Genomic DNA, 144179 nt, shown 5'->3' with positions numbered 1-144179 from the left:
AGGGTTGAGTCGAAGCCTGTTCTTCCCCATCCAGACCTGCACGGCCTCCAGACACCGGGACATCACTTCAACGGCCTCGTTGGGGTGGTTAGGGGTGGAAATGTACAGCTGAGTATCATCAGCGTACAGATGACATTGCATCCCAAAACCACGGATGATCTCACCTAATGGCTTCATGTAGATGTTGAACAGAAGAGGTGAGAGAACCGACCCTTGTGGCACCCCACACATGAGGCGCCTCGTGGCTGATCTCTGCCCTCCTGCCAACATTGTCTGCGACCGGTCAGAAAGATAGGAGGAGAACCACTGCAAAACAGTGCCCCCCACTCCTAAACCCTCCAGCCGTCGCAGCAAGATACCATGGTCGATGGTATCAAAAGCCGCTGAGAGATCTAATAAGACCAGGGCAGAGGAACAACCCCTGTCCCGAGCCCTCCAGAGATCATCTACCAACGCGACCAATGCTGTCTCCGTGCTGTACCAAGGCCGGAAGCCAGACTGGAACGGGTCAAGATAGACAGTTTCATCCAGGTACTGGGGTAGCTGTCATGCCATCACACTCTCAACAACCTTTGCCGTAAAACGAAGGTTGGAGACGGGTGATAGTTTGCTAAAACAGCTGGATCCAGGGAGGGCTTCTTGAGGAGGGGCCTCATCACCGCCTCTTTCAAGGCAGTAGGGAAGACACCCTCCATTAAAGAAGCGTTGACAATTCCCTGAAGCCAGCCTCGTGTAACCTCCTGTGTGGCCAGTACCAACCAGGAGGGACAAGGGTCCAATAAACATGTGGTCGCATTCAGTTTCCCCAGTATCCTGTCCATGTCCTCAGGAGCCACAGTGTTGAACTCTTCCCAGATGACCTCCTCAAGATCTATCCCCGTCATCCCGCCCAACTCTACCCAATCTGAGTCCATACCATCCCGGATCTGAGCGATTTTATCGTGCAGATATTGTCTGAAATCCTCAGCATGACCCTGCAAGGGGTCCTCCCGAGCTCCCTGATGGAGGAGGGAGCGGGTCACCCTAAACAAGGTGGCTGGGTAGTTATCTGCCGATGCAATAAGAGTGGAAAAATACTCACGTTTTGCCGCTCTTATTGCCACTAGGTAGGTCTGAATATGAGACCTTACTAGCGTTCGGTCGGATTCAGAACGGCTGGCCCTCCAACCAATGGTATCTACAGATTTGAGATTAGGATTGATTCATTCAAAAGGTATGATGTGATAGTCATCCTAACGCCAAACTCAGATGAAAATGTTACTACAATAAACATTAAGGCACCATAAATGCGTTGTTGAAAAGTAGAGAGTTTCTGAGAACAAAAAATGGCTGCTATGAACGGGTATGCTAAAACAAAAGCATTACTATTAATCTTCTCATCATTCCCATCACCCATCTTCTCTCACTTATGACTATATGACTGTAATATTGTTGCTGGTATCCTTACGATTTATACTTACTGTTTTCTAATATGATTTGATTGCTTATTTGTACCCTATAACTATCATTAAGTGTTATACCTTATGATTCTTGACAAATGTATCTTTTCTTCTATGTAAACTGAGAGCGTATGCACCAAGACAAATTCCTTGTGTGTCCAATCACACTTGGCCAATAAAGAATTCTATTCTATTCTATTCTAACAAGTTGAGAGATACAGTTGTTACAATTTACTATTGTAGATTTACAATTTACTATTAGAATTCACCTACTTGTTGCATCAAAAAAAGCTAGAATGGCATTTTAGGGAATATTTTATACTTCGCAGGTTTGCCTTTCGGCATTGCATAGAATGCCTAGGAAATGTGTGAAATATTAAGTGTTTCATACTTTGAGATCCCATATTGGCATTCTATAAATTTCCTAGGTATTCTATAAAATGCCTAATTTCACTTATTGACAGTAACATATGCATGTCTTTAGTAGATGGGATTTTCTTTGGAGTATTGGCCCTGTTTTAAACAACAGAGTTTGCTTCTTTGCTTGCTTGCTTACATGCTGATTTGGTATTTTTTAAAAAATTATATCCTGTCCTTTACAGAATTCTAGAATTCCAGCAAATACATTAGAACATTATTGCTATAAACTGCAGATAAAAAGTAGAAAACAGCAGCTAAGATCAATAGTGCTTAAAAAGCAGAAATTGATAAAAAACAACAACAGCAAAAAGTTTATATGCTAAGACCACCCTAAAAAGGAAGGTCTTCAGCTTCTGAAACATTATCAGGTATATAGTTAAATTCTTGGTTTGTTGCTTGTTTTGTATTTCACTCAATTTTTGATACATACATTTGATATCAGTAATTGTTTCTTAAGGTTTACAACAAGAACTATGCTGAAATTTGCTCTATAGATAACCCAGGTTTAGGACGAATGACATTTATATCATTTAACCCAGTGAAAGAGGAACTTATCAGCGGAGGAATCACAGGAGTAAAGGTGATGATTTATTTCCTCCTTATTGTTGATACGTTGGCTTGCTGCTGAAATGATCAGTAATATGAGAAATTGGATGTTTGGGAAGGGATCTGTGTAAAACCAGGAGATACTATAACTTGTTATTTAAAGCCCTACATATTTATATGTTATTCCTGATATCTCTGTATGATTAGAAACCTCTTAGGAAGTTTCTGTTAATAATTGACACTTTTTTCAAGTACTGTTTAATGCAGGAATTTTATTCGAAAAGGAACAATCTCGTCCATAAAAATATTATTTCTCTCTTGCTTGACTTATTGGATTTATTGGCTTCGTGAAAGAAGTAAGGCTTATGATTACCCTCCCATCAAAATGTATGTAATTATATGAATATATTGTCCAAGCAGTTATTTTGAGAATAGTTTATGTTTCTGAATTAGTTAACAAAGTATATCATATGCTCACCATAGAAAAACATGTATGGATGAAATATAATGAAGGTAGCTGCTGTTGCCATGAATTGGATTTTTTTCCCACAGAACTCAGGGATCCTTGGTGCTGTCTGAGCTTGGTTATTTTCTTGCAGGAGTTTCTTTACCCAGACTAGGTAACATCATCAGTGCTAGCACTGAGAATGAGAGCACGAGGGACACCTCATTTCAACCCTGATCTACAATATTCTTCTTTATTGGTATTACAGATCTTAATAATAAGTTATTTTGAAAATCATAAATGAGCTGTGACTTCTCTATAATCCCATTATGACCTAGCACTGTATTACACTATTTTTTCTTAAATTTCTGGATATCCATTTCAAACATCAAATCATAGTTGGTTTATTTTTATGTATATTTATGTAGGCTTATGCATATATTTATATTTCTTTCTGTCTTTTAGACTTGGAAGTTTAAAGAAAAGAAGCTCCCACTTGACTTTAATCCAATTCCAATGTATAATTACAGTCTTTTCCTTAGGTACATTATTTCTCTGAGCTTTGAATGACATACTACATAGCTATGAGCTAAATCTCTGTAAATGTGTTTTATTATATTTTGTCACAAATTATGTAACTTAATTATATGGGAATGCAGTATAATGATGAGAAAGCTATGTCTAACCGTAAGAATAGGAGACAAAATTAAATTCCTCTGGCCTTGTTATATTCGCTAAGTGTGCAAAACATTTTGAACTTAGAACAACCATTTTGAGTATTCTGACTTTCAAAACAAATCCCATGTTTTTCTGGGAGTCTTGTTCTGATCTTGCAGTTTGAATGTTGAGTACTATAACGTCACTACGAATTGGAGCCATTCCCAGGCTTGAAATTGGCTATTTCATGAATTCTGTTCTCTATGCAACATGTATATATTTTCGAAATTTTCTTTCATGTTTAGAACAAAAAACACTCAAGCCATTTCTGATTTTGTTCTGTCAGAACACAATCAACTCAGCTCAGTTCTCACCAAATATTAGTGAGAAATTATTGGTATTGTTTTCTCATAATCCTGTTTATAGGTTTGTAGAAAAAAATATGCTTTTACTTGTTAAAATGCTGGGACTCTTTCCTTTCTGATTGAAAGAGTTCTCATTTTTTGTTGTTGTTAAGAAAATTTAAAGATTTAAAGAATGCATTTTCATAATTCAATATTTTGCTGATATTTTGAATTGTAGTACAGCATATCCACACATGGGGAAGAAATGGTGTACAAACATGGATTTTGATATCACTATGCAAAGATATTACTGCTTTTCTGAGGGCCACTTCTTCTGCTATGATATCAATGGGAAAATGCTACTTGAGATACTCAATGCACATGAACGTTCTATTCTCTCTTGTGTCTACTCATCTAATGTTAACATTTTGCTTACTGCTTCAAAAGGCAATGAAAGTAAGTTGGCACCTCAGTTATTTTAATCCACTTCTAATGATATTAACGCAAAGATGTTCATTAATATTATGGAATTTACACTACTTAATCAGCAATATCATAAAAACAGAACTGATATTATAATGTATTTAGTTACCTGTAAATTTTTCAGAAAATTGAACAGGAACCATGGATGACACTTTAAAAGATGCTACTTTTTTATGCAGTGAAGACTAGCAGATATATAAAAATATATGTAAGATAACCTTTAAAAGGATTTATATGCTTGGCATGGATTAGATTGGATTGATTTAATCTCAGCTGGAGCTAGATCCAGAGGTTTGAGCTTGCTTTCTCCAAAGAGAATTTTGTTTTTTTGTGTGTTTGTTTACTTATTTGTTTGTTTATTTATCCTTTTACGTGCCTGCTTCCCTCCCAAATTCCTTCATTCTCCTAACTATTCTATTGAACCCATGAAAGAAATTAAAAATCTGTTTTATTCTATGAATTCTAATGTGCAATTAATGCTTAAAAGGAATATATGTTACAGTTACCTCCTAAGATAAGATTTCTCCCTATATATATTTTCCTGTAGTTTGCAGATGGGGTGGGGGAGGGTCATCTTACTTCCCTGCTAAAAAAAAGAGAAGAAATTACTGAAAATAAAGAGCAAATTACAAACTTTTACTTGGAAAATTGTGGGTATTTTTTCAATATTAGTTTAATGCAGGGGTAGTGAACCTTTTTATACCTACCGCCCACTTTTGTATCTCTGTTAGTAGTAAAATTTTCTAACTGCCCACTGGTTCCACAGTAATGCGCCATGTATCGTCATCTGTACATGTCTCTCTTGCATCGTGGATTGGGTTTGGGGGGGGGCCACTGGCTACCAACTCTGCTTGTCTTACAGCTGGGTGGTTACGGGTGGAGATGCGCAAGCTATCCTGGAACGAGGCTCTTTTGTTTGCAGTCACACTATAGCGCCATTTAGTTTCACTTATGTAATGTGAACTAAACTTATGCGTGGGCGATACAAATAGCATATTTTCAGAAATTTAAATTGTCACGGGGAATTGTATGAAAACCTAATGAAAATATTTTTAAATAATGCTATGAATTTTTTTTAAAAAGTCAATTAAATTAAAAAAAAGGAAAGTGCTTCAGTATTGGACAAAACCCCTACCGCCCACCATGAAAGCTGGAACGCCCACTAGTGGGCGGTAGGGACCAGGTTGACTACCACTGGTCTAAAGATTAACTCCTTCTTGGAAGAGGCAGCTTTTCTAATTATTATTAACATTTTATTTAACATTTAAATAGGGTACCTGTTTTTGTTTCTTCTATCCAATGATCTCTTCCTCTCCCCTCAGCCCTAACCAGTTTATCCCACCCCCTTGTTCCTTTTTGCCTTGCCTTGCCTTCCCTGGACAGCTACTTCTTCCTCTCATCCCACCTGTATTGCTGCAGTTTCATTTCCACTTCCTTTTGGTAATTAATATGTACAACAGGAAGGGAGAATGTAGGGAGGAGTATAAGGAGGGAGGAGAGTATGCATATACCTGTGTATCTGTCTGTGAGAATAGTTTGATTATTAGAGAGAATGGTTGGTGTTGCAACCAAGTAGTTGTGTGTACAAGAAGAATTCCTGAGTCTGGCTTTTCAGGGAGGTTTCCACTATGACTTGGAAAGGGGAAGGGTTGCTATCAGAGTTCAGTTCTGCATTCAAGAGTATCATTCGTGCAGGGTATTTAACACTGCTTAATAAGGAAGGAGATAGGCCTTGGATTTTTTGTCTGCAAAAAAGTTCAGAGAACAGCTAAAGGACACTCCATTGAGATGGTTCCTGAACCATACTGCACCTACTCTTTGTCATGGGTTGACAACATTGGTCTCTAGACCACATGCAACATTGGTCTCTAGACCACACACGCACACAAACATTCACAAGCTATGACAATGCACCACTACTCTTAAGTCTTCTCTACTGCTGCTACCCCAACTACTTGTGAGTCTTATTATTCCTATTCCTTGTGCATACTGCTAGAGAAAATTATCTCTTTCTGTTTCAGGCTTCTTTACATCCACAAGGCTGTTTTACAGCACAGCTTTCATAGCCAATTTGTAACACCAGCTGGGGAGAGGGCTTAAAGCAGCATGGGTGCTATCCATTCCTGGGCAGCATGTTCTCTCACACCTTTGTCAAAATCCAAAAATGTCATAATCTACAGTAGTAGGGCCATAGAAACCTCTGATATGTTTTTTAATGAAATATTACTTATTAGATACAGTTTTAATTCCTTAGAATTGACAGATACAAAAAATATGTATTTTAACATAAAGTACAGCATCTGTTTCAAGAGTGAATACCAGTTGATTGTATTCTATTAAATGAAAACCATATATTTTAAAAGTGATGCATAAAACAAAAAAAAGGGAGGTCTATTAGTCATCATTTTTTCCCCATTGGCTTCAATACCTGTTGGTTAACATCAAAACTCATACAGTACTTTTGGCAGGCTGTGCTTTAAGATACTGAGAGAAACAAGTTGAACAATCTATAATGCAAACTAGCTGTCAGCCCTGCTCTTCTTGTTTCTTCCTCTTCTTTATGTTCATTGATTGTAAGTATGATTAGCTGAAGGAATTTCTTAATGTGGAGGGAAAAGGATGAGATTTCTATTTGCTTGGATGCTGATAACTTGCAAAGACATATGATGAAATGATCTAGACTAATATTTCCCACTTGGACAATTTCCATATATATTGATTTCAGTTCCTGGATTTTTTAGCAATTAGTATGTTGACTGGTGACATCTGTGCATTGACATCCTAATACACAGAAGTTGGCCAGGTAAGAAATAGTGACCTAGTTAAGAGGTACCATACAATGGGTTTTACAGTATGGAATAAAATATTCCTTCAAGTTTTTCAAGGAGAAAATATCTTATAGGATAAGCTAGTACCTTTCACATTCATTGATTGTCATTCAAGTATTTATGTACAGAAGTTTATTTCTTTGTTCAATGCATATAACTGCCAATCTCACATACATGGATTCCAACTTTATACCTGTAACTGGATCTATGTTTTTCTTATCTTTTTTAATCTAGTAAAATCTTGGAATGACCAAGGCTGCTTGCTCCATGTATTTCAAGGTCATTCCAAAATGGTTACAAAGCTTCTACTGCATCCAAACACTACTTCTTTATTTATCTCTGGATCTCTAGATGGATCAGTCAAACTCTGGTCATTTGATACTATGGATGCTTTTTACAGGTAGCTGAAAAAAAACTTTTTAAAAAAAAAAATCTACATATCTCCTGGGTTGAATCCAAAGACAACGTTACAAAGAAAGTTTCCTGAGCATGTTTCCTATATTAAAATATGTACTCTTAAAAAAAAAATCAGGGCACTTCAGAGACTTTTTTTAAAAAAATCTGTACCAACATTCACAGTGCTGTAATTGTGAGTATACTTTGCAGCTCTGGAACACTCAGAGAATGTCAGATTATCATTGGTTTCTCTTGCTATCTTGGAGGTAACCAGTAACCAAATTCTCCTTTGAACCCACTATCAGTACATCAGATTATGAGTTAAGGAAAACTCTTCATTCCCTTTCAACCATTAAATAACCTCTAAACTATGCCTTAATTTTTAAAATAAATATTGGGTAGCTTGCAAAAAAAAAAAAACAACCCATGTACATAAAACAAAAAAAGCTGAAAGGTAAAAGCAAGGGAAATTTAAAAATATAAACAAATGCTTTTAGATATGGTAATATAGTGGTAAATCTGCATTGAGAAGCCTTTTGGTAGGAAAATGAAGGAAGAGCAGCTATAAAAATGCATATAAAATAGGGCATAGAAATTCTGTTACAAAATACTGACTTTAATGGAGCCGTGGGGACAGGACTGATTGCAGATAGTATTACCTGCTCTGATTTCAAATGAAAGTAAAATGGTGAAACTGAATCAGGCTTATGGTGAAAAAATTCTTCCCAGGAAAAGCAGGCAATTTTCATGAGCTAGGCAAATGTTATGGAAGATTTCAGTGATAGAGCAAGAAAAACAGAAAGAGTAAGCTGTACAAACACCAGGTTAGAAATGATATAGTTTTAATGTCATCAAAGCAATTGAGACATTTTATTTATTTATTTATTTATTTATTTATTTATTTATTTTGTCACAACAATATATGTAACTATCATACAGATAGGTTATATAGTATACATTCTATTGGCAGTTTATTCAGATATTCAGTTTATTCAGATATTCAGAAGAACTTAGGGTGACAGGATATCTTTGGATCAATTTTATATCAGTTACATACAATAAGTAGGCTAGTATTATGCTTTAGTATATAAAATACATATAGAATATAAAAGTATAAATAGAATATAAATATTAAGGTAGCGCAAAGCAGGCTTCAAAGTAAGCTGGAGTTAACATAGATATGAGTACCTATAAAGTTATTTCGAATTAGTGTCCATAAAATAATTTTATTTTTATAAAGATGTTGGATTTTTCCCTTGCACTGTAAATGCCTCGATGCATAACTATAGTAGCTTTCAGGTGGAGTTAAATAAAAATTGTGCAGAATGTGTTCTGCATTTTTCTGTGTAATCTTTTGTGATTGTACAGAAATTATTACAGTAATAATGTAATAATTTAATAAATTATGTAATTTGTTCATATGTTGACAAAAGTACAGCTTTCTTCAAACAAATTACCTCAGGTATTTAGAATATAATTCCTATTCCCTTCAGCCTTTCTATTGGTTGGGAATGATGGGAGTTGTATTCTAAAACATCTATGAAGGCTCTGGTTCAATTGTACAAATTATTATCATTTTATGAACATGTTAAATTTTGTTCAGTCACACATTTGAAAGTGGTTGCTTCAGCAGCCTATAACAGCTGACTTCCTTTTTTCTTCTTATATTTGGCCTATACTGCTATTCTTCTTCAACCAGTTTATCCCTCTTCCAAGAAGGAGTACTTTCGATTGGCACAATGGAAGATAAATTTCTTTACTGCTGCTCTGCTCGCAATGTTCATATTTATGATCTGAATTCATTTACCAGCTTTTGGAGTCATGTCAACAGCCCAGTAAATCACTTCCGCATCTGTAGCGCTGTTGGGAAATCCAACAGGGTGGTTGCAATGGGTATTGATAACAGGTATGTTAAAACAAGAATAAAACTGGCAATCTTCCTCTAAAACTTTTTAGGATTTTTGTTAGATATTAATGTTTTTAATATGAGCTAAATTCTGATAAGAACTGAAATAGTCCCCAAATAAGTACTCTTGTGGATAACAATATCTCTTAAAATGTTACCATATACTGTATAACTAAAACAAACTTCCTTAATTTATGACGATTGACTATATGGAAACATTGTATGACAACAGAATCTTTATTTATGATTTATTTTATGTATGTTATAACCGTGAACTGGTTTTTTAAAATAATTTTTACTAAATTTTCTCTGTTTATTTTCAAAGTTTAAGAATATACTCTGTTCAAACTGGGAAGAAATTATGCACCGTTTTGCCACCTCCTTATCCCCCTATGCTACAGCCAGTTCTCAGCTTTACCTACAACCGGACTTGTGGAACTGTTTATTTTCTATTGACACCATGTGAAATATGGATTTATACAGCAAGGTAATAGAAAGTATGATACTTCTATTTTAATAGCAGTTGAAAATAGTTATTATTTTAGGAGAGGATAATGTGTTAGATATGAAAAATGAGAAAAGTTGAAATTGCACCTAACATAGAATAGGACACAGAATAATAGAGTTGGAAGAGACCTTGGAGGTCTTCTAATCCAATCCCCTATTCGAGCAGGAGATCCTATACCATTTCAGACAAATGGCTGTCCAGTCACTTTTTAAACACCTCTAGTGATGGAGCACCCACAACTTCTGCAGGCAAGCTATTCTATTTGTTCATTGCTCTCACCATTTTGAAATTTCTCCTTAGTTCTAGCTTGCTTCTTTCCTTGGTTACTTTCCATCTACTGCTTCTTGTTTTGGCTTTTGGTGCTTTGGAAATTAGTTTGACTCCCTCATCTTCGTAGGAGCCCTCAAATATTGGAACAACACTATCATGTTTCTTCTAGTCCTAAATCCTGAAAACCTAAGAGAGAAAAATGGCAAATATTTTTTCTATAATTGAAAATATAATATGTGGATGCAATTGATGGAATTAATTTATAGAAATGGGCCATGAGTTATAATATCAGAGTGTTGTGGATCTTATTTCAATGGAAAAAAAATACACCTTGTTTTTCTGATTTATTTCAGAACTAAAATGAAACACACATACATTAGATTTCAACTGCAAGTGTCTTAGGAAATAAAAACATTTTAACAAATGTAAAGAAAGCAGTTCCAAAACATATGTGTTTGTTTTTGCATCTTCATTTTATAATTGTATTGTGCCAATTGCATTGTGTTGTGTTTTTAATTAATAAAAATAATTGAACTGCTAATTTGATAAAAAAATTAATATATAAAATATGAACTTGCTTCCAACTCCATAGTAATATGCCATCTTAAAATCTATGATACCTTTATATATTTTTTCCAAGTGTTCACAGTTCCAACATTTGATTTTCAATTTGCATTTGAATATGGGAAAGAAATAAAGAAAAGAATAAGCTATCATCTGAACAATAGGACTATCATTAAACTGATTTAGCTGAATAGTATTTCCCAATATCTTTGCTGTCCAATATATGTGCTTACTTAGCTGAATAGTTAGGATGAACTTTAACTTTTTTCTTGGGCAATCCTACATCCTGGCATACAGTCCCTGTATTCTTTAGTCATCCCCTCTAGGAATAACAGCCTTTCATGATGAGATAGAATACCAGGACTGGAGAGCTCAATAGTAGCTCCATGCTTTTTGGTTATAAAACAGTTCTAAGCCAAAATTGTTGGTTAAGATAAGAAAACCATAATATTTCTTTAAAATTAATTATAATTTTAATTCCCATTTAGTTTTTAGTTAGTTTAAACTGGAGCCTTTGGTTGTTATATAAAAATTATTGACACAAATGGATTGCGTCTGACAATGTGCTCAATAAATATTAGTTTAAGCCTAAATTCTAATTATTTACAGATGGTGTGCATCCTTAATTCCTAAAAAAACATTGTATCAATTCTCAAAAGATCTTATCTTTGCCCTTTGGGTGAGATAATAACTAGCTTTGTGGTTTTTGAAGTGCTTGAAAAATAATATTTAAAGGGATGGGAGTTTCTGGCACAAAATTTGAAAAAACAAAACAGACTTAGTTTCTTGTATTGTGTTGCAATCTGAAGAACAGATTTTCATGTCAACATACAGTATGCAGCTAAAGTGAGAACAGGGAATATATAGAGGACTATTTTTCCCCACATTATTCATTCTAATGTGAAAAGATAACTCAAAAGTAATTTCCCAAATGAAATTTTCTGAGTATTTTTTCTGCTTTCAGTGTCAAAGACAGGTTCCTATCGTTCATCTTTATTGTTACAATAACAAACTTTAAAAAAAAACATTCAAAAAAGCATTTTGTATGTAATATATGTTTTTGGTGTGAATTGCTTGCTCTTCCTAATACAATAGTTAATTTCAATCTAACCTTAGTCCCATGATTATTGTTATTGATATTACACACCTGAGGTTGGTTTTGATTTTAGGACTGATCCTGCCTGTAGAGCAGCAGTATGGACCACAAGAGAACTACAAGAACATTTACATCGAAAACACCCTTTAGCTTCGCAAGTATCTTCAATTTTTGTTGTAATTAAACTAAATTGTTGGGCAGCTTCTTCATATGTTATAAAGACTTTTATGAAAAAAATTGGTTTGTTCAAAACAAGACATTTTGGTGGTATTAATGCACAACATTTAAAATATTGGGTTTATATACATAACTCATTCTTCAAAACATGCCATAATTTTGTTTTGCAAATTTTTAATACTGTACAGTGATCTTTATGAAAATTATTTATTTATTGCATTTATAATTATATTTTCTATTCAAAAAGGCAGAAGATAGCCAAGGATAAAAACACCTTTAAAATTAAAAATCATAGGTCTAGATAAAGAGGAGAGTCTTGAATCTTTGTCAAAATAGTCATAGAAATTAGTGGTATCTCCCAAGAAACTACATCCCTTAGAACTGGACTAACAACCAAAAAATAAAAGCATTTTTAAGACGGTTTCTCCAGATATCAGTACCAGACATAGTCCCTTAGTCAAGTCCTAAGATATTTAGGTCAAAAGCAACATTACATATTGTGGCCAGAAAAAAACTGAAAACAGTATAGGATTTTCAACATAGAGATAACATGTGCATAGTACTGTGATAGTTAACAGCACACTGCATCCTTAGTGTGTATCAACATTAGAACATTACATATACCTCAGTGGTAAAATCCATTTTTTTACTACCGGTTCTGTGGGCGTGGCTTGGTAGGCATGGCGTGGCTTGGTGGGCGTGGCAGGGGAAGGATACTGCAAAATCTCCATTCCCACCCCACTCCAGGGGAAGGATACTGCAAAATCCCCATTCCTACCCCACTCTGGGGGCAGCCAGAGGTGGTATTTTCTGGTTCTCCAAACTACTCAAAATTTCCGCTACCGGTTCTCCATAACCTGTCAGAACTCTTGGTGGTGGGATGTAAAATACTCTATTGACTTGCAAAGTACTCTCTAGTCTATGCAGTGAGTATGCATGTAGGGATGTAAAGGTGTAGGTTTAATTACAAATGAAAAGGCAAAAGTTTATATTACTGTATATGAACTGTGTTTTTAGGTTGTTTAAGGCTGTACATGAAAGCCTAAAATTGTTATTTCTTATGCTGCAGTAATTGGTAATAATGGAAAAACTAGGTAGTTTCTGGTTCAAAAGGAAAATGGTCTGATCCTGTGATAGTCCCCAACTAATGACTTTCCAGAGAATAGAGACTGGGCTTTTTCAGAAAGCCTTTCATAATCACACCATTGGAAAAAAATCAGAAAAATCAGAAAGAATGAAAAAAAATGTCTCTGCATGGTGTTGTTGGAGAAAATTGTTAAGAATGCCTTATTTAGCTCTTTGGAGCAGCCAGATCAATGTTTAAGGTATCATAATCACTCAATAACATCTTCTGGACATGGCTTGAAAGTAAAGAATGAAAATTGCTGATGGCTGATACACGCCCAGCTGACATCCTACAAAGAGATCAAAGATAACTAATAGGACTGCGTTCTCCCTATCAATGGCCAGAGCAATCTCAATCTTACATCTAAGCAGAAGTCTATTTTGTTTTATAAAAATAAAACATAATAAAAATAAAAAAGCAGGAAATAAGAGCTTTCCAATTACTTTTTTGGACTAGCTGTAAGACTGCTTTCCATCAGATCCGATCAATTGATTGTGTTGCCTGCGTAGAGGTATAAATGCTTACCTAGGAGAGTTGGCTGGCTGGCTGGTTGAATCAGTCATATGCAAATAAAGTTAATATCTGAGAACTTAAGTAAATTATTGATCAGAGCAGAAATGAAAATTAGAACTCTGGCTTAAAGTGTGCATCTGTTATCTTTGTCAGCAGTAAACAAATCAGAACATGTCATAAGCCAAATATACAAAGTATTAAGGATGGTTACATTTTTATATAGGGGAAAGATTTTCTTTTTGAACTATGCAAAGATTAATAATCAGAACAAAGGATTTCAGAATAGATTTTAAAATTTTAATTTTGTTGATGTAACCAAAACACAGAAACTACACTTAAGTTCTTTTTGGGGGAATGTGATAAACAAGAGGGTAAATATACTTCAAAGGAATAATATCTCAAAAAAAGAAAGTATTCATGAAAATGAAATAAGATTAATGCAAAGATTTTAACTAGAATTTAAAGGTGTTTCTCTTTGTCTACAAATGGCTGGAATGGAATGGAATACAATAGAATAGAATTTTTTATTGGCCAAGTGTGATTGGACACACAAGGAATTTGTCTTGGTACATATGCCCTCAGTGTACATAAAGAAAAGATACTTTCATCAAGAATCATAAGGTACAACACTTAATGATAGTCATAGGGTACAAATAAGCAATCAGGAAACAATATCAATATAAATCGTAAGGATACAAGTAACAAAGTTACAGTCATACAGTCATAAGTGGAAGGAGAGGGGTGATGGGAACGATGAGAACATTAATAGTAGTAAATAGTAAATTGTTTGACAGTGTAGAGGGAATTATTGTTTTAGCAGAGTGATGGTGTTTGGGGAAAAAACTGTTCTTGTTTCTAGTTTTTCTGATGTGCAGTGCTCTATAGCATCGTTTTGAGGGTAAGAGTTGAAACAGTTTATGTCCAGGATGCGAGGGATCTGTAAATATTTTCACAGCCCTCTTTTTGATTCATGCAGGTCTTCAATGGAAGCCAGGTTGGTAGCAATTATGTTTTCTGCAGTTCTAATTATCCTCTGAAGTCTGTGTCTGTCTTGTTGGGTTGCAGAACCAAATCAGACAGTTATAGAGGTGCAGATGACAGATTCAATAATTCCTCTGTAGAACAGTATCAGCAACTCCTTTGGCAGTTTGGGCTTTCTGAGTTGGCGCAGAAAGAACATTCTTTGTTGTGCTTTTTTGATGACATTTTTGATGTTAGCTGTCCATTTTAGATCTTGCAATATGGTAGAACCTAGAAATGTGAAGGTCTCTACTGTTGATACTGTGTTGTCTAGTATTGTGAGAGGTGGAAGTATGGAAGGCTTTCTCCTAAAGCCTACCACCATTTCTACGGTTTTCAGTGTGTTCAGTTCCAGATTGTTCCCATCGCACCACAAGGCTAGTTGTTCAACCTCCCGTCTGTATGCGGATTCATCATTGTCTCGAATGAGACCGATTACTGTTGTGTCATCTGCGAACTTCAATAGTTTAACAGATGGATTGCTAGAGATGTAGTCATTGGTATACAGAGAGAAGAGAAGTGGGGAGAGCACACAGCCTTGGGGGCCCCCTGTGCTAATTCTACAGGTGTCTGGTGTGATTCTACTTAGCTTCACCTGCTGCTTCCTGTTTGTTAGAAAGCTTATGAGCCACTTACAAGTGTGTTCAGGTACCTGTAGCTGGTTTAGCTTAGTTAGAAGAGTATCTGAAATGATGGTATTGAATACTGAACTAAAGTTCACAAGGAGGACCCTTGTGTAGGTCTTTGGAGATTCAAGATGTTGTAGGATGTAGTGCAGAGCCATATTAAAAGCATCATCTGTTGATCTATTTGCTCGGTATGCAAATTGCAAGGGGTATAACAGTGGATCTGTGATGGGTTTCAAGTGGGTCAGCACTAGTCTTTCAAAGGTTGTTAGAGCAAGTGGTCTATAGTCATTCAGTTCTTTGATGATGGGCTTCTTCGGCACTGGGATAATAGTAGAGTGTTTGAAGCAAGAAGGAACATAGCACATTTTTAGTGATTTATTGAAGATTCAGGTGAAGATGGGGCCCAATTGGTCAGCACAGACTTTTAAGCAAAAAGGAGTTATCCTGTCTGGGCCTGGAGCTTTTCCTGGCTTTTGTCTGTGAAATAGGTCTTGCACTTCCTTTTCTGTGAGCACTAGGGGTTGTGAACCCAATGAAATGGGGTCAGTTGTAGGAGGCTTGGCTGTTGTTTGTGTGTCTGAGATGGGGGTTGTGGAGATAGGTGGCTGTAGTTTTCTTTCAAACCTGCAGTAAAACATATCAGGTCATCTGCCAGTTGATTTCCTTCAGCCTGTGAAGGAGGTTGCCATAGCCAGTAATATTTTTAAGAATTTTCCACATGTTTGCTGGTTCATTTGTTGAGAACTGATTCTTTAGCTTTTCAGAGTAGCTTCTTTTTGATGCTCTGATCTCCTTGTTAAACATTTCTGGCTTGATTGTACAGCATTTATCACCTTTTTTGTAGGCTTCCTCTTTGGAATGACGTAACTGCTTAAGTTTAGCTGTGAACCAAGGTTTGTTGTTACTGTATATTTGCACATTCCTGGTTAGTAAACATAGGTCTTCACAGAAGCTGACATATGATGTTACAGTATTTGTGAGTTCATCCAGGTCTGCAGAGGTATCTTCAAAAATATTCCAGTCAGTATAGTCAAAACAAGCCTATAGCTTTAACTTTGCCTCCTCAGTCCAAGTATTCACTGATTTAATTGTTGGTTTTGTGGTTTTAAGTCTTTGCCTGTAAGCAGGTACAAGGTGAATCATGCAATGATCAGAGTGTCCTACAGCTGCTTGTGGTAAAGACCAATAAGCATCTTTTAGTGTTGTGTAGCAATGGTCTAGGGTATTCTTGCCTCTAGTGGGACAATTGACATGCTGAAAGTATTTTGGTAGCTCTTTCCTTAAGTTTGCCTTATTTAGATCTCCCAAAATAATGGCCAGTGAATCAGGGTATTTGGCTTCAGCCTCCATAATTTGGTCAGCTAGAGATCGTAATGCCTTTTTGACACAGGCTTCTGGTGGGACATAAGCAGCAATTAGAAGAAATGAGAAAAATTCACGAGGTGAATAGTGTGGTTTGCAGTTGATAATGGCTTTGGAATCCATATTAGGCCGGAAGATTCCATGGTGCCATAATGTCTCTAAGTTTTCATCACAGAATTTATATATTATAGTTATATCCTAAGACCAACTGTTGTTGATATATAAGCATAATCTTCCTCCCTTCTTTTTATCAGATGTTTCTGTCTGATCATTAAATCTGAAACCCTGGGATATGCAGGCTGCTATCTTCAATTGATTCATTTAAACAGGTTTCAGAGAAGCATAGGGCTGCTGAATTGTAAATATCAAAATTGTATCTGTTTAAAAGGAGTATTTCATTCAACTTATTAGCAGGTGAACATACGTTGGTTAGCAAAATTGAAGACAGAGTAGTTTTATTTCTCCTATTCCTTAACCTGTTTAAAATTCCTGCCCTTTTACCTCTCCTTCTCCATTTCCTCTGGGTTTTTTTGTAATCCATAGCTCTGGAGAAATTGCTTCTTCCTGTGTTAGAACCTCCTCCGCGTTTGTAAAGACAGGGGTGAGTGAGATAGATCGATCCTTGACCATGGGCTACTACATTTCCTCATGCAACCTCTTAAAATAATAAGAACGAATTATTAAATTTATATGCTGCTAGACTCTCAGCTAAGGCAGACAGCTTCTTTTGGAAGGGAAAAAGCTACTGCCTACCATGTTGAAATAGGAATTTGCAGGTGTCTGCTCACTTCTGCTGTTGGAATAACTTTATTAGGAAAATTATATGTTCACATTGTAGTATTATGACTAACAATTGATATTTAATAGTTTTGTCTGGTAAATGAAGAACAACATTGATCAAAATTTATGAAACTGTTGTTTGTTTTATACAAGTAAATTGATTTACATAGATAGTTATTGATAAAAGGTATCTCAATATATCTTCCTAGATGTATTGAGAAAAATGGATATTTTCAACATACACAAAAAAGGAACTTTAGGACTTCAGCGAAATGTGAATGCCTCTGCAGCTTGTCCTCACCACTATGTTACTTGGTAGATGAAGGAATGGTGTATGCAGATAATGAGGAATTTCTGGTTCTTGGTATGCAGGTAAAAATGCAGCTGGATATAGATTTGTATATATTTGCTATTAGAATTTATTTGAAAATGATAGCAACTTTGGCATATTTCACAAATACTACAAATTTAAAAAATCCTCCCTAAATTACTGATCATTAAGAAGGTAGTACACAAAATTAGAATTGTAAGATTCTGTTATTAGAGTCAATCTTAATAAAAGTAATTGTAGTCTTCCTGTTGAATTGACTTTATAGTCTTGCTTACCTAGTAGAGCTCACATGTACTGATATGCTCTAAAGCAGGGGTAACAAACTCACGGCCCATGACAACGGGAGTTTGACAACCCTGCTCTAAAGTATCGAATTATATCACGCACCAAATTACACTTTTCAAGAAAGTAATATGAGTCATGGTGTCTAATAAAGGTAAAGTATCAGATATAAAAATCAAAACTGGATCAGTGTGAGAGAAAAGATCTTAAAAGAAAAGGCACGTTTAGTCTCATCTAACGTATCGGTTGATATGAAAGGTGAAAAGTTGAATATGAAAGGAAATGGGCATTGAGACTGAGGAAAGTGAGCAAACTCACCGAAGGAGATGAAAGGGGAAAAAAGAGGTGACCCACTGCATGGAGATTATATAATAGTATCAGGCGAACAGATAGCATTGACAAAATATGTCCATAGGACTGCAACCAAAATTATAAGCGGTTCAAAAAGCTATAAGGAATGATTTGATGTGTTGGCTGTGTTTAGCCTGGAGAAGAGAAGAATATGTAGACACATGAAAGCGATCTTCAAACATGTAAAGAATTGTGATATAGACATGTTCAGGTTTGTTCAAGAAGATAGGAGAAGAAACTGTGTTCAAACTGCAAACAAGTAGATTTTAGCTTAATATCGGGGGGGGGGGGAATCCTAATGATAATAGTTGTTCGGCAATGGAGCAGATTGCCATGAGAAGTGGGGGGCTGTCTAAGGATGGAAGTATTATTAAAAAGAGGCTAAATGCCTTGTGCCAGAGATGCAATATTAGGGGTTGCCTAACTGGATTGCCAGAGTCCCTTCTAAACCTAACATTCTATGATTCTAGGGAACACTAAAATTTCATTTTTCTAGGGAATATTTAAAATTCATCCAATCATTTAAATTATGATGTTGAATTAATAAATCAAAGTTTATTGGGCAAAATTAAAATTAAATAAAATAAAATTTTAGATGTGTTGATTTAGATGAGTTTAATTATTGGGCTTAAGTTTTCATAGTTTTATATTCCTTGTCTTTCATTCTAGGTGACAACCTGTAATTATATTTGAGGTGTTTAGTGTATTTTGAGCAAGTATAGTAATTAATTAAGGTTAGGTATAAATACATATTTTAGTTGGTTCAGATGTTCAGGCATTATGTAAAATGCAGTATAAAATGTTCAGTTTACTTGTTCAGTACCTTAAAAGAAACATTTTAACAGTGTAATCAGCACACAAAATAAATCTATGTACATCATTTTGGGATTCCTGATAGCAAGGATAAACAGCTTTGTATCTCATCCATTCATTAATGTACATATGAAATGTAAAGTTACATTATTTCAATTTGCCACAGTTTTGTACAACTTAAAATGTATCTCTGTTATTGTAGAGTAGTTCTCTTATATTTTGATAGTTGTGACTCAATGATTATTTTTTAAAAATCTGAGGTAGCATTTAAGATTTAGTCATTAGATTTTTATTTGGTGATTTTTATTAAACTGCAAATATCTATAAAGAGGGCTTTGAACTTTTTCAGGCAACAGTACTTGTAAATTTAAAACTTCCCATAATCCTTGATCAAGGGACATAAAAAGTTGACTGCATTTGAATGATTTTTTTTGCCCTTAGTCTTTCCAGAAACCTCATCAAATTCTTCGGAAATGCTAGAGTTCTTTAAAACACCTTTGAAAACCCCTGTTCTATAAAACATTTATTTCCAAAGATTCTAAGCAGCTTATTCATATAAAATGAATAGCACAAAATCATTGCCTCCAGAACACAGTGCTACGATGAGAAAGCATCCCATAATACTCTCACAGAAAATTTCCATTTGTGAATTTCCATATATATGTGTGTATATGTTCATGTGGTACAACAGATTTTCATCATATTGGGTATAATATTTCTTTTAAAAGGATGGAAGAATTCTATTTCTCCATACATCTGTTCAAAATTTGGTATATTATGAGATGGCTACTTATGAAGATCCTGTAAGTGCATCTTTCCTAATATTTCTTTTAATTTAATGCCAAATATATGTGCGTCAGGCACTGGACCCAGCTGTTTCTCTTCTTTTTAATCAACCACCTCCAGACCTGGGGGCTGTTGACTCTCCATCTGACGGCTGATGGATGGCCCAGGCTCCACCTCTGTCTCTCTGTCTCTCTCTCTCTGCCAGCTCCATTCCCTCTTCCCCCTCGGAGCTCCCAGATTGCCCTGATACTAACCCTGATTCCCACACCACCGCCTCCTCGGATTTGGCTGCTGGATGGGCCAGTGACCAACAGGCCACAACAGATACATCAAAGCAGAGAAAGGAACAAAGGAAAATCCCATTGCAAGCATAACCCCAAACCTCCCCCACTCCACCAGAATAGCAAGGTCCCAATAGAGATCTAGGGGACCCGACACATATATTCAGTTTCTTGTTTCAAAATTAGTCAGTAGTCAGTTTCTTGTTTTAAAATTCAGTATATTGCCACTTAGAATTATAAATTTACGTGATCATGATTTTCAAGTAAGGTTTGGTTGTGTGAAATGGATATCACTGGGATCTGCTATAAGGGACAGATCTTCATCCATTTTGGAATGTTAAAAGCTGTGAAGAAAATTTCAGTACAGTTACACAAAAGTTACCATTTCAGTTATCAAAAGCTGCTACAAGAGAAATCCTACATGTTATAGTATCTTGATTTGCTGTGCCCTTTTGTAATAAAGGTTGAAACACAGTTGTTTCATCTATGCACAGAAGTCTGCATATATACACAATGATCTGTATTGCACCCAAAGGATTCCTTTAGATACTTCAGAGGGGATTTTTTTCAACCGCAAAATTCCAATATTCATTAACACTTGTTTTACTAAATCCTAAAGTGTTATGAATTAAATCAAATCTGGAATGGTTTTTTCCATGACTGGTACTTCTGGAATTCGAGGGTGGTGGGAAAGTTGAGGTTACTGAAATTTCTAGAAATGGAAAGAAAAAGTTGTCTGATTCACTGAGTTTAAATATCATGATAAGCATAAAATAAATGCTCCAGACCCTATCTAATATTTATTAGTTTATATAAAAGGAATATTTATTTACAGGGCTTATATAGCCACTTATTTCTTACAGTGAAATTTTGTGAATTTGGGAAGTCTACCAAGCAACCATTCTGGGTCAGCCCATGTGGTTTTAATAACAACAATAATAAAAATTTACAATCACGTTTGTGACTTTCAAACTTGTTTTGTAAGAATTTGATATTGTTAAGCTTGTATTAAAAAACTCATTCCTTAAACATTAGTGTTTTGTTTCCAAAAACTATATAGAAATATTAACCTATTTAATCCAATAACTTTTCACATTTGCTTTTATTTTTAATTTATATAGTCACTTAGAAATTGTTTTTATTCAAAAATATGTTCAACATTTAGGTCATCCATTTGCAACATGATATAATCCATCACCAACTGGTAATAATGTGCCAGAAACCAAAATACAAATTGATTCACTACAGGAGTTTACCTGCTCTGGAACTGGTCTTTCAAGTTTATTTGCCAAACGATGCCACCGTTTTCACAAGGCTTGTGAGTAATAGGAATAGTTGTATAATATTAAGAGTGTAGGGTTGAATGGCATATCATTGAAAGAACTATACTTATTTATTCATTATAACTGCTTGTTCCTTTATGATTCCTCTAATTACATTATATGCTGTTGTTTGATATATCTGGGTGTATCTCTGCAGCTAGTCATATAGGAGAAAAAGGTTCTAATTCCTATGTGGAGATTTTTAAATATTTGTACTGAATTTATTATCCCAAGACTCCTGAATGATGAGCACTTCTATTACACACAAAGTAAAAAGAAGAAGAAGAAGGGTGAAAAAATGGTATGAAATAGATGTGACCAGCTGATTTTCAGCTTTCACTATAGATGGAGACTTTTCCTAAAGTAATATAATTCTTGCCAAGTTATCTTTCAGACATTCCCATATGACATACTTTTTTTTAATCATGAGTTTGGACTAATGATACTGAACTGCCTTCACTTTTCATAAAACAATGCGGTTAATAGTGAAAGTGTGGAACAATACCAGTAAATATATGGGAAATGGTACGGAAAACACTTTTACTAATGTTATATGCTTAACACGTCACTTTCATGTACATAGTTGTTTTGATTCTTCTGTGTCAGCAAAGAGAAAAACTAGGAACAAAAGCTGTTTATGTGAAAACAGATCCATTTTTTTGTTTTTATTAGGTGAAAAAGCCATGATTGTTCATTTTGGAAACCTCCCCTCCCTTTTTTGTGTGTGTATGTGGACTAAACTATAAACAAAGTAGGCAACATTTGTATTCAGCAAACTAAAATAATTTGCATATTTTAGGACAGATCACTTTTTATTGGCCTGAAATCTGGCATCGTGGATATTTTAAGTATTCTAGAGGAAAATAATGAAGTGACATTTCCTGAAAAAGGTATGAAATTCATTGTTAATCATTTAATGTACAAATAAATTAGAAGAATTAAAACACAAATCTCTATTAGAAGTAGAGATTTCTAGCATGCATCACTAACACAGTTTTCCCCCTTCCGTGAATACCTGATTCTATGGCTGGGCTCAAAACAAAAAAAAGTAAGAAAAGAAGGAATAGTTTATGACAATAGTTAGAGTTCACATATGTTCAGTTAAGAACAGAGGATACCACATTAATGGTTGTCATGCTGTGTAAATCCATCTGATTGTAAATAGGTGGAGCTGATTGCTCCATTTACTTGCAGCAGATGCACAATTTAATTCACTTATGTTGTCATAGTAACAGTCTGGTTTCTGTTCCTTGAGTTCTATCTGTAAATCAGATTCTTATCGTTTAGTTGGGCATCATGCCCAGAAAAGGCAACTTAAATATTGTGCAACTGTTATTTAAATTACAAGGCTCTTCAAATAGTTAAAATTTATTTATTTATTTATTTATTTTATTTATTTACATTTATACCCCGCTCTTCTCCGAAGACTCAGGGCAGCTTACACTATGTTAAGCAATAGTCTTCATCCTATTTGTATATTATATACAAAGTCAACTTATTGCCCCCAACATGTACATCCATGTACATCCATGTACATCCCCCATCCATGTACATACATGGATGCAATTTCTATAGTCAAATCCTCTGGGCCTAATTATTCTAGTTTTCTTTCATTTTTAGATCTAGTTTTGTTCAGTTGTCGTATCATTGTTATAAGAAAAATAGTCATTTGGCCCTTAGTTAATAACTGCTGGTATAGATCATAAATATATGATCCAAAAAAAATCAGTCTCTCTTTTTTTCTGATTAAATATTACTAGGAAGGGATGGGCTAATCTGATGGTGAGGATGATGCCAGGAAACTGAGTAATTTGTTCATAACTCACAAGAGATCTTCCCTGAATTAATACCTTATTGTGTAGTACAGTTCTTGTTGCCTATTTAATTCCACCCAGAAACATTCTAGTTAGGAGTTCTGTAAAACTTTTCAAATATTTTGCACAGTTTAAAAAGATTAGATTTCAGAAAGAAAAATGTATTTCTGGTTATTTACTCTGTAAAAGATGAGAACAATTGCACTGCATATAGATATGAGGTACAATAAAGGGTTGATGGATAGTTCAGTGCTACTTCCTGTTAATTGAGTCATCTCTCACTATTTAGTCATCCCTCTGCACTGTCAAGGCTTTCAAGGAAGACATAGGCAGATGTAATTTATTGTCTCATTTAACTTCCAGTAGATTTTAATGGAAACAAGTGATACGTTTAAGAAGGCAGCTAAGTCCATTTCCAATTTAATTTAATGCACAATTAGTACTGTTTATGAGTAATGTACTGCTACTACTGTTATGACAGTGTTAAATTCATATCTTATTGCATGTTAAAAGGCTTTCCTGACAGGGTTCAATGTTAACTAACTGTACCTGCCAGATACAGCATTTAAAAGCTACCACCACCACCAGGTCTATAGTCTTTATTCTATGCAGAACATAATTGGCACATGGAAAGTATCTGAAAAGAAAAGGTGTTTGATACCTTGCATGCAGTGGATGCTGTATTAAGATCAGCTTTTGCACAACAAGAACATGTTGTCTTTGGCCAGCATACCACATAGCAAATTTAAAATGTAATGATAATAAATGTTGTAATTATAAATATTGCCATTGAGTTTTATCATTCATATATTCATCTCTTAACACAGAATATCTTTTTTAAAAAATTGGTCTTTGTCAGCTATCAGTTGGTCCAAAGTCAGTATCTCTGCTTCCATCCAGTATTTCCACATGATCATTTTCCTCCCATATTTAAAATTGGGCTTCTCCAGAAAATTAATCTGGCATGGGAAAAAGGGTCAGATCTTTCTTTATTAGATGGTACATTACTTTTTAACTGACGTAATTGGTTCCAGAGACAGTCGAGTTTTAATATATTTAGATCCTGGCCATCCAACCAAAGGTGCTCTGTATGTACATTCCAAAGTTGCCCAAATTAGAAAATTAACACCAATTGTAGTTGGTTTTCAGTATTTACTGTAACGCTTGACAATCTGTAAGCATGATGATATAGCTCCAGATTTGAAAAACTGGAACCTCCTCATCAATTGGTAATTGCATTTTCTGTATAGATATTCTCAAAATTGAAGAAACCCACAGAAATTATTTTTTGAAAATATTTTCTAGATATTTAAACTGGAATGCCCTTCAGAAAATACATTAATGTGGAAATAATATTTATTTTAAGAATGTTCTCCTTTCCTCAAAGGGTTAAGATTGAATGACAATAGACATCTATTGATTTCTGAAGAAAATCATTCCATGTATTTTCTTTCTATGTTACTAACTGAACTATATCCTTTAGTATAGTGGTCACTAACTGGTGGTCCATGGACCACTGGTGGTCCATGAGAAAATTTTGGTGGTCCCCAGAAAAATTATTTGCATTTTTTTATATTGCACTAAATCAGGGATCCTCAAACTACGGCCCCTGGGCCGGATAAGTGCAATGAACATTTGTGTTGCTGCAAAGTGTCTCTCCCCTTGGGGTCTTTTTGTGTGGGTCGGAGGAGGGCAGAAATTCCGACTTGGGGTCTACTTCAGCCTCCTGGTGTGAGGTTTTGGGCAAAGGCTGGAAGCAAACTCCGCTGGTGGCAAAGAGCCGGAGGGCCTTGTTCCAGTGGGACTGCCTCATGGCCTGGAACTGGCTGACCATCTCAGCCCGCTGAGCCATCAGGCGCCGGTACCTGGCCTTGCACTCTCGTAGGTCTTCCCTCTGCTTGGAAAGCCTATGCTCGTAGTGAGGTGCTTCTGCTGAGCCTCCTTCTTGCTCAATCCAATTTGAACTGAGCCAGCTGTTTTGCCAACTCTTTCTCATGGAGGCTGCTTAGCTCCAGCAACTGCTTTCCGTTGGGGCCCTAAAGAGCCCGGGCGGGCAGGTGAGGAGTAGCGAGTAGAGGCTGGCAAGGTGTCCCTTGACGTGAGTGACATTGAGTTGGCCATGCCTACCCAGTCACATGACCATCTTGTCACACCCACCCAGCCAGTCATTAGGCAGATCATATTAGTGGTCCACAGGATTTAAAATTATTAATTTAGTGGTCCCTGAGGTCCGAAAGGTTTGTGACTCCTGCTGTAATATACATATACAGTATCTACATATTTAATGGATCTGGAACAAATATGGAATTCATATTCCTTAAATAGAAAGTAATTTACCTATTGACCCAATTTTGATTTGGATCGGTTAATACAATATTTAATATTTAATTTCCATTTAAATTTTATAGATTTTCTTTTTCACCTGTAATAATTAGAATCATTGTGCTTTCTTTCATTTTAAATGATTAACAAAGAACTTGCCAGCTCTTTCTCCCTTTTCCCAAGATTTCTGTCATAAACATGTTAATATAAATTCTGTCTGCTGTAATAGTAGTTAATCCATATATCTTTTTTTATATTTCTTTTTAGACAGCTGTAGATGGGCATCCACCATCTGTGTCCATAATGTTTCAATTCATCTTTCAAATTATTTTCCCTTTTATTTTTAATCTTATTTTTGATCCATAAAAGATAATTCTACCTTGAAAATATGCTTTATATGCTTCTCATTTTAAAAAAAATCAAAAGCTTTATCAGTCAGTAGGGAAATATTAAAGCACTAATGTCTTGATACCTTAGTGGGTTTCTGAAATGCACATTTCAAAGCAATTGTACTATAGGGTGATAGGTCAGTATTATTAAAAAGTAATGAAGCCTAATACAATTCTGGTGGACATTTAAATAAAATAAAATGTACCCTTTTAATTGCATGCCAGGAGTCTATTAAATTCAGTTCTTTCATATAAATCTTAATCTTCATATAAATCTTACTAATGATTTTTTGGAGTGGCAGTATATTTCTTTCAATTTCAGTATCCAATATTTCGTTGAAATTTAAATTTGGTCCATAAACATTATAATTACTGCAATCTCTGTTATTTTAGCCCATAAAATTAAATAATGTCCGTTTATATCAGTAATGATTTCTACTTCAATTGGGAATCCGAGCCCATTAACGATGATCAGAGATAGTATGTCTATTTTAACCTTGATTAACTAATTTTATATTGTTTCCTTTTATTTTTAACAATATTCATTTTTTTCTAATTCCTTCAAATAATTTCCTAAAACTGGATTGCTTTTCAGGTTTCTTTATCACTTCTCATAAAATCCTTCAAAACTACAAAAGTCCCTTTTGTAAATACCTTATAGGAAAGTTATCTAGGTCGGGGGGTTTTTTGTTTGATATTTGTAAATCTCTTTTAATTATTAAGACATCAGCAATGTAGCATCTTTTTCGATATCATTCTTTCAATCTGTCATTTTTAAATGCACTTTCAAATAAGTCTCAGGGTTTTCTGGAAAAAGTTGTTCTGCTTCCATGATATTTTTTAAAGATAGTCTATATATAATGGCAATTATAGTCTTAAAATTAACTTCTGTGACAATTGTTCACAAATATCCTTCAATATGTCCATTTAATTATTTTGCTGTGTATCAGTAAGTCAAATGTAAGTGTTATTCTTCTTTAATTTAAGAAGACCTTTGCACAAATTCCAATCATGCTTTTTATAGTTTTGTGAACAACAAACTTAATGACTTGAGATCCATCCCACCACTAAAAGAATCTAATGGCAAAGAAAATAATGATGAAACAGTTAAAGCAAACCTCTTTAACACATTCTTCGGCTCAGTCTTTGTTAACAGTAATGGCTCATACCCGACATTTCCCAACCGCACCACCAACAACCTAACACATATAGATTTCACTGAATAAAATGTTGAAAAAGCTCTTCGCAAACTGAAACCATCCCTATCTATAGGACCTGATGGACTATGTGCATACTTCTTAAAAAAGCTTTCCTCTAATATAGTAGAACCCCTAAGTGTAATCTTTGGAAAAGCCTTCACGACCAGTTCTCTTCCCAAACTTTGGTCACTAGCCACGGTCATCCCTGTCTTCAAAAAAGGAGACCCCCAACTTAGTTGAAAATTACAGACCTATCTCTCTAAAGTAAAGTTATGGAATCTATCATCAACCAATCCATTACCCTCCACCTAGAAACAAACAATCTACTCTCTAATAAACAATTTGGTTTCAGAAAGAAATTATCATGTAACTTATAAGTAATTGTGTTCTCTTCGCTGACAATGTCAAACTATTTAACACTACCAACAATACAGCTACCCTTCAAAAAGACCTTGACTTTGTGTCAGAATGGTCAAAAACTTGGCAACTCCAAATCTCAACCAGCAAATGCTCTGTCTTACACATTGGAAAAAAGAATCTAAACACTAAATACAAACTCGATGGACATTACCTTACAGATGACCCCCACCCTGTCAAAGACCTTGGAGTTTTCATATCCAATGAGCTAAATGCCAAAGCCCACTGCAACTACATCGCAAAAAAGGCTTTAAGAGTTGTAAACCTAATCTTATGTAGCTTCTTCTCTAGAAACACTACACTACTAACCAGAGCTTATAAAACATTTGCTAGACCAATTCTTGAATACAGCTCACCTGTCTGGAACCCATACCACATTTCAGACATCAATACAACTGAACGTGTCCAGAAATATTTTACAAGAAGAGTTCTCCACTCCTCTGAATACAACAAAATATCTTATCCCACCAGACTTGAAATCTTGGATTTAGAAAACTTAGAACTCTGCCGCCTTCGACAGGACCTGTGTTTAACTCATAGAATCATCTATTGCAATGTCCTTCCTGTTGAAGACTACTTCAGCTTCAATCACAACAATACAAGAGCAAACAATAGATTTAAACTCAATGTTAACCGCTTCAATCTTGATTGCAGAAAATATGACTTCCGTAACAGAGTTGTTAATGCTTGGAACACACTACCTGACTCTGTGGTCTCTTCTCAAAATCTCCAAAGCTTTAACCAAAAACTGTCTACTATTGACCTCACCCCATTCCTAAGAGGTCTATAAGGGGCGTGCATAAGAGCACAAACGTGCCTACCGTTCCTGTCCTATTGTTTCCTTTCATTATATCCAATTAATATAGTTATTACATACTTATGCTCATATATATGCTTATATATTATATGGTTATTTTCATGCTTATGTTTATATATACTGTTGTGACAAAATAAATAAATAAATAAAAAATTTAGTTCCTTCTGATCCCTCTAGTATCCAACATTGATAACTCCATCCTGTCATTTTTTTAAGAATTCAAAAGTACAGCAAGGATGGAAGGATTCTTAATTTCAAAAACTTATTTCAAATCCATCTGGACCCTTAGTCCATTTGTAACTTTCCAAAATTCCATGCTGTTATCACCCTTTTGCTATTTATTCCAAAGACAAATTTTTAAAATTTCTTACACTTGTATTTGAAAGTCTTTTTGCTAAGGATTGAAGGAAACTCATCCTGTATTGTTGTAGGTTTCTATTAATTGAAAAATAGTTAAGAAGCAATTTCTGAAAGTGGTTAAGAAATGTGGCTGGGCAAATCTTGAGTTACATTTGGGGATCTTATGATTTCTCCTTTTTCTGGCAGACTTTGCTGGCTAGAATTCATTGTCACGTGGCTGCCGGTCTTCACCACAATGCCATCTCTGCTCCTTCAGGGACACCTAATTTGCTATGAATTCTCAGAAGTTTTTATTTATAATATTTGCACCATGTCTTGAAATAAAGCTTTCTTGGACAATTACACTCAGATATCAGGCCACATGCATCTTTAGAGTTCAGGGAACAAATAACAACTGAGGTTAATACTATTTAGAGCATATGCTGATTATAATAAGCAGAAACAGGGCTATATCAACAACTTTTCTGACCTAATTTAGGACAGATCCTAGCTCATATAACTTTTAAATATTTTCTTATATACCAGGAGTAATGCTTACACATTGAAATACCCATTGGGAACTGTTTTGACATTGAAAAATGCATTACTAGGACTTATTGCATATGAGGAAAATCGAAGTGCATGAAAAAAAATCCTGTGTCTTACAGTGTGTTAAAGAATAAGGGTGAATTGTTTTTATTATCGAAGGATACTCCCTCTGTAAATTTTAGCCATACTATGGTTTGTAGTATTATCGTACAAAACTAGCCATACAACAATTAACAACTCTATAGAAGCAGAGAAAAATCCTATAGATAGTATTACAATAATTTTAAAATGAAAAGTGTATTCAAACTGTGAAATTATGTACCGTAATTGAGAACTGATGTTTATCTTCTATCTTCAAGAGAAAATAGAAGAAAAAAATCTTCCAGCAACCTACCATGAGGGTCCTGTGATATCAGTGGATTCCTGCAAGAGTCTTTCTGTCTTTCTGAGTTGTGGGTAGGTAAATAAGTCAATGTTGCACTTCTATAAAATAAGGTCATAAAGTGATGAAATAGAGCAAAGATGACTGCAAACAAACCAATGCCTCTTTAAAAAAAATTGAAAGATTTGTACTCTGAAAAATAATGCTTGGCAGGGTATTTGGTGGCTATTCCTTAATTCTCCATTTGGACTTTTGATTAGGAGGGCTGCCGCAACTACTTCTAAAACATTCTTACTGTTATCTTTCTGTTTGAGATAGAAAAAGATCTTGACAGACTTGAACATTAGGTGCTATCTAACAAAATGAAATTCAATGGTGAAAAAAGTAAAGTTCTACATTTAGGCAAGAAAAACAAAATGCACAGGTACAGTATATGTGGTACCTTGTTCAATAATAGTAACTGTGAGAGGGATCTTGGAGTCCTAGTGGACAACCATTTAGATATGAGCCAGCAGTGTGCAGCAGCTGCCAAAAAAGCCAACACAGTTCTAGGTTGTAGAAACAGAGGGATAGAATCAAGATCACATGAAGCGTTAATACACGTTATAATGCCTTCCACACTTGGAATACTGCATTCAGTTTTGGTCGCCACGATGTAAAAAAGATGTGGAGACTCTAAAAAGAGTGTAGAGAAGAGCGACAAAGATGATTAGGGGACTGGAGGCTAAAACATATGAAGAACGGTTGCAGGAACTGGGTATGTCTAGTTTAATGAAAAGAAGGACTAGGGGAGACATGATAGCAGTATTCCAATATCTCAGGGGCTGCCACAAAGAAGAGGGAATCAAGCTATTCTCCAAAGCACCTGAAGGCAGGACAAGAAGCAATGAGTGGAAACTAATCAAGAAGAGAAGCAACGTGCATCATATGTATTTTGAAGAGGAAGCATTTTTCTTTATTCATCTAAGGCAGGGCTGTCAAACTCACAGCCCATGGGCCAGATGCGTCACACGCTGGCCATACCCATGGCAAGTTTAGCGAAGGAGAAAAAAGTCCCGACACGTCATGTGCCGCTGCCATGACAACGCGAGTTTGACACCCCTGATCTAAGGTATTGAACTAGTCCTTCTGTTAGGCACAGTTTTGGGATAAAATTTGATTTCAAATTAAATTGAAACAAAATTTAAAAACAAAACATGTTAAAAACAAGAAAAAAGTCAAAGAAACAATTGGCCCATTGCTGGGAGAAAGTGGCAAGAAGATGACAAGCAACAGGGAGAAAGCAGATCTACTTAACTCATTTTTTGCATCTGCCTTTACACAAAAGGAAAAAACAATCCAACCTATCAAAAACAGCACTACAAAAAAAGATTAGAAACACAAGTTAAAATAGGGAAGAAAATGGTAAGTGAACACCTGTCTACCCTACACGAGTTCAAATCACCAGGACCGGATGGATTACACCCCAAGGTTCTGAAGGAACTGGCAGACGTGATCTCAGAACCACTGAACTATATCTTTCAAAGATCCTGGAGCACAGGGGAGCTGCCAGAGGACTGGAAAAGAGCTGATGTAGTTCCCATCTTCAAAAAAGGAAAAAAAACAGATCCAGGAAACTACAGACCTATCAGCCTGACCTCAATACCGGGGAAGATTCTGGAAAAGATAATCAAGCAATGAATCACCGAACACCTAGAAGCAAACAAAGTAATAACCAAAAGCCAACATGGGTTTGTCAAAAACAGATCATGCCAGACGTGTAGTCCTCAACGGAACTACATCCACATGGAGGGAAGTATGCAGTGGAGTACCCCAAGGCTCTGTTTTAGGCCCAGTACTCTTCAACATCTTCATCAATGACTTGGACAAGGGGATAGATGGGGAACTCATCAAATTTGCAGATGACACCAAGCTGGCAGGAATAGCCAACACTCCAGAAGATAGGCTCAAGTTACAGAAAGATCTTGACAGACTTGAACATTGGGTGCTATCTAACAAAATGAAATTCAACAGTGAAAAAAGTAAGGTTCTACATTTAGGCAAAAAAACCAAAATGCACAGGTACCGTATATGTGGTACCTTGCTCATAGATCCCTCTGAGAGGGAACTTGGAGTCCTAGTGGATAACCATTTAGATATGAGCCAGCAGTGTGCAGCAGCTGCTAAAAAAGCCAACACAGTTCTGGGCTGCATAAACAGAGGGATAGACTCAAGATCACGTGAAGTGTTAGTGCCACTTTATAATGCCTTGGTAAGGCCACACTTGGAATTTTGCATCCAGTTTTGGTCACCACGATGTAAAAAAGATGTGGAGACTCTAGAAAGAGTGCAGAGAAGAGCAACAAAGATGATTAGGGGACTGGAGGCTAAAACATATGAAGAACAGTTGCAGGAACTGGGTATGTCTAGTTTAATAAAAAGAAGGATTAGGGGAGACATGATAGCAGTGTTCCAATATCTCAGGGGTTGCCACAAAGAAGAGGGAGTTGGGCTGTTCTCCAAAGCACCTGAGAGTAGAACAAGAAGCAATGGGTGGAAACTAATCAAGGAGAGAAGCAACTTAGAACTAAGGAGAAATTTCCTGACAGAACAATTAATAAGTGGAACGACTTGCCTGCAGAAGTTGTGAATGCTCCAATACTGGAAATTTTTAAGAAAATGTTGGATAACCATCTGACTGAGATGGTGTAGGGTTTCCTGCCTGGGCAGGGGGTTGGACTAGAAGGCCTCCAAGGTCCCTTCCAACTCTGTCGTTATATTATATTAAAAATGTCTATACAGTTTGCTTCCTATGTATTTTAGTGTATGTATGTGAATTTTGAACTTAAGCATTTGCCTAAAAACAAATTCTGTATAATGATTATTTCTTTTATTTTCTAGTTCAGATGCTGCAATAAAACTATGGAATATTCACAAAGACCTAATGGCTGAGATCACACTTGATAATACTTTAAGCACTGCCTGTTTCCTCAATAGTTCTGGTGATATTTTACTGGCTTTCAAAAATGATATTTATATCTTATATCACAGTAAAATGTTACACGTTTTGAGAACTAGTGTTCAAACTGCCAGAGTTTCAGAAGCAGGTAAACTTAATTATAACAGTAACTGAGTAGTGTGTTTTTTAATCAGTCCACCTCAACCCTTTTAATTCAGATGCATAAATTACTACATTTAATGGAATTTAAGACCTCCTAATATTGCAGCCTCTTTGTGTCAAATTTTTTGTGTGGATTCTCAGATAGCTAAAGCATTTGCACAAATAATGGAGGTATCAACAAATTTTGGGAAATTTACAGAAATACGAACTAAAAATAATTACATGGGAAGGGAATTAAAAACAGGTGAATAATAGTTGTGCATACCTACTGAACATGGAAATTATTATATGTAGCCTATTTCCAAAGACACCTCCTTACCCCACTTTGACACATAGCCATAAGATTGCAAGCATGGAAACTGTACATATCTCTGAGGGAACTTGAGGAGCTATTTCAGACTTCCAGAGAAGTCACACTTCCTGTGTATGCAAGATGACAGTTAAATGAAGGCACCTGGACATACCTATTCTCCCTGATTGTCCTGGATGGGAAGAAATAAGTGAAGACAGGTAACCAGGCCCCATGCCATGAAGGGCTTTACAGGTTTTGACCTGCATCTTGAAGCCAACTGGTAACCAATGCAGTCTGCAAAGCAATGTTGAGACATGGGCATAATGAAAAATGCCCATACTGTCCACACTGATGCATTTTGAACCAGCTGTTGCTTTGAGATGGTCCTCAAGGATAGCCCCATGTAGAACATGCTGCAGTTGTGAAGGGACAAGGACATAAATGATCTTTCTGAGATCTCTTCAAGGTCTCTTCAAGGATTACCTGCAAGTCCAGAGGACTCTCAATTACTTGCCTGCATTATTGATACCATTTTTTGAATGCATACTAGTTTAACAAAGCAAGTTATTTGCTGTAAAAATCCCAATTGGCAAAATTCCAGGTTACCAAAACTCACAAACTAGTTCTTTCTTTATAAAAAGTGTTTCCAAGTGATTCATGCTTAATGCTACCCATCAAAAATATAATATTGCCTTTCCACTTTTTTCCTTAGCAAGGGATGTAATAACTATTATTAGGAGAAATGATAGTTCCTTTCATGAGTAAGGTTCATGACACATTCACATATCTTTCTAATATGAGCTATGAATAGGGAAGTTATTTGATATAGTAACTCCTGGTTATGAGCATCAGCAGCAAACCAAGATTACATCAGAATGGTGACATACACATGGTAATGTCATGATGCAAACCCCCAGATTCTTTTAGATTCTTGTGTCATTCCAAGTCCTAAGTTGTGGTATTTTATCATGACATCTATTTTGTTATCTGCTCATACCCATGCTTCTGGTTAAATGTAACGAAGGAAGGACAAAATGATTCATACTATGAATATGAGAAACTGAATTTATTTAAGGCTTTTCCAAATTTTATTACATATAACCTATGTCTGCAATGACTCAAAATGGGATCAGATTTGTCAGGATAAGGATTCAAGAAAAACAAATTGTATTCGCTATTCATTTGAGCAAAAGACGAAGAATATCAGTAATGAGTAGAAGAAAAACATGATATTCTGAATAGAGAGAACTTCCCTGATGATGGGCTCCAGCATGAAACCAAAAGCTTGGAAAAATAAACCTTTGTTCCTGGTGACCAACTCAGATTGGATCCTGCAACATTATCCTGGGACATGTTCATTTACAAGAAAAGCAAATTAGGTTTCTTGTTTAATTCTAAATTTTTTTAAAAAAATTAAGCGTTTTTTTAAATCAAAATATTTTAACTATCATGTAGCGTTACAATATAAGCATCTCCATTGTGATCTCTTTTCTAGAATCTTATATTTTTGAAAGCCAGCTTTTAGATTATCAATACAAAATGGATCCCTCTAAATCGATCGAAATGGCCTCCTATCTGGTATTTACTCTTTTGATATTACTTTAATCAGCTGAGCACCTGAAGCCACACTGAGTATTAAAGTCATAGACCAGTAAACTAGATAGCGTTTAATATTAGATGTAGAGTCTGCCACCCTCTGTTAGAAGTACTCTAGCATAATAACACCAAGGGAAAATTCTCATTGTGGGATTTCTTTAGAATATAAGTTTAGAATATGGTATTAACAAAAATATTTTTTCTGTATCATGTGTATAAGCATGTTCTTAGATGATGTTTTCTGTTTTTTAAATATTAAGAATTCAGTAGATGCTTAGCTTTGATTTCTCATCATATTTCATTTTTCATACAGTGCAAATCACTTAATTCACTGAAATTGCTCACCTTAGCATAAGCCTCATTTCATTAATTAAGAGGCAAAATATACAAGACAGGATTGTAAATTTTAAATATAAAACTTTCTAACACAGATATCAAAGGCTACATTTTCATGTATTATAATATTAAAAGTTACAGTGTCATAGGTATATTTACTGTTTTTGTTTGCTTTCTTTTGGTTAGGTGCCTTATAAGGGCTATGCCTTTACTGAAGATTTTACATCAGAGCTGCAGGTTTTGCCAGTGAAGACAGGAAAGGTAAGAATACAAATGGCCTGCAATATAAAGAAAAATGTACTTCTGTCCTATCTCTACAAGATTTGGCTAGTGTGATTTAATGAATAAAACTGCTAAGGGATGAATTAATTAATGATGGTCTCAAAGCAATCAATTTCTTAAGAGTTGTAATTATAAAGGAAATAAAAATATTTCCTATTTTACTAACTATTTCTTATTATTTTATTGAAGACAGAAAGGAGTTTGGGGGTGTGCCTTCTAAGTAGTATTTGTTTTCTTATTTGTCTCATTAGATGGCTTTTGTTTAATCTACCCCAGTGAAGTTGTTCTGAAAATAAATAAATCTATAAATGGAGTTCAGAAGGTTTACTTGAAGGAAGGGTGGGATACAAAGTAATATATAATATCAGAGCTGTTAAATGTTTAATTATTAAACAGTGCAGCACAACTTTAATAGAGTTGAGAATTAAAGGTCACATTTCTTTGCTTTTGAAGTTGTCATGATTATGTTGTGATGAATATAGCAGGAAAAGGAAAAAAGAAAATACTTGATAGCCTAGCTTTCTAATAACAATTGCTAATGTATCATTTAGTGAGTCAAATAATAGTTTCTATAGTATTTAAAGGGTCCTACAAATAGTGTAAGATATATCCAAATTTATTTCTATATAATTAATAAGCAATTAATAAAAGAAGTTTGACTTTTTTAGCATATTACAATCCCAATTATATCTTTTTTTTCATCCCTTAGAGATTCTGGCAGATACCGGTAGCTCCCTCAATGATATACTTGTCTCCTTGTACCTCAGAGGCATCTTTTAAAATGTTTGATTTCCTTCTCCAAGCTAGAACTCATGACTTAGAAGAACAAGATAAAGCTAAAAGTAATGTTTTTGAGAATTAATACATTTCTGGCATGAGTATACTACCCAATGGAATGGAATGGAATGGAATAGAATAGAATAGAATAGAATAGAATAGAATAGAATAGAATAGAATAGAATTTTTTATTGGCTAAGTATGATTGGACACACAAGGAATTTGTCTTGGTGCATATGCTCTCTGTGTACATAAAAGAAAAGACACCTTCATCAAGGAACAACATTACAACACTTAATGATAGTCATAGGGTACAAATTTAACACTTAATGATACAACACTTAATGTTAGTCATAGGCTACAATTAAGCAATCAGGAAACAATCAATATCAGTATAAATTGTAAGGCTACAAGCAACAAAGTTACAGTCATACAGTCATAAGTTATTTAAAAGCCATACATTTTCTGTCTTTTGAAAACCTATTCCAGACCAACGAGCATACTTTTTGCAGCTTAACAATATATCCATTTAGTTCGATCGGTGTACACTAAAAGCTGAATAATGGAGAAAAATTAGGAACTATTATATATTATGATTAAATAATTGCCAATAGAATGCCCTGGTGCAACACAAAAGGAAAAATCAATTGTACATTTCAACTTGATTATACATGCTTTGTTTTCTTAATCTTGTTTATTTGTCCTTCTTCCTATACCTCCTTTTGCTGCTGTTTGTTTCCACTTTATAATATCTTCAGAGCACTATATAGGTGGAAAGATGTGCCCAGCAGTTTAGCTACTTATCACTAAACTGTGGTTCCCAATTCATCGTTTCTGAGTTGTAACAAACTATTGTGGTAGATCTAACAAAAATTGTTATTTCTAATTGTAAGAGGATATCTTTCTTGCTTTGGAAATTAAACAGGACTAGCAAACGCAAAAGATTTCTGCATATTAAGTAGAACCTTCAAATTTTGTCAAATGTTTGAAACTGTGTAAATTAGTATAGTGCATTCCAAATTAGAAACTGAACAAGATTTATATGTGTCGAATATTTCCTTTCACATAGTGCATAGTGCAGCAAACATCTAAGGTGGACACTGAAGCAGCTGCCATTTTAAGAAATAGAGGGCAGAAATACTATATATTACCTGCCTTTACATAGAACACTAGAGATAAATAATTCAACACTATTTCAAACAGAGAAAGAGAGAATGGAATCAAACAAACATTAACAATTTACTTTAGTTAAGAAACATTCCGTTTCAGTTTAAACTAGTAAAGCTTGCTTTTTCAGCCACAAATTGCTGATTTACATGATAGAGAATAAATGTGTAGTCTCAACATATAAGACAATTTGCTTTTATTTCCTCAGTATATGAAAGAATGATTGTGACCAAAGATATGAAATATATGCCTGAGCCAAAACCTGCAGCACCAGCGAGGTTGGAAATGCCCTTCTTTGGTATTTCTCCAACTCCATCTTTGATTCAAGTGCCACTTGAGACAACTAAACAGGAAGAAGAGCAGGTCTTTGTGATATTTTGTATAGCTAATTTTAAAATATTACAGGAACAATTCTTCAAGCATAACATAACATAACATAACATAACATAACATAACATAACATAACATAACATAACATAACATAACATAACATAACATAACATAACATAACATAACATAACATAACATAACATAACATAACATAACATAACAACAGAGTTGGAAGGGACCTTTGAGGTCTTCTAGTCCAGCCCCCTGCCCAGGCAGGAAACTCTACACCATTTCAGACAAATGGCTATCCAACATTTTCTTAAAAATTTCCAGTGTTGGAGCATTCACAACTTCTGCAGGCAAGTTGTTCCACTTATTGATTGTTCTAACTATCAGGAAATTTCTTCTTAGTTCTAAAAAAAATTTTTTTTTACTACTGGTTCTGTGGGCGTGGCTTGATGGGCATGGTTTGGTGGGCGTAGCAGGGGAAGGATACTGCAAAACCTCCATTCCCTCCCCACTCCGGGGGAAGGATATTGCAAAATCTCCATTCCCACCCCTGTCTGGCCCAGCCAGAGGTGGTATTTGCCAGTTCTCCGAACAACTCAAAATTTCCGCTACCGGTTCTCCAGAACCTGTCAGAACCTGCTGAATTTCACCCCTGTGTTACCTGTGTGGAAAATAAGTTTCTCCGAAATCTTCAAAAGATGCTGAAGCTTCACACCCATTATTCTAGCAGGGATTTTGCCAGGGTCCTAGGACTGATATCACATCTTTTATTAGAAAAAGCAAATAGTATGCTCAAAGAGCACATGACAACAACAATACCAATGTCTTTTCCCTACCATCTTGCTTTGCCCAAACTAGTCATCCATTTCCTGCAGCATTACAGCTGTCAGCAAGAAGAGGATAGAATCCTAAGCAGGGAATTCTTTGCAAATTACCGTATATACTCGAGTATAAGCCGATCCGAATATAAGCCGAGGCACCTAATTTTACCACAAAAACTGGGAAAAACTATTGACTCGAGTATAAGCCGAGGGTGGGAAATGAGGCAGCTACTGGTCAATGTAAAAAATAAAGATAGAGCCAAGTAAAATAACATGAATATTTATTTGAACGAAAAACAATAAAAGTGCAAAAGGGGGAAGGAGGATTCCCAGCTTTAGAAAATTTAGAACTACGCCACCTTTGGTATGACCTGAGCATAGCTCATAAAATTATCTGCTACAATGTACTTCCTATCAATGACTACTTCAGCTTCAACCACAACAATACACGAGAACACAATAGATTCAAACTTAAAGTGAACCTCTCCAATCTAGATTGCAGAAAATGTGACTTCAGTAACAGAGTTGTTAATGCCTGGAATGTGCTACCTGACTCTGGTCTCTTCCCAAAATCCCCAAAGCCTTAACCAAAGACTATCTAGTATTGACCTCACCCCATTCCTAAGAGGTCTGTAAGGCGTGCATAAGAGCACCAGCGTGCCTACCGTCCCTGTCCTAATGTTCCCTTTAGTTGTATTCCTTTTATGTATTCAATTCATGCTTATATTTATATAATTATTTAATATGTATTTGACAAAATAAAATGAATGAATGAATGAATAGAATAGAATAGAATAGAATTTTTATTGGCTAAGTGTGATTGGACACACAAGGAATGAATGAATGAATGAATGAATGAGTGAGTGAGTTACTTCAACAACATTGTCTCACAGAAATTGACAATACAACTGCAAGCATGAAAATGAGTCCTCCTTTAGCTTCCAAGGGACCAGGGTGCCTCTGAAGGTCAGTGCTCTAAGCACTAAGAACCCAACACAAATCTAAGCCTGTATGCACACCAATAGTGAAAATACCCTGCACAGTGTCTCTTGGCAGAAGGTTAATTTTCATAGACGTTGGGGTGGCTCTTTTTTTTTTTTTTTTGGCAGGGCAATAAGGATCTCTAATATCATTAAACCCAAGTGTGAGGAAAAAGACAGCAGCTAAAATGTTAAGGCCAGTTGTGTGACCTTCTCCAATACAGTTGGCCTGGCTGTTTGCCAAAACTTAAAACACCCTCCCATCCCCCTCCTGCTAAAGCTTCTTTCTTAAAACAATTGTGGTCTTTGCCTTTCATGTCGCTCAACCTTTCACCTGCCAGGTTCCTAGCCCTTCACCCTTGACCCACTGCTGTGTTTGCTTAGCATTGTGCCAATCGACTTTAGAAGTCTGTGTGTGTGTGTGTGTGTGTGAGAGAGAGAGAGAGAGAGAGGGAGGGAGGGAGGGAGTGCAAAAGGGGGAAGGAGGATTCCCAGCTCTAAACAAAGGGAAATCCCGGAATGCCAGCGCGAAAGGCGGTGCTCGCGTTCCTCCTCCCTTGCTCAAAAGCCCCAATAACCTTCACCAGCAAGGCAGACCCCCACGGGAAGGAAGGGGACGGGCTGACTCACCGAGCATCTGGCTAAAGAGCAGCTGCTCCAGGTCGCCCAGCACGGTGAAGCACGGAGGAGAAGAAAGAATGAAAGAAGGAGGAACGGCCCTCCTTTCTCTCTCTCTCTTCCAGCGCCACGGAACAGAAGGGGACTAGGCGCGCACACACGCCCAGCTTCTGAAGCACGGAGGAGAAGAAAGAATGAAAGAAGGAGGAACGGCCCTCCTTTCTCTCTCTCTCTCTTCCAACGGAAAACGCTCTTTCGCTATGGGGAGAGGAGGGAGGAGGGAGGAGGTTGGCTTGCTTATTCAACCCTTCCGGCTAGCCATCCAGCCCTTCCCAGGAGAAGGCGAGGAGTTTTGGGCGGCGACCTTTTGCTAAGCGGCAGCTGCTGCTAACACCACCAGTTGGGGCGGAGCCGGGTGAGCTGCAGTAACTCCCGCCAGGCTATGCATTGGCGCGGGAAGCCCTGGCGGTGCAGTCCTTCTCGGCTGAGGAGGAGGTTTCCCCTCTTCTCTCTCCCGTTGCGCCTGAACATCTGCCTAGCAACAATGACGACAGGAGAACCTTTTTCTACTGGTTGAGCTTGGCCAATCGCCGGCTTGCTCTGAGTTGCTGCATTGTTTGTTCACCGGGCGTCTCAATTTACCAGAAAGCGGAACGCGAGTTTGAGGGTCGCGGGCGGGATGGCGCTGCGCTCTGCGCGCCGCGAAACCACCCAAAGGCCAGAAGAAAGGTCATTCCATCGAGTAATGGGCGAAGGCTCCTTCCTCTCCGCCTTACCCATGCTGTGCGAGCCCGGCTGGGCTGCAACCCCGCCGCCGCTCCTTCCTCAGCCTCCCGGGGCTCGCGCTCTAGCAGCCGCCAAGCTCAGGCGGACTCGGCAGCTCCCCATCAGCACTTTCGCGGCGCGATTCGGGCAGGAGGAGTCGGGCTCGCTCCGTGGCGGTGGTGGCGGCGGCGGCAGCGGCGCCACCGCCACAGAGCGAGCCCGACTCCTCCTGCCCGAATCGCGCCGTGTGAGTGCTGATGGGGAGCTGCCGAGTCCGGCCTGTGCTTGGCGGCTGCTAGAGCGCGAGGCCTGGGGGGCTGAGGAAGGAGCGGCGGCGGCGGGGGTGCAGCCCAGCCGGGCTCGCACAGCATGGGTAAGGCGGAGAGGAAGGAGCCTTCGCCCATTACTCCGATGGAATGACCTTTCTTCTGGCCTTTGGGTGGCTCTCGCGGCGGCGAGCTCGCGCGTCGGGGAAACCTCCTCCTCAGCCGAGAAGGCTGGCGGCTCCCCTGCCCAGCCCTCTCACTGCACCACCAGGGCTTCCCCGCGCCAATGCACAGTCCGCCAAGTTTGCGCCGTCCGCCCACCAGACACGGGAATGGGGGCCGGCCTGGGGGCGACAAATCCCGCGAGACCTCGGCGGGCCCGCTCCCCGTCCCTCCCATGGGAGTCCGTTCGGTACCCCCTCCTGTGCGGGGTTCCCGAAGACGTAGACTCGAGTATAAGCCGAGGGGACATTTTTCAGCACAAAAAACGTGCTGAAAAACTCGGCTTATACTCGAGTATATACGGTAGTACCATGAACTACAGCTATATTCAGTTCTGAGTTTTCTTCCAGTGGGATTTTTTTCTTTTCTTTCTTTTCCTTCTTTCATTATCTCTTCAGCCTTCAGCCTATTTACCTCTTTGCTCCCTGAGTTTTTGCTCCTATATTTTCCTTTTCCATTGTTTCTTCTTTTTATCTTTTCCCCTCACTTCGCTGTCTCGCTTTTTTCTTCTAGTCCCTTTTCCATTTTTTTTTTACCGTTTCTTTGTTCTAATTTTTGAGTTTTATTTTATTTTTATTTATTTTACTTTATTAAATTTTTATGCTGCCCATCTCCCCTACAAAGTGACTTGTTTTCCACCATCCCAAAGCTTTGGAGTTCCATTTCCACTAAGGACGCAAATTGGGCCAATGCCTTTATTTGTCTGGCAATTTTCTGGAGAGCAAAATATCTCCCTCTGGTTTTCCTTTTCTTTCTTATATACAGGTAGTCCTCGACTTACAACCATAATTGAGCCCAAAGTTTCTGTTGTTAAGTGAGACATTTGTGAAGCGAGCTTTGACCCATTTGATGACCTTTCTTACCACTGCAGTTTCTTATCACTGCAGTTGTTAAGTTAGTATGGATCTTTTTTTGTTTTGTTTACATTTATACCCCGCCCTTCTCCGAAGACTCAGGGCGGCTTACAGTGTGTAAGGCAATAGTCTCATTCTATCTGTATATTTACAAAGTCAACTTATTGCCCCCCCCCCAACAATCTGGTTCCTCATTTTACCTACCTTATAAAGGGTGGAAGGCTGAGTCAACCTTGGGCCGGGCTCGAACCTGCAGTAATTGCAGGCTGCTGTGTTCTAATAACAGGCTTCTCTATTGCCTGAGCTATCCCGGCCCCTGGCTTCCCCATTGACTTTGCTTGTCAGAAGGGGATCACATGACCTTCATGCTCATAAGGATGAACCAGTTGCCAAGCATCTGAATTTTGATTATACGATCATGGGGATGCTGCAAAGGTCGTAAGTGAGAAAAATGGTCATAAGTTACATTTTTCAGTGCCCCTGTAATTTTGAATGGTCATTAAATGAACTGTTGTAAACTAAACTATGTATTTGAGAAACTAAAAAAAAAAGTATTGCTACATAAGCATCATTAGCTGGATATTATAATATCAAGTTTATGTAACAGTCCTAGGATTGCCAGTATTTACTTTATGAGCAAAAAGGTAGACTTTTCGGTCTTTCATTTTCAGTGGATATTGTACTTCATTCGTGACATCTAATACTGCTTTATTGTTTTAAAGACAGTTGATAACGTGACTGCAGTATCCATAGAGGAGCCATTAAAAGAAACTTTAAATAAAACACAGGAGGAAACTTGTGAAGAAGCTTCTCCAAAAGCAGCAGAAGCAGAAATCATTCCAAAGCAGCCTTATTGTTTGCATAAAAAGACAAAATCAGACCCAAATATTTGTAGATGTGAGTTTCCATTATCTACATGAAATCTCTAAAAATAATAGATATTATTTTGGGAGTAAGTATTGAATTTTGTGGCCACATAACTGTGCTAATAGACGCATGTCAATATATCTGTTCTTTCCTGAAAAGTAAAAAGATGAGTTTTGGATTGGATGCCAAATATTTAATACATTATTTAATACATTTCCTCCTGAAATTGAAGCTTTGTTTTTGCTTTATAGAGTTAAGGTAAAGAATGCAAGAATGTATTCTAATGCTGTAAGATATAATTCAGATTGAATTCATTGAGATGTCCTTCTAAGTTAAACATACCAAAGTAATGCCATATATCATTACAGTAGTTGTTATATATATTATACTGCAGCCTTTCCCACCCACTAAAGCAGTCAACACTCCAAAATAGTCTTGAGAAAAGAAGAGGAGGATTTAAAATGCTGCTTAGTCAGAAAAAGAAATTTAAAAACCGTCCAAATCACTAGAATTGAAGCCCTGTGTACGTAGGGATTCATGCTTCATAATTAAAAGCCCATAGCTAGAGCTTATATTAACAGAATCAATGGCACAATCAGTCTGCGTTGCAGAACTGCCAATTTTAGAAACTTCCAGGATCCCTGGACTGACTCCTTGTTTTTCTGAACTCCATTTAATCATTGACCTTGATACGGTTGCCTCCACATTATCGATGCTCCAATTCCTGCTCTCATTCAATTCTATTACTGGATTTCAGTTTGACTCTCATTAGTTTGCAGAACTAATCATTCATAAATAAAGGGTTTCTACTGATACCATTTTAAGACTCAAAATTCCGTTTGCCTTTTTATTATGCATGACATATTTAAACATTTTTAAATATTTTGCCTTCCAGTATAAAAGATTATTTGGCTTATTGCTGGCAGGATGTTGCATTTTCTACATTTATCCTATCTACTTTTTCCCTTTTGGAAGGCAAACCTTATTATTCTTGCTATTAGGAAGCTGAGTCACTGTCTTCCGGCCATGAATTACAAACAAGAAATTACGATGACCAGTTGGATTTACAGACAAATTTGGCCTATGATAGCATGTGTACCAATGGGTTGTAGTTCAAAAAGCAACAGAAAAAATAACTAACAATAATTTTCTCTAGGGACATTTTTTTAAGCTGTTGCTATTTCTATATACTTGATACCTGCAAATAAAATTATTGCATTAGTTTACACATTTTATTTTTCTTTTTGGTTAGATTCTTACATCTATGAAGGAAAGGTGGAAAAGGATTCTGGAAAAGACAGACTGTCTAGGAGAGAAACGGTATCATCTCACTTAATATAAAATTACTTTAAAATCTACTGCCTTTAATAGGAGAATAAAACATTTCTGTAACTGTCACTTTAATAAATAAGCATGCTTAATTTGAGTTATTATTGTTGTTAAACATTTTTCCAATATGATATTTCAGTAACTTACTATGAATACTTGTTTTCCCAAAGATAAGAAATAATAAATTAGATTTAGTATTTACTGGGAAACTCCTCACAGTCAGGAAGAAGAGATCCACAATGTTTCTCAAGTATAGACTCAAAACAATTAGAAAACAGCAAAGCCTACACCAGGAATAAGGCAGGAGAAAAAAAGAAAAGCATCAGAAAGAAAGTAAAACAAGAAGAAAAGAGCTACATTTGATCCCTCTGATCATTTTCTTTATAACTATATAGCAATCAGCCTTCTCTCCCCTGATGCCATCCAGATGCATTGGGTTAAAACTCCCAAAGTTAATCATGGCATAGAACAGGAGTGTCAAACTCAAGATCCGCAGGCCATATCTGGCCCGTAGGGTGCTGAGATCTGGACCACGGGCCCACCCTGGAAACAGCGAAGGACTGGCTCGCTGTGTCTCTGCCAGTGAAAACAGAACTTGGGAATGCTACCCACAAGCCTCCTGGGCTCCGTTTCCAGCCAGAATGGCCTCCTGCAGCCCTCTGCCAGTGAAAACAGAGCTTGGGAAGGTTGCATGCGGCCCTCCCAGACTCCGTTTTCACTGGCAGAGGGCTGCAGGAGACCATTGTGGCTGGAAACAGCCTCAATGAGAGATGTCAAGCTAGCCATACCCCCACACACTGGCCATGCCACACACACACCCCCCAAGGTCATACACAACCCTGATGCGACCCTCAATGAAATCGAGTTCGACACCCCTGGCATAGATCATGGCCTATTTTAATATAACTGGAGAACACTAAATTGTGCATCATGACACATTTTTGTGTTCAGAAGCATCAATGTAATATTTTGCGTAAATCATAACAGAATGTTTATGTCATCATAAATTAATTAGTCTGCTTATAGGCTGCTTATATTTAAGTTGTATTGCTTTGCGACTTCATAGAGACACGGGAATTAAATTAAATTAAATTTAAAAAGTTATGATTGTGTTAACTGGACAGGAAGTGAATTCTTGGAAGATAAATTAAGTTCCCCATGCCCTACCCCCTAAGCCTTCAGAGAAAAATCTTCTAAACTAGTATCTTGATTTTTTTAAATATAAAATTCATAGTTATACATATACATGTGTGTGTGTGTGTGTGTGTGTGTATTATATATTATATTATACACATAATGGATCAAAAGCTTGCCTCTAGGATCCATCACACATGCAGACTACTTCATGCTGCACTTACGCTGTATCATATGCAGGCCACTGTAGTACTGGATTTGGAGGCTCCTGTATTTCAGAACATCCTTATGATCAGGTTAAATTTACATGGACTAGGAAAGTTAGTTCAGGTTAGTCTACAAAGTGAAGTTAGTATTCTGTGGTCCTTAGCTAAGGCTTACCAGGTTGCATATATTCCATTTCTTTATTAGTATAACCCAGTGATGGCTAACTGTTTCAGCACCAAGTGCTGAAAGTGCATGCCTGCACGTGCACACCCGTAACACAATGCGTGTGCAACCCCCTGCATGTGCCCCTCGTGCTTGTGTGCGTGACCCCCCGGGGTGCTCCCCGCTGCACATGCATGTGAGACCCCCTTCACGTACACCCCGCCCCCTGTGCATGCACATGTGTCTCCCATATGCACCCCACCCCCATGAATGCGCGGCAGAGACCCAAAAACCAGCTGGTTGGCGGGAGGCGCATGCGCATGCACAGCAGAACTGATCTGGGGTGACGGCTTGCGTGCCCGCAGAGAGGGCCCCGCGTGCCACCTGTGGCATTCGTGCCAGAGGTTCGCCATCACGGGTATAACCCATGGAATTTAACATTCAGGATTCTTTTTTCTTTCTTTGCTGTATCATTATAAATCAATTAATACCACCAGGGAATTGGGCACAGTTGCATATATATAATAAAATAATTTTGATGTTTAGTTATGTAAATAGATTATTGGCCACAGCACAATACAAATAATGCATCTATGCCTCATTTCATTTTGTAATAATTAGATTTTTGATCCCCAGTTTATTGTTTGAATGCGGTTAATTAATTAAATGTATTTCCTTCCTAGTATCCTAAGGAGAAGTTGCATTTTGAAGAAAAAACCACATACTCAGGCTTGACTGAAATACAGAAAGGAGTGAAGGTCTTTGAGCTTTATTTTTTCTAATACTTGTATTATGACTTTTGGAGGATTTTGCTCTTAGAACGTAGCCTAGTTCAAGCCTGAACAAAAATGATTGCTCCTGAGAATCCAGACCTTATGATTGAGTGCTGCATGATTTTCTAGCATTAGCAGCTCTTTTGTGTCTCAAAATAGATACCAACAATTAAGATTGGGCTGCTCAAAGCACTTATGTCATGTAACCCAAATATGGCAGCAGAAATGCAAATTTATAATATAATGATGGAATGGGTTTTTTTCTCTTCTTTTCCCTAAAGCCACTCTGGTTCTGTCATTATGTCATGATTTACATCTTTTGGGGCCAATTTTCTGAAAGGAAATTTTACAAAAATGTTCCCCTTGCTTATAGTATTTTAAAGGGTTTGACCCACAAATGCTGCCATCTGCTGGTGACAAGTGTGTATTTTCTAACTATAACAATGGTTTTGTTGCTTGGTTTATTAGAACTATTCTAGAAGTTCATTTACCTTGTCATAATGTTTCTCTCTTGTACTTTTAATGTCATTGATTTCTTTTTCATTTTGTAACTTATATATCAGCCATTTCCCTAGATTATTTGTACATTCAATTTCTTTTAGATTATTTTTACTTCAATTTGTCTCATTAAAATAAAGAACTGCTGATGTAAATGTTTAATTTGTTGTGTATTAGTTTGCTTTTCTGGGAATTTCTTTTAACTTCTTTTTATAAGATTTCTTTTTATAGTAATGTTTCATTCAGTCTCCATCTAAAGAGACTACTTTCCTTTTGTGCTCTTTTCTCTCAATTGATATTTTATAGTTTTCTATAAACAGTAGTGCTATCTGGGTTGATGTTAAAATCCTGTATCTTACCAAGCTTGAATGAATAAGAAAAAATTATATATATAATTTTCCTTATCCAAATTTGATAAGGCTATGCTGTATTTAAAAAATAAGTATTATATGCTTATATGGAACACTGTCTCCTGCCTCTAGGTCATAAATGTACTTGTTTATCAGGGCAGATGTTTGAAAAATAAAATTATTCTATTATTTCTATAAATATATTATATGAAATGTTTAGAAACAAGAGCTCAAGAAGCATAAGCCAAGGAAGCTAGGCAAAAGAGGAAAAGTTGGTCTCATGAAGAAGTGGTCGCCAAACCATAGAAAACCTTTTTCTGCAACAATGGTAATTATTTTTCTATAAATAAAAACAGTATCTGGATTTTTATAAGAGAAATGCTTTTTGACATTATTGTTCTTTTTGCTCTTCTAACTGACCAATGTCTGATTGCCCTTGTTTACTATACACTGATCTCCCCTTATTCCTTATTTCCCTTATTCCCTTTTTCCGTCTCCTTCATTGTTTGCCTCCCATAATTTATCTACAAGGTCTTTAAAAAGCTAACCAAGTGATTAAGTGAATGTTGAAATGTGTGCATTGCATTTGGAGACCACAAAGAATGTTTCAATAGTGTATGAAATTTTGTTCACAGAAAAAAACATGCTAAACGAAACTACTTTAAAGTATTTCTAAATGGGACTCAGCCAAACTGTGGATCGGAAGCCTTCCATGCTACTTATTTATTCATAATTCAGATTTTTAAATTTGTCAATTTTTTTTTGGACAGCTCTGAACGTCCTATTCTCAATTTAGATGTCTAGGACAGGGTCTGTTATTATGTTGAAAGCAAAAAACAATACCTCGTCTATTTTAAAATTAAATCATCCCTTCTGTTTCTCAGCTCTTCCCATAACTACCATTAGATATTCAAGAAAATGCATGAGGAAATAAATAGGACTTCAATAGTTCCTTCCCTTCCCTTCCCTTCCCCTCCTCCCTCCCTCCCTCCCACCTTCCTTCCTTCCTTACCACCCACTCAATAAATGACTGAGACCAGGGGTGTCAAACTGGCGGCCTGCAGGTGCATCCTGCACAGGCCACGGCCACCCCAGCTCTGCAAATGGGGAAAATATCACAAAACATCATTTGATGGCAATGTGACGCGGCGAGTTTGACACCCGTGACTGAGAAGCTTAAAAAGAAGTATGAACATCAAAACAGAAAATTAACACATCAATAAAAACATTGCACCAGGGTCAAAGAAATGCCAAACTGACACCATATTTTTACATATGGGTAATGGTAGGGTTCAAATAATTTAACAACCAGTTTGCCCAGGGTCAGGTTGGCTGTTGTGGGAGGTGTGGCCCATCCCCGTCCTCCAGCTCTTCTGCACCTGTGAGACGAGCCTCCCGCAACGGCCAACCTGACCCTGGGCAAATTGATTGTTGAATCCCTCCCCCCCACCCCCGCTATCAAAGTAGATCCTAGGCACTGCGCTACAATGGAGACATGGGCAACAGAGTGACTGGCATGAGGGAAGGAGGAGGAGCAGGGAGAAGAAAGAGGGAAAGTGGCCTTCTCCTTCCCTCACGCCAGCCACTCCGTTACATCAAGGTTACATCTTCCATACCAGGCGGACCTGATAATGGTTATTATTACCAATAGCTATTAATTATTGCTAAAGTGTCTTGTACAATCAAATGATAAGAAATTACTCCTGCACAAAATCTATAAAAGTTGCCTATCCCATGATGCCAGCTGAATCTAGATACTGAGATTTGACCCCAGATAAACCGAATCCAGATATTTCTGTCTTAGGGTTGGGCTACTACTATGATCTCAGGTCTCCTGTTCCTATGGAGAGAATGAATGAGGGATTTGCAATCAAACTCCAGGAAGCCCTTTTTCTAGAAATGACTGCATAAATTGTTTGTTTGGTTTTTGTTGTGGTAATTGACACCACACGACCACAACAATAAAGCATTAAACTATTATTTAAAATTTATTCAGGGGTTGCCACAAAGAAGAGGGAGTCAAACTATTCTCCAAAGCACCTGAGGGTAGAACAAGAAGCAATGGGTGGAATCTAATCAAGGAGAGAAGCAACTTAGAACTAAGGAGAAATTTCCTGACAGTTAGAACAATCAATAAATGGAACAACTTGCCTGCAGAAGTTTTGAATGCTCCAACACTGGAAATTTTTAAGAAATTGTTGGATAACCATTTGTCTGAAATGGTGTAGAGTTTCCTGCTTGGGCAGGGGGTTGGACTAGAAGACCTCCAAGGTCCCTTCCAACTCTGTTATTATTATTATTCCTAATTCGTCTCTTTCACACTCCTACCCACACAGTAATTTAATACAAGGAGCGTTTAGGAGATGGTGGGGAACAAATAACTAATTCACCTGTAGTGTCCATTTTGCTACATTTTTTAAAGAAAAATAAACAGCAATTTCTGTTGCTTCCAGGGTTATGGAAGATCAAGAGACATCACTTGTAACATACGACCTCGGTCAGCACACTCTGCAACTTATGTTGGTAAGATCAGGTATTCTGAAACTAAATCAGATTTGTTTCTGTCAGGGCCAAGTCCAAAGATGACAGAGTAAGATCTAAATGTGTTCAATCCTTTATTTTCTAACACCAACAGAATCTTGCTCAGAACTGTGCAGTCTCTTAATTTAGGCTGTTTTGTGTTGCCATCCCCCACCCCTTCCCACTTCTCCAGGTGCACTTTACATCACAGTTTTGTACAGAAAAAATGAAACAAAAAAATGTTGTGTAACAAATATTTTTCAAAATCAAAGTCATATTAATTTTAACAGCTATTGAATTAAGAATATATATTTGAGGGGTGTTAATTGTTTCAACAACCTCAGATATGCAGATGATACCACTCTAATGGCAGAAAGTGAAGAGGAACTAAAGAGCCTCTTGATATGGGTGAAGGAGGAGAGTGCAAAAATTGGCTTGAAACTCAACATTAAAAAAACTAAGATCATGGCATCTGGCCCTCTCAATTCCTGGCAGATAGATGGGGAAGGAATGGAGGTAGTGACAGATTTTATTTTCCTGGGCTCCAAGATCACCACAGATGAGGACTGCAGCCAAGAAATTAAAAGTCGCTTGCTCCTGGGGAGGAAAGCTATGGCAAATCTAGACAGTATATTAAAAAGCAGAGACATCACCCTGCCAACAAAAGTCAAGGCTATGGTGCTCCCAGTTGCAATATATGGCTGTGAAAGTTGGACCATAAGAAAGGCTGAGCGCCAAAGAATTGAGGCCTTTGAACTCTGGTGCTGGAGAAGACTCCTGTGAGTCCCTTGGACTATAAGGCGAACAAACAAGTCAGTCCTAGAGGAGATCAACCCTGACTGCTCTTTAGAAAGCCAGCTCCTGAAGATGAAATTCAAATACTTTGGCCACCTAATGAGAAAGAAAGACTCACTGGAGAAGAACCTAATGCTGGGAAAGATTGAAGGCAAAAGAAGAATGGAACAACAGAGAATGAGGTGGCTGGATGGAGTCACTGAAGCAGTAGGCATGAGCTTAAATGGACTCCAGAGGGTGGTAGAGGACAGGAAGGCCTGGAGGAATGTTGTCTATGGGGTCGCAATGGGTTGGACACGACCTCGCAACTAACAACAAAATTGTTTCATTCTATGCATTGTGAATTACAGTATAATTTTTACGCATAATATTATGGTTTCTTAATGATATGCTAAATAGTATAGAATTATTTCCTTCGTCCCATTGTCTGACTCAGAGGTAAACTTGTACAGTTAAGCACTGGAACCAAAAGAACACAAAAAATAAGCAATAACTAGTAGCAACAAGCTCAGGTATTTCATGATCCAAGATAAACTTCTTAATCCAATTGATGGATCACAGTAACTTGCATTTAACCTAATTTCAGTAAAGGAGTTCAGCTGATGGATCAGGAAGGCTGGCTGTTCATACATTCAATATATGCTTACCCACACTTTATATTATCCATTGTGAGCAACTAGAACATCAGTTAACTAGGATTTAGAAAAATTGATTTTTGGCAGCAGCAAAAATGATTAACTTTAAAAAACTGTGCTCCTTAAAGATTCCCTAATGCCCATCCCACATTGAGAGAAGGTTTAGTGGAAGATCTGTGAATGCCACTGCTTGGCATAATACTAAATATCACTTTAAGTTTGAATGCCAAATGGTACATGCTGCTCCAGAAATCCAAGCATTAGGATCAGAGGTGGTATTCAGGTGGTTCAGACCAGTTCGAGTGAACCGGCAGAAATTGCGGGTGGGCATGCCCACCTGCCCCAGCTCTATACTGTCCTATTTAGGCACGTTTTTGGGGCCGGGCACATGTATGGAAGGCTGGGCGCATGCCAGAGGTGGGTTTCAGTAGGTTCTGGTAGCGGAAATTTTGAGTAGTTCAGAGAACCAGTAAATACCACTGGCCCTGCCGCTATCTATATTCTGCCTCCCGAGTCCCAGCTGATCGGGAGGAAATGGAGATTTTGCAGTAACCTTCCCCTAGAGTGGCAGGGGAATGGAGATTTCTCCTGTCATGCCCACCAAGCCACGCCCACCAAGAATTGCCCCGCCTACCAAGCCACACCCACAGAACCGGTAGTAAAAAAGTTTGAAACCCTCCACTGGCGCATGCGTGGATGTGGCGCGTGAGCACGTGCTCACATTTTCAGTGCTGGGCGAACCGGTAGGTAAATTATGTGAATCCCACCTCTGATTAGGATACTGCTCTGAGAAAATCATTGATCTAATGGAAACTTTCTTCAGGGCAAGATGCTTTAAGTCTGTTAATTCCTCTGTACTGAAACACTATAAAATATTTTTGAAAGGGGAAAAGGAGCTATAATGGATTAATATTCAATGGGGTTGAGGATGGTGATGAAGGGAATGGAAGGGGTAACAGTAATTAAGCCACACAAGGTAGCAATCACAGGTAAAAACTGGCCTCTCTGAGGAAAATACTTTCATTGCAGTTACCTTAAACAGCCAGAATGTGGAGCACAAACTGCAAAAACTGTTTTGGAAATGTGAAGTTAGTTCTTACTGTACATCTTAGCTACCTTTATGTGAAATGGTCCTTCTCTCTCAAACAGAAGCATGACTGTCTGGAAAATGTAGCTATATTTTCTTGCTGACTGAGTCTGTAGTGAAACGATTCTACAAACATCCTCAGAGTGAATTGTCTAATCTGCCTTTCTTAAAGCAATGTTAAGGCCTCTATGATCTAATATAAGAGATTCTTCTTTGGATGAAAGTCCTAATTCTCATGATGTAGGCCACATTTAAAATTAGATGATTACCAGTTGTAGTTCTAAATGGTAGTTGCTTTAAAATCACCATCACCAAGCAGTTTATATAACACAATTGCCTAATCCAGTCACACCCTTATAATTGGCTACTAAACCAAAATTAGCCATAGGACTTTTCTGTAACTTTTGTGCACTGAGATTCCAGAGTCAGTATTCCTTTATCACTGTTGTAGAGATTCACATCCTAATTATTGTAAGAATGCTATATATTAAAAGAAATGAGAAACAAGGAAATTTGATTTTGATAAAAGCAGGAAGAAAGAACAATGCAACATTGATATTGTTTTATTTAAAGCATGAATGTCATCTCTTTCCTGCTGGGAGTTAAAGGCGGCTAAGAACAGAAATAGTAATTTTTCTAAAAAGTCCTTACAATTAAAAGGAACATTAAAAATCAAAATACAAAACTAATCGGTAGGAAATTACTAAAAGAATTAAAGTATACTCTTGACTGATTATAGTAGCATGTTAAAATTACTTGTTGAATAACTTGCTATAAAGTCTTCATTTAGAAGATCTTTCATAAAATGGACATCCTAAAGGTAGTGTATCCAGATTCTAAGTGCTAGTGCTTTCTCTGGTTGTTGTTGTTAGTTGTGAAGTCGTGTCCAACCCATCGCGACCCCATGGACCACGTTCCTCCAGGCCTTCCTGTCCTCTACCACCCTCTGGAGTCCATTTAAACTCATGCCTACTGCTTCAGTGACTCCATCCAGCCACCTCATTCTCTGTCGTCCTCTTCTTCTTTTGCCCTCAATCTTTCCCAGCATTAGGCTCCAGTGAATCCTTCCTTCTCATTAGGTGGCCAAAGTATTTCAGTTTCATCTTCAGGATCTGGCCTTCTAATCTGGCTTTCTCTAGTACTAGCTGAGATTTTCTTCAGGTGGTGGATATAATATACGAAAAACTTCAGTATTCACTCTTAAGAAGTAGGCACCCAGGAGGTATTTATGATTAACTATCACACTGACACACATTCAGTGACATTGTTTGTACTATTGTGATGTAATATAATGTGTCTCATATTTATGAAATATTAAAATCTTTTAAACCTCCAGTTTGTCAGAAACATCTACAGGTAAAGCAATTGAAGTGTACTAAAATTTAAGTAAGGGTTGTTGTTTTTTCAAAAAAATTGAGGCTACATTTTTATTAGATTAATTACCATTTTCTGAAGATTGGTGATTTATTTAGCACTTTGTGAATCTGCTCTTTCAGAACATTCTAGATATTTTAGAATAATTCATTGGAGCTGACCACATCTCTGCTAAACTGATGGCATTCTCTGTGATTAACATAAGGTAGAATAGTTTAAACTGTGCTGTGGGCAGCCCATTTACTTGCTAAACTAATAATTAAATATAAAAGTTTTCTATCAACCAAATCAAAATTAGTTAAACTATTGGCTTGGGCTTCTATAAGTAAAAAGCCAAGGAGTTATGTAGGATCTCATATTGTTATCCTTTTATTTTAAATAATTTTAAATAGTAAAGTTACTTTATTAAGTACAATATATAATAATAATAACAACAGAGTTGGAAGGGACGTTGGAGGCCTTCTAGTCCAACCCCCTGCCCAGGCAGGAAACCCTACATCATCTCAGACAGATGGTTATCCAACATTTTCTTAAAAGTTTCCAGTGTTGGAGCATTCAAAACTTCTGCAGGCAAGTTGTTCCATTTATTGATTGTTCTAACTGTCAGGAAATTTCTCCTTAGTTCTAAGTTGCTTCTTTCCTTGATCAGTTTCCACCCATTGCTTCTTGTTCTACCCTCAGGTGCTTTGGAGAACAGCCCAACTCCCACTTCTCTGTGGCAGCCCCTGAGATATTGGAACACTGCTATCATGTCTCCCCTAGTCCTTCTTTTTATTAAACTAGACATACCCAGTTCCTGCAATCGTTCTTCATATGTTTTAACCTCCAGTCCCCTAATCATCTTTGTTGCTCTTCTCTGCACTCTTTCTAGAGTCTCAGCATCTTTTTTATATATACGTTTTATATATATATAAAATCTAAAAAACTCTACTAAATAAATATTGCTTAAGTTACCTCGTTTTGTTATCAACTCAAACTAGTAAGGAAATACAGCCTGATGTGTTAAAACCTACAAATTCAGTTTTTCAAGAGATGTGCTAATATGTCTGAATAATATAGAAATGTCAACAACAATGCTCAACAAGCTTTTAAAAATCTTTATTATGTGTTATCTTTATTCTGCCAACAGGACAGATATTTCTCATTTTTATAACATATTGTCCTGCTTTAAAAAATAGAATAAGAAAAGCTTATGACAACAGAAAGGAAGGATGTAGTTGTATTGATTTGTAATCAAGCTTCTGTTGTTATTAGCTAGAGAGGTTTAAAAGTATTGACTTGCCTAGGATTAACCTTAATTATTAGTGTCAAGGCCAAACTACAGCCATAGTTTTTATTTTAGCCAATTTTAGACTTGAGGTAAGGCAGAGTCCCTGAAATTAGTGGCTTCAGCTAGACTCTGAATACAGATGGCAAATGGCTTTGCTCTTTTGATCTCTTTTGATCCAAAGACCAGGCTTCTAGTACTTTGAACAGTACTGATTGATCCAGATGCTTCCCCTGCAGTTTATCACAGGAATGGTGTTAAACATCCTATTTTGCATCTAAAGAAAACTCTAGAGCACAGATGTCAAACTTGCAGCATCATGCTGCCATCACGTGACATTTCATGATATTTTCTCCTTTTGTGGAACTGGGGTGGGCGTGGCCTGCATGTGACTCATCTGGCCCACGGGCCGCCAGTTTGATACCCCTGTAGAACATAGACAAGAGGCATGCATAGTTCATATTAGCTCACTGGTTCACTGGACCTGTAATCTGAATTTTCTAGTTCAAGACTTGGCATCAAGTCTCTATGGCATCTTCTAGGTTTATTATAAAAGCACAGAAAATGAAGAATTTTACCATGCTGGAAACATTTGGATTCTCACTGGATGTACCCATCTCTATACAATAAAAATGAGAATGGTTAAGCAAAAGAAGAGAGTATTCTAACTTAATCCCCATAGGTTTCTGAACACATGGCTGCATTTGTGTATGGCTAAAGATAAGTCTGATAAGGATATTCAGGTATAGCCATGTGACTAAAGCTACAAAGATCAGAATGGTGCAAACAGTGGTATTCCCTGTGACACTATGGAAACAAAAATTGGAATTCAAAAAAGCAACATCAGAGGACTACTGACACTTGTGAACTTTGATGTTGGAGAGGTTGCCTGACAATACCATGAATAGGCAAGAATAGCAAACAAATAAATAATCACACAAAACAACCTAAATTGGTCCCTAAGAGTTGATACAACTTGCCATATAATAAAAGACAGGTCAATTTTAGAATTGGTTATCTAAGATCCAGTGAATTTAATACACTTTAATCTAATCATGACTAATCTGTATTCCATTTTATTTCATTATACATATATTTGACAATACTATGGACTGAATAACCCTTCACAAATGTAGGAAGCACTCTAAAATATCTCACTAATAAGCCTGCAAGTTTCTTGAGATCTAATCTAAGCTTGTTTCTTGAGATCTCTATCTACGTAACCACACTGCATCTTAACCTTCTTCTTATTCGATGTTGATGCTACCTGGATTTTAAATTTGGTTTAAGAAACTTCAATGAAGATTGAGGTGCTTTAGCAGATGTTCAGTCTGGGCTGACAGCTACAAACTCCCCTGGAAGTTTCCCCCACAGCTGTGGCTCCTAAATTACCATGCCAGGAGAGCCGTTGCCAATTACTTTCTGTTGTATGAGTTGTGCTAACAGGATATACCCATGTGTCCCCGAAAATAAGACGCAGTCTTATATACTTTTTGCCACAAAAATGGCACCAGGTCTTATTTTCATGTGTGTGTGTGTGTGTGTGTGTGTGTGTGTCCTTCACTGATTCATTGACCTTCATTGACCTCACTTATGTGCATCGCCCCGGTTTCCTTTTCTCTGCCAGAGGCCTTCAGAAACTTCTTCTGTGGCCAGCAAGGCTTACCTGAAGGCCTCTGCAGCTGATAACAGAGCTCCGGATCAATCTGGAGCTCTGTTATGGGCTGCAGAGGCCTTTAGGAAAGCTTTGTAGACCTTGGCAGCTGTAGAAGAAATGGGCCGGCAAGGCAGGTGTCAGGGTGTGCGAGGCCTGGCTGCAACTGCCTGAAGGTAAGCTGTAGGGCAGCTCCACCTCCCATCCCCACCCTAGCTTAATTTTTACCCATGCACTCTGGAGTGGGTGGGGTCTTAATTAGGGCTTATTTTGGGGCTTATATTGGGTAAAAATCAAGCTAGGACTTACTTTCAGGGTAGGTCATAGTTTTGGGGAAACACAGTATATATGTTCTTACATGTGTATGTATGTATTTATGTATGTCTCCAGGTACCGTGTTTCCACGAAAATAAGACCCTGTCTTATATTTTTTTTCAAATCCGAGATAAGTGCTTGGCCTTATTTTTGGGGAGGTTTTATTATTTTGGGGTGAATGGAGGAATCCAGAAGAAATGGCGTGAACCTGCTGTACATGCGTTTAAATATTTTCGAGGAGGGCTTATTTTCGGGGGGGGGGCTTATTTTAGTACATACGCTCAAAAGCCTGATTGGGCTTATTATCAGGGGATGTCTTCTATTCAGGGAAACAGGGTAAATATAAAAATATACACATAAAAAATTCTAAATCTACAAAGTTAAAGGTAAAAATGCACATATAGGAGAGCACAACGAACTATTATCTTTAAAATAAAACTTCTTTTCTTGAATGTTCCCAGCTTTCCCTCCATGTGCTCTGCAGTTTCTGTTAAAGATACTTTTTTTTTTTTTAGCATAAACATTATTAAGGATTAACCAGATAAGACAAATACAAACACCTAATACAGTTAGTCTTCAATTCACAACAATTGACCAGATCGTCAATTGCTAAGCAAGGTGGTTGTTAAATTAATCATGCTCAATTTTATGGACTTTTTTTTGCCATAGATGTTAAGTGAATTAGTGCAGTTGTTAGGGCTTGTGAATCACCAGTCATTAAGTGAATCCAGCTTCCCCCATTAACTTATTGGAAAGCAATTGAGAAGGTCACAAATGGTAATCACATGACCCCAGGATGCTACAATTGTCATAAACGAATGCTGGTGGCCAAAGCACCCTAATTTTGTCATGTGACTGGGGATACTGCAACAGTCATAAGCATGAGGACTGGTTGTAAGTCAGGTTTTTTCAGTGCCATTTCAGTGCCACTGTAACTTCAAATGGTCACTAAGTGAATGGTTGCAAATTGAGGACTACCGGTCCAAAAATACATAAAAGAAGAAAATATTTAGAAAGTTCAGGACAGATACAACCACCCCCCTCCTAAAATACTATACTGTTCTACTATACTATATTACTATATGGAATATAGAATGGTATATAGAATTTTTTTATATCTCACTTCATTTTCTATATACCCATCTCTAAATCTTTAGTTAAAGGATTTTCTCAGTAGTATAATAGTTATAACCTTTACCTAAGAGGCAGAACTTTACTAGTTTGAAATCTCTTTGCTTGTCTTTTTTGGGTTCCATTTTATTGTTTGTTATTTTTCTTTTCCGAGCTATGTATTTTACTCCTTTTTAAAAAAAAAATCAGACTGGTGACTTCATCCTTGAAAAGCAATGAAAGGGATGTATGGTGGATCATTTTCTAAAGAAAAAATTACTAAAATGCATTACGCAATGAAAAAAAATCTTTTTTTAAATGTCTGATGTGGTTCAGACTGGAAATGTTATGCATCTCAAGTATAATGAGTATGGTTGTAGAAAAAAAACCTGTGACTGAAGCTGCAGCAAATTTTTTTGGCCAAGGAGGACAAGTGAGGAGGACACATTTTTCTTCAAACAGCTAAAGTGTAGTGCACTAGATAGTCCAGAAAACAAAATGTTACGTTTGAAACAGGAAAGCATAGGCAAGCTGGGTGAATACAAGACAATATTGTCCATTTCTGTCTTCCAGAAAGAGTTTGTGGCCCACACTTACGTTGGGGCAACCTGACACTGCAGGTACACTCTGGGTTTGCATTCAACCTAAGGAAACTTCAGATGTATAATAAATACGTTCCTAAGCAGAATATTCAGATAGATAGCATGAAATTTCAATTTAGGACTAACAAATATACATAAAATTACATTCTACTTGTTTGTTTTTTGTATTAGGACAAAAAATATTCCCAGCCCTTGGACCTCAGGTATGACATATTTAGCATGAATTTAATATTTTTAAAAAATGATGTCATATTCAAAAGCATATTTGTGTATTGGATGTTATACTTTGAAACATTGGGACATTTGGGAGAAGGTTAACAATGCTTGGATACTGGTGATCTTTGAGCAAGTTTTCTTCTTACAATTACTAATCTAGGTAAAATTGTCAATACTTTAACAGAAGAACTGGCTTTTGTGACTGGTTTTTTATGTTTGACAGTTTGTCCTGTTTGCCCTAATCAGAAATATAGTTTGTATAGTCTGTTTCTCATTGACCTACCAGCTTGGTCCTTGTTGTTTTTTTCATCTTAGATTGTTCCTCACTTAAGCATTCCTGTTCCACTGGTAGCAAATTATTCCAGTAGTAATTGCTAAAATAGAGGATTCATTCTCTAAAATTGTTGGAAATGTAAGAATCAGATCAGATCATTTTTTTTCTTAATAAAATGACAATATTTTAAAGCCCAACAGTTTTAGAAAATTATCTATAAAAGAATGAAACACATTTTAAATGTTGAATGTTATATATTCCATAAAGTATACCAAGCTGAGGTTAACAGCTGCTAAGGTACTTTGTGCTTTTCACTAGTAATTAGATATAACCAGTCCTGTAAAATATGGTAAATTACATGGTGGGAATGTTCAATGTCAAAAATAACCTTGTGTTTTAAAAATAAATTGGATAAAGAATTCAGTGTGACTTGGAAACCAGTCCTGAATTATAATTCCACATGTGGGTTTGTACTGCATCCAAAATTCAGTTCTTCTTTCCTAAGCTTTTGACAGGTATGTTTCTTTCTAATTTGTGAAGTATAGATTTTTGATTAGGCAAAATCAGTACAATTTTTCATTTTGCTTATAATTTAGGCAATAGGATTATGATTACGCTGAAGTTTTAAATGGGCACTCTGTATATTTCAATATATAGAATAAAACCAGTCTTGCTTTGACATTTAATCCTTCTAGGCATCTTTCTTAATTACTTTTTGCTTTTCCTGTTTTTCTGTTTGTTCTTGATTATGTTTTAAAATATTTAGTAATATTTTTAAAAGATAATAAGATCTCTTCAGAAAACAGCTGATATATCTATGTGTTTATATTCTAAACCTTAACTCAGATTTCATTTAGTATTTTTCTCTGCTTTAGGCATATTCACCTACTGAAAAAAGGTTTGTATAATGGAAAGAAAATATTGAGATATTGCAAATAATGTAAATAGATGAAATAGTAAGTGATCAAATCTCTACTTCCTCAAACTGTCCTGTTTCTGGAAAAGACTTTGGGGAGATATTCATTGGAAGCCTCATATTTGTGTTTATTCCTATTGAAAAATGAATTAAAAGAATTGGCATGACAAGAATTAGGGAAAGCACCATTCATTCATTCATTCATTCAACATGTATTTGTTTAACAATATTTTATGGCCACTCATCTTAACCAATATTACAAGCAAAGACATAAAAACACAAAGAAAAACCAGAAGCCAGATAGTTGAGGTATCCTTAAAAAAATCCTGTAGCACATAAAAGCTCACACATACTAGGTTCCACTACAATTCTGTTTCCACAAACAGGGGAGGAGCTAGATCTTCATGGCCTTCCAGAAGATCAGCAGGTTAGGGCCATCCAAATTTCAGGGAGGAAATTGTTTCACAAGGCAAGTGCCATAACAGAGAAGGGGTCCTGGGTCCTTCCAGATAACATTGTTTCACAGAAAGGAACCTGAGCGTGCTGACCCTGTTAGATCCTAGTACAATAGACAGAAATATTCAGACACAGGCAGTCTTGCAATTAACCTGGTTCCATGCCATGTAGGGCTTTAAGTGACAACCAGCATTTTGAATTGCACCTGGAAGCCTACTGAGAATCAACATAGCTCTCATAGAGGTGATATTACCTGGGTACACTATGGTATGCCAAAACTTCATGTTCTGTCACATTGTGGATTAGCTGAGTGGTAGCCCCAGATAGATGGCATAGCAGTAGTCTTGCATGTACAGGACTAAGGCATGAGTAACTGAGCAGTCCTTTCCGGTCTAGGAACAGGCACAAGTGGTACACATTGATTTATACAAAAACCTCGTGGTCATGGCTGTCCTTACTGTTCAAGAGCTGTGGATCTCAGAGGAGCCACAGTTAATGATGAAAGGTTTCCAGATATCTGAGGTGTGGGGTGGCTAAAACTCCTAATCTCTCAGTCTTGTTAGGTTCAGTCAAATCTGTCTAGGATCACACAACCTTTAGGCGTGGGAAAACGCCTTCCAAGGTATCACTCGGACTGTCCAGGTGCAGATGTAACTTGGTATCATCAACCTATTGATGATGCTAAATCTGGTGCTTCCAGATTACGTTTACCAGTAATTGCTTTAAATGGGAGTAGAGAGAAGGTTGAATCCTGCCACATCCCACAGAGCAGAAGACAAGGACTAGGCCTCCCCCCTCACACACACACCAAGTTGTGTATTGTCAATCTTACTGAATTTCCATTGATTATCATGTCATGTTATCAAGTTAATAAAGTTATTCAGGTTTGATTTAGAACTTAAATCAAATTTCTCTGTAATCCATACTGGACAAAAAGTTTCTAGACCCCCTTAGAAAGGAGAAATTGATTTTCATTTCTACTGTTCTAGCCAAACTCATTGTGGTTCTTGGTTTTTTGCAGTGGTCTCAGTTTGAAATGATTTTGTCATATATATGGCTTTTGAGTTTATAGTTATTCCACTATAAATGCAATTTTCTTGGTATTTTATACTATGTTAAAATTATTGTATTGGCCTCGGAATTTATTAATAGCAGACATTTCTTGGCATTTTTGACACACTCTTTGTGAAGCTTTGAAAACCTTTGATGCTAAATAAAACATACACGTATTTTGTGGTAGCTGTTATGATAATACTGAATTACTTGCAGACCAATGAAATTGTGCTGTTTAATACATTTAAAGTATTTAAGTTTAAAATGCAATTATACACACACATACACATGCACGCAGAGTACATATATACACACACACAAGTTATAACTGGAAAATTGTATTGAAGAAAAAGGTCCCTTGTATAGTTTATTAGTCCATTTTAAAAATTGTAGGTTTGCTTTTTGATCTCCCTTAGATGACTACCGTTCTAATAGTTTAAAATTATTATTTTTCTTTGTAGGCCATTTTCAAGAAAGAAAACAAAACAGTGCAATGAAGGCTATAAATCCTCTAATGAAAAAGATATAAGGTACCCTTGTTATAAAACATATAAAGTGCCATTAATAACAATCATAAGCCTGTTATTAGAACACAGAGCCTGCAATTACTGCAGGTTCGAGCCCGGCCAAAGGTTGACTCAGCCTTCCACCCTTTATAAGGTAGGTAAAATGAGGACCCAGATTGTTGGGGGGGCAATAAGTTGACTTTGTAAAAAATATATATAATTTACATTAAATCATATAGCACATTAAAGAACAAACTCACAACCTAATACCAGAGTAACTAATCAAACTAATAATAATTATAAAAATAAGCTGCCAATGTTATATCCAATGTTTCCTCTAATTTCTGACATGCTGTGTGTATCAAATAATTGTACAAGTTCAAAAGGCAACCTAGCAGTAGTGGGTTTCACTTACCTTCACTACCGGTTCAGATCTGTGAGCTCGTGCATGGCGTAGAGCGTCTGTATGACGTCTGGGCAGGTAGCCAGGCCTCCCGCTGCCACCGCTACTAGTTCACCCGAACTGGGGCAAACCAGTAGAAACCCACCACTGGGACCTATCCCAAGAACCAATCGTTCTAAGGTAGCAAGCTTGTGCAGGACTCGTTTTCTGGAGTTTTATAGCAGCTAATGTTTTGGGAGAACTTAATATTGTGTATTCTCAACTTTTTATTGAGTTTTTGTGGGTATATGAGAAATGCATGTATGTATACTTTCAAGACCTCATATGTCCTTTACATACAGTATGTGTAGCAGTAATGAGTTGTGTATAGTTTTTTGGGAAGACAAAGGCTATTGATAGTCATGATCTCCAAAATGTATACTCATCATTACAGTACATTTGTTATTGAAGGTATATTTTAAGGCCTTTTGATTTAGAACTTAAATCAAATTTCTCTGTAATCCATACTGGACAAAAAGTTTCTAGACCCCCTTAGAAAGGAGAAATTGATTTTCATTTCTACTGTTCTAGCCAAACTCATTGTGGTTCTTGGTTTTTTGCAGTGGTCTCAGTTTGAAATGATTTTGTCATATATATGGCTTTTGATTTTATAGTTATTCCACTATAAATGCAATTTCTTGGTATTTTATACTATGTTAAAATTATTGTATTGGCCTCGGAATTTATTAATAGCAGACATTTCTTGGCATTTTTGACACACTCTTTGTGAAGCTTTGAAAACCTTTGATGCTAAATAAAACATACACGTATTTTGTGGTAGCTGTTATGATAATACTGAATTACTTGCAGACCAATGAAATTGTGCTGTTTAATACATTTAAAGTATTTAAGTTTAAAATGCAATTATACACACACATACACATGCACGCAGAGTACATATATATACACACACAAGTTATAACTGGAAAATCGTATTGAAGAAAAAGGTCCCTTGTATAGTTTATTAGTCCATTTTAAAAATTGTAGGTTTGCTTTTTGATCTCCCTTAGCTGACTACCGTTCTAATAGTTCAAAATTATTATTTTTCTTTGTAGGCCATTTTCAAGAAAGAAAACAAAACAGTGCAATGAAGGCTATAAATCCTCTAATGAAAAAGATATAAGGTACCCTTGTTATAAAACATATAAAGTGCCATTAATAACAATCATTGATATTAATAATCAGATTTTCTCTTCTAGGGTATGTTCAGTATAATTTACATTAAATCATATAGCACATTAAAGAACAAACTCACAACCTAATACCAGAGTAACTAATCAAACTAATAATAATTATAAAAATAAGCTGCCAATGTTATATCCAATGTTTCCTCTAATTTCTGACATGCTGTGTGTATCAAATAATTGTACAAGTTCAAAAGGCACCTAGCAGTAGTGGGTTTCACTTACCTTCACTACCGGTTCAGATCTGTGAGCTCGTGCATGGCGTAGAGCGTCTGTATGACGTCTGGGCAGGTAGCCAGGCCTCCCGCTGCCACCGCTACTAGTTCACCCGAACTGGGGCAAACCAGTAGAAACCCACCACTGGGACCTATCCCAAGAACCAATCGTTCTAAGGTAGCAAGCTTGTGCAGGACTCGTTTTCTGGAGTTTTATAGCAGCTAATGTTTTGGGAGAACTTAATATTGTGTATTCTCAACTTTTTATTGAGTTTTTGTGGGTATATGAGAAATGCATGTATGTATACTTTCAAGACCTCATATGTCCTTTACATACAGTATGTGTAGCAGTAATGAGTTGTGTATAGTTTTTTGGGAAGACAAAGGCTATTGATAGTCATGATCTCCAAAATGTATACTCATCATTACAGTACATTTGTTATTGAAGGTATATTTTAAGGCCTTTTTGTTTTATAACTGTGAAAGTAAATTTTAAAAAAATATCTAATTCCTAATATTGATTGCTAAAAGGTTTGCTTGTAGTAGCAAAGCTCATAATAAATCTTTATTATAGCCCATTTACAGGATCAGAAATCTTAAATGAATGATAGTTTAGAAACATATAGATAATATTCTGAGCTATTTATATCATGCCTTTTGTTTAGAGTGGTGTTCTTGAGGAAAGAAAATGAACGAATTAAGCAAACGGAAGAACAAAGTTTGACACAAGAATTTGAAAGAAGAACATTTTCTCACAGATACTGTTTCACACCTAACAACTCTCAGCAATGTAAGGTTGATTATTTAATTTGCCTAACAGGACTAAATAAAGGGGTAGACCAGGAATCCAAAAAACATTCTAGAAAAAGATGAGAAGGCAAATCTTTTCTACTTCATTGCCAGGTGAATTGCATCATGTGTTTAGGTCATCAGAATTGAGCTCAAGTTAAAAGATATTTTACATTTAAATGCAAAATTGCACCAAAAGGAATGACTCTTCCTTTTTCCTAATGTTGACTTAATATCATTATTTTCTTAGTAAAACTATTTATAATGATCAATATGAGTTTAAGGCATAATCAGTAGAAAGTGAAAAGTGAAATCGTGAATTAAGTTGAGGTGATGCTAAAGGATGAACAAAACCAACAAAATTTTAATTGAATGCACTGACATTTTTTTCAAAATCTGACTCTCAATTTTTCTTGTTGCTTAATGCTAGGCCACCCAAAAACAATCAAAATTAGAAGTTATGACTCATTAAGTGTCAGCATGCCCTTAAACTTAATTTATTTGTGGATGGCTTCTACTCTAAACGACAACTAGGTTGAGCATATGGTTTACATGAGGCATGCAATTCAAAGCGTTTCTTCCACTCTACGTAATTACTGGCCATTTAAAGCCCAGTATACACCCTTTCCATACCAGCACAACAGATGACATCAATAGAATATATTTTCCAACTAAAATAAACACTTCTTCCCTGGTATAATTTTAGTTATGCCACAATGTACCACAAAAGAGCATTCCATGTTATTTCATTGATATCATTTAAATGTATGTATAACTTAAACCTCTGAAGTAGACTCCTTATGTTAACTGAGTAGCAAATTTATAAGTTTAGGCTACAAATTAATATTTAAACATGAGCAAAATAGTAGATGATGATGATGATGATGATAATGATGATGATGATGATGATGATGATTTAATTTCTATACTGCCCTTCTCCCGAAGGACTCAGGGCGGTTTACAGCCAGGTAAAAACAACAATCAATAAATACAATATAAATAAAACCAATGTTAAAAAGCTTATTCAATTTGGCCCGTCATTTAAAATACATTACATCATAAAAACCCCATTAAAAACCCCATTAAAATTACTAATAAAACTAATTTTATGCCAGGCCTGCGTGGAAGAATAAATACATCTTCAGCTCGCGGCGGAAGGTCCGGAGGTCGGGAAGTTGTCGAAGTCCTGGGGGAAGCTCATTCCAGAGAATAGGAGCCCCCACAGAGAAGGATAGATAACTTACCTTTAACATATGCCTTTATAATTTGTCCTAGAAATCCAACTAACTAATGTTATCAGCATCATGATGATTGTATGCCTTGAGGTTGCAAACAGTCAGAATATTTTGTAACTGGTATAATGTTTATCTTTTACATGAAGATAAGCTAATTCTTCTCCAAGACTTTAGATTCTGCACTATTATGTTTTATTTACACATAATAGTTCAGGCAACAGATCCTTAGCCATAGAACATTCTGGTGTACCTGACACCTAGTTAAAACTAAATGCTAACTTCATGTACCTCATGAAGTTGTTTTGTCTGTCATCTTTAATCTAGGTCCAAAAAATTTCCTATTGACAGGATATCTTTGACTGTGCTGTTTGAGGTCAACTGATCTAGCACAGATGAGACCTATTATAGAATTGCTGTCAACTCTGAAGTGAACCTGGCTGAAGCCGTCTTGTGTTGCCTCATAGTTGTCACAAAGCCTGAGAGGGGGAAGGGAGGGGGGGAAGTAGATAGCCCGGCTAACAGTCAAAATAAAAAGTTTTCCTATGGGAACCAAGATCATCGTAACAGGTGACTAGTTAAGGAGGAAAGGAGCCTGCCAGCTGTATTCATTGGACAATGTGACCGGTGAGACCTGGAGGGGAGGAGTTTTACTCTTGTGAAAACTGCAGGAACCTTTAGAGTTGGTTTTCACCGGCGATGCCGATATGATGCAGGGGTGAAATGCTTCCGGTTCGGACTGGATCACGCGATGTGGTAGTGATGAGGGCAGGTAGTTCGGAGAACTGGTAGCAAAAATCCCTCCCCTCCCATGCCCACCCAATCGCCCTGTCCTCACTTGCCTACTTGGCAGCTTCCTGCTTCTTTTGCTCTCGCTGTCTATTCCAGCCTTGCTTCGGCTGATGCAATCAATTGCTGCCGACCTTTCGATCAACAAGCTCAACGTCCTAGTCCCTGAGCCACCGCGTCCCTTTAAATTTAAAGTTAAGGAAGTTTTAAAATTAAGGAAGTTTTAAATTTAGCTGCTTTTATCTAAAAATATAAAATAATAAAATAATCCATTGAGGACCTGTATACTGCACGAATCAAGAAGAGGGCTGTGAAAATATTTGCAGATCACTCGCATCCTGGACATAAATTGTTTCAACTCCTACCCTCAAAACGACGCTACAGAGCACTGCACACCAGAACAACTAGACACAAGAACAGTTTTTTCCCAAAGGCCATCACTCTGCTAAACAAATAATTCCATCAACACTGTCAGACTATTTACTGAATCTGCACTATTAATCGTTTCATAGTTCCCGTCACCAATCTCTTTCCACTTATGACTGTATGACTATAACTTGTTGCTGGCAATCCTTATGATTTATATTAATATATTGACCATCAATTGTGTTGTAAATGTTGTACCTTGATGAACGTATCTTTTCTTTTATGTACACTGAGAGCATATGCACCAAGACAAATTCCTTGTGTGTCCAATCACACTTGGCCAATAAAATTCTATTCTATTCTATTCTATTCTATTCTATTCTATTCTATTCTATTCTATTCTATTCTATTCTATTCTATTCTAATAAAATAAAATATTTGTGCAGCTTTCTGAGATTTGGTGTGTTTCTGTAGTGTTTCACTCTAACCACACAAAATCTCACAAAGCTGTATGTGGCATTTTGTGTGTGTGTGTGAGTGTGTTGTGTTGTGTTGTGTATGTGTAAAGTGAGAAAGTTGGTTTTTGGGCTTTTTGTGGCTGTGTGAGGTTCCTGCTTGTTGCAGCAGCCATTTGGGGTGAAGTACAACTGCTTTTACATTCCGTGTGAGTCAGTTGTGTTGTGTGTGTGTGTGTAAAGTGTGAAAGTTGTTTTTTGGTACCTCTTATTGTTTTGTGTACTTTATTATTTGTATTATTTATTGTTATTGGCCACGCCCACCCAGTCACCTGACCACCAAGCCAGGCCCACCAATTAAGCCAGGCCCACAGAACCATTAGGGAAAATTTTTAGATTTTACCCCTGATATGATGTATCCAATAAACATGTTCTTTGAGGAATCTACTTGCCTTGGAGTTCTGCTTTCAATGGATGTGTTTCTTGGAATGCTGACAATTGCTTTTTATGATCTGTCAAATACAGTAGGTCCAAAACTGCATAATTCACTAGCTTTAAGGCTGATTGAATTAATGCATTTTAACATAGCTTGTACTTGATAGAATTCATTTGTAAAATTAGTTTGGTGGGTTTTTTTATTAAAAATGTTTTTAGAAAGTGAAAAACATAATAAAACAAAGACAATGGAAGTATACAAAATTCCTTAAATATTTTTAAAACATCACAAAGGGTTTTGCATGCATTTCCTAATGCATTAGCTGGCATTTATTTGGAAGAATATCACTTTTCTAGATAAATAGATATCCATGGTATAGATATTAATACTTATATCCCTCTAGATAATTTTCACTTGGGATATAGAATCAATCCCACGTTGATCATAATTGACTTCTAGCAAGACCGCGACAGGGGAAGTGCAACTCTCTTGGTCTTGCTTAATCTTTCACAGCCTTCCATAACATTAATCATAGTTTTGTTCTAAACTCACTGCAAGTAATGAGAGTGGGAGGGATTGTTTTTCAGTGCTTTCCCACTTTCTTGAATGCGTGGTTCCAGTCAGTAGTGATGGGGAAAAAGAAGTTCAAGGATCATGGACCTCTATTGTGGGGTTCTACAATGCTGGACAATTTCTCTCTTCCTATTTAACATGAATATGAAGCCACAGAGTGAAGTCATCAATTGCTGCACACTAAACTGTGTACTTATATCATAAGTATACAGTGTATGATAATCAGTTCTATGTCTCAACTGCTGGCCGAACAGAAGATATGGTTGGGATGCTTTCTTGATGTCTGGGATAGTTGGATCTAGATAAGAATTTAGGTTCAATGCTATTAAGATAGAATGGCTGTAAATGCAAAAGGCAGTTTGGTCTAGTGGTTATGGTAGCAGGCATGAAGAGCTAGCTGAGTGACCTTTGTCATTCATTCTCTCTCAGCCCAACTTACCTTACCTTACTCTAACCCCAACCCTCACAATGTTGTTGTTGTTGTGGGGAAAATAGGAGAAGAAAGGAGTGTTGTGTATGTTTGCCACATTGAGATATTTATAAAAAAATAATAAAAGTGGGATAAAAATACCTTTTAAAAAAGCTTTATGATCCCACAGGAATTCCATCTTTACTTCTGGATGGATCAAACTACTTTATAGGAGCAGCCTATATAAGCTCATTAAGTAATTATATAATTTTTAAAATTCCTGTCTCAAAGCTGTATGACACATTCTAAATATGCTATGCTAGAGTGACTTTCCAGTCTTGAATACAATAGGGAATAAATAATAAATGTATTTATTCATTTTCATCCACATACTGCACAAATCAATGAAACTTTTTTCCAGTATCAAATGTACAAAAATCAGCAATACATCAATTATTCAATAAAAAGAATAGTTAATAAAAGCAGTATACTATTCTATTAAGAATCACTTATGCAAAGAAAAAAAATGCTGAATATGTTTGAGCCTGATAGCAAAAAGACAGTTCAAAGTTAAGTTAGTCTTCTCACAGGACAATATGCCATAACAAAGTTGTCATGATCAAAGTAACTAAATATAAACACTGTCTTAACTTAAATTGCTATCTTATTTTTCCTTATCATTCAGTGGGAACAACTCCCATTGAATTCAGGCTTAGTTGTGAGTAGGTAAGCATAAGACTGCTCTGTTGTATCAATGTATATAGCTTGATATCAGAAATTATGCTTTATAATGTCTGTGAATACATAGAAAACAATCTTATAACTGAGGGAAACCATCACTGAAAAAGTTTATAGACCATAAGGTCAATTTAAAACAAGAATGTAAATTTAGCAAATTATATATTACAATATTCCTAAATTTTTATACCTCTTTCTTTATTCCTGATTGCCTAGATCAAACTTTAGATTATTCCAACATTGTATCTGAATCATTTTTTGCCCTGATGAAGCCTTTCAAACAACAACAAAGACGCCCATATACGGTGATGGAAGAAACTACCATTAACCTTCCTAGGGACTTCCCTTACAGGTAAATCAATAAATTATTTTAAAAATGTCAATTTGTTTATTAAATGAATTCCTTTTAGTATAGTTTAAAATATCTTGCTCTTGTTCATATTAAGATTTCATCCATCTGAAAGCAGAGTAAATGCAGTTATTCCATGTATACTGCGGCACTCAACTTTTAATTTTATTCTGCCTGTTCATCCTTTCCTTTTTGGGTAAATTTGTCTTTGAGTAAATTTCCAGAATTGAGGGGATTTCTATCCTACTTTAACATCTGCAGGGGATACTGTATCATTTCCTGTCCAGCTAGATAACATAGAAATCCTTCTAGAATTTACCAAGAAAAATAATTAAAGAGAAAAGGGGTTGTTCTATTTGAAAAGGAATTCTTTGAATAAACCCCTCTTATAGTGAAATGCAAGGGGTTTTTTTGTGGGGGTGTGTGTGTTTTTTATAAATAATACTGCTGTGTATTATTTTGTTAATACCTTCTTGTATCCTTGGCTGTAGTAAACATGAGCACACTTCAATCATATTTTTATTATTGATTCCTGTTTATGCAATTTTCTGTAGTACTGCACTCATGGGTCAAATGCTACCTGTTCGGACCGGTTGACTCGAATCGGTAGTAATAAAAGCTACCAGTTCAGGCAAACCGGTAATAAAAAAATGCTACTAGTTCAGACGAACTGATATTTCCGACGATCAGCTGTGCCAGGAAATCCTGCTTTCTACTGAATCTAAATCGTGTGGCACAGCTGTTACGCCCCACCCTGCTGTTTTACTTATCTTAGAAAAGGCTTCTTAATCCTCCTTTTTCAGCGCTGCGCAGTAGCATTTGCGATGCACATGAAGCGTGCATTTGGCATGCACTGCGCTTGAGTGCACAAAGCGCACATTTGGTGCGCATGCGCACGTGCAGCAAACCAGTAGCAAAGCAAACCGGTAGCAGACTTCGGAGCATTTCACCCCAACATGGTGAAATGCTTATCTCATTTTTAAAACGTTTTTCTTTGGGGAAGCTGGAAAAGAATCAAGAACCATCCGCACTGTGTGAAGTTTTAAAATCCTTAAACAGTTCTGAAGCCTGTCAAATTGGTTATTCTATGTTTGTATATATACTAACCCAGGTTTAAAGAAACAGATGACAACAGAGGTATTTCCTATCGCAGACAGACACATTCTCTCTGGTAATATGAGGGTTCTTGAAAGTAGGAATCTCGCCTGAGACTTAGCGAAGTAGGCTTTACAGCTCAAAGGACATTTTTAACAAGGAAAAACATTGTAAAGATAGACAAAGCCCAGCACTTAGTTAATTGCATCTTAGCATGTAGAGAATCCCAAGGTACATGCTCTCTGTGTGTGTGCCTGGGAAGAAAAACAAAGGGAAATGATCTGAAATTAGCAAAAAAGCAGACAGGCAAAGAGGGACGCAGAATAAATCTCTATTGATATCCCATTGCATTTTGTTCTCAAGAGCTTTGTTGTTGTTAGTTGCGAAGTCGTGTCCAACCCATCGCGACCCCATGGACAACATTCCTCCAGGCCTTCCTGTCCTCTACCATCCTCCGGAGTCCATTTAAGTTCACGCCTACTGCTTCAGTGACTCCATACAGCCACCTCATTCTCTGTCGTCCCCTTCTTCTTTTGCCCTCAATCTTTCCCAGCATTAGGCTCTTCTCCAGTGAGTCCTTCCTTCTCATTGGCCAAAGTATTTGAGTTTCATCTTCAGGACCTGGCCATCCAAAGAGCAGTGAGGGTTGATCTCCTCTAGGACTGGCTCAAGAGTTTACAAGATACCAAAAGATCAGTGGCACTGGATTCACACTTCAAACACTTTCATTTTAACCAAGTTTTGGGGTTTTTGAAAAATGTGGAAGAAGTTTGTAAATACATGATAATTGTAAAGGGAATGTATGGCTCTCTAATAAATTAGAAACAATGTATGATAATTAGTAAGCCTTCTTTGGAATGTCTGAGAATATCCTACAGAAGATAAAATGCATGTTGAAAACCTCATCCTAATCACGTCTCTTTGAAAATATGTTCCTATGGAAATGGACACAGGAGTGCAAAATATTCAGACACTAGGATTGTATTAAATTGATATGCATTTTTGTCCTTAAATAATATATATTTAATTCAGTGTAATCTGTTACATTTATAGGCTGGCCTGGGGGACACCAACTACTCAAGATCTGAACATAAAACTTTATCATCCTAAATTGAAACTGAGAAAAGAACACGGAACAAGCAGAGTGATTCAAGAACGAGCTTTGCAACCAACCAGATCAATTCCAGACAAAGGGTATGTTTGACAGATAACAGTTGCTATGATGCCAACACTTCTTTGTTAGCAGCAGTGTTAATTGTGTCAGCATTACATTTTCACATGAAGATAAAGAGAGCAAATTTTTCAGTGTGGCCTTTCAATGCACTTTCAAGCAAGGGTGAAACGTAAAATTTGTTATTACCGGTTCTGTGGGCGTGGCTTGGTAGAGGGGGTAATGTGACTGGGTGGGTGTGGCCAACTTTTTATTATTATTATTATTATTTTTAAAAGCATTTTTTCTACAACCTCTTTGGCCAAAGAGGTTGTAGAAAAAATGCTTTTAAAGAGTTCTGATGATCCCAGCTTAGCCACACGATCATCAGAGGGGTTTTTTTTTTCTTTACTTTTAAAAGCATTTTTTTCTGCTGAAGAAAAAATGCTTTTAAAAGTAAAAAAAAAAGAAAAAACCCTCTGATGATCGCGTGACTCAGCTGGGCATGGGCAGGGGGTGGGGGGGACAGGGATTTTTGCTACCGGTTCTCTGAACCACCCACCACTTCGCTACCGGATCGGGTGATCCAGTCCGAACCGGGAGCATTTCATCTCTGCTTTCAAGGTTTCATAGATTTTTAAATAAAAGGGGAAATATTTATGGAACTGTCCAGTTTTAGAAGAATGCTGTTTTAAGATTGCTACTAAAATCTGAACATTTGAAGCTGAACTGAGCAGATAGATATCATCCATGTTTATTACATTTCCCCACAGTAATCAGTTTTGGGGTTTTTTTTGGATACAGGGCAGGCTTGGTTCTCTATAATGGTAGACTTTTTGCCTCGATAAAAGTGCCAGACCTGGTACTACTTTCACAGAGCCAGCAAATAGCAGGATCTAAAGATCTTTGGGCAATCTTTTGATTTCATAGGTACATCTGTGACTCCAGAGTAAAAAAATATAATAAAAATGAATCGTAATAAATTTTATCCTGCATTATATGCAAGTTTTACCACTGGAATAATGTGGTATATTTCCATGGTTGTGTAGAATTTCAGAGCTACTATCACTAATGCAATAAAGAGATAAACATTTTTTTAAAAAAATCTCCATATTCACTAGTTTAGCAGGTTAACTGTTTCTTCTATTGGAAAATTGAGCGGGAACAGTAAAAATATGAAAATCAATAGAAGGAAAAACAAGCACTGAACTGGAATTGAATTGGCAAGTGTATCCTTGCACAATAAATATGCCATAAATCCCAAACTTCTATCCTTTTAAAAATGTTATTTCTGAGAGGATGCCAAAATAGTGATTCTTAAAGAAAATAAAGACCATGCTTTATGACCCATGGGCAGTCTGAAATCAAAATGCAAAGACCTCTTGTACGTTTTGTTCTTGAAGAACAGACTGTCAGCAGTAAAACAATGAGGCATTTCATTGGATCCTGGTTTTTACTTCTACTACTTCTGTAATTCTAAGTGAGCATAAATCAACATGAAATTATGTGTGAGACATGAGAATGAACAACAATATTTATCTAAGGTGCTAAAGAAGAAGCACAAGTTTTGTTGTCTACAAAGGCCGATCTCAAAAATTTCCAATTGGTGAAGAATAAACCCAACAATTCTGATTTTTTTTTACATTAAGCTATTCTACCATTCCGTTTCCTTGAACGTAGCAAAAAATTGTTATACTGCCTATCAGACGTGAAGTACTTGATCATCCTTTTGATGTTTGTAGTTTTACTTGAAGCAGAAACTTTTTACTTTGTCTATGGAGATTCTTAGTCATCCAGGTCATGGTTGTTCCAAAGGTGCTTTTTTTCAAGAGGCAACTGGACTTTCTGGTTTTTCTCTGAAGACGTTTCACTTCTCATCCAAGACGCTTCTTCAGCTCTGTTTACTTTGTTAACTTTTGAAGTTCTAGTCAGTTCACCATTGTTAAGAACTATTTTTTCCTTAATTAAGGCCACATTTGGCCATGAATTCATGGTGGGGACTTCATTCTAAAAAAAATATTGAATGTTTAATTAATATTTCAACACAGTTAATATGGTCACTGACTGATTTTCTTTCTTCCATTCTTCAGGAGATACACCTTAGTGAACGACCCAAATTCATCACCTTCAATTCCCTCTATGAGTTCACTGGAAAGCAGGTTGCTTGGTGCCCGTTTCCCTGCACAGAAAGAAAGGATTCTACGTTCTCTCTTCTGAGACATGCGGGAAGCCAAGTAGTCTTATTCATTTCTTTCACCAGCTTCATTGTAGCAAATAAGCCATTTTCAACATCTTTACTTCTTGCATAGTAATACATAGGTAAAAGCACATTCTTCCTCCACTTCCCCTCCAAACCAATGTAATAGCACATTCTCCCTTTATAGTATTTGAATAAATTAACCTGGTTTGATTAGCCATGCAATCACACCAGCATCTGAGCCTCCACATTTCATTGTGTAGCATGAATTATTTTTATGATGTACTTTTTGCAGCTTCTAATCTATTCTTACATGAATATTTTGTCAATGAAGTAGTTTTTGAAGGAGTAACAGCAGAGCAAAATATCCTGGTATGTACTTCACTTTCTTGTACCTGCAAAGACAGGGTTAACTCTCTGTGCTGTTTCTGTAGCCACATCAACATGTTTTTTGGTAAATTGGTGATCTGTTCATTCATGGTCCAATCTTTCTTGAGGATTAATTAGTAGCTAGATTAAGTAATTAACTAGTTCTAGTTACTACTATGTGAAATGTCAGGTTGGGGGAAAGGGGAATCACTTTGAAATTGAGACAGCTCATAAACTGCTGAAGCTTGTATATACAGATTTCTTACCTTCTTATCAATGCATTGGAACCTATGTTCTTAAAATGTCTAATTCTATTAATTTAATTCAAGAGATGGGAGTTGGTAGCAAACCTTAAATAAGACCATACCCTTAAGATCTTTAATTAAAATACCTGGCATAAAAGAAAAGATAATGTAATTTTGCTAAATCAATAAATGATTAATTTACAACTAATCTTTGGCCAATATTCCCCTTTCATTGTGTAAGATTTTGTCTTTTATTTGCTTTCTAAACTCCAGTTTTCAGAGTTCTTCTAGTATAATCAATAAATATGGTCTCTCCATATCTGGGATTGTGCCTTTGACCTCCTTTTTACAACACTTGGCACCCTCTTTGAAAGCAGCAATGTTTTGAGGCTGGAAATACATAACATTAGTATAAGCCACAATATAAGCTCAATCATTTTAAAATCAAATACTCTACTGATTCCTACAAGCCAGAATAAAATACATACAAACATGACCTAAGACAATTTTCATTTTAATATAAGCCAGCGGCATCCTTGAGCTTGAACAGAATGACCAAATATTCATTGACTCTGAAAGATGGGAGGAAAACTCTAAAATTTAAACTCTGGGTCAACAATCTATATGTGCTCTTTGATTGCTATATAGACAGATCTTCTATGTGAATATGAGTTTATCTGCAATAATGATGGTTAAAAAGCACTTAACTGAGCTAGAAATTTGCTGCAGAAAATCAAATCTTTGGATAAAGTCACGGGCAAACAATGGTAGGGCCAACCTACCTTTTTAGGGAAGGTGGTAGAGAAAGTGGTTGGACTTCAGCTCCAGAGAATTGTGAAGAAGGCAGATGATTTGGACTCATTTCAGTTGGGTTTCAAGCCAGGATTCAATATGAAGAAAGCATTAACTATGGTGCTTGATGACTTGATGATGTGGTAAAGCTGAGAAGGTTTATTATTTATTATTATTTAAACTTTTTATTTGTGGTGCATCTCTCCTTGTATTCCCTAATCTCTCTGCTAGGCTTTTGTTGCCATAAACCATGGTATTCTTTCAGATCAATCTTAGGGGTTGAGGTAAGAAGCATTGTTTTAGGATGGTTCTCCTCCTTTCTCTGTGGCTGATTTCAGTTGAAGATGACAGGAGGGCAATGTTTGCACTTGTGAGGTACTCCAGGGTTCAACATTCTCTCCTTTTCTGTTTTAATATCAACATTAAACCACTGTGTGAAGTGGCTTCCACTAGTTTGGGCTCAGATTATCATCAATATGATGTATATCACTACCCTTAGCAGGCTAAATGAGGCAGTAGAAGTCTTAACCCACCATTTGAAGGCTGCGTAGATCTGGATGAGAAGGAATAAACTTATTTATTTAAGTTTAAATCATGAAGACTGAACAGCTTTGTCCGTTTGCCTCACTATCACCCATATTGTGCCAGGTCACTTGGACCGAGAGGGCCTGGACTATCTGGCCCTTTAGATACATACCCTAGTAGTTATACTTCACTATCAGATTACATGGTAATCTGATAACACAATATATGGAGGTGCTTTTGAATTCTTCTAGAAGGAAAATGGCTTTCCCACTATTATTAGGCTATGGCAGGAGCCTGATTGAGGTGTTTTTTTGGGGGGGGCATATTGGTTTAGTACCATGAATTGTAGTTTGAATATTGGTTTTTGTTTTTTCTTTCATTATTGCTGTTGACATGAGCTGCCCAAAGTGATGCCACATGGGATAGGTAGTCTGTGATCTACATGTATTTGGGGCAATTTTCAACTGATATTAATAAAATGGTATTATATGGAAGTTACCTAACCTATGCTGTGCCTCATATCTCATGAATCAAAAAATGTACTTTATTAACATTCAAATATGAATGTAAACAATTTGATCTAATTCAGGAGAAGATATTATCCCTTAATTTCCCTATTTTGCCACACACTGTTCTCACCTCATGTTCAAACCAGGATTATGTACTCAGCATCACATTCAGACCAACTTCACATATTGTGGACTTATAAGCATAGTTTTTAAAACATAATTATTAATGTATGTGTACTGATTCATTTGAAGATTTTAGTTTTAATTAAATAAAATCTCTGAAGAAAACATACAAATATTCCTTATTTTAATAGCTGGAGAAACTGGAGCATCTAACTTGGCTAGCAGCTGGTCCTTTTGAAAATGCCCCAATGGTATTGAATCCATTTAGTTTTGGTTCGTTTGAGCAGTCAAAATTCCTTCACAAACCAATAGCCACAGCTAAGTGTACAGCAAACAGAAAAGCCATTTCCCATCACCCTTTGAACCCAGTACTTGGTGGAGCAAGAAATAAAGGAGGCAAGCTAGAAGGTTAGTGGTTGAAGATTTTATTTTACAAGGAGAAAGGAGAAATATACTGAGTGGGATTGAGAGAAGAACAAACCCATTTCTGTGCATAAGGGTCTGCAATGGAGCTATGAGTTATGACTTTCTTGTGCCAGAACTGCTTTGTCTTTTTGCTATATCCTCTCAAAGCTTTAACTGTAGGAAATTAGGCATTTTTCCTATATAATTTCAAAAATTTAAATGCTGGCAGAAGCTTTTCCTTTTTACTTTTTTCCCATCTTGCAAACCTTTAGGACTTTCCTCATTTATCTCTAACCTATTTGCCTATTCTCTCCAATACACAGTTGGTCGGCAGTGGGAACAGAGGTCAACGTCCTTTGGGTTACTGTACACAGTCTTGCCTGCCGTCATTTTGTGTATCACAGTTCTGAAACTGATGGAAAATTCGTTATGCACTGGGCTGGAACACTGACAAAATAAAAAAGTTGTCCATGAGCATTTGCATAGATTCATCTTATGCACCAGTTGCATTCCATTCCATTCCTCAAACATTCCCCTTTAAAATAAACATGTGTAAAAGTAAAATCTTTAATGTGCTTTTGTCAACATCAAGGACAGGGTAACACCAAGCTTTGCTGCCTTCTGTGCAGCAAAATACGAGGCTGCTTCAAGCAGGTGAACGTAGCTGTCATCGAGAAGATTTCGGTGATCTGTGATTTGCACTCTGCAGATTCAAGGAGCAACCACTGCTAGTTTAAAACTGAAGTAGCAAGCAGTCTGTACAAGGCAGACAGACACCTGTTTTGGAAATGTGCAACATTATAAGCCCAAACTTCATCAAATTCTTTCAATGGATATTTGACATTGCATTTTTGTCCAATTAATGGCATGTAGTAATTACTGTACAAAAAAATTCCCCAAATTCAGGACTTCTATTGTATTACTAACTTAGAAAGAGACAACATGAATAGCCTTCATCTCAAGCTATTGTTACTGTGTTTCCCTGAAAATAAGACCGAGTCTTATATTAATTTTTGCTCCAAAAGACGCATTAGGGCTTATTTTCTGGTTAGGTCTTATTTGGGGGAAAATACGGTCTCACTTAGCAATGGAAACTTGGGGCTCAATTGTGGTCATAAGTCGAGGACTACCTGTAGTAATTACTTTGCCCAGTTTATGTTATTAATATCCTGTTTTGCATTTTTTAAAATTCACAAATAATTTGACAAACAGATGTTTCTGTTTAAAATGAAGATTAATTCCCTCAAATCTTTTAGTCAGAGTCACATATAAAGGGAAATTGTTACATCAATCAAACATTTTTATACTCAGAAGCAATGAAGAGTGATAAGATAGATACAGGGGTGTCAAACTGGCGGCCCACGAGCCAGATGTGTCACATGCAGGCCACGCCCACCCCAGCTCCATGAAGGAAAAACGTCACAATGTGTCATGTGATGGCAATGTGACATGGTGAGTTTGACACCCGTGAGATAGAACAAGCACTGATATTTAAAACTACCGTATTTATTTTACAAGTGCACAAAACCTCAGAGATAGGGAGAAGCATGGCTGACTTTGAGAAAATAGTTTTAGCTTCTCTTTCTATCTGTTGAACGGACATGATATATTAATCACCCAGAGAAAGTTAAAAAAGGATAAAGAGGAAATTGCATTTACCATACATGAAAGACAGTGGCAGAAGGAAACAAGGCGATTAAGCTGCTTGTAAAAATGGTGAAAGTTAGGGAGGAAATCAACAAAAGCAGATTAGAATTCAAAGAAAGGAGAAGTCACAGGGGAAACTTCTTTGTTCACTGATAATTGAATCAATGTGCTACATCAAATCTTCTGCAGCAGGGATTGGCAAATTCCCAGCAATGTGGTTAATAGGAGCATAGTGTGTATCTCCTTTAATTCAGTAAGCAATGGAAGAAGAAGAAAAAACATTTACACAGCCTTTGAGCCCAGCTCATCATCTCTTTTCCCTAGCTATTTTTCCCTTATTTCTTTCAGTTTTTTTTTAAATTTTTATTACTGCCCGATTGCATCTTATTAAAATATTTGCTTTTTTGTTTTGCTTGTTTATTAGTTTTAAACTTTGATTTAATGGGTATATATATATTAGTTATCCTTGTAACCAGCAATGAAATGGGTATTAGGTCCAAGATTTAAGTGCACCAAAATACACAAATTTTGGTGCATTTAAATCTTGGACCTAATACCCATTTCATTGTTGGTTACAAGGATAACTAAAATATATATACCCATTAAATCAAAGCTTAAAAGAAATTTTGGTGCATTTAAATCTTGGGTTTTAATTAAATGGGTTTTCAAGGGCTTTGGGATTTCAACAATAACCATTCGCATCTTTGAATGAAAATGAAGAGAGAATTTGCTTGATAGCACAGGAAGAAGAGAAGAATGTAAATGTGCTTACCATGACCGCATTTACTTCAGAAAGATGCTTTGAGAGCTAACTGTCATGAAAAGAAAATAATGCTAAAGTAAAGCCATTGAAATAAAAGGGTCAAGGTTTTTCTTTTTCTTTTCAAATATCTTAACAAATAAAGCTTTTGAGGGCTACTGAAGCCATAGCTTTTCATTCAAATCAAAGAATTCTGTTTCTCAGGTTTATGAAGCCTGCATGGATTTTCTCAATTTAGGAATCAAAATATAAAAATATACTGTGCATGTCTATGCATGCACAAAAACATCTTAGGATGTTAGTCATGGTCTACAATATGCATCTGTAAAGCCTCACCATTTCACACAGAAATAAACTTCCATTTGTATTCCTTTTGCAAAATTGAAAGTTTAGTGCAGAAGATTTAGGATGGGCAACTTTAAGACCTGTAGAGCACAGGTGGGCTTCACATACTGTAGCAACCAGTTCACCCAGCACCAAAAATGTGAGTGTGTGCCATCCGCACATGTGTGCGGCATCACAAAACACAGCAATTCAGTTCTGCATGCCATCTGCATACGTGTGGCATCAAAAACACAGTGATATAGGACGGGATTGCACCCAGATAGGTCGCCACTACTGGTTCACCTGAACTGGTCCAAACTGGCTGAATACTACCTCTGCTGTAGACTTCAACTCCCAACACCCAACTTCATGCTGGGTGGGGAAGTCTGGGAATTGAAGTCCACAAGTCTTAAAGACACCAAGGTTGAAACCTCCTCACTCCCACCCCAGTTTAGAATATTGTTTCAACTTTCCTTTCTAATAGCCTTTTCAGTACTGTGGTCCCATTAGATGAAAAAGTATTCTAGAGACTTTCATCTCTGTTCATATCTACTCTGTTTCCAGTTTAAACTGAAATGTGATTGAGGAAATGGAGAGAATTATAAAAACAAGTTTAAACAGGTTATCTTTCCTGAACTTCATTGCAAATTCAAGTCTCCAAAAATAAGTATAAAACAAGACACCTTGAGAAAACAAGAGAAAATATAGCAAGATTATTTCTTTGTAGGCAGCAGAGGTTTACATTGTTCAAATAGTACTTAAGACTTATATACCACTCCACAGTGCTTTACATCACTCTCTGAGCAGTTTACAGAATCAGCATATTGCCCCCAACAATCTGGGTCCTTATTTTACCAACCTCAGAAGGATGAAAGGCTGAGTCAACCTTGAGCTAGTCAACTTTATAAGAAAGTTCTTAGAAAATTCAAATAGTCTTTTTAACACAATTAGCTTCATATTTCTCTTTTCCCCTACCAATAAGAGCCACTATCATGATGAATGGCTTGTTAGCAAATCCTTAGCACCTATTAGTGTTTACTGCACTGCAGGTCCCTCTGAATTAGCAGAACATACAGAGAAGCATGTTGGCTTGCATTTAGTTTCTACAATAGAGATCCTAGGATTTGTCTTTGGATAAAATGACATTTGTAGTATTGTCCTTACCTTCAGTAGGGTTGGTTCTTGTTCCTTTTGTGCTCGAGTGAGTTTTGGCCACTTATTTGGGTTTCTTGGATAGATTCTACATGATATATCTTTACAAATATTCATGTAACAGAGTTAATAAAGGTTTGCAGAACCTGCCTATGCAAGTATATCTGCTGTTTGACAAAAACTGGGAACTGGGATTTTATCACTAGTAATAGATAAAAAGCTGCAGGAATTGTTGTGTGTAGGGTGGGAATTAAGACTGTATATCAGAGTATGTTTCTGCCTGCTTTATTAACAGGAAGTGAGAGCTGTATGTTTGAAGAATTGCAAAAGCAAGGTGACTGCACTGAGAATGGGTTAAATACTGGTATATTTAAAAATTAAAGATATTCTCAAACTGAAGTTGACTCGACTGCAACCTTGACATTCCTCAGAGAACTCTAATCAAAATGTTACAAAGGCCCAACCATGTTTTGCTTCCAAACCCAGCTAAGATCTGACATTCTGAGATATTCTCTTAGTAACTACATGGACTCATCCGTCTTGGTTTTTTTCTTTTTTTTTTTTTCTTTTTACAATATTCCAAGTTGCTTTGTCTCTGCCTTTCACAGAATTTTCATTTCCCCAGTTTTGCCTCTAGCCCTAGGATTTCCCAGTGGTTTCCCAAGGCTTAGCCAAGGCTTGATGAGCACTGCCCTCTGCTGCGAATAGTTCTAAGCTTTAGAATTGTTTAAAATGGAAAGGGGGAAAAAAATTTTAAAACACCTTCCAGGAACAGTCTACACAGTTTATGGCACTTAAATTATCTCAGATTCAACCCTAAGGATCTCTACATAGGATATGGAAAGACTCTGATATATTTCCAGTTATGACTGTATGACTGTAACTTTGTTGCTTGTATCCTTACGATTTATATTGATATTGTTTCCTGATTGCTTATTTGTTCCCTATGACTATCATTGTTGTACATTAGAATTCTGGAGGAACGTATCTTTTCCTTTATGTACACTGAGAGCCTATGCAGCAAGACAAATTCCTTGTGTGTCCAATTACACTTGGCCAATAAAAAAATATATATTCTGTTCTGTTCTATTCTAAAAATCTGGGGGCCACCACCCAACAAGGTTGAAAATAGTAAGTCTCAAGGGCCATCAGGCTTAACTCCATAGGCAGCAGTGTTACTTTGTACCAGAAAAGGCACTTCGGGGACAGACAGGGCAGTCCAGGGACTGAGCTGCCAAGGGCTAAGAGAAATTACATCTCTCAAATGCTGAGCCAGGAAACTCCAAGCATTGGGAAGACAGCGAGGCAATTCTTTCCTATAGGGAGAAGATTATTTCCCCAAACTAATTACCCGACGCGTAGCTATTCAGTTGCCTTTGAAAGAAGCTCTTTGCATGCTCAGGAACGGTCTAGCCCTCCTTCCTTCATCCCGGAGTCTGGATTCCCGCGTTAAAAAGAAAAAGAAAAAAGTCGGTTGCGGGTTTTGAAACCCGCAACCTGAAAAACAAACGGTATTAAAAGCCCGGTGTGACTTTGCCTGCGTATTGTGACTCCCCTCTTCAGTCGGACTGATCCACGGGACAGGAAGACGGGGGGGGGGCGCCTTTCCGCTTTTCCCACCGGTCGCGTGTCCTAAACTTTTTCTTCGCTTTTCCCCGCTCCAAGATATCGGGCCAAAAAAAAAAGAAAAATTACACAGGGGGTGACACCGAAAGGAAGAGCCTTAGCAAGGAAAGCATCTTCTTCTCCTCTCGCTCTTTCGATCCTCACTCCCCGGCCCGCTTACTTAGTACGGTCCTATCCGGTGAAGAGGTTTTCCCCCCCCCACCCCCGCCCTTGGCCCAGGGGAGCTTTTGGGCTTGCGAGCCAAGAGGCGGTGGAAGCGGCTGAGCCTGAGCTGCCAACCGCTGAGAGCGGAGCCGGACAAGCCTGGCCATGAGGAAGAGCTGGCGTCGCTCCTCGCGATTTCCTCGAACTTCTTCCAAGCTCTGATCCCGGGGGAGGGGGATGCGGCGCAGGGACCAAGATGAGAAAAAGCAGGGTGTACCGCATGGTCTTGGCCACTTGCTTGGGCTCCTTGCTCCTGGTCATCTTCTACTTCCAGAGCAGCCTGAACCCGGGTGAGTTAAACATTTACCCCGCAGTCCCGTCCCGTCACCTTTTATCGCCTCGGCGCCGTCAGCGAAGGAATGTTCTTTCAAGGTGGGGTGGGGGGGGCAGCTCTCTCTTTTTTTCAAGCCCCTAAATTGAAACAATGAAGAGACTCGTGGCGCTACCAGCCTCCTCTCGCGTTTTACTTCTGGCGTTAAGTTCTTCACCCGAGACACCCAGCGCACCTAGGTTTTTAAGGTAGCCTCGGGAGACCCGCTTCGTGGCTTTCGCTGCAAAAGGCTTCGCGTCAGACCATTTCCCCGCACTCCCCCCCCCGCACCCCGGCGAAGCTGTCCCGGATCGGAATGGGACAACTCGCCACAGGCCAACTTTTGCCACAGGACAAACTCACCACAGCTAACTTGCTGCGGGACAACTCGCCAGCTGGACAGTTTTAATAATATTAACAATTCAATTTAATTATTTAAAATAAATACCCTCCCCCCCCAAAAATTTTTTTTAATGTTTGCCATTCACTTTTCATTCTGTCCTTCCTTTTGCTTCCTTTCCTCAATGATTCTGTTCCATCATTTCTTTGATATGGCTATAACTCTTGTTTCCGACCAGTGGCAAATTGGCAAATTGTCACAGACCCATCCTGGAGTGGGTTTCTCTTATTTCCTCCTGGTTAATCGTGAGTCAGATGCAGACAAAGCAGGCTTCCCATTCCTAAGGCAACACAGAGTAACATGCTTTTATTGTGGTTAATTAATGACTTTATTAGGGACTTTGCTGTGATGGTTATCTTTGGAAATATCATTGACAAATAAAAAAAAAAATAACATAATATCGATACAGGCTACAGTCCCTAGCTTTTATAGGTAGTCCTCGACATACAACATTTACTGCCTGTTCAAAGTTACAACAGCACTGTAAAAAGTGACTTAACGACCGGTGCAGCATTCCCATGGTCACAGGATCAAAATTTTGATGCTTGGCAACTGGTTCATATTTATGACTTTTGCTGTGTCCCAAGGTCATGTGATCACCTTCTGCCACCTTCTGACCAGCAAAATCAATGGGGAAGACAAATTCACTTTACAACTGTGGCAAGAAAAATCATAAAATGAGGCAAAGCTCCCTTAATAAATGTCTCATTTAGCACCATAAAATTTGGGCTCAATTGTGGTTGTAAGTCAAGGACTACTTGTACTTTAATGTTAAGTGGGTGTGATTTCTCAGAATAGCTAGGAAGGTGTGGGCTTCAGGGCAGTTGGGGGAAAAATATCATTGAGTGGTGTCAAGTGATGAAATACTTTTCAGTCTGCTGGCTTCCATGGTTTTATTTTAATGGTTTTTATTTTCATGCCAAGACATGAACCAGTAGGATTAATTGATTTTCAACAGGTAACTGAGTTAACATCTGGAGAAGAACTCCTGATACAAAATTGTGCTTATGGAATGTAGAAGTTTCCAGGTGTCTGGGGTTCTTTGGAGAGTACAAGAAGGACAACAATATAGATCATATTAGTGTATCATCTTAAAAATCCCAATTAACTTTGTGATTTATTTCAAAGGGGTTTCAAGTTTAGTTTTGTAGCCATAAAGGAGATTGAAAACAATTTGCATAAAAGATATTGGAGGCTGATGGGCTTGAAAGATATGAAAATATGTCAAGGCTTCAGTTTAATTGACTTCAGCTAGAGGAGTAAGTGGTGAAATCAGCTGGCCTTCCCTTTAGGTTCATATGCTAACTTTTCTGAACTAAAACTCAGTTCATCTTAATATTGTGCAAATCAGTTGTGAGCAACATCGGTAAGCAAGTACAAATTTACTGTGATTGGTAAGTAAGTAGAGTCATAAAAGTGATTCCATGAGAACTTCTAAGATAACAAATTTTAGCTACGTTCACTTGACTGGTGGTTGCACATTTTAACAGTGGAGTGTGACTTATAGAATGTGCTTGCTGCACGTTTGAGATGTGTTTAAAAACTTAACTTCCTGCATAAGCGGCCCAGAGTATCTGTAGTGGAGATAGAATTGGAATAGAAATCCAGCTATATTCCTATATAGGCCTTAATTTCTTGGATTCTAAGCATTTTTAATGCCTGTCCTAAGAGTATGGTACTCCTCTTCTTACAAATCTTACAGTTTTTAGCAACCTACATCCATTTATAATGTAATTTTTAACATCACTGTGGCACCAAATTTAGTTAGTAGGTGGGAGAAATCTTGGATATGTTTACCGCCTTAGGTTATTTGTAAAAATAATAAAAATGGGATACAAATAAAATAAAATCTTGGAGGCAAAGCAATACAGATGGGAAGGAACTTTAAATGCATAGAAGTATCCATGCTCCAGACAGATATCCTTATTGATCACGTATGACCATGCTGTCTTCAGCTGCTCTGGACTCCTAGGTCAGGGGTCTGCAACCATAAACACTCAAAGAGCTATTTGGACCCATTTCCCACAGAAAAGAAAACACTGGGAGCCACAAAACCCTTCCCGTGCCTGACTATTTCTTGAGCGGCCACAAAACTAGCATATGTAATTGAATTAAACATTGTTTTCTTCTGAAATTTTTCTTGGATTTATCCATGGTTGGCCTACCAGAGGTTGAAAAGCTCAATAAATCATGTGCCAGTCGGTGTCACACATTGGCGGTTGTGATACATATTTTGAGTGACAGGGAGCCGCAGCAGAGGGGTGAAAGAGCCACATGTGGCTCCAAAGCCACAGGTGCTGACCCCTGTCCTAGGTAATAACAGCCATGGGAATACTAAAGAGAAGATTCTCTGGAGAGAAAGTCCAGTGAGAAGCTCTCAAGTCGGAAAGCAGTTCCAGTTTTCTTCCTCTGTTCCCTTGATCCTTTACCTCTTCCCCAAAACTCATCAACATTCCTGTGAATCACCTAAGTGAGACTGGCCGTGCACAAACTCAACTGAAAAAGTTTCCCAGAAGTTTACCTAAATGGAGCTCGGAATATGCTGACAGAAGCTCCTTTCACAGATGCTTGGCTTTAACTGGATGGGGCTTGTGACACAAATAGAAGAAGTTGGAACTCACTCATATATTTATTTTCTGGACTCTGTCCCTCCCTTCCTACTTTATATACTGAGAGAGATCTGCTGCACAGAGAAATGCATTTTTCAGTAGGACTTAATAATACTCAAGTTTGTATATGTTCCACTAATTTTACTGGAACTTAAGATACTTGCCTGTTTGGAAGTTCCATTCAGTTTGATGGGGATTATTTTCGATTAAGTTTAGGATAATAGGAAGTATGAATTTCCTCTGAAGACCAACGCCGATATAACTAAAAAGAAGAGATTCAATGAGCAACCCTTCTTTATATAGCGATTCAAAGGAAAGTTTAGCTTATTTGCAGCTTAAAAATGCATGAAACGATATAGCTTTGGTATCACAACGTTCTTGATTTCTATGATATTTTTCATCATTATTTTCCTGCATCTAAGACATTGAATTAGCAATTTTATTTGCCTTCAGAAAGGTAGTCATGACAAACTCTTTGGATGAAGACATGAATGAATTTTCATTGATTTAATTGATTCTTCTCTAAAGCAGAAATAACTTGGATCTCATATAATGGCTGGTTTAAGAGTTCCAAGTATTGGCAAGAGGTTATGAATTGGAAAAATATTTCTGTACAGCTCTAACAAATTAAAACTGATTTATTTCTATGCCTGATAACTATACCTTATTGATCTATCTATTAATTCAATTCATCATTTGGCTACTCATCCAAGCAGTGCCAAGCTTAGAGAAGCCATCCTTCCCCCTCCGCCTTCCTTTTAGTTTTTGGAAGTATATTGTTTCTTCATTTTAGAAATGTCCATGTGACTCTTGTGACTCAAGAAAATGACAATATTTCTCAAGAATATCTTAGCAGTTACCAGGATTGTGCTGATGTATGTAAATTGTAAGCTGATGTATGCAATCTTTTTTAGCACTGTATATTGGAAGTAACATGTTTCTTCAGAGGAATTATTGAGTCTGTCATCTGCACCTCTATAACTGTCTGGTTTAGTTCTGGAACCCAACAAGACAGACAGAGGTTTTCAAAGGATAATTAGAACTGCAGAAAAAACAATTGCTACTAACCTGCCTTCCATTGAGGAACTGTATACTGCACGAGTCGAAAAGAGGGCTGTGAAAATATCTACAGACCCCTCACATCCTGGACATAAACTGTTTCAACTCCTACCATCAAAACGACACTATAGAGCACTGCACACCAGAAAAACTAGACACAGGAACAGTTTTTCCCCGAAGGCTATCACTCTGCTAAACAAATAATTACCTCAACACTGTCAAACTATTTACTAAATCTGCACTATTATTAATCTTCTCATCGTTCCCATCATCTCCTTCCACTTATGACTGTAACTTTGTTGCTTGTATTCTTACGATTTATATTGATATTGATTGGTTCCTAATTGCTTATTTGTACCCTATGACTATCATTAAGTGTTGTACCTTAGAATTCTTGATGATCTTTTCTTTTATGTGAACTGAGAGCGTATGCACCAAAAAAATTCCTTGTGTGTCCAATCACACTTGGCCAATAAAAAATTCTAGTATACTGTGCTAATGAGAATATAATTATTTGGTTGGATGTTATACAATGTGAGCAACGTGTTGTGGGATTGGTATATGTTTAAAATATACTATTGGTCTTTCTTCAGAAGTTCTGCAGTTTGGAGAAGATTGTATTTTGGAATTATAAAATAAAAGATTTGGAAGGAACAGTAAAGTTCATATAGTGTTGTGATGGCACGCATGCTGGAAGTGGCACACAGAGCCATCTCTCTGGGCATGCCAGCCATTACCCATTGCTCTTCTGGGTTCTGGCACACACATGCGCACCGGCCAATTGGTCTTCATGCACACGGGAGCGCCAGAAATGGGAAGAGCAGTTCCCTGGCATGCATGTATGTGCCAGGAAGTTGAGTTTCTGGTTTCCAGTGTGCGCATGCGTGCTGGCCAGCTGCTCTTTGCATGCACATGCACACCAGTAACCGGAAGACCAGGTGACCGGCCTGCCGGGGAACTGCTCTTTCGGTTTCCAGCACTCCCTCACACGCACCAGGGAGCTGCTCTTATAGTTTCTGGTTCTCCCCCCTGCACATGCGCTCCCAGGTTCACCAACACTGATATAGTGTGACTTCTTTTTCATCTTGTTGTTGTTTTTTAATGTGTCTTTTGCTTTGACACTTCTGAGAACTGAATCCCTTTCAAAAAACCTGACTCAGCCTCGGAAACAGAGCCTTGCTGTGTTAGTTCCATCTTTCTTGTTCAAGGTTGTGACTGTGGGTATCATTGATAAATATATGAAAAACTTCCTAGAGGTGTCTGTTAGAAATAATCATTCCCTCAGGTTGGAATACAATCTTGTTTTATCCCAATTTTATTTCATACCCCAGATTTCTAGGTTTGGTCTTGCCTAGTTTTTCTTACAAATTTCTGTGAAGCCACCCCGCATGAAGCTGGAAAGCCTCTTTGATTTCTGGAATGTTCCTCATTGTTAGTGACAGAAAGACAGAATTTTATTTTGGTCATTGACCAATAAAAATACAATCAATAAAACAACAAAAAATTATTCCCTAACCACAAGAACTATTAGTAAACATATGTGGGTGAAGCTTACATATAATGTAGCAAAATTTTGCTACTTTTAGAGAAATAAATATATTATTTATCAGACAATGCAGATAAAAGCTGTCAGAGTGACCCAAAAATTTAAGGTGTAATCAACTCATGACGAATTCCCCTATCGAACTGGCAATACAGAAGAATATGGACTGTGGTTTCTATGGCATCTACATCGCACAAACAGTACAGATAGTCCTCAACTTTTACAATTGTTCACGTAGTGACCTTTTGAAGTTAGACCAGCACTGAAAAAAGTGATATGACCATTTTTCACACTTATGGCCATTACAACATCCCCATGATCATGAGATCAAAATTCAGATGTTTGGCAACTGGCATGTACTTATGACTGTTCCAAACACCCGGGGTCATGTGAGAAGCATTCACTGGATCATGTGATCACCTGTTTGCAACTTTCTGACAAGTAACATCAGTGGGGAAGCCAGATTCACTTAACTAGGTTACTAACAAAAACTGCAGTGATTCACTTGATGACTATGGCAAGAAAGGTCATAAGATGGGACAAAACGTAATTAACAACTATCTTGATTAGCTACGGATATTTTGGGCTCAATTGTGGTTGTAAGTCAAGGTCTGCTTGGTCTTGTTTCTGGCTGTGCTTTTCCAAAGCCTACTAGATATTCACACTTCTTAACCTGAAACAATATTTTTGAGAAGCCAGCTTTGGAGTCTTAAAGTAAATTTTTATGGTATATCTGTTTTATTGTCCCACATCTGGATGGTAATGGTAAAAATGAATCACCTAGGCCAGGGGTGTCAAACTTGCAGCCCACAGGCTGGATGCATCACATGCTGGCCCAAACCCACTCGATTTAGCAAAGGGGGGGAAAGTCCCAATACATGACATGATGCGAGTTTGACACCCCTGACCTAAGCTAAGCCAACAGGCTATAAAATGTTTATGGAAAAACTACAAGCAGATTCCTTGTGGCTAATTCTATCATTTATAGCCCTCATGATCTCTTACAGACTTTTCTATGAATACATCTAACTGTTCCTAGTGTCTTCCAAATCAAGGCCATCTTGGAGTGCTGAGTTCTAATTATGCTTTGCAGTGTTTTTCTATATCTCTTTTAAGTCTTGGTTTCTGTTGAAGGAGTGGTAATTCTAATCCTAATTGAAGTATCCAGGGAAAACTTCCCAATGTTTAACCCCTTTAAAATGAACTTTGAATGAATAAAATGACATGGTTGAAGGGAAACACTCTTGAAAGAATTCTCATTAGATGAATCTGATTTTAAGAATGCTTACATCCTATTCTTGTATTTGACAGGTGATCCATCCCAGTCATAATTTAAGATGTTACGCATGTTAGTTTCACTAGCAAATCTGATGGCTCTCAATGTTTAAAAGAATAATATAGTGATTATTAGGGATTGACAAAAGGTTTGGAACAGGCTAAACTGGTATAAAAGGTGATGCTTTATTTGTACAAGAATGTAGTTGCGTTTATTTAATGAAGCTTTATTTACATGGATTTACTCAGTTAATTTAATGCTATCTTGTTTGCAGGAGCTTGTACTCCACCCTCAATGTTTTATCACAGTAATAAGTTACTACAAGTTTCTGTGCCCTTAGGCCAGCTGAATTTTTGTGGACCTAATCCCATTCCACCTGGAGACCTCTAGTCTTTCTCATCCCAAGAAGTGTTAAGATGTGTAGATTTCAGGTCTCATAATTCTCAGCAATGATACTTCCAGTTGAGGAATTCTGCAAGTGAAGATTCACCCTCCCTGCCCCACCCGTAAGAGCTTTCTTTTATGAAAGAAAATTTTTATTTCTTTCATAAAAGCTTTTCTTTGGGTGGAGGTGTCTTTTGCTGTACTAAAGGGCAAGGGAGAGGAACAAGCCAAAAACACACAGTAGAAGATAACAGTAAAGAGTTAAAGTCTTCCTGCCTCTCCAGGTCCCTTTCTCCTGAGTCAAAGAGGTGGTGTAAAACTAAGACAGAGGTATTATTTTAAATCTTATCCTAGCTTTTAAGGGTTGACTGTGCTGTGGTTTTATAGATGTGGCTTCTGTTTAGCTAGCACACAGCATATGAAATAAAATAAATGGAATTATGGCTCTACTTTGATGGTTGATGGGTTTAAAGCTCAAGAAAATATCAGTTCTGTCCCTTTAAATGTAAGCTAAGAATCAAGCTCTCTTTTTTATCAGTTATTTTCTTACTAGTATTCACAGCACTTGTGTTGTTTTTTGTTCTAATGGTTTTTAGCAAGGACATAGTTTTCCCCTGCAATATTATTTCAGAGTGTGATAGCCTGATCAAGGCAAAACTAAGTTATATGAGATAATTTATGTTGTGCAACTTTAATTTGCTTGCAAACTTGGTACATCAAACCCCCCATCAAACTGAATTGACAGAATGAAATTGTCAAATTGACAGAATGATGTCTTATCTGTATTATACATTTGCTGTAGTGACAATATGCCTAGAAATATTACAATATTACAAAACTCTACAGTTACCTACAGTTTCACGTGTGTCTGATAGATAATGCACAATTTTCTTAACATTGTTTTATTGAGGATCAAAAACTATTATTTTCATCTGTTCTTTCACAAAAATAAAGCTACATTGTTGGTTGTTGATTTTTCTGCTGATTTTGCAGCTGTGCAACAACTGATCCTAATCTAGCTTTCATTCATCTTTTGATGATTCGAAATTACCCAGGGCCATTTTTTTGTGTGTGTTTCAACACCCATGGGCAAAGAGTTGATGTGGACATAAAAGAAGAGATCATTTCATATTCACCACTTTGATGCCCAGGGGAAAGGAAAACAGGTATGGGAATATCTAATTCTGCAGCACTTCTGTTTTTCATAATATAAATGTTACTAACCATTGGATTGCAAATATCTCACGTATCTCTTTAGAGGAAGGAGGAATTTGGGAGGAAAAAGCAGGAGTCTAAAATTGTTTGCTTTGAAACTAAATGTGGAAATTCAGCCAGCAGTTGGCTGGCTTTGCAAAATTTAGTGTTTATACATTTTGCATGCTTCAGAATATTAGATACTTCTATTTCCTGTGAGAGTTATTTTTAAAAATATCACCTTCTCCAACCCTTCCTCTCTTTCTGTCATGAAGAAGTTCCTCGCTTTTAAAAAAATATAACAACTATTGTTTCTTGCCTTTTTACAATTTTCTGTCTCTGTATTGTGTAAGTTACACATTTATTTATTTAATTTCAGGTCTGGGACTAGAAACGTTAGCTTTAGATTAAAAAAAACCGTCAACAGGGAAGGCTGATGCCACTTTTACAACATATTTTGATGTTTTTTCAGAAGATGAAATGAGAATAGAGTCTTTTCAGAAATGGTTGGTGTTCTGTTACTAGTACCATCATTTTTAGCAGTTATAAACAATCTGAGACCTTTGGAATAAAATTGCCTTTAAAGCGAAGGAAGGTGGTGAGAGGAACACCTTTGCTGTTCACATGGCAGAATGTTAGGTTTGAACAAGGTGAACTTCGGATTGTAGGCTGTTCCTCTTATAACCTACATTCCGAATCTTAGGAGACAGGAATCTTCGTTTGCCCAAGAGTTATACAGTCCTTGACCTATGGCCACAATCAGGACCTGGAAAATTCATAATTAAATGGTCATTAATCAAGGTATCATGTGATCGCATCCAATTTTATGATCTTTTTTGCCTCAGTCGTTAAGTGAATGACACATACAAGTTCAAGTTAGCATTAGGAACAGAATTTGTTCTTAGCTAGGAACTACCTGTAACAAAAGCAGTTAGATTCCTTCCTCATGGATTGTCTCCTTCTGCAGTCCTCAACTTACGACCACAATGAAGCCCCAAATTTCTATTGCTAAGCAAGGCAGTTATTAATAGCAGTAACATTTAGATTTATATACAGCTTCTCAATGCTTTACAGCCCTCTCTAAGCAGTTTACAAAGTCAGCATATTGCCCCCAACAAATCGTCATTTTACCGACCTCAGAAGGATGGAAGGCTCAGTCAAACCTTGAGCCGGTCAGGATCGAACTTCTGGCAGTGGGCAGAGTTTGCCTCCATTTAACCACTCTGCCACCAGGGCTCTTAAGTGAGTTGCACCCCATATTATGACTTTTTTTTTGTCACAGTTATTAAGCGAATCACTGCAATTAAGTGAATCATGCGGTCATTAAGCGAATCTGGGTTCTCCCATTGATTTTACTTGTTGGAAGCCAGCTGGGAAGGTTACAAATGATAATCACCTAACCCCAGGGCAGTGTAAGGGTCATAAATACATGTCAAATTTTGATTGCATGTCCGTGGGGATTAAAAATGCTAGTGATCAAGTGGCGAGAGAGGAAACTTTTTATTTGTTAGGATTTGGGGGAATACTGGAAAGAACTGTTGGACATAAACTCTAGTTTTCTCTGAGACTTCTGTTTTAGCCTTGCAAATAGTAAGGAATAGGAAAGGGATCTGTTTTTACTTGTGTGTTTTTCTCTCTGCACGTTTTGCTTGCAACAGCTGTTTGTGCTGCTTTGATGCTGTGTTTGAGCTGGATTAAATCTTCCCCAAAGGTGAAATTCTTCTTTTCTGCAATCTTTTCTTTTATACCTCCCAGGCTTGGAAACCATTTGGTTGGCTCCAAATAGAAAAAATGCCAGGGATGAGCAGAAACCTATTTTAGGTCCCCGCTTGGGACCTTCCCTCGATTTTTCTGGCTGTTGGTCAGGTACTCACCCAGTTCAACCCATATGACTCAAGTTTGGAAAAAGAAGTTGTGGGTACCACCTTGGCTGTTGAATGCCTGCTCTAGTTTCTTTCTAGGGCAAGGAACAGCTGACCTTTTCTTTTGTGTGCATAGAACCAAACGAGTGTTAAGTAGGTGACCTCAGGAGTTTTTCCAGGTCCATCAGTTGTATCAAGAACCCAACTCTTTCCTTAGCACTCCAACCATTAGTAAGAGATGCTCCTTTTGTTGCTGTTAAGAGAGGCTTTATTATAAGCATATAGTCACTTTATACCCTTCAAGCTAATGTTAAAAAAAAACTAAAGGTAGAAAGGCAGTTTGACCTAATGCACCAGTGTCAAACTCACGATGGCACATTGGTGTCATGTGATGTATCATGACATTTTTTTTCCTTTCGTGGAGCTGGGGTGGGCATGGCCTGTTCTGACACAGCTGGTCCACAGACTGCCAGTTTGACACCACTGATCTTAGTAGTTAAGGCACCAAGCTAGAAACTGAAGGACTGAGTTCTAGTCCCACCTTAGGCATGAGAATCCACCTGGAAACTTTGGGCCAATCACTCTCTCTCAGACCAACTCATGTCGCAGGACTGTTGCTTTGGGGAAAATAGGAAGAAGTATAGGTAGTCCTCAAGTTACAACCACAATTGAGCCCAACGTTTTGTTAAGTGAGACTTAAGTACGACCTTTCTTGCCACAGTTATTAAATGTATCACTGCAGTTGGTAAGCTAGTAACCTGATTGTTAAGTAAACCTGGCTTTCCCACTGACTTTGCTTGTCAGAAAATTGCAGAAGGTGATCACAGGACCCTGGGACACTGCAATTGTCATAAATATGAACCAGTTGCCAAGCGGCTAAATTTTGATCACATGATGTTGCAAATATCGTAACTGTGAAAAAGGGTCATAAGTCGCATTTTTCAATGCCGTTTTACCTTTGAATGGTCACCAAACGAACTGTTGTAAGAAGAGGAGTACTTGTATTAGATATGTTCACCTCCTTGAGTTACTTATAAAAATAATAGAAATAGAATGACTGTGGCAAAAGAAAGCAGAGGTGATACCAATAGTAATGGGCACCTTGGGTGCAATCCCAAAACAATTGGAGCACCACCTGAACACCATCCGCACTGACAAATTCACCATCAGTCAATTGCAAAGGGACAGCTTATCTCCTTTGACGATTTCTGTAATACTGTCAAACATCCACATCTGCCTATCCCAAGTCTTTAGGAAGGACAAGAGGTGGACAAAAATGTTGAATCCAGTCTGAACACCTGACTGTACAACAAGGGCAAGATAAAATCTAAATCTAAAAAATAAGGGCAAGATAAAATAAGGGCAAGATAAAATCTAAATCTAAAAAAAAAGGATACAAAAAAATAAGATAACAAAAGCAAAGTAGGGAGAAAAAAAAGATTGTAAGTAGGAATGTTTGATAGCAGATTTCCTCCTTCTTTTCCATTGTTCCTAACTGCTAACTGCTACTAAAATATTTGCGCTTTTATTTGAACATTGGATATTATTGGATATAAGGTTGACTCAGCTTTCCATCCTTCCAAGGTGGGTAAACTAAGGACCCAGATTGTTGGGGGCACTATGCTGACTCTGTAAACCGCTGAGGGCTGTAAAAGCACAATGAAGCGGTATATAAGTCTTTGTGCTGTTGCTATTATTGCTTGTGTCTATTTAAATTATTTGCTAATTGTTTTTCATGCAATGAAAATTGTTATCTTAATTTTTTCCCCTTAGAAACTGTATTCCAAGTGTTGCTACTTGCCTTGCTCTGTGAAATCTTGCTTACAGTGAGATCATGCATGCCTGAATTTAGTTCAGCTTCTGTTATGAAGATACAGAGTCAGTTTTACCATTCTTCAGTTATTCAGCAGGGTTATTCAACTTTACCAGCCTTGGGACAAATTAGTTCTTTCTACTGTCAGTATGCATCTTAGTAGATTGTGATATTTTCGTTTATACACTCTAGAATTATTTCTAACAAAAATATTTGTTGTTTCAATTATTTTTAAGATATCTTGGTGTATTTCCTTCCAATGCTTCTGGATTATTATTATTTTTTACATGGCTACCACATGTAATCATATGCATTTTTTAATCTGTTCTATTTTCATTTCTATTTCAATAACAATGTATAGATGTGTCTCATTAGATGCTCTTGATTCTAAGGCAAGCTGAGGAGGGTGGGGGGAGGGATGAAAAACCTTCATGCAGAGCAGAGAGACAAGAGCTACCTTGATTTGAGGAAAGAGATTCTTCAGCATAAGCCTTCACAGTGTCAATGTTCCAACATGAGACTATCTTGAAATTATAGCAAATTCTGGCTTACTCTTCATAGGCAAACATGTTTATTGATTTCACCCATCAGTAGAAGGCATTAAAATAGTTAACCTAAGGCAGGGGTCTGCAAACTTGGCTCCTTTAAGACTTGTGGACTTCAACTCCCAGAAGTCTTAAAGGAGCCAAGTTTGCAGACCCCTGACCTAAGTCTTCAGAACTGCCTCTTACTTTCAAAAGTCACAGGGAATACTCCCCTGAATCCTTCCCAAAGTATCTGATTATTTCCTCCTCCTCCTCTTCCTCCTTCTCCTCTTCCTCTGTTAGGCATTGACTGTAAATATATCAACTGCATTTAATTGATTTTACATGAATTAAATATAAATGAAATCAAGTGTACTTTACATCCTAGCCCCATTACTTCTCTGTCCTAGCTTCTACTTTTTCTTAGAATGGGAAAAAAATGAGTTTAACCATCAGAAACTATTTTTAAAAAAGCTTAAATTTCATCAGAAGCTGGGCTCCTATTTTCTCAGATTTCCCCTTACTGCACCTGTGTATGGTTTGCCAATTGCACAGTGGCAGAGAGGACAGCACTCCAGAGGGTCAATGTCATTGCCCAGAAGATCATTGGTTGCCCTCTCCCCTCTTTGGAAGAGCTTTATAGCTCCCGCTGCCTTAAGAAAGTTCAAAACATTCTTAAAAATCCATCTCATCCTGGGCACCCTTTTTTTTTTAACTATTTGGCAGACAGACAGGATAATAAAACAAGGACAAATAGGCTGAAAACTAGCTTCTATCCCAGGGCAGTAACCCTTCACAAATGGATATCTGCTTTTCTGTCTAACAGACAACAAGTGGTCAAAATTGGCAATGCTTTATCAAATCCTGTTCCTGTCAAGAGTGGCGTTCCTCAAGGCAGTGTCCTTGGACCAACACTCTTTACACTATACATTAATGATCTTTGTGACTATATCTCAAGTAATTGTGTTCTCTTTGCTGATGATGTCAAACTATTTAACACCACAGACAATACTTCTATCATTCAAAATGACCTTGACCATCTAACCGCTTGGTCTAAAAATTGGCAGCTCCAAATTTCATCCAGCAAATGCTCAGTCTTACATATAGAAAAAAAGAACCCAAACACTAAGTACATACTAGATGGACATTACCTTACAGACGACCCCCATCCCGTTAAAGACCTTGGAGTTTTCATGTCAAATGATCTAAGTGCCAAAGCCCACTGCAACTACATAGCAAAAAAAGCTCTAAGAGTTGTAAACCTAATCTTGCGTAGCTTCTTTTCCAAAAACACCACACTACTAACCAGAGCATATAAAACATTTGCTAGACCAATTCTAGAATACAGCTCACCTGTTTGGAACCCTCACCACATCTCTGACATCAATACAATTGAACGTGTCCAGAAATATTTTACAAGAAGAGTTCTCCATTCCTCTGAAAACAATAAAATACCTTATCCCACCAGACTTGAAATCCTAGGCTTAGAAAACTTGGAACTCCGTTGCCTTCGACAAGACCTAAGTTTAACTCACAGAATCATCTATTGTAATGTCCTTCCTGTCAAAGACTACTTCAGCTTTAATTGCAATAATACTAGAGCAACTAATAGATTTAAACTTAATGTCAACCGCTTTAATCTAGATTGCAGAAAATATGACTTCTGTAACAGAATCATCAGTGCTTGGAATACTTTACCTGACTCTGTGGTCTCTTCTCATAATCCTAAAAGCTTTAACCAAAAACTTTCTACTATTGACCTCACCCCATTCCTAAGAGGACCATAAGGGGCGTGCATAAGCGCACAAACGTGCCTACCGTTCCTGTCCTATTGTTTTTCTTTTCTTCTTCCTATATATATATATATGCTTATACCTCCTTATATTTACTCATATAAGTGTTTATATACTATATAACCTTTTTGTATGATACCTACATATATTGTTGTGACAAAATAAATAAATAAATAAATAAATATTGAATTCTACTGTCTAGTGCAATATTAATGCAATATCGGGTTTTACAATCCAATTGTATAGAATGTGAAGGATGTGTGTTTGTGTTTTAATTTTATATTTATAATGTACACTGAAGATGGCATTTAATTTCGTTATATGAGGTGCAATGACAATAAACTAAACTAAATAAGAATCTGGAAAAAAGGATTTGTAATTGGTTTGCTTCTTTTGATTTAACAACGAAGTGACAAGTAAGGAGCCAGGTTTTAATATACCGTAAAATCTTGATTTTATGGATCAAATGGGGAAAAAAAGAGTATGGCATATTTAAGAGCTTGAAGGCTGGCTTTGACATCATCGGAGTTGTGGAGCTGGGATTTTGATTTTGGGTTCTTGATTGTTTGTTGCTTTTTCTGGGCGATTTACCTACCTACCTAATTGCTTTTCTAATAGCTTTTTTGTTTTCTGAAACAAAAACAGTCTAGAAATTGTGCTTCTCATGTTAACATTTGCTGCCAAATATCTTCACATGGAGGTTAATATGAGGGTTACATTAAAGAAGGTTTGGGGGATTCATCTAAACGTATTTGAAACCCTGACATTAAGTAGAAATGGTAAGTCTCTGGCAAAACATATTTTTGTATGTTCAAGCTTTGATCTACCCAACTGAAGTAAGAATGGCCATTTTTCCCAATCGTATAGTATTGTAGGGGATTCTGTGTTACCATTTCCTCCCTGGTTTTCTATCAGTTTGAATGTATGTTCATTGGGAAAAGAAAAAGAATACTGTGATAGCATAGCACTAGCATATAGTATTATATGCCACCTCATAGCATTTTACAGTACACTCTGGGTGGTTTATAATGTCAGCATTCTTTGCATATAGCCCCCAACAATCTCATTTTACGACCTCGGAAGGATGGAAGGCTGAGTCAGCCTTAGGAGCCATCAGGATCGAACTCCAGTCTGTGGGCAGAGTTGATCAAATTTATTGTGATAGTGGCAGTTTTTCAAATATATTGCAGAATAAGTTTTCATAAGGCAAAGTCCATTTTGTGAAATGCCAGAAATGGTATATACGGATTTTTTTTAAAAGGACTGTTTTAAACTTTGGCAGATTTGCCAAGGAATCCTGGAAGAATGCTGAGTACAATGCTTAAATCTTTAGTTCCCTCAAAAGCTGTCGTATTTGACTATGAGTTATATTACTTTATTTTTATAAGCCTTTCCATCTTCAACGATGATGAAATCCCAGCTTAAATAGAAGGGAGCAAGATAAGTTGGAAAGATATGAAAAATTGTGCTGTATCTCCATTCTTCCATTGTCCGGGAACTGTACCGTGAATTGGAATTCATCAGTTCCAGATGTGGAATTGGCAGACATACTAGAAACAAACAGTTCAGGCACGTGTTGCCCTCTGAGAATGTCAAGTTTGAGCAATACATCATAAGGGAAATCTATTTCTCTTATTTGTTGATGTGTGTGACGTTCCTGGAGCTAATTTATAATGTGCGAAAGCAGTCCTGTGAAATATTAGCACAGCCTGAGAATGGACAAATGGTCACATTTACTCCAGAAAAAGCTCAGGATTCATTAGGTCAGTTTGAGCACTATTTGCATATTGTTGTTTGAAGCAGTAGGTGACATAGCCTGTATAGCGTGGCTCCATGAAACAAAGCATATATTGTGCCGTTAATTCCCACATTGTACAGAGGGATAATATCCTTCATTTATAATTCAACCATATTTTTCCATTATTATTTCTCTTTTTTTCTTTCTCTCTCATTGGACAAAGTCTGGCTATTTTGAGAAGGGCAGAAGAAGGATGCATTGTCCATAAATGTAGAGCTTATTTGTGTTACTCTTCTATCATTCTGTTGTTTGCTTTAACTATGGGGTCCTTGGTGCTCTTTGAACTTTTTGTTTCATTATCCAATTTGCTAACATCATCAGTACTAAAAGGGAGTGGGCTTTGCTCTCTCTTCAAACACAAGTGGCTTGCCCTATCAATGTTGGTGGGAGTGTTCTTGGTGATTCCTCGATTAGATTGTTATTTACTGTTTGGTTATTTGTCTGATTTGGTAGTTTTTTAATTGGAGCATTGTTTACTGCTTTGATCTGGCATTAATCCTGTTTGTTTTAAATAGGCATGGTTCTTAGGCAGGAATATGCAGATGGATTTATCTGAGTTCATTACCCTTTTTGGATGGGTTTGTATTAAGATTTGTTGCACATCTCGTGTAAAATGAAAGATTTAATTCGAGTTTCTTTTTTCTTTCTCTCTCATTGGACAAAGTCTGACTATTCTGAGAAGGGCAGAAGAAGGATGCATTGTCCATAAATGTAGAGCTTATTTGTGTTACTCTTCTATCATTCTGTTGTTTGCTTTAACTATGGGGTCCTTGGTGCTCTTTGAACTTTTTGTTTCATTATCCAACTTGCTAACATCATCAGTACTAAAAGGGAGTGGGCTTTGCTCTCTCTTCAAACACAAGTGGCTTGCCCTATCAATGTTGGTGGGAGTGTTCTTGGTGATTCCTCGATTAGATTGTTATTTACTGTTTGGTTATTTGTCTGATTTGGTAGTTTTTTAATTGGAGCATTGTTTACTGCTTTGATCTGGCATTAATCCTGTTTGTTTTAAATAGGCATGGTTCTTAGGCAGGAATATGCAGATGGATTTATCTGAGTTCATTACCCTTTTTGGATGGGTTTGTATAAAGATTTGTTGCACATCTCGTGTAAAATGAAAGATTTAATTCGAGTTTCTTTTTTTTCTTGCTCCTTCCTTCCAATAGGAAACGGTTTAAAGCACTTTTGCATTCTGAGTCAATTTGTTGAAGATTGTAAAACAATCTTCCAGATCTTTCTCAGGAATCCTAAGGAATTAAAAGCAAAATAAAAACAAAATTGGAGTTCCTCTCTATATGTAACTATTGGTTAATCATCTATTTTCTCTCAGAACAATGCTGGACTTTGTCAAGCTTTAGTTAATAGAATTAAGTTCAGTCTAGTCTTACATCTTCTGTATTGGAACTTGGCAGACTCTTATTATGCGTGTCTGGATTTTTCACTGCATGCATTATAAACTCTTGCTCTGCTCCCCATTTTTGTCTTTCTTTTTTTTTTTACATTTGGCCATCATGAGTATAAATGAAAATACCATTAAACAAAGACTTATCTTCACTTGCAATTTTTAGTGGGTAGATGGGGGCAGCCGGGCAGGCATGCCAACCTCCAAATACCTGGAACAACCATGGCCTGGATGACTGAGAATCTCTGCAGACTTTTATGCATCTGAAGGTATTTTTGTTCGCTTCTAATATTTTTAATCAGTCAAGCTAACCCTGTGATGGCAAACCTATGACACGCGTGCCAGAGGTGGCACACAAAGCCCTCCCTGATGGCGTATGAGCCATCGCCCCAGTTCAGCTCCGTTGCACATATGCATGCCCCGTGCCTCCCCCTAGCCAGCTGGTTTTAGGGGCTCTGCCGTGCATGTGCAGAGGGTGGGGCATGTGCAGGAGTGCGTGCGCACATGCATGGTGGAACGTGTGCAAGTGGGGCGCATGCAGGGGCTGTACACACATGCACAGGTGGTGGGGCGTATGCACGAGGGCCATGCACACACACATTGAATTATGGGGGTTCGGGCAGACGTGTGCTTTGGGCACTTGGTCTGGAAAAGGTTAGCCATCACTGAGCTAACCTACATTTTTAAACAGAAACTACTCCTGTGCTGTGCACTATGGCAAATACAATACAACCTGCTACAACAAGCTATGATTAACCCTTCCCCCCAAAAACAGAAACAATAAAAGTGCAGCTGCAATCCTTTTCCTTCTCCACCCTTCTTATTCATTAGCAATTATGCTACTCAGATGTCTATCGTTGTGGAATTTCCAGGCCGTTTGAGAATATATTTTGGCAGTTGAGGCTTCTAATCCCAGATAATCTCCATATAGCTTGAGTCTATTTTAATTCGTTCACAATTCTTTTTAAATAGAACAAAATAAGAAAATAATTATAATTTCATAGAGGCCAAGTTCAGAGCAAACAAATGAAGCCCGGGTAACATCAGGTCAATCCTGGGGTAATCCTGGATAATGCCAATGCTTAATGATAGGATTTTGAGCCTTGTGAGACTGATAGAATGATTGTTAAGGAGAAAACTGGGATGGATATTGGACAGTTTCTGAGCAGAGTGAGACGTTGATAAGGAGCTTTTCTTTTGTTTGCAGAAATTTGGCTTTAAAATTGGTGGAAAGTAAAAAAAAAGTCTTTATTCTTCTGACTGTCTTAAAAACCAACAAAGGGATTAAGGATAGCCTGATGCTCTGTCCAACCAGAGAGATTTTTTTTTTAAAAAAATGGGGCAATCTATGACTTCTCTCATTGTTAAGCTATGTAGTCTCTTGCTTGCAAATATTTAAATATCTAAAAGTAGTGAGAAAAATGTGTGTAGAAAAAGAACATTTAAAATATGCTCTATTTATCCTTTGACAAAAGGCAAATCCAGGCAGCTACTAAAATTCTTTTCTCTCTCATCTAATATGAAGAAAGAACAGAAATAGCCCTGAGCCACAATAATAGCACTATCTGAAGAATTAAAGTCAGTCTAAGTAAAATCAGAATGGGATTAAGCTTGTATCCTCCGTACATAGCTGCAGGAGCAGCAGCCTTACTGTTTAAGTCACCGTGAAGCATGCTAGAATTTTTTTCCCCTAACTGAAATTTCCTCAAACTCATTGGGACATTGTAGGATCAGCTATGTTTGCATCACAAAATGTATATATGTATGTACGTATGTATAACATGTTTCTGCTCCATATGGTCGCACAATGTATACAAAGGGACATACCATTATGCAACAGAATGAATTTGCATGACTCTAACCATGTCCAGGTATTCCTTTCCTTTAGAATTACAGCATAATTCTCAATAAATCTGTCTAGATTTTGGGTTGGGCATTTCTGCTTTTTTATTACAGGTTAGTTATTGGTGGGAAAATAAGAGCATGCACGCTACAATTGTGAATGGTTAAATTTAGGGTTTGTGCACTTTTGATCCAAATAAATTAAAAAGATTTTCAGATGTGCATTAATAGGAAATACTGAGTTCCTGGAACTGACTTGCTTAAGAAAATGTATCTTGATTGTAAACTTGATAGCTGTCCTCAAATTCTCAAAGCACAGCTACAAAGCAATAAAGATGTAAAACCATGAACCTGTTCAATGCATTATAATAATGATATACAATGTGCTTGTTTTTAGACATATAAGCACCAATATCTGCTAGCCTTTTCACATTTCTCAGCTTCCTTGGCAGTGCTTCCTTAGCTTTATCACAGAGAAGAAAGACTGATTCTCCACTTGGAAGAAACAAAAATAGTTATTTTGAAAAGCATGGTCATCGGACTTCCAGGGAAGCAATTATAGACTGAAGAGAGTTCTGAAAAGTAGTGTTGATGGCCACAGTGGAATGGAGAGCTGGAAACTAGACTGGCAAGTCTTCTTCAGACAAAGAGATTTGAGATGGCCCACAAGTGCTCCAGACAGCTGCTCCGTATGAGGAGACTATCAGGCAGTAATCTCTGGTGGATTTAGAGATCTGGAGACAAGGGAATAACCATCTTGTTCAAACTGTGGTCAGTGCCATGATCCCCATTCGGGACCAAGATTCTGAATCTGAAGAAGCTGCTCCAGCTGAAACTGTGGAATGTTAGCCTCAGGAGACACCAAGTCAAGAGCCACAGGCACCATCTATACAGATGAGACAGTCAGATGAGGATGACATAAGCCTCCCAGTCTCTGTACCCAGCAAATAGAGAGGCGAGCAGAGCAAAGACATTCCATGAGGCCATTTGCTAAGCAACAGAATAAATTTTTTGATGAATCACAGCTGTCTGCAGCCGATTTAAGTGGCAACCCTGACCCATGTTCTCTTTGCTGGCAACAAATCTGATCTCCAGTTCTTGCACAACATTCCTATGAATCTTGTTCATGTAAGAAACCTTTAAACTTCTGGACTAGCTGACAACCTGACTTGGCTCTTAGAACCCTGTATTGGATTTGGATTATTCTTCTGTATGCTCCTATTGAAAGCAAACTGTATGTATGTGTGTGTGTATGTATTACGTATATATAGTATAAATGGTTGGGGGAGGTTACTCTTTTTTTTAATTGAAGTTTGCCCACCCCAATGCCACCACATATGCTGAACTGCAGATCCGTTCCTTCCAACTAGCATAGCTATCCCTGGATGGGAAACCTGTGTGGAAAGTAGAAATTATGGTCTCCACACATCAGTTGTTAAGGTGATGGCCTAAAAACCAGGAGACTGTGATTTCTAGTTCCATCTTAGGCAGGAATACTGGCTACCACTCTCTTTCAGCCCAACCTCCTCATAGGGTTGTTGATGTGGGAAAAATAGGAGTAAGAAAAACTATTAGGTATGTTAGCTTTGAGATATGTACAAAGAAATAAGAGTTGGGAAAAATCTAACTAATAAAATCTGGATGGCAGCCATTTGGGGGAAATTGACCTAACGTATTCTTCATCTGGAAACACTTCTTTCCAGATCACTAAGTATCTTAACTACTAAGTCCCTGTTGCCTACTGGACTTAACAGTTTGTCCTTACAGTAATACTTACTTACTATTTCTTCTTTCAATAAAGTTCTATTAATTTTCTACTATTACATTTCTTTTGTGTTTAATAAACATGTTTATTAAACACTAAAGAAATATAATAGTAGTGATACTTATTTCTATCCAGTTGCACCCAAAACCACATTTCTGTACCACATCCACTGCTATATTTTATTTCAAAAAGAAAAACTAGAGTCCACTTTTAGTAGCCCTCCAATGCATCTGCAGATAATTGACATAAACTGTAATTGATAATACACTTCAAACTACTTGGCTGTTGCTAAACTCCAACTAAGATCAATATTAACATCCAGCAAATATCTTCTCAAAATATCAGTTGGCCAATAGCAATTACTTCAACGATCCAAATCTATTTATAGCAATGTTAAAGAAAACATCTGCTAAGGCCTCTGTTGTAATGCTATAGATGAAGACATTTGCAATTTATGCCCTTGTATTTAATGTCTTATTTCATGCTTCTCCCAGCTAACCACCTGCTTTTTTTGCTGTGAAGTCCTGACTGATTTAAATATCTCTGTTGATCTTATAGAGCCTGGGTGTCAAACTCGCGATGTCATGTTATCGTCACGTGACGTGTTGCAACTTTCCCCCCTTCACTAAACCAGGAGAGGGTGTGGCCAGCATGTAACACATTCAGCCCACAGGCCACGAGTTTGACACCCCTGTTATAGAGGAATGAGGATTTGAACCAGAGTTGTTATTGTGACAAGCCACCCAAAGCAGTATCTGCCTGTGTGTGTGTGTGTGTGTGTGTGTGTCTGCACATGTATATACAATTGGCTTCATGGGACATAAACAGCACTTTGAACTGGACCCCATCCCAACTGGCAACCCAATGTAGCCCCCATAGCAGTGATGGTGAACCTTTTTGGCACTGAGTGCCGAAAAGGGAGCAGGCATGTGCGTCTGGGCCACAATCCAGAAGAGGAACTGCCAAGGCCGCATGTGCACACCAGAAAATGAACTTCCAATTTCAGCCACCTATTCTTCCGGGTTTCTGGCACACATTTGCATGTGATGATCAGCTGGCCGGCAAGCATGCTCACGCAGGAAAACGGAAGACCAGCTCTTCTAGTTTCTGGCACTGCCGCATGCAAAAAGGCCAGCTGATTGTCCAGAAGAGGAATGGGTGACGCCACGTGTCCCAGGCCACATGGCTGTGCATGCCATTTCGGGCACGCGTGCCATAGGTTTGCCATCACGGCCCTATAGTTTAGAGAACACTCTGCTATACTGGGTTTCCTCAATGAGAAAGTGTGCGAGTCAATTCTCCACTATCTGTAGCTTTCAATAATTGATTAGAGTAGCTGATAGATTATTAGCATTCCTTTCTCTTAAAAAACTTAATTTCCCTATTTACACTCAAGTCTTTTTCTGCTGGATTTGTGACTTGTTATTTCCATTAAAATCATTTTAAAATAATGCTTAGTAAATTATTAGCAAATACTCTCTCCCACAAATGAATTTTCACTCCCCTTTCCTGGGTAGCAGAGTATGAATGAATGAATCATCAAATCTATAGAAATATGCTTGATCAGAAGCATAATCAGAGAGTCAGTCAGGGAGTAACTCCGCTAAATTTCTTACCATCTGTAGAATCTCCAGGAATTCAGAAGAAGCCAAACTATTTCTAGGCAGGGGAGAGTTGGCAAAGAGAAGGATGAGCTTTGAGGAGTTGCTTTAATGGAGTATACATAACTGTTTTCCTTTAATAAAGTTAACAAGGAAACAGTTTGTGAGGGAAGGAACATTTTGTGGTCAATAAGCTTCTAATTCCAAAAGCTGTCTTATTATTCATATGTGCGTGTGCTCAAAAGAAAGCAAAGCAAAAACTAGACTAATTCATAGATTTATGAGAAATGGTGTGCTGCTCAAAGTTTAATTTATTTGGTTCAAACTTGCACAGCTTTCATATCCAATTGCCTACGCCCTCAGTGACTTCTGAATTGGAAATGAATTTGTGTTTATCCAATACTAGTTTATCTCATGCCAGAACAACTGTCTCTAAGAGGCTTCGTTATTTATTGCTTCATATAATCCATCCAATATTGAAATTGCTTGCATTTTCTTTTCTCTTGCAAATAACAGCCATTTTTTTCCCCTTACTGCACTGAATCTTTTTGATTGCCAAAATTTATAGGTGATGAACACTATGGACAGTTTGTGATTAGTTTGTGATTATTGTATGTACCAGATGCATCCCGGGAAAAGAGAAATGTGAATCTCCTAAATTGTAAAATATTGCTCCATGTAATATATATTATGTATTCATTCACAAGCATTGCATTATGTTTATTGATCTTTAGTAAAGTAGAAAATTGCAACCCAGCCAACTTAGTGTTTCTTGGGAAAATGAAGAGGAAAATGTTCATTGCTGAGCCATATCGAACTATATGGATAATCACTGTGTTCATCTAAAATGACAGAGCTTGGGTCAAACTCAAGTGTACAAGAAGTAAAATATAATCCATGTGGCTGATATAATAAATATCCTATTACATTTTTTGATGTGAAATGCAACTTTTGAAATAATTTAGTATCTCTTCTTTACTTGGTTCTACCCATGGCTAATAGTTGGACTCATCAGAAAGAAGGAATAACAGAATAAGAATAACAGAATAACAGAGATGGAAGGTACGGTATCTTGGAGGTCTTCTGGTTCAACCACCTGCTCAGGCAGGAAATCCTTCAGACAAATTGTTATCCAAATCTCTTCTTAAAAACCTCCAGTGTTGGAGCACCCGCAACTTCTAAAGGCAACTCGTTCCACTGATTAATTGTTCTAAGTGTCAGGAAATTTCTCCTTAATTCTAGGACGTATGGCTCCTTGAATTAGGTTGTGAAATTCCATCTCCACTATATGACAGTGACATCTGCTGGATTAAATCTATACAATTTTCTATATTGAACTAAGTAGAAGTTGAAAAATGACTTTTTTCCAACCTGAGCCACTAGGAGTTGTGTTTTTGTATGAAGATTCCCAGATATTTTCATTAAAGCCAATAAAAATCTCACTGGTTACGGAGGACTCAGAGTAAGAAAGAAGATGCATTTCGGTCTAAACTGTTCACATAGGACAGTTAGTCTTAAACTCCACAGTTGACTGCTGTTTCTGAAAGGGCAAGTGTGCAAATGTGGAAAGAGACTTCCTGATATGAAATGTACCAAACTAATTTTGCAACAGGTTTCTTTCCCCAATGAATGGATTAAGACACCTGGGCTTCTGGCATGGACTCAGTAGCAAGATTCCTTTGGTATATTGGGATGTAGAGAGTAATGAAGATGACTTTATCAATTAATTAATTAATTTTATATGCTGCTCATCCCTTACAATAGAGTAAAAACAACATAAAACATTAAAATATTAAAATCGTAAGTATTAACATTAACATTAATGAAGATCGCAAGGAAGAGATAACTTAAGAGAGCAATGCAAGAATCGCTACCTAAGCAATAGCATCGGAAAGTCCAGAATAGTAAGATAACAAATGACTGATGCAGATTCCTCTCTAATTCAGTGGAATATAAGGAGGAGGAGGACTTACAACACAGTCCCAAAGAATTCTTCAATCAACAGTATTCTTAGAATTTCAGATGTTTGGTCTATAATTCTAATATTTATGTTGCAACATCTATATCAGAATTATAGATGTTGGTGATAAATACATATGTATGTGTATATGGGTATCTCTCTCTGTTCAAGGAAATAGAAAAATATCAAATTAATGAAACGAAGGACTAGGAGTGACATGATAGCAGTGTTCCAATATTTCAGGGGTTGGCACAAAGAAGAGGGAGTCAAGCTATTCTCCAGAGCACCTGAGGGCAGGGCAATTATTATTATTATTATTATTATTATTATTATTATTATTATTATTATTATTATTATTATTATTATTATTAAGCAATGGTGGAAACTAATCAAGGAGAGAAGCAACTTAGAACTAAGGAGAAATTTCCTGACAGTTAGAACAATTAATCAGTGAAACAACTTGCCTACAGAAGTCTATGGAATTCTCAGTCATCCAGGTCATGGATGTCCCAAAGGTGCTTTTTCAAGAGGCAACTGGACTTTCTGGTTTTTCTTTGAAGATGTTTCATTTCTCAGCCTACAAACTTCTTAAACTGAAACAAAATGTCTTCAGAGAAAAACCAGAAAGTCCAGTTGCCTTTTGAAAAAGCACCTTTGCCTCCAGAACCTGTGAATGCTCCAACACTAGAAGTTTTGAAGAAGATATTGGACAACCATTTGTCTGATAGTATAGGGTATCCTGCCTGAGCAAGGGGTTTACTAGAAGACCTCCAAGGTCCCTTCCAACTCTGATACATTCTGTTCCGTTCTGTTCCATTCCGTTCTGTTCCATTCCATTCTGTTCCCATTCCCATTCTATTCTTTGATTTAATCAAGTCAACTGAAGGTTCAGGGTTTTTTTTAAATCCAGCAAACAGCAGTTTCCACAGGGAGGAGTAAAAAAAAATCAAGTTTGAGACCATGAACATCCCATCAAAGACCTCCCTCTTTTCAGATTTGCAAGAATATAAGTTTTACCTTTTTCTGTGAAGTTAGGTTCGTAGTGTGGTCTGCCTAGCGTGGTTCTGACTGGAGAGCTTTCATTACTGAAAACCTGAGGCACTGAACTGGGCAGTGTCAGTTAAATGCCTTAGATGAAAGAACGTTGAGGCCAGGAGTGTTCAACTTTGGCAACTTTAAAACCCCTGGATTTCCATTTCCAGAATTCGCCAGCCTGTCTTGCTACCGTAGTTGGGAAATACTGAGAGTTGAAGTCCGCAAGTCTTAAAGTTGGCAAGGTTGGACACCCCTGATTTAGGCAGTTATATGATGGTGTGTTCACTTGCAAGAGCAAACAGGGTTAAATTTCATACTGACATATATGACTTGATTTCTCTAGGCTTGGCCCAGGAATTGCAAGTGTAAAATGCCTGCAAGGATGTCAGGCTGATGTTCATAGCACTTACTTTTTGGGTGTTGGAAAAGAATCAAGAATTTTCTCTGATATATTAAATTAGACAAGAATAAAAGAGAACCGAGCCATCCCATAATATTTTCCCAAAAAGAAAAAAAAAGCAACAATCTGCTCTTAAGAAAGCAGCTGGCTAACTTATAGTTTCTAGTTAACAAAATTTTCTGCTTACATTTCTAAAATAAGAGTCCCATTTGCAGCTCTTGAGTCCATCCATGCCTCTCATGTGATCTTCTCTTTTTCCCAATCCTTAGAAAAGTCTTGGTTTGTATCTCTTCAAAACCACATACTCTTTCATTATGTGCTGCTTTCTAGTAGAAGAGCATATTATTGGTACTTAAACACAGATACTTATTCTCTGATAAATATATACATTATCTAGTTGCATACATTTTCTATAGGTTTCTGGATTTATATTATTAATGCACTTAACTATGAACATTTAAATCAGTTATTTTACCAATTTATTTAGAGCCAGTTTAGTCTGGAGATTTAAGTCCCACCTTAGCCATGAAAAGCCAGCTGGATGGCTTTGTGCCAGTCACACTCTCTCAACCTAACCTACCTCACAAGGTTATTGTTGTTGGGAAAATAGGAGGAGGAAGAGCAAAAGTGTGTGTTGGGCCAGCATTGGTTTTGCAAGCATCCCATTGCAGCTTATTAAGTCTAGGGCTGTTTGCTAAGTAAATTGTTCCAGCCCTTTCAGTCTTCAGCTAGCTGTCAGGCCACAGTCAGGCCAGTCTTTCTTGGAAAAAGCAAAATGCCTGCAGTCTAGAGACAGATGAATTTGCAGGAAGGGAAGACCAATAGTTAAAAATAAAGATCCTGTTCAAGGGCAATGTGGGTTAGTGACTGGCTACCAAAATGTAGTTGAATTTCTTCCATTCAAATCTGTGCAGTATGGTCCTTGCACATTTTAAAACAGAAGAATTGAAAGACAGCAATGGTAAGATGGTAAGAAAGCCAACTGGCACCTCTCACCTGTATTTTTTTTTAATCCATCAAACATCTAATTGCCTGTCATGGTCATAAACAGTGGTGGATTGAACCGGTAATGGCGGTGGGAGGCTCTGCCTACCTGCCCAGACATCTCTGCGCATGCACAGAAGTGTTGCACATGAGCGCACACACGCCCATGAACAAAACGGTAGTGACCAAAATTGAAACTCATTACTGGTCATAAAGCCCTTTTCCTACTTTCAACTAATTCACTGGCTTCCCTACTCCATGCAGAAGATTGCACTGTTTCAGTGTGCAAAATTCTGAGGGACCACATCTTATTTCAGTCCAATAACTCTCCTATGAGTTACCCATTTGGGAACTGAAGATGAAGTTGTCTTGTCATACACAGCCTATACAGGGGAAGAAGAGGAGGTACCAACCAGCTGTTCGTTTCTCGCATCTATGGAATGTGCGGAAGGACCTCCCAAGGATGCCTCTGAACTTGAGCAATGGTGCAATTAGGGCTGGGCTTGATCCAAAAATGACGAAGGCCCTAAAATGACCATCTGAGCCATAGCAACTGAAGGGTACTGTGGCAAAATGATACATGATTGCTGCAACTCCCAATTCTCTCTTTCTCTCCCTCTCCTTCGACCCGAAGGCTGAAGATGATGAATCAGACTTTTCCAGAATCAGTAACAAAGTTTATTGAAGAATCAACAGCATATGTATTGCAGCAGAATCAACAACAGAATCAACAGCAGCTTATTGAATATTACACAAAGTTTACATAGCTTTTCATATCTAACTCAGCTTAGCTAACATATGTGTTACTTCATTATTGGCTAATGAATCTCCAAGGCACAATAATTGGTTAGTAATTACATCATTGGCTTTCATGTGAATATGCGTGTATGCGCATGTGTGCAAAAGAGGTAAAAGAGCAGCAATGTTTCAGGGTTACAATTGGTATCATCCTGTATCCTTGTATATGCTGGGAACGCTGCTTAAAAGGGGTTTGCCATCCGAGATAAGAGCATTGCCCTCATTCCAAAATATGTACATGATGATGAACAAAATGTTAACCCTTCACCCCCTCGTCTCTCTTTGTTAATTTATAATCACAGGCCAAGAATGTTATGCAGTTCCAGATCCTTATTTTTAGTTTTAAACTTTTACTTTGTTCTATCATAGAATGCTGCTTATCCTCCACATAAATGTGGTAGGGCTATAGAGATTGGTTTATTTTACTCCTGTGGGCATATGGTGTTATGATTTCAGTGACTTAAAACATGAAACTTCACATAATCAATACGAGCTTTAAAAATAATCAGGATTCTTCTTTCTTATGTTTTTATAATACAGGGATTATAAATCAGGGAGGATAAGAAAACGATAAAGCTTGTATGCAGCATAGTTGTACATGGCCATCTATGGTTCATTGATAAATTATTTAAGTACCAAAACCACGGCTGTCAAACTCCCATCACGTCATGTGACTTGTCACAACGGTTTTTGCCTTTGCAGAGTCGGGGTAGGTGTGGCCTACGGGTGATGCATCCAGCCCATGGGCCCCCAGTTTAACACCCCTTCTAAACTGGCTTACTGCATACTTCTACTTGAATGATCTTTTCATTCTTTTTGCCCAAGGATTTCTTTCTCATCCCCCCGCTCCCATTGTGATGCTGGGAAATGAACCTGGAATTGTCTGCATACAAAACACACACCTTACCTTTACATTTAATGATAGGCTGGTTTGAAATACAATGGCCGTACCTTCCTTGAAGGCTCAGGCAAAATGCAACAACTTATTAAGTGTGGTTTTTTTAAGACTTAATTCCAACAGAAAAGGCCATTTTCTTTCCTTCTACCTTCCATTGACTATTGCATTCTAAAAGGCCAACTCAAGCTAAGGCATAAAAATAAACAGCCAATAAATGCAGTTTTCCTCTTCAAAGTAACACTCTTTCCCAAAACAGCAAAGGAGTACTGTAATAAGGAGGAAAAAATATTTTGGGTCACTTCTCAAGATCTCCATTTCTGAGTAATTATTGGCCAGAACTATAATTTATGCTTTTAAAGCAACTGTATAATTTTCAACATCTTTTTATATCTTGTGTAAACGTAACCAAAAGAGGAAGAGATGGCTGAATCCAGTAAGTGAGGGAGAGATTAACATTCTGTACATGCTACAGATGGGACATTTTCATTTTGCCCCTCCTTTGAACTTCCCTTAGATTATGATGATCCAGTCAAAGTCAATGCTTTTAAATAACATAGTAGATTCTGATGGTAGAATGAGGCAGTTAAAATTAAAATTTAGAGCTTCAGTTTATTAATCTGCTCCACCGCTTAATATATTTTCACAGATGGTGACAAATCTCATTCCCTGTGAAGTTCCCTGTGAATGAAGTGTTGATTACAAACTGCAGATATACTTTCTGCTTTTATACTTCCATCTTTTGGGATGAATCTAAATATCTGTCAATTCCATGGAAAGAAGATTCAGACATGATTGACCCATGTTGTGCAATTCTCTTGGCCTATTTCCGTGCCTTTCTCATGCTTAGTTGGAAAGGAAAGAGAGGAAGTTGAACACTTGGGTTAATAGGGAGAAAACTGGAGTACAGCTGTGACTGATTCTCCCCGCAGAAGCAAGGGAAGGAACTAGATTGAAAACTTGGACTTGGATTTCTTGTTTGGATAATACCAGTGCCGAATATAATATTGTGGTCTTGTAGAAAAGTTAAAAGGTGACAAGATCCATCTATTTAGGTGTATTCAGAATGCTGGGTCAGAAAATGACAGTAAGGGGAAAGATTAGAGAGGCATTTACTCCACGCTTGGATGTTGGGTGCTAAAACTATCCCCAAATATCTGGTTTCAGATAGTTAATGGCACACAAAGCTCTTTTCTAAATTCAGGCTCTCAAAGGCTACCAGAGAACATTCATTCTTTGTCCTTTATCCCATTCAGTCAGATTAATAACTCATCCAGCTTAGTTTCAGATTGATTTCCTTCCTATTCTTGAAAGAAAATGATAGGAGCCCATTTCAAGACCCTGTTTTAAAGTGATTGTTGCTGTCCATTTGTTAGGGGATGATAACACTGCTGATTAATAGAATATGACTTCAATTTGGAACCTCCTTCTTCCCCCAATATGCAAGATTGATGGCAGGAGTGGTGAACAAGCAAAGCTGTTCAACATTCATGAAAAACATGAAATCAGCTAAAGCGGTCTTTTTTATTGTATATTAGGAACTATTAGTTGTTTTTATTAAACTTCTTTTTCCCACAATGGATTGCATTGGGAAAGGCATCCTATGTGTCTACCTAATTTCATTCATTCTACAAAATTTGTTAGAGGTTAATGAACAATGTGTTTTAAATGTACAAATGTAAAGAATTAATGTAGTATACAGGTGTAAAATTCCTATGGGTCAATGTCTATTTTACCTTAAATGGAAAACTCTAATTGTTTCAGCTCTCCAAAATATTTATAAAGCAAGATATTGCATAAAACAAGTTGTTTAGGGAGAGGAGGGAATGAAATTGGGGGATGCAGGTTTCCATTAAAACAATAGAAGTAGGTTTTATTATTTAGTTATTACATTTTTAAAATCCCATATTTATTATTTTAAAAGTAATTCAAGGCGGTGAACATACCTAACATCACTTCCTCCTCTTATTTTTCCTCACGTCAACCCTGTGAAGTGGGTTAGGCTGAGAGAGAGATTGACTGAGCCAAGGTCACCCAGCTGACTTACCTAACTATGGTGGGACTAGATTACACACACTCCTGGTTTCCTAAACTGGTATTTTCACTACATGCAGAATATCTGACTTCAAAATATTCAGTTCGCCCTCCCAATCCCTTTAACATTTGCTAAATTATGCCAGGTGAAAAGGCCTAGAAATATTGAAAGTATTCAAAATCTTAACATTTTGGTTAGGTTTGTTATACAGACATATATTGTGCTTTTAGCCACAGTGAGCCTGTTTGTTTCTCAAGCATTGTTGATTGCTTTCATTTCACTTCTTGTATATATGTAAAATGGACCTGGCAGCATCATGTATCTGTGTGCTTTGTATGGTTGTTTTGGTTTATGCCTTCAAAAATGAGTAACACCTATTTCATCAAGAGTAGTAAAACTCATTTGAGGAGCCCTAGTTAGTGTGGTGGCCAATGGTGCATAATTTTAAGGATTCTGGATCAGTAACAGTTGGAGGATCACAAGTTCTCATCCATAGATTAGGGAAAGACAGTCCATCAGTGGAATAGCATGTTCCTGGATACAAAACATCATTATTCTCAGAACAGTAGTTTTCAAACTTGACAACTTTTGAGATGTGTGGATTTTAACTCCCATAATTCCCCAGCCAACTGTCTGGGGAATTCTGGGAGTTGAGGTCCACTTATCTTAAAGTTGCCGAGTTTGAAAACCATTGCTCTAGATGTAGGCCTATTAAAATGATTGAAAGATAATGCCTGTCTTTGTTGGTGATTGATCCAGATCAAACACCCTTCTATATTTTGTACTGAACAAATTATTGATTACACATGGTGTGTATACATGGAGTATGAAAAACAAGTAATGTATGAAATGGGTATAAGTGTTTTTTCTAGTTAGATCTCAATATTGAAACAAGCTTTTTTGCCCCCAATCTATGGTCAGAGATGGGTGTGGTACTTCAATCCATCTGAAGAGCAACAGATGGCTGGAAATGATAGGTATCGTGGTTGGAAATAGATGCTTTCATCCCCTCACGGGCTGGAAAAAGAGGACTTGCCTGGAGAGCTAGAATTTCAATGGAAAACATAGGTTTTATTCTGTTAAACTCATTTCATTGCAAAATTGGGCTTGATGTTTGAAATGAGATGGTTTGAGCAGAATAGAGGTAAGGATAGAACTTTGAAAAATGCTTGCTTCAGAGTTTTTACTTGGAGTGGGGTTTTTTCTGGAACGCTGACATCTCCTAGGAGCACTCCTGATTTTTCAATAGCACTCTTCATCTTGGAACTTAGCAGCTGTGACTTTGCTAAACCCTCCAACTATGGCTGATAACATTCATTGCTTCATAAAGTTGGACGATTTTCAGCCAGGATATTTAAATCTTGGGAAACTTGTAGTGATGGAGAATCCTGCTATACCGATGATTGTATCCTCAATATTTATGGCCAGCATATTTATATTTCTGCATAGGGGAAGAAGAAAATGTGTATACTACATTTGGTCTCCAAAAAGGTTTTAGTGTGCTGCTCCGTAATGTCCTTTTCCAATATGGTATGAAATATCCTAAGGTTTAGAGCAGCAGTTTCCAAATTTTTTAACAACTTTTTTTCCATGGATCTGAGTTGGGGGAGGAAGAATGTGCAACCTAAATCCCTTGCATGCACAGTTTACAGTGGGGTTCGTTCTGCTATGAGAATCTATTGCCTGATGTTCTGAAGTGGAGCTGAGATGGTGATGCTAGCACTGGAGAGTGGCTGCAAATTCAGATGAAGCTTCGCTCGCTTGCCTGCCACTCACCTCCAGTTCTGCCACCTGGTACTTAATAGGTCCTGGAACAGGAGTGGAACAGGCCTAGAACATAGCCTAAGAGTTGGGGATCCCTGTTTTAGAGGTCATATAACTCCCATATCAAGTTCTATCAAGACTTCAGAATTCAGTACTGGTTGGCTATTTTTAAGGACATTAGTGGCAGGTAATATAACAACTTTTACTTTAAAAAAGGCAATCACTTCCATGTTAAATTAGCAAATGTAGCTGACATATGAACTGCATGAATCTTATAGGATCAGAGCAATGGTATCTTCCAATGCTTTTGTTATATGTGATCATCTGCTCTTTTGTTCGAAATAAAAATACTACTTTACTATAGATTGATCAGATTATTTTCATTGGAGAAAGTTGGTATTGTCGATTTCTATGCCTTTTCATTAAAAAAAATCCCTTTATCAAACACAGTTTGGATTTTACAGAAAATTCAATTTAAAATTTCTCAGTTCCATATTAGAACACTATAAGAATCTACCGTTGCTAACATTTAGAATATACTGAGGAATAAAGACTGTATGTAAAAATGTTTTCCCCTACTAAACATACAGATTAAGAATTTAGAGTTGCAAGTCCAATCAATCTGGAGAACACCACCTTGGGTGGAACCCATTTAAAATAGGTGGTGTACTAAATTAGGATTATTTCAAAGGAAAGTTGGTTAATTCGTTCTTCCTTGTCTTCCCATGTTATAAATTGTTCAGGGCTGCTTTCAAAATGTCTGTTTAGAATCATAGGGGTGAGAAGGGCCATCCTCTGCACAAGAAATTCAATATTCTTTTTTACTATGGAGGGCTTTTTATAGCATGTGTTGGAAAACTTCCAGTGAAAGAGAGCCTGCCACCTCTTTTGGTAACTGTCTTCACTGCCAAACAATTCTCACTGTTATTTCCCCCCCCCCCCAACATTTAGGTAAAATCTTGCTCCCTATAACATAAATTAATGACCTTGCATCCTTGCACCCTAAAATGCGTAATAACAGATCATTATGTGAAAGTTGGACCATAAGGAAGGTTGAGTGCCAAAGAATTGAGGCCTTTGAACTCTGGTGCTGGAGAAGACTCCTGCGAGTCCCTTGGACTGCAAGGTGATCAAACCGGTCAGTCCTAGAGGAGATCAACCCTGACTGCTCTTTAGAAGGCCAAGTCCAGAAGATGAAACTCAAATACTTTGGCCATCTAATGAGAAGGAAGGACTCACTGGAGAAGAGCCTAATACTGGGAAACATGGAGGGCAAAAGAAGAACGGGACGGCAGAGAATGAGGTGGTTGGATAGAGTTACTGAAGCAGTTGGCGTGAGCTTAAATGGACTCCAGAGGATGGTAGAGGATAGGAAGGCCTGGAGGAATGTTATCCATGGGGTCGCGATGGGTCGGACATGACTTCGCAACTAACCTTAGTCTATATGACATTCTTTGGGGTATTTGTTCCTCCCACGCATCCCATTTCTCAAAATTAAATATTCCCAATCCCTTCAGTCTTTTTTCATAGAATGGTTTTTAGAACTTGGTTATTCTATTAAATTGTTCTAATTTGTCTAGATCTTTCTTAAAATGGGACATACATTTCAGGAGGAATCTGACCAACTATTAATCAGTTTAAAAATCCAAATTATGCTGCCACACATAATCCCTGATTCTTGTTCAGTGTGCTTTTTGAGACTACAAGTTGTCCTCATTTGACAAGTGCCTTGTATAGAGACCATTTGCAGTTACGATGGTGATAAAGTTAACTTTACAGCCAATCCTCTCGTTTATGACCTTCGCAAGTCTGTAAAGCAAAGAACAGTTTTGTAAAATGAGGAGCCTGGAGGTTAAATCCTTTGAAAAATGGCGAAGGGAACTTGGTATGTTTTACTTAGAAGTCTGAGGGGAAACTAAAGAGTAGCCTTCCAGTCCTTGAAGGTTGCTCCAGGAAAGAGGGTGTTGATTTATTCTCCATAAAGAATAGGCAAGAAGGGATGGCTGAGAGGGAAGGAGATGCAACCTGGAAATAAGGAGACATTTCCTGTTGCTGAGAACTATCAAGCAGTGGAACAGCTTGCCTCATAGACTTGCAGGTGCTCCATTGCTGAATGTTTTCAAGAAAAGATTGGATGACATTTGTCCATGAATAGAATAGAATAGAATAGAATAGAATAGAATAGAATAGAATAGAATAGAATAGAATAGAATAGAATAGAATTTTATTGGCCAAGTGTGATTGGACACACAAGGAATTTGTCTTGGTGCATATGCTCTCAGTGTACATAAAAGAAAAGATACGTTCATCAAGGTACAACATTTACAACACAATTGATGATCAATATAGCAATATAAATCATAAGGATTGCCAGCAACAAGTTATAGTCATACAGTCATAAGTGGAAAGAGATTGGCGATGGGAACTATGAGAAGATTAATAGTAGTGCAGATTCAGTAAATAGTGATGATGATATGAAGATTCCTGCCTTGGACAGAGATTGGACTAAAAGACCTCCAAGGTCCCTTCCAGCTCTATGATTTTAAGATCATAAGCACAGTTGCAATTTCACTTAGCAACCACTTTCCTTAATGATCAAGCTCCTTTTGGTCTCTAAATAAGAACTATGTATATTCTGCAAATATTTTCATAGGTACAGTTTTCAAGATGGGCTGCTTCCATCCTGTGCCTATTAACCCGGTTTCTTGTTTAAGTGAAGAATCTTGCAGATGCCTGTTAAATTTTGTTCTGTTAGTTTCAACTCATTTTTCTAAAGAATCAAAGTTATTTTTGATGCACATGCTCTATATTTCAGCTGCCTACAAATTGGATAGGTATTCTTCACCTCTTCATCTGTCATTAAAAATGGATGCAATGACTATACCAGTCATGAAGTTGATAATGGCTAGAAAAGGCATAGGGGAAGGGGAGAGCTAGTGAGATAAAGATCAAGTTCTTCATCTGGAACCAGAAATTCCCCAGTCTAATTCCTTAAATCCTACCCTGAAATGATTAAATTCTCTAGGTGAAGCCTGAGAAATAAAATACATCCATTTTTTAAAAAAAGAAATATCCACGGTCATCTATGTCCATTAGAACTTTACCAAAATGCTTTTACTTGCATCTTGGTAACAGTAATTTTGTGGGCAAGAATAGCAGTTGCTTGCAATACCCCACTTCCTTCTTCACTACGTTAGAGCTAGATGGGGAAGAGGCTTGTTCATACCACTTAAACCCTAGCCCTCAAACTGATTTCCTGTTAAGTTCATTGCATCAGCTCCCCCTTTCTTGTTCCTTTAGCAGCAACCTGCCTTGTGAAAGGATTCGTTGCTTGCCCCAACTAACGGTTCCTGCTGAAGGAGCTTGCTTCATCAGCCCTTCTGTGACTTGCAAGCGGGAGAGTAGGCTAACTTTTTGGTGGTTGACCTAAATTTCTTTTCTGCTGCTCTCTGATACTGATGGAAGCACTTATCACCAATCTTTGTTTCCTCTTTCCTTAACAGCTATACAGTAGTTAGAAAGTTGCAGTTTCCAGTAGGTTGCCCATCAACAATAGGCTGTTGTAGTAGATAGGGTTTCCCAAATCTTGAGGTCTACCTTCCTTGAGTATAATAGCTCCTTGTACATCACAAAAATGATGCCAACAGAGGCAGTAACTTTGGACAGCAGTTATGAAGAGATAAATGAAAGCCGGTTCTATTCTAATACTATTATTAGTAAATACCTTAGTAAATACCACTATCCTCTGATCTGCTTGGTTTTTGAGGCTATTGGTTTGATTTATTTATCAAAGGAGTTTGTGAATATGTTGTATGGTCCTGTTGTGTCTTGTCCGCTCTCACCGCAGCCGGGGTCTGCTTATCTGCTCCCGAACACGGAGGAATCTATGCCTCCCGGCCCCAGTTCTGGCTCCATGCCCAGACAAGCTGCAGAGGAGGGGGCACCTCCCGGTCCCAGCCCTGGCTCCATGCCCAAGCAGGCTGCAGAGGAGGGAGCATCCCCCGGCCCCAGCCCTGGCTCCATGCCCAGGCAAACGGAGCAGCTAGACCCCTCCCCCTCCTCCACAGCATGTGAGCCTGAGGAAAGTTTATTTCCAACAGCTGCTGATTGGTGTGACCCTCGCATCAGAAGACTGGATAGGCGGAGGCAACAGAAGGAAGGGAGGGGCAGGCCTTAATGAGTGCTGAGTCATGGAGCCACACCCCATGGCCTATATAAAGGATCTGCTTTCTGGCAGTCTCTGAGTCAGGCAAAGTCGAACTTATCTTGCTGAAGTCACTTTCTGGTCTCCTGCCTGCTCTGAGGACTTTGCTAGGACTTTGGGCAGAGCTGCAGAGGCAAGCCTGATTCGGATTTCCCTGACCCGGCCGTCAGCGGAGGAGTGGGACACGACAGGTCCTTGTACAACAGTTCCATACATTTTTCATTTTTTCAATCATTTTGAACATACTGTGCTATGAGGTACAGATAGTCCTTGACTTACAACAGTTCATTTAGTGACCGCTCAAAGTTACAATAGCACCGAAAAAAGTAACTTTTGACTATTTTTCACACTTATGACCTTTGTAGCAGCCCCATGATCATGTGATCAAAATTCAGTTGCGTGGCAACTTGTTCATACTTATGACTGTTGCTGTGTCCCAAGGTCGTGTGATCACCTTTTGCAACCATTTAACAAGCAAAATCAGTAGGGAAGCTGTGTTCTAACTTATCAACTGCAGTGATTCACTTAATAACGGTGGCAAGAAAAGTCATAAAATGGGACAAAACTCCCTTAACAAATGTCTCGCTTAACAACAGAAATTTTGAGCTCAGTTGTCGTACGTTGCGGACTAACTGTACATTGTATTAAACTGTGTAACAAGTACATTTTCTTAGGCACTTGCAGAACAAGACAGAGGCAGATAAATAGCAGAAAGAAAACAAGATGTTGAGTTTTTAATGGTGTTTTTAGATGCAGAAAGACTGGATGCAGAGACTACAGGCACCTCAGCAGGAAGTTAGACATATGAAGTGAGAGTTAAGGAAAGTCACCGTCTCGTTTTGGGGAAAGAATCACACAATAGAAAGGACTAGACAAGAAGGAGCAGACCAAATTTTTCAAGTAGAGCAGAATAAATTTGAGTGTATTGCTATCTCTTACTCTAAGCAAACCTGACTAGATAAATTCTAACAGAAGAATTGGGCACGAACAGTGTTCCTAAGTATTCTCAGTTTCCAGAACTCATTGATCAGCAGCTCGTGTCAAATTAAAGACCCCATTACAAGATATAACTCTTTTCTCCCAGTTTTGTCTTTTTTCTTTAATTGTAATCTTTAGTTCTCTCTGGTTCCCTCTATTCATTCACCAGTTCCATTGGTTCCAACACCAATTATTATGTTGTTGTTGTTCTTTTAAAAAAATGTAAAACAAAAACATTTTCCCAAGATGGTTTATAATTCATTCCAAAATCTTATTTCAAATTTACTTGTAACTTATTTTAAATCAAAAGTTTAATCACACTTTTGCTATTAATTTTTTTCAAAGTTCTTAAATTTGTAGTGAAAACTTTCTTTTGCTAAGGATTGAAGAAAACTCACCTGGTGCCGTCAAACTTATCAATCTAAAAGTTTTCAATAGCTGAAAAGCAGTTGATAAGCAATTTCCGATGTGATTAGAAAAGGAAGTATACAAACTCAATGTCCTTTCAAAAGCACCAAGTACATTTTGAGTAAGATGGCCATTTCCTGATCTCCCAGCACTCTATGCCTTCCAGAGAAGTAACTGTCTGTAGCAGTTGAGGATGATCTAGGCTCCTCTCCTTGTCCAGAGAAAAATAATTGAAGAACCAGTCTGGTCACTGCCTCTTCATTTTGCCATGATTATAGTCTCTGCTTTTCATAGAATTGTCTTCCGTCCACCCCTTCTTTCTCCTCCCAGAGTCATTTGGGGCTCATGCAGCCCTTCAGTAAATTATTGCCTGTATTTTTTGGACTATAAGACGCACCGATATATAAGACACACCAGGATTTCATAGAGGTAAGCAAGGAAAAAAAAAGTTTTTTTCCTTCTCCAACCCGCAGGAGCACTCTGCAGGCCTCCCAAAGCCTCTGTGTGCCCTGTTTTTACGAAAAACAGGCCCGTTTATCACCCATTTTTCACAAAACTGTGGGCATTTTTGCTCTCCCCAGCCCACAGGAACACTCTGCAGGCCTCCCAAAGTCTCTGCACACCCCGTTTTTGCAAAAAGCGGGATGCACAGGGCAGGGCTTTGGGAGGCCAAAAACGGCTGTTTTTGGTGTATAAGAAGCACCAACACTTCCACCCTCTTTTTTGGTGGGGGGGCAAGTGCATTTTATACTCCGAAAAATAGGGGTAAGTAAATAAAAGTTGAAGAATAAAAATATGCAAATTTGGAAAAAGTAAATATTCTTCAGGGAAGCAGTGGTGAACTGAAGACTGTACTTTTACCAGCATTAATGACTGTGGTGAAAAATAGAGCTGGTGAATGAATTAGCTCCCCAAATTCCTGTCCAGATGTAGATAAGGAGTTAGAATCATTCTCAGAGTGTTCCTCACAGATCCTCTCTGTGATGAGACCGGCTGTCTCTGGCAGATTTTAGATTTTACAGGTCTGGCAGCAAGGAGAGTTAGTTTTCCCCAAGCCATTTGTTGTTGTTAGTTGTGAAGTCGTGTCCAACCCATCACGACCCCATGGACAATGTTCCTCCAGGCCTTCCTGTCCTCTACCATCCTCTGGAGTCCATTGAAGCTCACGCCTACTGCTTCAGTGACTCTATCCAGCCACCTCATTCTCTGTCGTCCCCTTCTTTTTCCCTCAATCTTTCCCAGCATTAGGCTCTTCTCCAGTGAGTCCTTCCTTCTAATTAGGTGGCCAAAGTATTTCAGTTTCATCTTTAGGATCTGGCCTTCTAAAGAGCAGTCAGGGTTGATTTCTAGGAACCGGTTTGTTCGTTTTGCAGTCCAAAGGACTCGCAGGAGTCTTCTCCAGCACCAGAGTTCAAAGGCCTCAATTCTTTGGCGCTCAGCCTTTCTTATGGTCCAACTTTCACAGCCATACATTGCAGTTGGGAAAACCATAGCTTTGACTATACGCACTTTGTTGGCAGGGTGATGTCTCTGCTTTTTAGTATGCTGTCTAGATTTGCCATAGGTTTCCTCCCCAGGAGCAAGCGTCTTTTAATTTCTTGGCTGCAGTCCTCATCTGCGGTGATCTTGGAGCCCAGGAAAATAAAATCTGTCACTACCTCCATTTCTTCCCCATGTATCTGCCAGGAGTTGAGAGGGCCGGATGCCATGATCTTAGTTTCCCTTAAGCCATAGTTTCTTTAAGTTTAATTACATTGGATGATTTTCCTTCAACCTGCAGCAAAAGAAGTTTTATGTAAGTTTAAAACTTAAAGAAAAACTTTTTATTTGGAAATAAGCGACAAAAGGTAATTAGAACGTTGACTTTGGAAAGCTCTTAAATGGCATAAGGGATCAGATTGACTGGAAGGAAGATTTGGAAAAACATAAGAATAGTTCCTGTAGTCTGTTTAAAATCTTACTAAAATATATGAAAATGTTTAAGTGTTTAAAAAAATCTCTCCCTGGGAAAATGTGCTGAATGGAAGAAAAACATGATAATAGGAGACCTTGAAGGCTGGTTCCCAGAGGCAACCAGAAAGATTATAATTAAAGGAGAAGGCCGCTAATATCGAATGGAAAATTATTTTAACTCTGGAAGAATTCAAAGATATTTGGCAACAATGTACCCAGAACTTTCTCTTTAAAGACTCATATAATAATATTTTTTACTGAAAATTGAACATACAAAGATAAAATTATTATTATTGGGGGGAAAAGCAAAACCTAACTATTCTTTATAATTAGTTTTGAGGAGGAAGACAGACAGAACAGTCACAAAAGGCAGATGATGTCATTTAGATATTTGGTAAAGTTCCATCATGAGGACAGGGTGGTTGTGCAACAACAGTCTTAATTTAAATGAACACTCTTCCCATCCTTAATTTTTGTATTCCTCCTCTAAGTATGACTAACCTTGGACTTCCCATGAAATAGAGAATCTTTGCCATGCATTTTTAAAATCTCTCCTTCTCCCCATTTTTCCTTTTCAGCTGCAGAAGACAGGATATTGAGGATCAGCTGGCACGGGAAATCTGGTCGAAGTCCACTTCAGACTCTTTACAAGAGTGACCAGGTAAATGGGCTTCAAAAAGCAAAGTGGCTGTATACAGTGTGAAGGAAGGGAGCAGGCTATTTGTTTATTTATTTATTAAATGTACATGCTACCCATCTTGGCAATGAGCGTGACTCCGGGTGGCTTTCAGTGCAATGAAATAGAAATATAAAATGCAATTATTAAATAGGATGATGTCCATTCAGTAGTGTCTGACTCTTGGCAATTCTATGGGCCAGGCCACATCTTCTAAACTTTTTGAGTTGTTCTATGCTCTAGCGGATGTCAGCTTTGAGGGTGAATTATAAATAGAGAGAGAGAAAGAGAGAGAGAGAATTAATAGCTGAAGAATACTCTTTGCATGCAGAAAATGTGACCTTCCTCCCCTACCCCCCCACCCCTGCAGTTGCTGTAAAGTTGTGTAGCTCATTTTGTGAATTGGAGATTTGGACCAGAGGTGGGTTTCAGCAGATTCTGACCAGTTCTGGAGAACCAGTAGCAGAAATTTTGAGTAGTTCGGAGAACTGGTAGTAAAAATTCTGACTGGCCTCACCCCCATCTATTCTCTGCCTCCCAAGTCCCAGCTGATTGGGAGGAGATTTTACAGTATCCTTCCCCTGTCATGCCCACCAAGCCACACCCCATAAGTCATGCCACGCCCACCAAGCCATGCCTACAGAACCGGTAGTAAAAAAATTTGAAACCCACCACTGATTTGGACCCTGCCTACATCCTTTCACACACAGGTATTTTATTTGTAAAGTCTTTTGAGAGCCAAAGACGGTAGTTTTTTTCCTCTGCCTAATTGAAATACAGGATAATCCCTGTGAGCTGAAAGTAAGCCCTCTGTCACTGAATTCCTCATTTCCTTTTCCTTACCCATTTGGCTGTGCAGATATAAGAAAATAATCAGGACGCACAAAAAGAAAGCATGGAGGCCAAGTTGCTAATCCAATCGGTACCTTTTGAGAACTGGCATATTTTAAGAATGGATGTCAGCATCTCTTTTTTTTAAATACCTGCCAAACCATCTATTATATTGCTAAGTGATGTTGATAACCTCCTTGTCCTAGAATGACTTGATTTGTCTGGAAGGCCTATTTTTTTTTTTTTTAGAAATGAATAGAATAGAATTTTTTATTGGCCAAGTGTGATTGGATACACAAGGAATTTGTCTTGGTGCGTATGCTCTCAGTGTACATAAAAGAAAAGATACCTTCATCAAGAACCATAATGTACAACACTTAAAGTCATAGGATACAAATAAGCAATCAGGAAACAATATCAATATAAATTGTTACAGTCATACAGTCGTTACAATATAAAGTTACAGTCATAAGTGGGAGGAGATAGGTGATGGGAACGATGAGAAGATTAATAGTAGTGCAGATTTAGTAAATAGTTTGACAGTGCTGAGGGAATTATTTCTTTAGAGAAGTTCAATCATTCCCGATCCATTCTGCTTGTCATTTTTTTTTTACAAACCAAAATTGGGAGATACTAACTCTCTTTGGGTCAGAAATAAGGACTCTTTATAATTGAGAACTGAGAAAATGACTAAATGAACACACAGAGGAGTAATACATCCAGAATAACAAACTTGCCTACATATATAAAGAATATCGCAAATGCAAATGCTTATCTATCTTGCCAATTTTAAGAGTTTTACTTTAGAACTGTAAACTCAAACCTAAAACAATTGTCCTGCTAGGTATCTTAAAATTCTACTGGATAATGCAGCCTCCTACAAACAGAAAAGTATATTGTGTCTCCTGAAGTTCTCCAGAGGTTCCTACTATGAAGTGTTTGTGGTCTCAGAACTCTATTAGTACTTGAGTATTAGACATGAATTCTGCCTAATTCTGCCTCCATCATGGAAGTTGGGAATCCTGGCCTGATGTAAAACGAAGCATGGTATCACTGAATAACAATCTGCAACACCTTTTACATATCTTCTGGTTTACTGAGCAATGATGAATACAAACAGAACTTCAAATAAGCTTTTTGTGCAATAGCATAACAGGTGGATAGCACTTGGATGGGAGATTGCTGGCTGCTCCCAGGGCAGAAAGTTATACTGGGAAGCAGAGAAAAAAAATCATCTGGAAGAAAGAGAGAGCAAACCACTTTCATAGTCTACCAAGAAAACTACATGGGCCTTTCTATGAAGTGACTTGAAAAGCAGAAATATCTTATATTCAGTATCTAAAAAGTGATAAAATATGGGGGAAATGAAGGGACAATTAAAATCAATTAAGATCCTGTGACACTTCCAAGAATGAAATATATAATCCTGAGATAATGTAGGCAAAGGATTAGACAAAATATTCCCTTTGACATCTCTCTGAATACCTGCCCATCTTCCTACCTTGCCTGCCTTCCTTTTTAATGAGAAGTAAGGATTTAAATAGGCAGGCTACAAAGCATAATCTTTACTTCCAGCAATGCTATGAAAAAAATAAATTGGCGAACAATCATATCTCAGTTCTTTAGTTATAAGTGTACCCATCTGCTTTTTTTGGGGGGGAGGGGAGAGAAGTATTCTACAGAGTTGTGGAGTGGGCTGGCAGGCAAATCTTACCTGTTTGCCTTCCAGTGAAAATCTGCTTTGTAATTGGCTGCAGCCATTGTCTTTATAAAAAGAATGTGACCCTCCACCAAAAGTCATTAAATGAGAGAGCGCATGTCACGTGTGCTCAGCGTTTTAAATGTGCCCACCCACCCCTGACTTAGCTTGTGTGCATCTAAAGAAGTGTATTTATGAAGTTTATGCCATACTCAATGTGCTCATGTCTCTCTCTTTATGAATATAACACAGATGGTATAAACAGTTTGCTGAAAGGGGAGCTTTATATGTTTAGTCAAACTGCAAATAAGCACTTTGTTTTAACTATAATTGGGAGGAAGGAAAAAGGTTTTACCCATATAAACAGATGCTGTTTTATGTTTTTATAAGGAAAGTTCAAAAAATATCCAAAGTCCACACATGAATAGTATCTTTCCTAGAACCAAAATTTTGCAAAAGACCCTAGAGAAGTTTCAGGGATTTTCCTGAACTTTTTATTAGGTGAAGTGCCTACAAAAGGTCAGAAAGACAGGGAAGAATTATTATTATTATTTTTAAATCCACCATTAGCCAGGAGTCACAGGAAATCAAGAATAAACTCCCAAGAAAGAAAAGAATTTCCTGAATTTGTTGTTAGTCATACCTTCAAGAGACAAGCTGCAATTCCTAGTGACCTGAGGCACCCTTTTCTCTTAGGAAAAGTTTCTAGTTATGGGAAGAAATGAAATTTTGAATAGCCAAGGTCTAATCATGGAGATAATAAGGGATGGCGTGAATCAGTGGCTAAGACGCTGAGCTTGTCAATCAAAAGGACGGCAGTTTCGCAGTTTGAATCCCAAGTGCTGCGTACTGGGATGAGCTCTCATTACTTGTCCCAGCTTCTGCCAAGCTAGCAGTTCGAAAGCACGTTAAAAAATGCAAGTAGAAAAATAGGGACCGCCTTTGGTGGGAACATAACAGCATTCAATGCACCTTTGGCGTTTAGTCATGCCAGCCACATGACCACAGAGACATCTTCAGACAGCGCTGACTCTTTGGCTTTGAAATGGAGATGAGCACCGCCCCCTTGAGTCAGGAACGACTAGCACATATGTGCAAAGGAAACCTTTACCTTTAATCATGGAGATAAACCTACATTTACAGTATTTTGATTCAGGAGTATTTTGCTTTGCTAAGAGCACTCAGCTGGACCTTTGATATAGGCCTTTGATGATCCAGCATACCAAACTAATGCATTTTTAAACACTGTTCATTTCTATCATTCTATATGATTGATTGACCAAGGAAAGGAAAGAAGCAATTGAGTCCATTCACAGGATATGCCAATATTGTTCGGAAACCTTGAAAGAGCTGGTGACAAACACTATGAGAATAGTTTCATTCTGAATGTACATTTTGATTAATACATTTTGGATTATAAATAAATCCCTCTCAATGTAGACAGATAAATTCAATTGAAATATCATTCATAGAGTTCAACATAAAATGGACCATGTTTAGACTCTTACCTTTCCCTCTCACTGCCACTGCTGCTTAACAGCATTTCTAAGACTGAAAATGAGACCCAGTATAGGAAAATTGGTTCAATAATCTTATCTCTAAACTGGTCCTTACCAATCTGAGGACCTAGAGTCTGTGGGCTTCAAATCTCAGATTTTAACTTTCTAGTTGGGAATTCTGAGGTTACAGTCATGTTCCAACTGAAGGACCCTCAAGTTTATCCAGTTTTCCTTTCTGATAACCTTTAAATCCCCACTATTAAAGGGTAAGTGCATCACTTTAAGAAGTAATTATAACCAATGTTATGACTACTCATGAATCTTAAAAATGTCCAAAGATATCAGCTCCTGTGTATAGGTATTGGCAGCATGTACGGTAGAGTATTATTGGGATCTAACAAAAAAAGCTTGGTACAGAGCGTGAAGTGACTCCTGCTCCCCTTTACATCCTTGTCTTATGTCTCCTCAGCTTGAGCAGTCCTCCCTGCAGGCAATTCATCAACACAGGAGGGAGCTGCTAAACAGTATGTGCCATCGATACACCCGCAAGCGACGCCTCCTAACTCCAGATGACTTGCGGCACCTGGTGGTGGATGATGTCCATGAGATGCTCTACTGCTATGTCCCCAAGGTGGCTTGCACTAATTGGAAGAGGGTCCTGATGGTCTTGACAGGGAAGGGCAAGTACCAGGACCCCCTGGAAATCCCAGCACATGAAGCTCATGTACCAGCCAACCTACGCACTCTCTCCGAGTATAGCACTCCTGAGATCAACTACCGCTTGCGCAACTACCTCAAGTTCATCTTTGTACGGGAGCCTCTGGAACGGTTGGTTTCAGCCTACCGGAACAAATTCACCCGTAGCTTCTGTCTGACATTCCATAAGCGCTACAGGACCAAGATAATCCGGCGGCACCGTCAAGACCCTAGCAGCGAATCCCTGGAAAGCGGCCACGATGTGCGTTTTGAAGAGTTTGTGTACTATCTGTTGGATCCAAAGACCCAGCGCGAGGAGCCTTTCAATGAGCATTGGGAGCGAGTGCACTCCCTTTGCCATCCATGCATTATCCACTATGATATCATTGGCAAGTATGAGACCTTGGCTGACGATGCCAACTATATCTTGCAATTGGTTGGGGCTGATGCAGGCATCAAGTTCCCTTCCTCTTCTAAGGCCACCAGAACCAACAATAACCTGACTGCAAAGTTCTTCAAGAACATCAGCCCCTTCTACCAAAGAAGATTATTTAATTTATACAAGATGGATTACTTGCTCTTCAATTACACCATCCCTCCTTATTTACACCTACGATGAGGCTGGTGACATGCCCTTTCCTCATCGTTTCTGCTGTCAACCAACATAGATGGACATGAGATGCTTGCAGCTCTACCTTTTTTGTTTTATGTTTTATCAGCACACAGAGTTCTCTCCGCCTTTTGTTCCTGTTTCAGTAGACAGAATCTACTATGGTTTGTCTATCCTTTCTCCTGTCCTTAACCAAACAGCATTTGTTTCTAGGAAGCACTGGAACTATGTCCTTTTGTCAGGAGGTGGGATAATCTGTGTGGAAGTAGGAGACACAATAAAATGTGCATGCATTTAATGTGTTCAATTATAATCCCCACAAATTTCTCCACAGTGAGGGAGACAAGGGAAATATGAGCCAGAAGTGTCTAATTGTGAACAGTTACTTGGTATGAGGCAAAATTGTCAATGAGATAAGAGTCTTCTGTGTTTCCCCCTTTTACCATCCTTGCTGCTGGTGTTTCAGAGAACTCAGAAAAAAAAAAGAAAAAAAAACCTTCTGCGTTTTCCCATCAAGTTCTGCTCCCATGCAGTTTCCATCTATTTGCACTGGAGTGATGCTTAGTGGATTGCCCACTTGTTTCTGCAGATTTTACTATGTGAGAAAATCTTGACCAAAAGAAATATTTAATTATTTGCCTTGGCTTTTTTTTCATGTGAATATGTATTGGGGGATGTGCAAAAATGGTTGTGGGGTGCTGTTTTTGTAGGCCTAATCAAACTATGTTCCAGCACCAAGCTCTTCAGTTTAATTAGCAGACCCTCATCCAGGTGAGAGAAATGAATTCCACAGAACTACATTTTATAGGTGGTACCAAAGACTGGAAGAACAGTGGGCCTGGACTAGAATTCTTATATGTGAACCTAGATTGGTCTCAGAGAGTGTTTTAAGAAGAGAACAGATTGTCCTTCTGGAATAGCCCCTTCTCTCCCCCAGATACGTTTGACCTATCTTCTCTTACCAATATGATAGCACTTGTGGGTGATAATGGGAATCTGGCACATTTGGAGAGCACTGGATTGTGAAAGCCAAACAGAGAATTGATCATAGATCCTGATTTGCCTTTAAACAGTATCTCCCAGAAGACATATCTTGAGTTAATCATGAACGGTGCCTTTTCTGTAGAGCATTGCTATATTGTCTCACTCAAGTCACGTTTTCTGTCTAAAATAACTTTTTCCTTTTTCTAAGCGGAAGGATCTATTATCTGTAGAAATCAGGGTACGGCTTGGGAGTCAGAGATCGCAGGTGGAATTGGGCCGTAGAGAGAGAAACAGAAATGTAACTGGTAAAATTGAAGGCTTGTACTTGAAATGGCAATCCTAGAAGACTATATTTAACTCGGTTCACATAATGTCTTTTAAGTTGGCATTTTTGTCTCTACATGGTTACATGTCTATGTATATCAAAATATTATCCCCTCATTTATGTAAATTGGCTGGAAGTAGAGTTATTGTACAACAGCATCCCTGAACCAGGTTCCTTCTGGATGCATTAGCTCTTAACACCCGTAAGTCCCACTAAGCATGTTCAGACTGGCTGGGACTCAGGGGAATTCAGGTCTAATACAGATTCTGTGAGTAATTTGATTTATGCAATACGCTACTGAATGTACTTGTGTTGCATGAAGTATATAGGTCATACATATGAAAGACACCATGATTTGGTTCCGCTGATTCCTACTGTATGAAGGTGGCATTTCCCTACACCCCTACGCTGTAGCTGCTTACTTTCTATTAGGCTAGAATGAATTCCCAAGAGAGGATTGGGTAGTTCAGGGTTTGAATTAGTCAGTTCACCTGTACAGCAATCCAGTATCAATCCAAGCTTTAATTTTAGGAAGTTTAGATTCTGACCATAGTCTTTTTTCTTACGATGAGTCATTTGGCAATAAGATGGAGTGCTCTTATGGGTGGAATGAATGAGTGACAGGAGGGCGATTGTTCAAAGTTACCCAAGGTACTTTGTGATTAATTCAGATTTTGAATTCAAATTCAAATTTGTCTCCAGTTGTCAACCTTGCAAAATAGACCAGACAAGCAGCACCCCCAGATGAACTAGATATAACTTTACTGTAAGGTTACATTAACAGAATCTTGCAAGTCTGAAAATACCTCTCTTCCCCCCGTCTCACCTTTATAATCCAAGAAGCTAAGGAGGGTCCCTTTTGATATGTTTGCCTCACACCAGTGGTGGTTTGCCCCTGATTTGGACCAGTTCTTGCCAACTGGTAGTAAAACCAGGGGGGAGGCTCCGCCCACCGACCCCAACGTCATTAGGAAGCATGCGTGTGCAAGCGAAGCGAGCGCTCACACGCGATCCCGCTGCGAACTGGCAGTAAAGCTAAGTAGAACCCACCCCTGCCTCATACCCATTCCTTCTGCAGATTCAGCTATCTCTTATCTAACTATTGCCTAATCTGCTACTCTTTCTCCTGTCTGGCAAAGTCATTCATGCATACAATTGCATCCAGTTTGCAATCTCTAGGATATGTAGCTAGCATATTGTTGGCTGGGAATTCTGCAAGTTTGATCCCAGCATATAGGCGAAGCACCAGCTTGGGAAGGATATTTACTTTGTAAGTATGTAATGATTATACATTAACAACGTGGTGCTGTCTGTTCTTTGGTTTGCAACATTCCCATTCCTTGCTGTGACAACTAATTAATTAGATTTAAAATACCAGTGAATTAGAAATCCAATAGCATGGCTAGTCTAGTGAAGAGAAGGACCAGGGGAGACATGATAGCCATCTTCCAATACTTGAGGGGCTGTCACAGAGAGGAGGGTCAAACTGTTTTCCAAAGCACTTGAAGGCCAGACAAGAAATAATGGATGGAAACTGACCAAGGAGAGATTCAACCTAGAAATGAGGAGGAACTTTCTGACAGTGAGAACAATCAACCAATGGAACAGTTTGCCTTCGGAAGTTGTGGGACCTTCATCACTTGAGACTTTCAAGAAAAGATTGGACTGCCATTTGTCAGAAATGGGATAGGGCTCCGGCTTGAGCAGGGGGTTGGACTAGATGACCTATTAGGTCCTTTCCAACTGTGTTAATCTGTTGAATCTGTTAAATTATTTAAAAATTGAACTAGGTAGTTGTAGTAATCTTCTCAAAAGATTTTCCAAAAGCATCAGGAACAAAACTAAATGTGTGCCAATATACAAAAATCAGTGAAGTATGAGAAGAAAACTTTGTTACCTAGTGATTAAACTTACTTTAAAAAATAAACATAGCTAGGACTATTATGTTATTTAGATAAAAATTCCATTGGCATATTTACTTCTAGTAAATTGATATTTATTCTTGTTCTGGACACATGTTTCTGATAAAGTGAATAGATCCACCCAAAATTATTTCCATTGGTGAAATAACCTGCACCCTTCTCTCTTCCTCCCTGGGAAATCATACTGAAGTAAACAGGATTTACGTTTGCATAGGCAACTGAGGGATGCAGTGGCTCAGGGGCTAAGATGCTGAGCTTGTCAATTGAAAGGTTGGCAGTTCAGCGGTTCGAATCCCTAGTGCCGGGTAATGAAATGAGCTCCCATTACTTGTCCCAGCTTCGAAAGCATGTAAAAAATGCAAGTAGAAAAATAGGGACCACCTTTGGTGGGAAGGTAACAGCATTCCATGAACCTTTGGCATTTAGCCATGCCAGCTACATCACCACAGAGACATCTTCGGAGAGCGCTGGCTCTTCAGCTTTGAAACAGAGATGAGCATTGCCCCCTAGAGTCAGGAATTAGTAGCACGTATGTGCGGGTAGAAACTTTACCTTTACCTGAGGCAACTATAAAGATTTTACTTTTGGACATAGAAAAAACAGCAGGGACATTGCATATGCTCAGGGACATTGCAGATTTATTTTGCTTTTTTATGACTAGCTTGTGATTTGGTTTGTCTAACATTTTTCTTTTTATCTCAGCTTATCAGTTATTCCAACTTGTGAAGATAAAATGGAGTAGGGGAATGGAGAATCCTATTCATCACTTGAAATTCTAGCAGAAAAATGGAATGCAAATGCAATAAGACGTAACAATAATATAACCAGGAAAAATAGTTAACATGCAGAATATAAACTGCATCAAGAACATAAACTAATTTTAACAACACAAATGTCTTAAGCAAGTGACTCTCTAAAAGCACACAAACCACCAAGAACCATCATGGATTGAAAGCCACCATTACAGAAGAGGCCTAGCTGCTTCACCACCAAATATTTGACATTAATGGAGGGTAGTGAAATTTCAGATATTGGTCTCAGAGGTTCAGGCAGGTGATGTCCCGATTTATAAATTTTAGCTGAAGCTAATATTGAACCAATATTATCAGAAAAATGACATGGGATTTTGTAAGAAATGGTTAGTTTATTCTGGCCTATGTATTTTTGTCCTGTAAGCAACAGGCTGTTTCTGTCATATGCATTGAATTAAACTGAATTAGAAAATTGAATTAGAAAGTGATTAGGGTTTGTTTAATATCTTTGAGCCAGTATTGATTCCTGCCAAGTGGCTTGTCAAGTCCCTGCAGTTTTCTTGGCATGATTTTTTTTTTCCAGAAGTGGTTTGCCATTGCCTCTTTCCTGAGGCCGAGAGTGTGTGACAGGCCCAATGTCAACCAGCTGTCTTAGTGCCTAAGGTGCAGACAAGAATTCTCAATCTTCAGGTTTCTAGCCTGGTGCCTTTAACCACAATCTCACAAACTGAGTCAGATGGGGGATGCATCTGTCAAGTGCAAAATACCCATTCCAAGTGGGATGTTGTTGTTTTTGAATTTGGGGTGGCTGTTTCAATAATTTTGAAAGTGGTTCAACCCTGAAATATTTCTAGACTGAAGAAAATAGCCTATTTCTTCACGTGAATCCGTTATTTGTTCTGCAAGTAAAATGTTTCAAACAACGAACCATTCAAATTAAAAATGTGCAGTTCTACTGCAAATACATCTGCACATTGCTGCCCAATGAAAAATAGAGGTAATGAAATGCAAAAAGAAAAAAGAAAAAGCCACATCTTGTGCTAATAGCACTTACATGTTTATTCTGAAAGAAATCGTAAAAGAAGTTACTGGTTATATTTAGAATAAAATAGAATAGAATTTTTATTGGCCAAGTGTGATTGGACACACAAGGAATTTGTCTTGGTTCATATGCTCTCAGTGTACATAAAAGAAAAGATACGTTCATCAAGGTACTTATATTTATTTATGGGATGAACTGAACTAAACTGAACTGAAAACTAATTTAGCCAGTTGTGCGATCTTTGCATGTGAGATTTTAGAGTTCCATTTCTAATTAGGTTGAATAAATCATAGCTAACTTCGGGCAAGCATGTCCTATGAAGGTAACCAAAGTTTGAATGTGCATGGGGGATGGCATTATTTATTTTGTTGCTAAGATTTGTTGCTACTCTTCATTCAGACTGCCTCTAAGAAGCGTATAGGATAAACAAAGTCTGGAAATGAATGATGGCATCAGCCATAGTAGAGCTATGGTGGCACAGTGGTTAGAGTGCAATACTGCAGGCTACTTCTGCTGACTGCCAGCTGCCTGCAATTTGGCAGTTCAAAATCTCACCAGGCTTAAGGTTGACTCAGCCTTCCATCCTTCCGAGGTGGGTAAAATGAGGTCCCAGATTGTTGGGCGCAATATGCTGACTCTGTAAACTGCTTAGAGAGGGCTGTAAAGCACTGTGAAGCAGTATATAAGTCTAAGTGCTATTGCTATTCACCAGTGACAGGCCCAAACTTAACCCCCCCAACCCCGCCCTAAAGGCGCTGTCCCACAAGGTTTTCACAAGCTTGTGGAAACTCATCAGGGAAATGTAGGGCTGTGTCCAGGAGGATGAGCTATTCTCCATTGAGAAGGCTCAAGTACAGGGTCTCTGCTGCTGGAAATATTCTACATTAAGGCATATATATAACACACACACACACACACCAGGGAATCCAATCTATCAAGTGTCGCCTGTCATTGTTCTTGGCATGTAGCAATAGATTGGTGCTCCTCTTGGCTTGGAAAGGAAAGGGTCGGAAGAGCAATTTTCTTCCATCTTTACAACTTGCCAGTGGAAGGAGCCCCAAAGTCTTCCCTTAGTTCCACTAAGACCTAAGATATCCATTTGTGTTGGATAACACAAGTGAAAAGAAACTATACATTTCAGGGTTTCTTCCAGTGGCTCCAATTGTTTTGTTAAGCGGTAATTATTTTGTCTTTCTTGCAAGCCTTGGGCTCCTTTTTCTTTCTGAGCATTGCTTTAGCTTTCTTATTTATTAAAATTATTTATGTGTTAGATTATATCCACCTTTTCCTGCCGGAGCTCAAGTTGGAGTACATTAGGCACTCCATAGCCATGCCAAAATCTAAAGTCACAATTGTATGTCTCTTTGCTACCATCCAGTGGTCTTATAAATTACTGCAGCTCAGATTTGGTATGTCCAGCATAGGTAGTGCTTTCCTTTCCCTTTCCCTCCCTTCAACAACTCCTCCCTAGGTAGGTTGCACTGAAAGAGCATAAGTGACCTAAATCTTACATGAGTGATGGTAGACTTGAACCTGGATCTTTTTTATCCCAGAATAACATCTTGAGTCCTTTGTTGGCCTTTGAAGCCTTCCCAAAGCTCTTCTGATGTTTCCAGGCCAGGATATTACCACACAGCAACCTTCCCTCAGTGATGAAACTTTATAGGCCATCCAGATGTCATCATTTTCCACTTTTAATTTAATTCTACCCTTTCTTTTAGCTGTTCTCTTACCACACACACACACACAAATCTGTTAAGGAAGAATGGAGTGATTATATGGTGCCTTTTGACTTGTCCATCTGGAAACATGTTTTTACTGTTACGGTTTTTACAGGTGATTTTTGTTCAATATTCCTACCTTTAAATATAAGTTTCTGGTACTTATAATACCTAGAATCCATATAGAGCTATAAGGACATCTTAAGGTCAAAGTGGGGAACTGCAGCCATTTAAAGAGGAATGTAATAATTCTTTTTGCAATATGCCATTTTTTTTCCCTTAAATGTTTTGCTTTTTGCACATCACCTGATGAAGAGTTCTGGAGAACGTGAAAGCTTGCAAAAATATTTGTGTTAATTTTATTTAATCTTAATAAATATCTTACCCATAATGGATTGGGGTCCTTTTTTTCTTTCTTAAGTTGACCAACACAGCTTTTATCAGTTATGTTTTGTTGTTGTTTTTAATGTGATTTACTATTTTGTAAAACCATGTTTGTTCCCTGCTAGATTCCTTTCCAGTACTGAAACTGGGAAGTCTCACCATTTCCACGTAACAAGCTATCGAAGATTTCTATGAGAGTAATTATTGGATGACAAACATATCATAACAACACTTTTCAACAAGACGTTTTTTAAAAAAAATGTGTGATGGGATCCTGGAAACTGAGGCATCTGATTTCAAGCGTCACAAAGAGATGCTGCATTGATGTGCCCATACAGTCAAACCACCTTTTCCAAACTTAATTCAAAGCACTGCACAACCCTACTTGCTTTGCAGTTGAACAGAATAGAAAAAAAAAACAGGGAAAAAATAGGCACCATCTTGTTCAGTATTACTAACCTTGCTGAACACGTACTTCCAACAATGTACATGTAGGGATTATCATTGAAAGGGCAAATAATTCATGTTGCTGTTTGGTTGCTTAAACCAGCCTTTTCCAGTATATCTTCCAGATGTGATGAGACGACACCTCATTGAATTTTCAGATAACCCTAGCTGGCAATATTAAGAACTACTGTAATTTCATCACATCTAAAAAGGTAAAGGTAAAGGTTCCCCTCACACATACGTGCTAGTCGTTGCCGACTCTAGGGGGCGGTGCTCATCTCGGTTTCAAAGCCGAAGAGCCAGCGCTGTCCAAAGACGTCTCCGTGGTCATGTGGTCGGCATGACTCAACGCCAAAGGTGCACAGAACGCTGTTACCTTCCCACCAAAGGTGGTCCCTATTTTTTCTACTTGCATTTTTACGTGCTTTCGAAACTGCTATGTTGGCAGAAGCTAGGACAAGTAACGGGAGCTCACCCTGTTACACAACAGCACTAGGGATTTGAACCGCTGAGCTGCCGACCTTTCGATCGACAAGCTCAATGTCCTAGCCCCTGAGCCACCGCGTCCCTTTTATCACATCTAGAGAGCATCAAATTAGGGAGGACTGTCTTAAATGTTTCATTTACCACAAAGAGATGCAACAAAACTATGCAGTACTTTGATTTTAGAGCAAAAAAATGCATCACAACCTGACTCAACTCAAACATGGCATTTGCTGTTGACTCACATGTTTTCAGGGATGATGGTCCATAACATTTTTTGTCTGTTTTTGCCACCAGTACTTACCATTGGTGGGGGAGTTTGGTTGCTGTTCTCTCTAAATGAGATTGCATTTTGTTTTGTTCATTGTTCATTGTATTGTTGATTGTTAATTGTATTATTTTGTATATGCTCTTCGAACCCACCCAGAGGTTGGGTTGGCAGAGCATATACAAGAGTTGGGTGGGCTAGAAATATTATAATACATTCAATCAACAATCAGCCCCCTAACTCTGCAATTCCTTCCAATTGTTTCAAGGTGGGTGCAGTGCGATTGATGAACATCAATGGTGCAGTTCTCACCATGCTGAAGTTGAAAACAAATGAAAATTCTTCTGTTCTAAAGAAAGTTTAAATCGTTAAAAACATAATAAAAAGCTCCCAACAGAAAAGAAAAAAAACCAGGGAAAAAATAGGCACCATCTTGTCCAGTATTACTAACCTTGCTGAACACGTACTTCCAACAATGTACATGTAGGGATTATCATTGAAAGGGCAAATAATTCATGTTGCTGTTTGGTTGCTTAAACCAGCCTTTTCCAGTATATCTTCCAGATGTGATGAGACGACACCTCATTGAATTTTCAGATAACCCTAGCTGGCAATATTAAGAACTACTGTAATTTCATCACATCTAAAAAGGTAAAGGTAAAGGTTCCCCTCACACATACGTGCTAGTCGTTGCCGACTCTAGGGGGCAGTGCTCATCTCCGTTTCAAAGCCGAAGAGCCAGCGCTGTCCGAAGACGTCTCTGTGGTCATGTGGCCGGCATGACTCAACGCCAAAGGCGCACAGAACGCTGTTACCTTCCCACCAAAGGTGGTCCCTATTTTTTCTACTTGCATTTTTACGTGCTTTCGAAACTGCTATGTTGGCAGAAGCTAGGACAAGTAACGGGAGCTCACCCCGTTACACAACAGCACTAGGGATTTGAACCGCTGAGCTGCCGACCTTTCGATCGACAAGCTCAATGTCTTAGCCCCTGAGCCACCGCGTCCCTTTTATCACATCTAGAGAGCATCAAATTAGGGAGGACTGTCTTAAATGTTTCATTTACCACAAAGAGATGCAACAAAACTATGCAGTACTTTGATTTTAGAGCAAAAAAATGCATCACAACCTGACTCAACTCAAACAAGGCATTTGCTGTTGACTCACATGTTTTCAGGGATGATGGTCCATAACATTTTTTTGTCTGTTTTTGCCACCAGTACTTACCATTGGTGGGGGAGTTTGGTTGCTGTTCTCTCTAAATGAGATTGCATTTTGTTTTGTTCATTGTTCATTGTATTGTTGATTGTTAATTGTATTATTTTGTATATGCTCTTCGAACCCACCCAGAGGTTGGGTTGGCAGAGCATATACAAGAGTTGGGTGGGCTAGAAATATTATAATACATTCAATCAACAATCAGCCCCCTAACTCTGCAATTCCTTCCAATTGTTTCAAGGTGGGTGCAGTGCGATTGATGAACATCAATGGTGCAGTTCTCACCATGCTGAAGTTGAAAACAAATGAAAATTCTTCTGTTCTAAAGAAAGTTTAAATCGTTAAAAACATAATAAAAAGCTCCCAACAGAAAAGAAAAAAAAACATTGTAGCACCCCTATTTATTTATGCAATGAGCACTGGCCATGATGTACAAATGCAATGTACCCATGATGGTCCTTCCATCACTACCACCCCTTCCAGATATGTTGAGAACATCCCAAGAGCACCAAAATGATTGCTCATGCTTTGTTCTAGAGCAGGGGTCTCCAACCTTGGTCCCTTTAAGACTTGTGGACTTCAACTCCCAGAGTCCCTCAGCCAGCTGGCTGAGGGACTCTGGGAGTTGAAGTCCACAAGTCTTAAAGGGACCAAGGTTGGAGACCCCTGTTCTAGAGGACTATGGTTTAATAAACAAAAGTTTCACAGCTTTTTGATCATGGAACAAAATGCATTTAAAGCAATTTAGCATAGAATGTTATTGTTAGTTGCAAAGTTGTGTCCGACCCATTGCGACCCATGGACAATGTTTCTCCAGGCGTTCCTGTCCTCTACCATCCTCTGGAGTCCATTTAAGCTCATTAGCATAGAATAAGGAGATGCAAATATAAGTAGATTTCTGAAAGTTTTGAAACAGATCAACATTCTGTTTTTGACTTGTTTTAACACTTGTTTAACAAAAGGGTCAGCAAAATGAACCTTTAAACGTAGGAAAGAATTGCAAGCCCAGATCAGAACTGGCATTCCAAACCAATATGTGAATTAGTGCTCTAAGGCAGGGGTTTGGTTTCCGTGGACCAGTGGTGGCTTCGGTGATGGTGGTGGGGGGGAGGAATGGTTTCACACACACAACCTAAACCCCATGTAGGTGCAAATGAAGCTTTGTGCTCTCACCTGACACTTTGGCAGCCCAGTTCCTAAAGGGCTGTGATCTGGTAGCAGGCTGCAACCCTGGGGTAAGGACCCCTACTCTAAGGGCATGCATGCCAATCACACCTAATGATGGATTGTAGATTCTGAAAATATAGTTTTTTTAAAAAAAATTAGCAAATACTTGCTCTAAAATAATTTGGCGTTGGAGAAGTCAAATACTCTTACGTTTATAGCAGAATGACTAAAATGGATTAGATTAATATACATTTTATTTGACCACTCCCCCAAAACTCCTCTGTAGATATCGTTATTATTTTGTGTGCATGGTTGTATATTCTGTTGTTCTGCTCATTAAGTATAGCAGTATAGCAGCTGTCTTGTTATTTAGTACAACTCTAAAACAAGCATTAAATTTAAAACATAATTTTTATTTATTATTTTTATTTATTAAAAGCATCTGCTGTCCATCTCTCCATCAAGAAGCTTTCATGTGCCGGTTGATGAAATTGGGAGCATCATGCGTACCTGATGTGCACAAATTCTGATTTTGCTAGACACCAGTTCAACAATAGTTCAAATGACCTTCAAATAGAATTCGGACCACCTGCTGGGAATAGGCTAACTTGGATTAGACAACCCTAGGCCATCAGAGATTGTTAAACTACCATTCCTAGCCTAAGTGCTCAATGGTAAGAAATGTTGAGAGTCCTCATTGAGCAACATCTAGAAATAAAGAGTTACTTATTCCTGATGTTGCTCTAGATCAGAGGTCTACAACCTTGGCAACTTTAAGACTTGTGGACTTCGAATCCCAGAATTCCTCAGCCAGCAAAGCTGGCTGAGGAATTCTGGGAGTTGAAGTCCACAAGTCTTAAAGTTGCCAAGGTTGGAGACCCCTGCTCTAGATCAGGAGTCTCCTGATCTAGATTTCATGGATATAAATGATGGGCTACTGTAGATTATTCGGTTCTTTCCAACTCAGTGACCTTATGACTTACAGAGTGTTGCATCAAGACTTAATATGAAATCATTTCTCCATTTTCCATAAACCCAGCCACTCTACCAAGCACACAAATCTTCATAGTACTCACAATTTTGGGATTATGGTTGTTTTGGAAAGTATCACTCTTGGGCCAGGAACTAGTGTAGAAGTTATCCTGATCAGGTTCCCCTGAGTTTAACAGCAGGTGTGAGAGGCAACGGTCCACAAGTACAGCTTTCCCCCAGCCTGCAGATGAAATGATACAGACCAAACAGATGGCTGGTCTCTAACTGCAGTTCCAGAGAAGTATCTGTAGGACTGTTGGGTAGGGACTTTAATTTAGATTGTATTCAGCTGGACAAGCCAAGCCAGCTGGCTCTCTTATGTCTCTTGCAAACTACTAAAAGAACTTGTATTTGGGAACAGTTGAACAGCTGTGACCTGAATCCTGCAGTCGATCTCTGGAGTTAATTAAGGCCCATTTTTAAATGTATCCCCTTCTGAGATTTGCTTGCCTTCCTTTCTTATCCTTGTAAAGTGCAGAATCCTTGTTTCTTTTTCCCCCCTGAATCATAGAATAGTGACTAACTTTTGTTGTATGATCCATATGGTATATGATCCATATATCATCTTTTTTGTTAAAAAGTCTGAAGAATTCATTTGGCTTCAACCTTTGGTCATTTAAATAGAGCTTACTGTGTACAGTGGAATTAATCTGTCTTCCCTCAGACTATTAATCAATAATCTGTCATCAAATAATCACGCAGTTCTTTCACTAAAAACTCAGGCCTACTCGCCAATAGCTTTCTGAATGGACTATAACTGCTTCAACCTAACACCAAAAGATTTGACTTGGTAATAAATCTTTGTTTCTCTCACAAAGGGTTTTTTTTTAAAGAAAAAAGAAAGAAAAGTTTTTAATGGCTGCAAGATGTAAAAAAAAACACTCAACTAGAAATAAAAACCCTGAAGCAATAACCCAACTTCTCTAAAGCAATACGTGTTTTTACTCGCACTCTTGTTTCTGAGTACAAGCTGAAGCGATTTCTAGAACTCTTACCTGGGGCTGGTTTCCTTGGAATTCGGTTGTGGGAGGCAGTTGGGCATTTGCAAAATGTGTTTGTTTACAAATATCCTGGCTGCCCGGAGGTTCTGGCATTCAGCTAAAAATCCTGAAAGAGAGCGAATGCCTACTGATCCTGCATGATTTTTTAAAGGTGGTATTATTAAGATTCAACGATTCTGGCAGATACAGAGATTCACATTTCTCTTGTCTTTTTTAATCAAGCAGTAGCCTGTTATTTTCACAAGTGAAATGCCTAAGGTGGTATCATCTTCACCAAAGGTAGATGTGTATAGGCCCTTTATGAAAAGGGAGGGGTTTACTTAAAAAAGACAAGATGGCTATAGCTGTTTTAATTGAAGCCTCACCCATCTGTGCAGACATGGCACAGATAAAAAGGGACAGGTTTTGATCTTATAGTTGTGACTACCATCTTTACTTTTTAAACCCTTTGTAGACACCCTGGGACACTTGTCTGTGTCAGTGGTGGGTTTCAAAATTTTTTACTACCGGTTCTGAGGGTGTGGCTTGGTGGGCATGGCTTGGTGGGTGTGGCTTGGTGGGCATGGCAAGGGAAGGATACTGTAAAATCTCCATTTCCACCCCACTCCAGGGGAAGGTTACTGCAAAATCCCCATTTCCTCCCAATCAGTTGGGACTTGGGAGGTAGAGAATAGATGAGAGAAGAGCCAAGCAGAATTTTTACTACCGGTTTTCCGAACTACTCAAAATTTCCACTACCGGTTCTCCAGAACTAGTCAGAACCTGCTGAAACCCACCTCTGGTCTGTGTCTTGGAGGAAAAGTTTAATCCATTTTCCAAACTAGTTACTCTTTCCTAGGCATTGGCTGGTTCTTAAACTTCCAGACTTCAGTCTAACTCAACAAAGCAGCCAGTCAAAGAACATACACAATTAGGGGAGATGGAAAGGAGAAATAAATCCAAGTGTCTTTTGCATGAAAATAGTATCCAGCCCCATTGTCCCTAAGAAGTGCTCCTATAGTTTCATACAGACTTTGTTTACTAACAATATTGGGAGTAGGATCTCCATCACTAAGGAACAGAGTCATAAAGCATGATATCAGGTGACAGCATTGACTTACAATGGCAATTCCAGCAGTTCCAGTTGCTGCTGTTAGGAAAATCTCATATGATCATAATATCCTATGGTCACATGATCACCATTTGCAATTTCCTGCTGGCTTCCCCGTTGACTTTGCTTGTTGGAAACCATCAGTGAAGGTCACAAATGGCAATCACATGACCATGGGAAGCTGCCACATTATAATTGAAAGCCAGTTGCCAAGCTTCTGAATTG

At 37.9% G+C, this 144179-nt stretch overlaps 2 protein-coding genes and 1 long non-coding RNA gene across 3 annotated transcripts; 2 read left to right on the top strand and 1 right to left on the bottom strand.

The window, feature by feature from the left end:
- Positions 1 to 46748: 46748 nt before the first annotated feature.
- On the top strand, positions 46749 to 75183 carry LOC131193178 (uncharacterized). Its single transcript, XM_058173115.1, has 10 exons — positions 46749 to 46775; positions 47859 to 47966; positions 50092 to 50161; positions 59169 to 59200; positions 60363 to 60385; positions 62374 to 62442; positions 64925 to 65049; positions 70263 to 70398; positions 72544 to 72684; positions 74731 to 75183. The coding sequence occupies exons 2-10, from the start codon at positions 47919 to 47921 to the stop codon at positions 74855 to 74857; spliced, it is 771 nt and encodes a 256-aa protein (XP_058029098.1). The 5' UTR covers positions 46749 to 46775; positions 47859 to 47918; the 3' UTR covers positions 74858 to 75183.
- A 2646-nt stretch (positions 75184 to 77829) lies between these two features.
- LOC131191564 (uncharacterized) lies at positions 77830 to 83514 on the bottom strand. Its single transcript, XR_009153533.1, has 3 exons — positions 81701 to 83514; positions 80225 to 80264; positions 77830 to 78582 (listed from the first exon to the last, which is right to left on the bottom strand). It is a non-coding gene; the product is annotated as an uncharacterized LOC131191564 (long non-coding RNA).
- A 10-nt stretch (positions 83515 to 83524) lies between these two features.
- On the top strand, positions 83525 to 137293 carry CHST13 (carbohydrate sulfotransferase 13). Its single transcript, XM_058169824.1, has 3 exons — positions 83525 to 83808; positions 124686 to 124768; positions 129282 to 137293. Exons 1-3 carry the CDS (start codon positions 83715 to 83717, stop codon positions 130125 to 130127), a joined length of 1023 nt encoding a protein of 340 aa, XP_058025807.1. The 5' UTR covers positions 83525 to 83714; the 3' UTR covers positions 130128 to 137293.
- Positions 137294 to 144179: the final 6886 nt, after the last annotated feature.

The sequence above is a fragment of the Ahaetulla prasina genome, chromosome 2, assembly GCF_028640845.1.
Source record: "Ahaetulla prasina isolate Xishuangbanna chromosome 2, ASM2864084v1, whole genome shotgun sequence".
Classification (NCBI taxonomy): Eukaryota; Metazoa; Chordata; class Lepidosauria; order Squamata; family Colubridae; genus Ahaetulla; species Ahaetulla prasina.
The sequence above is the reverse complement of the archived record's forward strand: the minus strand, read 5'-3'. Positions and strand labels throughout refer to the sequence as shown.

Excerpts from the sequence above, each read along its gene's own strand:
- LOC131193178 (XM_058173115.1), top strand. The coding sequence starts at position 47,919 with ATGAAGAAGTGGTCGCCAAACCATAGAAAACCTTTTTCTGCAACAATG. Across the intron at positions 47,967-50,091 it reads AACCTTTTTCTGCAACAATG|GGTTATGGAAGATCAAGAGA; the intron begins GTAATTATTTTT and ends TGTTGCTTCCAG. Across the intron at positions 50,162-59,168 it reads ACACTCTGCAACTTATGTTG|GACAAAAAATATTCCCAGCC; the intron begins GTAAGATCAGGT and ends TTTTTGTATTAG.
- CHST13 (XM_058169824.1), top strand. The coding sequence starts at position 83,715 with ATGAGAAAAAGCAGGGTGTACCGCATGGTCTTGGCCACTTGCTTGGGC. Across the intron at positions 83,809-124,685 it reads CCAGAGCAGCCTGAACCCGG|CTGCAGAAGACAGGATATTG; the intron begins GTGAGTTAAACA and ends TTTCCTTTTCAG. Across the intron at positions 124,769-129,281 it reads CTCTTTACAAGAGTGACCAG|CTTGAGCAGTCCTCCCTGCA; the intron begins GTAAATGGGCTT and ends ATGTCTCCTCAG.